The following is a 144,179-nucleotide window of genomic DNA, read 5'->3' on the forward strand; positions in this document are numbered from 1 at the left end:
CTTCAGGGAACAGCTGGATACCCAGTGCCTGCTGGTGTGATTCTGCAGGAGGCCCAGGCATTGTGCTGGAAGCTCTAGGCAAAGGATGAAGCTTGCCCCTAAGCACATCTCTAGAGGTAACTTTTTTAAAAGTATTTATAGCTTGTAGTACATTTCCTCTAGCTTGTGTATTTTCTGAAAGATTCTATACAAATTTGCATGCAGTTCTTTGCATTACATTTATAGGATTCCACTACATGAGCAATTTTCACTGATGCTATTAGTTACAATGACAACTTTCTCATATTTTTCGCAAATGCAGGATCTCGACCCATTGTGCATTCCTATCCGTGGACCGACTTGTCCTTTGCCGTTGTTCCTTCTCAAGGTTTCTCCCCATTGAGTGCTCTTTCACATCTGTGAATTGAACCAGGAGGACCAGGGACACTTCCATATGCTTAAAACTGATAATGAATTCTTTGCATTATGCATAGTCATGTTTTCTAGAAAAGTCTTGTGAAAATGAAGCTGTCCTACATTCTGTGTTTAGGGTTACTCTCCAGTGTGGTCTTAATGTTTGTGAAAGTAACTGGAAGAAGGCTTTCCCACATCGCTTGAACGTGGAGGGTCTCTGCAGTGTGAGTTCCTCCGAGTACTTGCAGAGCAGTGAAACAAATGGAGTTTGGGACAGCATATCAGTGCTCCCGGTGTTCCCAATACCAGATCATTTAACTATGAAGGATTTCAGATATACCAATTATGGTGGTACTTTTGTTTGTTTGTTTGTTTTCATACCAGGATTGAACCCAGAGAAGCTTAACCACTGAGCCACTTTCCAGTCCTTTTTGTTTTAAGACAAGGTCTCACTAAGTTACTGAGGCTGGCTTTGAACTTGAGATTCTCCTACCTCAGCCTCCCAAGTCACTGCACCCAGCTCAGATATCCCAATTATAGTCGATCAACCTATGTGCATTTTGGAAGGAAATTGCCTGGGATTAAATCATATTGAAATAGGCTTATTTACATCACTTGCATCTTTTGAAAATCTGCTGTCATTCCAAGGTTCTGAAAGGACATTGCTCTTTTTTTAATATGTATTTTTCAGTTCTAGATGGACACAATATCTTTATTTTATTTTTACGTGGTGCTGAGAATCGAACCCAGTGCCTCACGCATGCTAGGCAAGCCTGCTACCACTTGAGCCACATCCCCAGCTCCGACATTGCTCTTTTTTATGAGTGCAATTACCTTAGATTTCTTCTTGAATCTTTATCATCATTTTCAACATTCTGGCCTACTTTTCTCCCTGTGGAGCCCAGCTGCCTGAAGGCTTCCCATGTCCCTTGTCTTCCAACTTCTTCTGCAAAGCATCCCTCCCAGCCCACTTCTCTGGGGTGGAGTTCTCACCCAAGTCCCCACAGGTCATTGGGTCCATTTCCAGCTTCTGGGGTGTCCTGGTGTCCTCCCCAGGGCTCCTGAGGTCGGTGCTGGTCACAGTGCGACAGAAGCTAAGCCGCTGGACCTCTCTCAGCTTGTAGGACAGGTTCAGACGCTATCTCTAGAGGTAACTCTTACTTATGGGAAATGGGGAAGAAAATAAAAGGGTAGATGATAACATCAGAGCTGGGATTTGCTTTAAAACACTTCAGCAGAGAAAAAAGGCAAAGCCAATATGTACAATATGCATTTCTTCCCTGGGGCTGCCATAATAAAGCACCACAAATCTGGTGCAAACTCTTCTTTTTCAGTCCTGCATCTTTCCCAAAGACTTTCGGGGAAAATGAAATTAAGTGTACACTTACTACCTGAACCATTAATAGGTCATTATCCACGTGATGTGAAAATAGTATCTCACACAAAGACTTGCATGTGAATACTCATGCAATTTTATTCAAAGTAACCCCCAAATGGAAGCAACCCAAATACTCATCAACACTACTGCATAAATTGTGGTATATCTCTACAATGAAATACTCAGCTGCACAGAGAAACGAATCTCTGATACACACAATGTGTATGAATCTCCTGAAACATGGCACAGAGTGAAGGAAGCCAGCCGGTGCAGAAGGTTAATTCTGCCTAACTCCATGCATGTGAAATCCAAGAAGAGAGAAAGTTAAAGTACCAGACCAAACCACCTGGGCCAGAGGATGGGTGGCAGCCGGAGGGCACAGCCCCCACCTTGGCTGTGGTGGTGTTGACCTGGCTACGTCAATATAGAAACTCATCAAACCATTTACTTAAAATGGTGCATTTTAGTGTACCAAAAATATCTCAATGAATTGGTTAAAGTCGGCTTAAGGTATATTTTGAGTGTTTCCCTGCTTTGATCAGCTTCTTGGAACACCCAGGGCCTGGCCTTTCCTGCCCTTATCTCCAGGTCTTCCCCGGAGGGGAGGCTGTAGTTATGCAGCTAGATGCAACAGAGAGGCACAGGGTTCAAGTGGTAGAAACAGCTCTTTGACATCTTGGGTGTCTGGGTTTTTGAACTAAGCAAGGTGTTTTCTACCCTAATTACACATTAAACAAACCAACCAACCCAAACTTCCTTCTCTGAACCTCAGTCCTCTGCTTTTCTACGGGGAAATGGCCTCATGGCTTTGCCAGCTTCTCCTCTTAGCCACGGAGGCGAAGCCAAAGGACTACAAGAAACGTTGGCCATTTCATCCTAAAGAAATTCCCATACAACTAGGCAAAGATGCACAGAGAAACAGTTTCCCTTATAGGAAAAACAGAGTGTCATCTAGATGCCCACAAACGGGAATGCCATGTGCTGGTGGCTTTTCGTACAGTAACACCAGCCATTTAAAAAGCTAAAGACAGTCTCCCAGTCACAACATGGAAGGATGCCCACAGTTACTGTGGATTTGTAGAACGTAAGTTGAAGGGGAATATGTTTAGTATGACCCAGTTGTTATGTTTTAAAAAAGTACAAAATATATGTGTATCTTAATTAAACACACAGAGAACTGTTAGCACAGATTAACTCTATAGAGTAGGACTGAAGGTGAGTGAGGAGGAGAAATTTTGCTTTCTTTCTAAAAAAAATCTGTTTTTGCAGTACTAGGCATCAAACCCGGAGCTCATGCATGCTGAGCATGCGTTTTCCCACTGAGCTACATCCCCAGACTCAGGTTTTGCTTTAAAATGAACAAAAACAACACCTTCTTCATTAGATTTTTCCAGTGAATACTACTTATTAAGAAAACACAGGCTTCTCACACTCGAGACCTTCCCCGCACTGGTTTCAGGGCATGGAATGAGGTTCCTTTGGAGGCAGACTTACCTGTCACCCTTCCCAGGAGCCATCTGCTCTCACTTGGCCCATCCCATGTGGCCATCTCTTGACTCACAGAGCCACCTCAATGAGATCACACAGAAAAATCACTGGGAATGAACCATGTGTAGCTTCAACAGTTTGTTCCAGCAAAGGAGTGCCTCCTCCTGTGACCTCTGACCCATCTCATCAGGATGGAAGAAGTGGAGCGCACCCGCCCTGGCCACAGTGCAGCTCTTCCACCAGGAGACGGAGATCCTGGGCAGGTCTCAAGCTCCTTGGATTCTCTGAGCCTGTTTCCACACCTGTCCAGTGAGCACACACTTGCCCTCCCAGGTCTCCCTAGTGCACTTGTGAGGTTCTACAGAGACGGGGTGGGGATGTGGGGCAGGGCAGGTTTTGTGGGAAATGCTGTAAAACGTGGGTGTGTTATTACTTGGAGAAGGTGCTGAATTTATCTAGCTGGCCTGATTTATCAGAGGTGCTATTTGCAGGGCCTAGAAAATATCCCTTTCTTTTTTCCAGAGCTTCTGTTCAAAAAGTGGTGAGGAGAGAGAGCCTGGCTTTCACCAGATGCCCCAAAAGAGGTCACGTGGAAAGTGAGAGCGGGCACCCAGTGTGCTCACCCTGGCCTGGTCCCTGTTAACTGACATATTTTGTGTATTTGTCTCAGACTACAGTTTACTGATCGGAAAACTCATGAATTAAAAAAATGTAGATCGAGGTGAATCTTCTCTCATTTGTTCTTTCATTGAATAAGTCCTAGGTGCCGGGAAGTCCAGCAGTGCACTAGGAGTCCCTGCTCTCACAGAGGTACCTCACTCAGGGGCCTGGTGGGAAGTTTCCTTGCTCCAGAGGGCGAAGGGGAACTCTTACCCTATTTTGGCACTCAGCTTCTGTGCCAAGTGTTGGCAACCTGGGGCCCTGGTCTCCTAGGCCACTCCCCATGCAGTCCCGGGACTCCGATGCCCTTCCTTCTCCTGCCCTGGCCTCCCCACCCTCGGCCCGACAGGCTCAAGTGGCCAGCGTGGAAGCTTGTCTCCACCAGTGTCTCCTCCCAGGGTGTGATCCTGGAGGAGGCCTGCAGGAGAGCCCTTTCCCAGATGAGTCAGGCAGCCGTCATTACCTAGTGCTGACCCAGGACCGTCCTGGAAGCTGCAGTCAGCAGAGGAGCCAAGACTCACAGGGTTGGAACTCAGCTTCAAGCTAGGGGCTGGCCAGGTTTCCACTACTGCTGCCAAGTCTCCGCTTGGTCATCCTCTGGAGAGCAGGACGGGGCAGTGGTAAGAGTCCCGTTTTACCAAGGCTGATATTTCTGGGGACTCCTTTTCAGTCTTTCTCAGTGAGTGCGTTAGCAAGGATGGGCGACAGGGGCAGGGTGGGGGCGGGGGGAGGGAGGCAGTGCTGCTCCAGAAGACGGTGAAAGGAGTGGTCTGTCAGAGGGCCACTGAGACCCAGCCCCCTGTGCCAATGCCAGACCCCCTCTGCTGGGATCCCTAGGGGTTGAGCCCAAGGCCCTTTACATGGGGCCACCTCCCAGCCCTTTGTGATTTCCTTATGGAGACAGAGTAACCCTAGGTGGCCCAGGTTGGCCCTGTCTGTGCCATTCTCCTGCCTCCGCCCTGAAAGCAACTGGGATTTCAGGTGTGCCCCACAGTGCATGGTCCCCAGCGAATGTCCCATCACTGAAACTTCCTGTGTCAGGGACAGCCTGGAGGGTGAAGGGGGTGTCTTCACAGAGTCCCGGTGGCTGACAGCCGTCTGGCATGGGATGCCAGGGGTGCCTCGCCCAGGAGGAATGCTGCTCCCTAGAGGTCATCCACCAGGCCCTCTCTCTCTGAGGAAGCTTTCTTCCTTGTGAGTTTGTAAGGACCGCGTCCAGTCCCTGCAGGGGGACATGCGCTGGCGATGCCTCTCATCTGTGTAACCCTGAGGACTGTGTCCAGTCCCCTGTGTAACTCCGAGGACTATGTCCAGTCGCCTGTGTAACTCCAAGGACACCTGTCCAGTCCCCATGGGTGGGACCTGCGCTGGCTATGCCTCTCACCTGTGTAACTCCAAGGACACCTGTCCAGTCCCTCCAGGGTGGGATGTGTGCTGGTGATGCCTCTCACCTGTGTAACTCTGAGGACTGCGCCCAGTCCCCTGTGTAACTCCGAGGACACCCGTCCTAGTCCTCAAGGGTGGAACATGAACTGGTGATGCCTCTCACCTATATAACTTTGAAGACAGCATCCAGTCCCTGCATGCGCTGGTGATGCGTGTGCTGGCAGGGCCTCCTCACCTGTGCAACTCTAAGGACACTCGTCCAGTCTCCACTGGGTGGGACGTGCGCTGGTGGTGCCTTTCACCTGTGTAACTCCAAGGACTGTGTCCAGTCCCCTGTGTAACTCTGAGGACTGCATCCAGTCCCCCTGTGTAACTCCAAGGACAGGACACTTGTCCAGTCCCCGCAGGGTGGATGTGCGCTGGCAATGCCTCTCACCTGTGTAACTCCGAGGACACCCGTCCAGTCCCCTCAGGGTGGACATGCACTGGCAAGGCCTCCTCACCTGTGTAACTCCACTCCATAGGTCCTCAGGCCACTCAGGCTGTGTTTTCCTGGCTCTTGTGAAACAGCTGTGGCTCCTGCAGCGTGGGCTTCTTCCCCTGCTCCCAGGTGCAGGCCACCTTGCAGACTGTGGCTTTGGTGCTGTTCCCTGGCCCCTCCCTCCAGACACCTGGGGTTGAGTGTGCTCCCCAACTCCCTGCCTTCTCGGTTCCTTCTTCCCAGAGTGAACTATAAGAGTTTGTTTCCCTCATCACTCCACATGGATTCCTTTGTGGGTACTCAACTTGTTACTTGAAGACTGGAAATAAATGGGGAGAATCAGGTCCCTGCCTTCCTTATAGGAACTGAACCACAAGGTAACTAGACAGTTGAAAAGGACACATTTCTCTTTAGTGCAGTGTTTTGCTAACGAGTGAAAAGGAGTAACAGCATTAGGAGTCTGAAGGGTCTGGGTAATGACCATCAGTGCTGCCCACATCACCAGACAGGGGCAGCCAGACATCACATGACAGAGTGTAGACCACTACTTACGAATTGATCTTGACAAAATGGGAACCTGAATCTGATTAGGCTAGAGATTTAATTTATAGAAAATACAAGGCACAGAGGACTCTACAGGACTGCAGTCCAGAAAACTTCAGGAAAAGCAGCAGGACAGACCACCCAGATTCTTGAAGAATATCAAGGGGAAAAGGGGGGCAGGGTTGGGAACCTATGGATAAAACATTCAGAGGTGTGCCAGCCAATCCAATATGGGGCCCTTACTTTAACCAATATTCAGACCAATATGCTAAGAATTTTATGACAAGCAGGGAAACGTGGACATTGGGCGCTTGGTGACACTAAAGGATTACTGTTACTTTAGGGGTGGAAAATAGTTATGATCTTTTTTTCTAAAAAATTCTTATATTTTAGATATATGCTGAAATACACATATATACGAATATAAGTTTACGATTTCCTTCAAAATAATCCAGAGGATCATAAGGGAAATGAGCAGGAGTGTAAGCTCAGCCATAGATGACCGTTTATGCTGGGGGGATGATGGGACACAGGAATTCATTACACTTCACTTTTGCATAGGGTTAAAAATGTCCAAAAGTTAATATAAGAATTTAATATAACCACCAGAAGAAAGGATGTGGAAGGTACAACTTCCTCACCATAAGAGAGGCCCAAAATGAGCAAAGCCCTCAATTGAACGAGGCAGGAGGAGAGAAATGGGAAGGGCTTGGGAAGCATTTTAAGGAAAGAACATAAAGTCAGATTCTAGTAATAATAATAAATAGGAATGAACAAAATTTGTCTATTAAAATACAGATTGGGCTAAAAATAAAAAACATTCAGTTATAATTTGTACAGAGAACTTTTAAAAAATTAAAAAGGAAAATAAAGGCATAGAAAACATCTATGAAAATTACATGGCAATAAACAGAAATGAGGTTCAAAGAGCTCAAACAGGTAAGAACTGAAATATGTGAAGTAGCATTAGCAGCAAATGACCAGTGATGTTGTGAGGGGCAGCTTCAGGCTGCAGTGGGAGCCACAGCCGGGCTTCGTCTCCAGGAAAAGCAGGCATGGGGCGTGTTAGCAGGCCACGAGGGCCACCGTCTGTCTTGATCTATGTGTGGAACCTGGTGGAATTTCCATGTGAAGATGCAGAGGAAAGGCAGAAGTAGAAAATATGGTGGAGACAGAAACCTTTCTGGGGAGAGAAGACTGAAGATGCAAGACCCAGAGCACCGGCGGTGGGGGCAGAGAGAGTGGACAAGAAGAAAAAAATGCCTTCTATTTTATTTTGTTTCTAATTTATTAATTTGCCATTACACAAACAGTACATGAATGCATATTCATCAACATGAAACATTACAATTAAAGCTAACGCACGCCACCAAACTCCTGCTGGCAGTCCGGTGGTATCCTGCGGGGCCTTGAGTGTGTGCCCGGCACACTAGTGCACACATTGGAAGTACACTGTGCGGCATCCGCACGTGGGAACACGGGGCTGTGTGTTGACAATGGTGTCGCATGGGTTACATGTATTGCTCTTCAGTTTTTACTCCCACAACTTTTCACAACTTAACTTTGTATCCCAGATCTTTCTGTGATGGTGCACTAGGCCTCTCGTTTTTCGTTGGTACTTGGTACTTTATGACGTGTACTGTATACTACTCCCTTGATGGGTGTTTGGGTTTTCCAATTTTATACTATGACAAGCAAAGGTGCAAATGACATTACTGTGTAAGCTGCCTTGTGAGCACGTGCATTTCTTTTGTGTATATATTAAAAACTGGAGTTGCCGGGTCACAGGGCATGTGAATCTTAAGGTTTAATCGTGCCACCCAATTGCTTTGAAACATAGCTGGGCCAACAACCTGTCAAGCACCAGCAAGGTGGGATTCCTGCTTTCCACACCCTGCCAGCTCTTGATTTACAGATTTATATTCTTTTTAATATTTGCCCCATTGGATCTGAGATGGTTTCTTGTATTTTCACCTTCATTTTCCTTATTTTGCTGAGGTCACCTCTCTCTTCCTGTAATTATTTGCTTTTTCATGGTTCAATTTCTACAAAGGATATGTGACCGAAAGAGCAGAAGGCTTCCTGCTAGTCCTGGTGGAATCCATTTTTGTGAGAGATCTAAACCTTTTGCTTTCTTCCCAAATGGCTTTGCTGTCTCAGTACTAGTTGACTAATTCCTTCTTTCTCTACTGATTTGAAACACCACTTTTGTCATTTACTCAGTATACCTTTGTGTTTCTTTCTGGATTCTCAGCTCTATTAAGAGATTTGTTTTTGGCATCAGGCACCTGAGTTATTCTTAACTTGGTTCCTGAATGGTAGCTGCTTTTGTCAGCCAAGATATGTTTTTTTGTGAGACAATAGACAGTATAATTCATGACACACAAATCCTGTTCTAGCCAAGTTAGATTTAAATCAGTTTCATTATCTACTAAAAACTTAGGGTATTAAAAAATGTGTAAACTTCTATCTCAGGCTAATTTCTCTTTTGCGGGAGTATCTCATAGCCTCCAAGTAGAGGTGGGAGGCTTTTTTTTTTTTTTTTTTAACCAGTTCTTCTTTCTAAAAGCATTGTTTAATGTTAGAGCTCCATAGGTGATTTGAAGTTGTTTCCTGGCAAAGGCACAGGGTTTCACATGACATGGCGATGTCACTGTTATTTACATGAACCTTTATCTAATAAAGTCTGAGGTCCACACACCATGACCCTGAACCTGAAACTGGCACTGTGCTGCTCCAGCTTCGGCCTGTCCATGGATCCTGAACTCTGGGAGGGCACGGATCATGTCCCTTTCATCTTTTTATCCCCAAATGTCTCGTACAGGGCACAGCACCTACACTAAAAGAGAATGGAATCACATTTCTACAATGTTTTTATAAAACAAAACAACGTAACCCAAATTCCTCCTGAATTTCACTTTTGGCTGCTTCATAATTTACACATTTTTTTCTTGTCTATGCAAGTCTGCCACCTGATTAAGTGATACTGTATATTTATTTCTAGTAGTAATACTAGAATTAGACACTGACCTGATAGTACCTCCTGCACACGTATGGACTTGCTCTGGTTTGATCTATCTATAGATGCCTTGCTTGCCTGAGAATGACAGCAGAACTGTGATCTAGAAAACATTCTGGATGGCAGTGGGCAAGAGCACTTTGTTGTTACGTGCGAACATTGCAGGCATGCTGGAGGCTGGAATGAGAAGGTAGCCTCAATTTTTTTTCATGGGAGAGTTGAAGAGTTGCATTTGTCTTGTTTTAAAATTCAGTTTTTTCCAAGTTAGCACACCTTTGCCTTCCCTTTTTTGAGGGGTAACTATGGCTTCTGTAGGCAATGTCTTAAGTCTGTAAATCTCTGGATCTGAGACATTAGGCTGCAGGAAAATACTTCAAACAGCCTAATCTATCATTTTCCCTGTGCAGAGAAAGAAAAATAAAGCTAACTCACCCTCCAGGTATGTTAAACCAATTCAGTGACCAAGTGGACTGTGCCAGTGCAAAACACCAGCTTCTTACTTTGCCATCACTAATCTTGAAAAGCTCTTTTAGTTTCTTTATCTGATGATTCCATTAAGGGGTGGGGGTGGAGGGGGAGTGCAGATGTCTGTGAACTTAAACTTGCTTCATACAGTGCCTCACATAGCATTTTTTCTCTCTGAACACAGCATGCCATACCAATTGTACCCCACTCAGGAAATAGTAACCATAGCATTTATATAGGTGATCCTTCCACCTACAAAGAGAATATATGTATTTGAAGAGCAGATCTCGGTATGGATTTCTGTGACCTGGTACAGAATTAATGAGACAAGGATATATTCTGGAATGTCAAAAAAAGATAAACTGGTGCAAATGTACCTCACAGAATAATAAACGAGTAGTATTGCTAGAAAATAAAAACATGGATTACTAGGAGGCTGGAGAAGGGCAGTGGCAGGGGGCTGCTGCCTGAATTGGGGACTGATCTAGAAGTCTGCTGGATTGATCTCCCTCAAAGGACAAAAGGCTAAAACTTGGCAAAATCTAGTCTGACTAGTGTTATCAGGACCTGCAGTGGAGCCAGAAGCCATTCATCCTTTCAGAGAGCAAGAAACATCTCTTTAGGGAAAGGCTTTGGAATTATGCTAATCCTAGTCACCATAAAAGGATTAAATTTTATTAACCTTTAGGGCTGAACTGACAAGGCAGAAAGTGATCATCAAGGTTCCTACATGTCCCCCACTCTTTTATTAGATTCTTGAAATTTCTTTTAACAGGAAACAAAGACTTTGATTTCATAGAGATATATGAAATATATGGCTGTTGGACATAAAAGACGGACTCAAACTTTCAAGTATGAGTTGGGGCTCTTTGATTTTCCTTGAAAGGATAAGGAAATAAGACATCTGATGTTGGGAATGGAACATCCATTGAAAAACGGCATAGAAAGGCCCGACACACACTTCCTCCACCAGCTTCACAGGAACTGCCTGTGCAACTTTGCCTTTTCATCATTTCTTCTCTGGATTCCTATTGTCCCTCCAAAATTATTTCTTAGCTTCCAGTTTCAGCCCGCAATCGACTTCCCATCTGCCACTGTATCTGAGCACATATCAAACTGCTTAGAACCATTCAATAAATCATTCTTGCTTTCAAATAGGTGCCAAGACCACCAGGGCTAGTGGGGTCATCACTGCCACTCTGTTTCCCAGGAAATTCTGGGGCTCACTTAAGACTCTCATTCATGCTTTCTGCTTTAAACCTCTGAGCACTGTTTTCTTGTGCTTGGAATGCCTTTCCATTTGGCTCTTGTAACCTAAAACTCAGATGTCACCTCTTAGGAAACCTACTCTGACAAAGCCATCTTTTGTACAAGTACCAAGTAAGGTTTTCCCCCCCAACTGTTGCTTTGTATCTGTTGTCTGTAACCTTAAACTGTAAATCCTGAAGACTAAGCTTTGTCTTTTTAACAGTATTATTGAAGAGAACTCAATCATATCAACCACTGGGCTATATACTTCATTTATAACATATTATGAGTTAAAATAACTAAATATTTTTTTTTGGTGTGTTGTCTTTTGAGATGTTGCAAGTTCCAACATCACATTGGAATTACATAAGATGAATTTTCTTTGGGGAAGACCAGATTTGAATTATACACATATAACTGTATTACAAAAATTTCTACTTTATGAATTCCTGGTTGCCTAAATAAACCAACAGAACACTTATGTAGCACCCAAGTCTGTAGACACTGAATTGAGAAATTAGAGATACACGACATACCTATAAGACTGCCCCCAAATTGGAATTTCAACCAGTTAATATTCTATTTGGAGCAAGACCCAAAGCTTCAAGGTAAAACTGAAAGTTACTCAAGATCCTAAACAAACTAACCCATTGGGGGAATGCTCAGCACTTCCAAATACAAGTCTAATTGCTTTTCCACTTTATCCACGAATGCGAGGTGTGGATGTAGGGACTTCTCTTTACAGCTTTTTTTTTTTTTTTTAGTGGGGGTGGGAGGTGCTGGGCTAAAGGGAGAATTTTGAGTTCTGATGGAAGGAGAAAGTAAGCAGAGGGCAGGCACAATAATTTTGTATTTCTGACATTGCACCAAGAGTTCTCACATCACTGAACTGAAAAGACTATTAGTATTTAAGGCTCTTGATACATATTGCCAAATTTCTTTCTCAAGTACACAGAAAAGCCTGACTTACTACATTAAGCCCTGTTATTTAAAAGACACAACAACTGGTTAAAAATATTAACTTGTATTTCTTAGGTTACTAGAGGTTGAAACTTCAGAAACCACTTTATTTCTCCTGTGAATGGTTTCCTCTCCTTTTTAACATTAGTAGTGACTGCTGTTACCATTTTAAACTTTAACATATTAATTTTCTTGATCACAGCTACTATCCTTTATAAAATATTTCTGTCCCCTGAACCAAAAATTTATCTCTTACTTTCATAAAAATTGCAACTTTTTTTTTTTTTTCCTCCCAGTGCTGGGGTCAACAACTGCAGGGCCCTGCACGTGCCAGGCAAGTGCTCTCCCACTGACAACATTCCCAGCTCTCCAAGTTTTTCTTGCATGTTTTTCTTTGACTGAGTGAAGCACTCACTGTTAGCACTGAAGGGTGCACGCAGCACATCTTTTGGTTAACACTCCCACTGCAAAGCTTCACATTCTATCTCACCCACTGTGGCTCTACTTCACGTTCTTAGGGTGACTATCAAGCCTATATAGATAATAACTAGAAATATTTGAAGGAACTAACATTAAAAATGTGTTCGCTGAAAATACATCCTGCAGCACAACTAGAATATAAAATATTTGGTAATTCCATGTACATCTCAATTTTATGCCTTTTGTTTGTGGATAATCTGATTAAGCTTTTATTTCAAATAAAGAACACTTATCCTCTTTAACATGGAGAGGTAACTACCATTTCTCATTAATTCCTGATTAGTTCACTGGCTATAGATAGAGCACGTTAATTTCTACAGGCACCTTTCTGAATTCAAGTAAAAGTTTTGGTAGACAAGGATTTCCTACTTAATGTAATATGATTATTGAGTACAAATATTGCTCACCATTCTAGCAATCTTCAAATTATTTACTTTGAAAATTTAAGAACTATCATTAAATCATTAACAACACAGGTTTTCACATTTAAGGAATACTCTGAACTGTGAAAATACAAATCTAGTCAAATTTTGAACACATATAGAGCCACATATTTCAACAAAACTGCAGTTTAATTTCAGAAAATGTGTTAAAATATATATTTATACATCAATTTCTGACATACACTTAATGTGTTAGTATACACAAAATGATGCTTTCTCTTGAAACTGTATTTATGAAATGTACATTTTAATTTAAATACTCAGTATACACTGCACTTAATCTGCATGTTGCATTTATTAAATACATTAAAATCTGCAATGTAACAAAACGTTTTCTGCATACGAAATTCAAAACACCATTTTAAATGAACAAAAGATGGCTCACTTCATTTTTGTTTTTGTACAACTAGCGTTTTGCACACTAGCTCAGCTCCACCAAACCACCTGTTCGTTCTTTTTTTTATTTGACATTGTTCACAGACTAGTACATATTACAATAAGAGTGCTGGATAAAAACATGAGGTACGAAAGTGGTTCAAAGATTATAGGTCATGCAGATCATGCTAGACATCAAAGAAAATTGTGACCGAGAAAACACTAAATAAAAATACATAAAGAATGTGCATTATATATAAAAAAAAAAAAAAAAAAAAAACAAAAAAACAAAAAAACAAAAAACAAAACTCCATTACACAGCTTTGCTTCTTTGGTTACAAAGTAGGTTGAACAATTTCACAGCTTTTTATTCCCAACCAAAAGAAAAGTCATACGAAATGTCAGAAAGCAGAGGAATCGTGGCAATTTCTCTATTAGAAAGTAGAAACAAATGAACAAAGTTTTCTTCATCAAAATAGCCCAATTATTTATTATATCACAATAACTGGTGACTACCTGTACAGCTGCACTACGTTCTTCATACTTACACTATACAAAATTTACATTCAAGCTGGGTCTTTACTACTGAAAATAAATACCAAAGCTAAATTGCCATTAGTGTTAGAAATATGCCAGGATTCTTTTGTTCAATTATTGCCTAAAAGTTTTATCTATTAAATGCAATCCTGTCTTTCAATTCCTTTACTGATATTTATAATTATTCAAAAAAATTAAAAAAGTTCTGTGACATTGTTCATGTACATTATGAAAATAGCAGCCCTGTAATAAATAAAACACAAATAAATGAAAACTTATATAGGCAAATGTTACTGATGTTGAAAGAAAAGTGGCTCTTTAGATGAACTGTTACTTATAATGTGGTAAGAAGGCTCAAGGTAAATCCATGGTAACAGGAAACATGGAGAGCCACCAAAACTCTTAAAGACCCTACTCATGCGCACCAGGTGAAATGCAGACTTCTGCTTGCTTTAGAAAACCCCATCTATTTTTCTCCGTGTGTACTGATGACATAGAACCGGACATCGACAGCTCTGCATGACATCTTAGAGAGGAAAAGCTCTTGTAGAATGATTGTCTAATACTGAAAAGGCCAAACACACAACCAAAGCATGGCTACTTGCTTTCGTATAAAGTGGGAAGAACAGCAGTGGCACACAGATGGATTGCTGTCAGTGTTTTCCTTAGTGAGGCTTAAGAAAGCTTATGCTGAGGAGACATTCGGCTGCTGCGGAGGCTGCGCAGGCGGTGGAGGCTGTGCTAGCACTGCTTGCTGCTGAGAACTGCTACCAGGATTGGCCTGTTGGGCTGGGAGCTGGGATAACTGATCATTGTTTGAAAGAGATTTTAACAGTGCATTTTCTCGTTCAAGTAAAGAGTTTCTTTCAACTAATTCTTTTATTTGTTCCTTTAGAACTTCCACTTCTTCTCTTACTGCATACATCAAATGGCTTTTCACCAGATCCTGTGAAAAACAAAATTAGGAATATCAAAAATAGAAAGGAAAAGGCATTGCTTTTTGGTTCTAGACTACTTGGTGCCCTGTAAACACAAAGTGTTTTTTATAAACACAGTGTTTTTATATGTTTTCCTGCTCTTGCTTTTAATGTTCCTTCTATATCATGACTAGGCCTATGGGTGATGGGTTGAGTAAAATCTAGTTCTCAACTAGAGCAGCAAGTCCCCAGTTTTTTCTTTTCTTTTTGAGACAAGTTCTTGATATGTTGCCCAGGCTAGCCTTAAATTTGCAGTCCTCCTGCTGCCTCTGCCTAAGTAGCTGCGATTACAAGTATGCACCATCAAAGTCTTCTTTTCAAAATTTTGGATGATTTCCAATAATATTCACTCCCTCAAGTCAATTTAAGCTTAGAATTTTAAAAAAATGTTTTAAAAAAACCACATGCTTACATGTTGGAGTAATGCTCCAATGAAAAAATGATATTAAATCAGCCGCAGAACTACTTCAGAGAGAGATAAAGTGACAGGGATTTAGATTAGCATTTACTTGAGAATTCTGATTATACTTTCTATATTTTTATTTCTACCAGGCAAGATTGAGTTAACTCTATTCTTTGACATATTTAACTATTTCAAAATGTTAAGCTTTAATATCAGTTTTAAACAACTGAAAAAACTCTAAAAAATTGTTTATTGCTTCTTTTATGATTAAAATCCTGTAGCAAAGGAATAGTTACCATGCTATTTTTTAATCTAACAAACTCTTGTCCTTGATTTCTTTTACAGAAGAAACAGGCTTACAAGATATGGATAATGTAATTTCCAACTCTAAAATCTTGGAATTTATTTTTCCCAACAGTCTGAGATCAAGAGTCCTTATTTATAGCTCATCTATACTTATAATGACCTTTTTTTGTTTTTTCCTTGTGGTGCTGGGATTGGAGTCAGGGGGTGCTTTATCACTTTATCCTATCCCTTTGTATTTTCTGAGACAATCTCATTAAGTTGCTTAGACTGGCCTTGAACTTGTGATCCTCCTACCTCAACCTACCAAGTTGCTAGGATTACAGGCATGGGCCACCATGCCTGGCTACTTTAAATATTCTTGAATCAATGTATTTTAAGGGAACACCCTCCCCCTCCAAAAAAATGATGGCAACAGCAGAAACCAGAACCTGAAACCAGTCAACTCATTGAAGCTCATGGAGACATGACCTTTGATGAAATCACCATGCTCAGCTGCGTGATTTCACTGGTCCCTTCCAATGGCCCTTTCTCAACCGTGATGCATGAAATGTAACATGTCCAAATGGGAGAAATATTTACTCAGCTTGTATCTTTAGACTAAAAATTCTCAATGTTCTAACATTTTCAACTAAATCTCATTACCAAAAAATATAATCTAGTCAACTTTTAAGAAATTAGATCTTTGTTATCTAGAATTGGTAAGTACAAAGTGCTTCATAGGACCCACAATCTATGAAATTAGAGGACTATAAACTTTTACTTACCATTGCTTGTTCTATTTTGTTGTCAATGGCTACAACACCTCCCCCAGATGCACTGGAAAAAATTAGAATATTTCATTAAATTATTCTAAAAAATTTAATCTCCCTTCCAACTCTTAATAATGTAAAAGACATATTTATGTTTTATTTAAAACCAAATATGATTGTTTAAAATAGCTTATTAATAAGTCTATTCTCCCAATTTCAAAACTCAAGAGTTCTATTAAAAAGAGGATCTCAGTAAATGGATGACTTCTCAAATTCCTTTCTAGTTCCAACATTTATAATTTGCCTACAATATGCATATGCTGCCTTAAAAGTAACTCTCAATTTTATTCAGAAGATCTCATTTCAGTGGTCTTCAAAGGATAGTTTGAATGAGTAGTACCCTTTTATCTCTTACACTTCACTCTACCATCAGTCTCATCCCTCTCGTGTGGAAATCCCAGTGATTACTTGTTGTGTTAAAACTCAGATGATGATTTAGAGATGGCCTCTAAAAACAATCCAGAGGGCTTTGGGGGCATAGCTGGTTAACAAGGAACCCAACATTCTGGCAGACCTACATGCTTTGATTATAGGTTACCTGCTGGCAAAAATCACCTAATAAGGCATGTGGGTTAGACCAGTTTTTCCTGAAAACAACTGAAAGCAGTCTAGCCAGGACGTACACATCCCAAGTTTAAATGCTATTTCAGCACTTGTTTGCTAATGACTTAGAAGGCTGAATATTTGTCCTCTTTGGTGGTTTATATTCTCCCATGTATTAAGTAATAAAAGTAGGAAGACTCTATATTTTCTTATTGGTATTTTTATCAATTTTGAAAAACAGTAGTAGGTTTTTAAAAAATCACTCTTGTAAAAGAACATCTGATAACTTTATTATGTAAATATAAAGGTCTTTAAAGTAATTTTTATACAAAACATTTCTAAATATACAAAGTCAGAAGAATTTGGTACTAAAATACCAGAATACTATTTTTCTTTAAATGGTTACATCAGATTAAGCCTCACAAATATATTGTTCAAAGCAGTTGTATCTTTTAGATTGTGATCAAAGAAGATCTGGTTATAATTCTGGTTCTGCTACTCACAACCCACCCCTGTGACCATTAGCAAATCATCTACTTAACTCCCTTGGACCTCAGCATCCCCATTCAAAAAATGAAGGTGTTGGTGTCAAAACTTTAATGAACTTTCCACTTCTAAATCCCTGAAACTCTAGGGATTTAGAAATTGAATTAATACCCGGAAAACACTACGTTTTGTTTATTTGAGCATTAACTACATTGATTACAGCATAATTTTCACTCATTGCTGTTGCCATTTCTAAGATGAAAAGGGTTTTGTATACCTAATAACTGGAAAGGATATACAGATCGTTAACAAATACTTTATACACAGTGGGCTTTAAATGCTTGTAGAGGGCTGTCCAAAGTAAAATAAGACTGTATGCAACTATAAATTACAGAAGTATATAAACTATGAGGATATAGTGTAACATTCAGTGCCAGAACCAACCATACTTGGGCAAAAAAAAAGATGGTGACAGGGATTTAGATGAGCATTTGCTTGAGAATTCTAATTATACTTTCCATATTTTTATTTCTACTAGGAAAGAGTTAATTAATTCTATTCCTTTGACATATTTTATTTAAATACTTCGATATGTTAAGCTTTAATATCAGTTTTAAACAACTCAAAAAACTCTTAAAAATGGTTTATTGCTTCTTTTTAAATGATTAAAATCCTGTAGCAAAGGAATAGTTACCATGCTATTCTTTGAATGTTAATCTAAAAACTCTTGTCCTTGATTTCTTTCACATTAGAAACAGGCTTACAAGATATGAATAATGTTGTAGGTATATAGATGCATATCCCAATTTATGGATAATATTATAGGTACATATCCCTTGAAAGGTACTAACCCATTTTGTCCCATTGTACTAGATGTGGAAAACCTCAAAAACTTAAATGCTGTATATATTTAAGTATATGATAGGTGATCATATATACTGCTACTAAAAATGTAATTATGATTATAATATAATATATATAAGCTCTAGAATATTATTGCCAATTTATTTTAATGTACATGTGTAATTCTGTGGAAATGTTTACAGAATTGAAAACTCGGGACTTTATGGGTTAGTAGTTCAAGTCTGTTGAGTGCTGTACTCTTAATAGAATTAAATCAGTCACAGATGATTATTAACACTATAATGACCTGTGACTACTCTGATTGCTGTTACTTTACTCAGTAACCTAATGCAGTGGTCTCAAGCTAGCATACAGTCATCGGGAGGTTTGGTAAAAACAGACTAGTGGGCTCCGCCCACCCACCAGTTTCTGATTCAGCAGAAATAGGGTAGACCAAGCAATATGCATTTCTTTCTTTCTTTCTCCTTTTTTTTTTTTTTTTTGTGTGTGTGGTGCTGGGGATTAAACCCAGAGCCTATACATTCAAGGAAAGCACTCTACCAACTAAGCTATATCCCCAGCCAATATGCATTTCTAACAAGCTCTAGATGATGCTGATTCTGCTACCTGACCATATTTGAGAACCACTGGTTTACAGAGATGACAGTTATAGAAGGAAAAAAGGGGGGGGGGGAAGGAAAAATATCCCTAATTCTAATATAAAAATTTTAAGCTTGGTATACAAAATTCTTCATGACCTTGACCTATGCCTTATATGGTCTCTTTTTAGTTCTTAGACTCCATCTGGCCTACTGCATTATGGTCTTATATAACTACCTACAATCTGAGGAATATAAGCTCTCTCAGGTTTCTTTGGCTTTGAAGAAAATGCTCCCTCATTTGGAAGTGCAACTGTATTCCACTTATTCCTTAAGATTCTCCAGTGCCATCTCTGATACCTTTTCTAAGAGTCAATTATTCCATTCCTCCTGCAGTCCACCAATATTCACATTTTTTTTTTTTTTTTGCAATGCAGGAAGGTAGAATAGCAAATTCTGTCTCCTCCATACACTCACTGTGTGAATTTTTAGAAATTATTTAACATTTACAATTTTTTCATCTAAAATAAGGATTATATGCACTAATTCATGAAACTCTTGTGAGGATTAAATGAGTTTTAGTAGTACTTGAAATAGTTCCTAGCACACTGAGCATTAAATACATAATAATGATTATTTTTACCACTATAATACTGCCACCGTTGATCCTGTTAGGCTGATCTCCCCCACACACACACCTTTTTTTTTTTTTTTTTTTTTTTGGGTATTGGAGATTTAACTCGGGGCACTATACCACTGAACCCTGAACCATATCCCTTTCTATTATTATTTTGAGACAGGATCTTGTTATGTTGCTTAAGGGCCTTGCTAAATTGCCAAGGCTGGTCCTAAACTTGCAATCCTCCTGCCTCATCCTTCTGAGTTGCTGGGATTATAGACATGTGCCATCATGTGTGGTTCCTTTGGCTAAATTCCTCAGGAGGTTCCATATCTTCACTTCTGTGAAGATGTGAATACAGTGTTTGGCACATAAGAGCTCAAATGTATACTGGCAGTAATTAGAAATGGTAGTGATCAGATCTGAAACAAACACTGGATGACATTGGGAAGCCATCCAAAAACATTTATTAGTTTGGGTTATGGGGAATGACTCCAGGGGCACTTTACCACTGAGCTACATCCAAGCCCCCTAACTCCCCTTTTAAATTTTGAGACAGGGTCTAAGTTGCTGAGGGTCCCACAAACGTGTGATCCTCCTGCCTCAGCCTCCCAAGTCTCTAGGATTACAGATGCACACCACCATGCCTAGCCAATTTTTTGAATTTTGATCAATCCATAGTTTTCAAAGTGAAGCTCCTAGATCAGAGGATCAGCATCATCTAGGAACTCACTAGAAATGGAGATACCTGGATCTACTCTAGACCTACTGAGTTGGGTACTCTTGGGATGGGGCTACTGATAGGAACCCTCCTTGTGATTCTGATAAACTAATGTTTGAGAACCATTGCTTTAAACAGAAGATTTATAATAAGGATATCAATATGGCACTCTTTAGCAAAAAGAGGGTACTATTATATTTCAATATCCAAGAGTAAGGTTTAAAAATACCTTATCAATGAGGGTAGAAAAGTGTATTCTATGGTGTTCAAAGTTAATAGTGATTTAGTTTTTAATATGAGAAAGATTAATAAAACTAAATGAATAACTCCCTTTCAAGTTTCTTTTCATCACCTAATGTTATAGTATCACAACTTTTATTATTGTATTCATCACATCATATTTTGATGGTTAAGCAGTTTCTCAACTTAAGCTACCTAAGGCTTCCTGTCTTTCTTTCTAGTACTCTCAACAGAGTGTACATATACCAAGTACACAATTAGGTACCCCAAAGGCAGTTAAGAATAAACCGTATGCTTTAGATGAAATGATGTGCATATGTACAGCCATACTCAAACTGAAACAAATAAATTTCAAACCAAGTGCTATAATTACTGCCTCAGAAGCATGGGGAACATGAAGAGTTTAGAATCTTCCCTTTTAAACTACTATTATGTACACTGTAAGTGCTGAATAAAGCCAAAGGATAATTTTAAAAAAGAAACTTTCTGTTTACTATGGACCTTGATAGCATTTACACATAAATTAAAATTTGCAGATATGGAAGAAATGAACAGAAAAACAGAACTGTGCGAAGATAGTAAGAATGAATGTATTATCTTTTATATGATAATTTTTTACTTACGAGAACTGCCCTATAAGAACCAAATGAGCTTGAATTTAGTAAATAAAGCCGACTGCCAACACATTTACAGGAGAAGTCAAACTGAAGGTATCAATGCTGGGGGAAGATAGCACAGCTTCCTGTGTTCTTCTAACTTATCCCAACTGGCTCCCACCACAGATTTGTTTCTCAGATCTCCTTAATATTTAGGAGAGCCCTTGCAACCTCACTAAGAAATGAGGCTGGGTAGGTAAGAACCTCTACTTCACAAGTTAAAATCAGTGAAGGCAAGGATAATCTAACTTGATTTCACATTAAAAAAAAAAAAAAAACCTTTTCATGAGAAATCAACTTTTATCTTTATCTGTAGTGATGTGGACAGATAATCATAGTTATTTGTCTAAAATAAGACCAATGCAAAATTTTCCCCAAGTGGACATATTTTGACTACTTTGTCTTCTGTCTTCCTTTCTATACAAATGCTAATTAACAAAGCAATAAGGTAGAGGAAAATAATAATTAATCACTGTACATTTTATGGCAGGCACAAATTATTTAATTCTTATGATTAAGCCTGAGCAACATTCTTGTTTTACAAATAAGCCAAGTAACTTGCTCAAAGACACACTGCTAGGAACAGAATTCAAACCTAGATCTAATGTCAAAACAGGTTTCCTTCTAAAACAGTAAGGCTGTCAAGAAGGAAATCAGCGCACTTTGACCTAGAATAGACCCCAAGTCACACATGTTATGAAGAATGCTTTAACTAAACACCAAATATGAACTGTGAAGCCATAAGCATAGATCCAAAGATCAAACCACATTCGTAATACCATTTATCTTATTTAGCACATTCCCAGAAGAGGTTCAGCTCTGAGGATAAGGGAGGAAACTTCTTAGAAAAGGCTCTTGCTCAATGGTCTTTGCACAGCCAGTGTAGTTTACCTAGTCATTAAGAAGCAAACTGTTGTTCTGGTTTGTCAGAAAGCTAGAGACAGATAAATATAAAACTGTAAAAAAATTATCCTGTTTCACTCAAAGACCCTTCTAAACTTTCTATGAATCACAATCATAATAATACATCATTACTACCAAATGGCAAACAGTAATTCTAACTTGAGTAACAGTTTGCCTGTTCTTTAAAAAAAAAAAAAAAAAAAAAAAATCCATGTTTTCTTTGATTTTTAGGGGAAAAAGTCATAAGTTGCAGATTATAAAAAGTAAATCTAATGAATGTATAGTTCAGCAAGGTTGTGAAAGTTAAACATAATTTAAAAAAATTCACCCCTCTTCTGTAAGAGAGGACTACAGAATATTTACAGTTTAATATAAGAGAAAATAGAAATTCTTATTTCTAAAGCATCTAGATTAATTTTAATTCATACAGAATTAACCTCTGGCAAAACACAAACTTCTATTATTAAGAATAAATTACTAGATGAAATTAACAGTAAATTAAGCCAAGAACTTAAAAATTTATGTACTCTGATTTCTGAAGATAAATTCTACTAATGTAAAACAATCTGCTTAATTTTGTGATTTAAAAACCCCCACAAAAATGCCCCATGATTTTTATTAGTAACACAAGATAAGTGATTTTAAAGAAATTATTCACCCTGAGCAAGCAGGTAAATGGCTATTTACAAACCTTACATTATTATTTTCTTAAGTAGCCACTCTTACAGTGGTATGATGAAAAGTGTTTACCAAAACACGATTAAAAACCAAGCTGGGGGGCTGAGGTGTAGCTCAGTGGCAGAGCACTTGCTTAGCATGTTCGAGGTCCTAGGTTTGACCCCCAGCACCACAAACAAACAAACAAAGGCTAAATATTTATGCAATGATGGATAGTGTCATCATTTCTACAAAAACACTGGTCACCGATGCCTTCAGCATATTTTATATTCATCCAGTCAATTTTAGGCCAAATTTCTGGTCAGGAGGTAGAAATAAGAAACATGTGAAAAGAGGACACACGCAGTGGACTGCATTAATATCAGCTTCCTGGTCTGGCCCTGTGCCATGGTCAGGCAAGATGTTATTAGTGAGAGGAACTGGGAGAAGAGTGTACAAAAACTCTACCCCATTGTTGTCTTTTTTACAATTTCTTGTGAGTCTACAATTACTTCAAAATAATTTTTTTTTTCAAAAAAGAACATTCTCATGGTAAAAAATACATCAAAGAGTATACTTTAAAAAGTATGCATCAACACAAAGTCGCTTTTCTACCTCAGACCCCCTTGGTCCAAATCCAACTATATTGTTCATATTAAGGAGCATTTCGTTACTACTTCAGAGTCTCTATATATTCTTGAAAATATAGAAAAATAAAAACCTTCTTCAGCAATTTTCCTAATATATAAAGTGCTTCTAGAAGTCTAAGACCAGGAGCCCAACAAAAAATTTGGAGAATTCATACTGACAGTCCACAAGAAACACATGAAAAAATAATTTCAAACGATAAAAATACAGATCAAAACTATAATTCAATACCATTTCCAACACATATTCCCACCCAACTCTCATCCACCCTTAAACCAACAATCCTACATCTGAGAATTTATCCTATAGATATTTACATACACAGAAAACACCATATTTACAAGGACACTCATTGTAGCACTGTTTAGAACAGCAAGGTTTCTGTCAACAGGAAGCTGGTTAAATAAATCATGGCTCAGCCATCTACCGGGTTTAAGAGTATATACCTATTGAAAACATTAAGATGTTTTTCTATGTATTGAGATGGGAGCAGCAGCACACCTGGAGATCTTTAAGTAAAGGTACAGAGATATGCTCAATATATTGTCAGTTACATGAAGGGATAATATATATTGTGTTTGCTTTTATGTGCATAAACTGTGAAATAACTCGCATGAGCTAAGTGTTTACCTGTTAGGAAGGTGGAGGACAGAATAGAGAAGACAGACTAATTGTATCACATTTTTGGGAAATACTGAAAAATATATTCAAAATGAAAATAACTCATGAAGGAGTCTTTACTCTATGCAGTATATATTCAAGACATGAACAAATGGCAGACAGGAAAAGTAACAACAGGAAACAGAAGCAAGGGAAAAGGAGGGAAGAGATATAAACTCTTTCTCTAGAAGTTCCTTTATTCTGTAAGATAAGGTACTATATTTACCACTGGAAACAATGATCAAGAAGTGATATTGTGATTTGTAAAATTCAGGTCCTTGGTTTAGGGTGATTTATAGCTGCCTAAAAATACACCAATCATATTTATTATTCCCACTATGGCTCTCCTCACTTTCTTTCTTTTGGGACTAGGGATTTAAGCCAGGGGTGTTTTACCACCTTTCCCTACCCCTTTTTCTTTTTAATTTTGAGATAGCTAGAACCTAAGCAATTTAGTGAGACCAAGTTGCTGAGGCTGTCCTCCAATTGCAATCCTCCAGCCTCAGCCTCCTAAGTCACTGGGAATACAGGCATGTGCCACTGTGCCTCTGGCTCAGTTATGTCTATTTATTCAAAGTCAACATGATAAGTAAATAGACAAAATTTAAGGTAAGCATCTATGATATAACAGGCTACATAAACTTAGATGCTACACTAAAAAATGCTTTCCAAAGAAGGTAAGGATGAGATTAACATAACCTTATTTTTCCACGTCTGTTTATATTTCTACATTTCTAAGTTATGATATTTTGAGAGAATCATTTCAATTACTAGAGAGTAATGGATACATACTAAAGGGTTTGAATCATTTCAATTACTGAGGAGCAAAGGAAACATAACAAAGGTTTAAAGTCAAATTAAGAATCCAACACCACATTGCTGAGCACTGTAAATCATTCCCTGGAGATGGAGAAAATAACACAACTGACAGTCACCTAAACTTAGAGGTACATTGGTAGCTCAGAGAAAAAGGGGAAAGGAATTAGAGAGGGTTTTAAATTCTGCTGAATTACATCTAGCTTACAGCAACTGACTATAATTATATAGAAAAGGAACAAGTGGAACACAGTTCCATACATTCATTCTAGATATTCTAAAACCATTCCTTTAGTCTGCCGGGGTAGAAGCTGATGGCTAACCAAGCTTCTAAAAATTCAGATCAGAATTTAGTGATTAAAGTAAACCTTAATGTAATAAAGCATTTTTCAATACTGATTTTAAGGGACTCTTTCCTTGAAAATACAAAATTTAAATTAAAAAAGGGAGATAAATCCAACAAAAATTCTCAGTTTGCATGAATATAAGAGGTCAAATTATTTTAGGTGGTTTAGGAAAAGGATAAAGATAGACTTCCAATGAAAGGACTATGATTATTAAGAACCATTTTGTAGTTTGTAGTTAATGTTAATTTTCCTTTAAAAGGTTAATTACAGTATTCCTTTCCTTAACTAAAAGGAAAAATAACATTTAAATCACCTGAAAAACATGAGAAATTTTCATGATGTGATTGTATAAAAATGAACAAAATTAGAGAAAGAACACGATAGAAAAGAATGTCAAGGAAAGTAAAACGAAAAAGTGAAACTATATTAATATTTATATTTCACTTCAGAAACCAACAAGCATTGGATAATCTTTCACCCTTAGATATATCCAAATCCACCTAACCTTTCAAAAAACTCAAAATTCTTTAGTAATGACATAAAAATACCCCCCATCAGTAACTAGCTTTACACTTATTTAAACAATTATTTCCTTTTTTGGGTGGCGGGTACCAGGGATTGAACTCAGAGGCACTAGGCCACTGAGCCACAAACCCAGCCCTATTTTCTATTTTATTTAGAGACAAGGTCTCACTGAGTTGCTTAGGACCCTGAAGTTGCTGAGGCTGGCTTTGAACTCACGATCCTCCTGCCTCAGCCTCCCATGCTGCTGGGATTACAAATCTGCACCACCATGGTGGACTAGATTGTACACAAACTTCACTTCCTATCTCCTATATAGCCAAATCTTAGTAGCATTTATCTTTCTGGGTAACACTCCTATAAAAATAACAGATTTGGGGCTGGGTTTGTGGCTCAGCGGTAAAGTGCTTGCCTAGTATGTGCAGGACCCTGGGTTCGATCCTCAGCAACACATAAAAATAAATAAAGGTATTGTATCCAACTCCAGCTAAAAAATAAATATCTTAAAAAAAATGACAGATGCCACTCAGTATTCTCTACACAATGACTGACATTCAACAAATACTGGCTGCAAGAATATTAAGTTGGGCAGTAACCATTAGTGAAAGATCACTAGATGTGGAATTAGTAAATCCACATTACAGCTTGGCCTCACCTCAATATGTCCTTTTAAAAAAAAAAATTTTTTTTTAAAGAGTGAGAGTGAGAGAGAGAGAGAGAGAGAGTGAGAATTTTTTTAAAAATATTTTTTAGTTTTCGGCAGACACAACATCTTTGTTTTTGTATGGACTTTTTTTTTAAATCAATTAGTTTCAGAGTTTTATGGAACTTAGTGTAGTCATATAAATATTGTTTATTTTTCATTCCTTTTTTTCAGGGTTAGAGTTGGACAGAAGGAAAGTTAGTAGTCATATTCAAGATAAGTCTTGGGAAAAAGTTATTGAAGTAAACAAGGGGAAAGCAGAACTGAGGATAGCAGAACACTGAAAAATGCGTGATCACAGTTTGGGAAAGTGCTATACTGAGGTCAAGGAGAATAGTTTTTTTTAAACAACAGAAGTATGGTGAATCTGTGAGGTTAGAGAGATGGTGGGAGGAAAGGGATTCACCTATGGATGAAGAAAATGCCAAGGAGGACTGACGTTTCTGAGCTGGAACAACGACCAGCTGGGAGATGGTCAGTGTGTCCTAATATGGAGGCAGCCAGATATGGGTGGGATAAGGGGGGAGTGCATAGTGGAGAAACCTGGGAATCTTACTGATAAGAACACGTTTATGTTCCATCTGAAATGGAGATCCAGGTGGAGGACTACCTAAAGAAGCTATAAGAAACAGGTATCTAGCACTTGTCCTCGACCTAAAAGACTAGATTTGGCAGGTGGCTCAAACCATGGGAGAAGATAAGTAGGGTCACTGGAAAAAACCAAATCTGAAGAAGAAATACGGAAAACACGGGGTTAGGAAAAAACTGCCCTTCTTTGGAAAGCTAATGATCTAATATCTCGTATTTGCCTCGTCTTTCTTAAGCATTCTACGTAGTCGTAGCATTTTTCAACTAAGCGGCCATTTCCAAAGAAATCCTCTCAATTACATTTATATAATGACACTTGAATGAAGTGAATATAAGACTATTCCATTGTATACCAAAATCCAAATACCAATGAAGAGCATATCAATAGCTTCTGGTCATTTTTTTAGCTAACAATTTCCTTTATGCCTATTTCTTGAAGGCGCAGGGATGGCATTTAAAATAGCTTTGAAGAAAAAGTCTAGCCAGGTGTGGTGCCTCATGCCTGCAATCCCAGCAGCTCAGGAGGCTGGGGCAGGAGGATCAGAACCAGCCTTAGCAATTTAGCAAGGCCCTGAGCAACTCAGACAGACCTTGTCTCAAATTTAAAAAGGGCTGTGGAGGGGCTGGGATTGTAGCTCAGTGGTAGAGTGCTTGTCTCACATGTGTGAGGCACTGGGTTTGATTCTCAGTACCACATATAAATAAATGAATAAAATAAAAGTCCATTAACAACTAAAAAAAAAGGGGGCTGTGGATGTGGCTCAGTGGTTAAGTGCCTGTGGGTTCAATCCCTGGTTCCAAAAACAAAACAAAACAAAACAAAAAAAACAACCAAACCCTCGAATTCTATGGACAATATATATGAGAAAGTAAAATTATATTAGACTAGCCATTAGGATTAATAACCAAAGCCCAGTTTTTGTTCCAAAGTTAATTTATTTTTTCTTTGCTATTTTATATTCCTTTCTAATCTGTCCTCACTGACCAGGGATGGCAATAAATAAAATGAAGGTTGTCAAGGGATTTGTTTCAAAACAGTTAAACCCAGAATAAGACAGTAACAAGAGATTTTTAAAGAGACAGTTGCTTGATTCTCGTTTAGACTAAGGCACAGCATCAAGCATGGTCATCATTGCTCCTTAATACAATGAGAATACTGTATTGGGGAAAATCTGACCTTTACTTTTAACAAATCCATGAATGTTTTGCATTTGGAATGTTTAAAAAAAAATCTTACCAACTTAGAGCTCTCAGCAAAGATATCACCTCCAATAAACATAAAGAGAGCGTGGTGAATGTATGCCTTGGTGGTGAATGTATGCCTTGAAAAGCATAAAGCTATCTAGGTCATCAGCTTACTACCACTTGGTTGAAGTTCCCTTTGTTCTCTATTTCATGCTGGGGTCACACATTCTGGGAGGTAAAACCTCTCAGAAGTTGCCTAAGTAAAAAAGCTGAATTCTCCAAGAAGTATTTCAAAGCACAAGCTTTGAAAGAAGACAAGCTGCTTTAAAATCCAAACTCTACCCACTCACTAGTGGGGTGATCCTAACAAGTTTCTATATATACAATGGGGTCACAGTTTTATATACCTGAAGGACTGCTGTTAAGGACTAGTGAGGCTGTTACCATGGGAAACAAACCTCAACTGGTTTCTTCTATTGTTTGTATCAGTTTGAGCTTTGACACTTTATAAGGGCTACTTCCCCAGTGTATCTTAAATTATAAGTTAAATAAAAGTCAAGCTCCCGAGGCAGCAAGGTATAAATACAAATCAATCAGTACTGAGAAAAAGGTTTTATAGTTATGTCTCACCAAAAGAATTAAACAATCCTAGTTATGCTGTAGTAAATTTACTTGATATTTTGTACTCAATTAGTCTAATGTTAAAGACTTAATCCAGTCACAGAATACATGCTAATAAAATTTGTTCAACCTGAGATTTAAATTAATAACGTGGCTTAGTAAACACAAAATTCATGTGGACTGAACATTAATAAAGCTCTTACTGATCCTCTTTAGAGTCTCAAAGTTGCATTGTTTAGAATAAAATATTCTTAATTTACTTGGGGAAATTTTTTTCATAGGTTGCTGAAACATATCTGGATTAATTTAACTCAACATAAAAGTTTCCAAAAAATTGTGTAACTAAAATATCCCAGGTAATACTTTCATGTGAAATTTCAACAAATTCCAACTGAAAGCAAATAAAAAACTGTGGGATAAAGCATTGTTTTGCTTTTAAACCATCTCCTGTCCTTGTCAATCACTGCTTTACAATTACCTAAGTCAAAAAGGGATTATGGTGTAAACGATAGATAAAGTATAAAATAGGACTACTATAATAGTTTTTCACTCAATAAGAACTGTAATAAATACACTATCAGTGACAAAAAGTTTTTAACAGCTAACAACATTTTCTCATTCAATTTAGATCCATGTCCTTGATTTCTTATAGGAATAACAATTATACAGTTTAGACATGACTGAATTTTACAATGATGTGCACATGTCTGTGTAAAATCTTTTATGATTAAGTCTTAATTTTTATCATGACCTGGAGTTTGTTAAAATCAATTTAGAGGCCAGATGGAGACTGTCATCTGAAATGGTATGCTTCATTTGCTCTCTTAGCCCTCTTCCTTTCTTGCCAATAGGCATCACCTCTCTGAGTCTTCTACATTTTTGTTGTTTTTATCAGATGTTCTCTCTTGAATTAAAGCTTAAAGACTCAAGGGTCTACATTATAACACTGTGTATGAGTTACATGTTTGATATGAGTTGATATAAAATAAAATATATTACTCAAAGAAAAATATTGAATATGACATAATATTTGGAAATATTTTATATTTAACACAGGTAATAATATTTTATTACCTACTTGTATCTAATAAGTTTGTCATGATCTGATGTTATGTTGGGCTTATCATGGCAGGACAATGATCTAAGAAATTAACAGTGATTTAAACTATTAGAAACTGACAGAAGAGATACCATTGGAACACAGTAAAAGTAGTGGAAAACTTCATGTAAAATAAAGTGGAGTTTAAAAAAAATTCTACTGATGTTCTGGATAAAAACAGTGACAAAGACTTTTTCACATAAGAATCACGGATTTAGAGAAGAGTCATCTGTAAATCTATGAGTTCTCTGAGTGGACCAATCTCAATCTAAAAGGAGAAAGTGAAAGGAACCAAAGGCCAAAAAGGCTTGCAGGTTTAGTCTAATAAAGAAGATAATTCAAATTGGCACGTGTTTCAGCAAAAAAGTAGAAGTTCTCGGTGTGCTAGATAGGAGTCTGAAGAAATTCTGATATACTTCACTTTTTATTTGGTGGATAGGGGCACAAATAAAGACCTCCAATGAGGACATTACATCATTACAATAATTAAGAAGTGAAGAAGATATCCTCATGATCACTAAGATATTAAACAATGTCTCCTTATTTTTTGGGGGGGATGGGGAGGATTACCGGGGATTGAGCTCAGGGACACTTAACCACTGAGCCTTGTTCTCACCAGAATCTTGCATTTTATTTAGAGACAGTTGCTTGGTGCCTCACTGTTGCTGAAGCTGGCTTTGAACTCATGATCCTCCTGCCTCAGCCTCCCAGGCCCCCGAGGTTACAGGCATGCACCACTGCACTGCACCCAGCTCTCTTTATCCATTTTTTTTTTTTTAATATGGAATGCTTCACGAATGCGCCTTATCATCTTTGCGCAGGGACCATGCTAATCTTCTCTGTATTGTTCCATTTTTTGTAAATGTGCTGCCGAAGCCAGCACTCCTCATCTATTTTTGAAAAATAACTTTTAAACTCTGTTTGTACTAATATTGTTGACTTACATGGCCAATAACTGGAATCCATATTACTTATTAGGGCAGCTCTAAAAACACAGAAGTAACTAGACAATGTACCATTTCAACCCTTCCACAGAATTTGTAGTGCAGCTAACATTCTTTAATGTACTTCAAATGATGGCAATCATCTGAGTTTTCTGCTTCACATTTTAAACTTCTCTGTTGTACAGGAAGAGTTTATAAAAGGTTTAAACATGAAAATGATTTTTTAAAAAAATGACCATGAGACCAAGGTAAATGTGGTGTTCACAGATGACAACTTGCAAGGTACACTGTTGACATGATCCAAGTGGGCCACTAAACTCCCTTCCAACACAAATGTATAATTCTAGACTCAAGGTAAGTGTGAGAGGTGGTAATGAATAAAAGGGCTTTTTATCTGGAGTCACACCTAGGCTTGAATCTCAACTCCATTACTTTAAAGATACTGACTTCAGGCAAGCTATTCAGCCTCTCAGGAGATAAAAACAAGACTAGGTAATGGGACTCAGTGAGATAATACATTAGTGTCTGGCTCATGGTAAACACTTAATATGTTACCTATATAATTTGTAGTGGTAAATTACAGTGGCCAAAATTTAAACATCATGAAATGACTTAGAATAGGTGATCAATTTCTACATTTGTTTCTTGCTTCTAATTGTATTTAATTTCTGATATTCTTTACAGATACTGATTTATGGGATGCTACATTCAGAGGGATTTTAATATATTTAAATATTTACCAGACACTGCAGTTATAATGTCAACTAAATATAACCCTAGGGTTAGAGCTTACATTTTTACATACCAAAGACATACAAATTATAGATATGGCAAATGCTAAGATAGGGCAAGATTTTAGAGGATGTTTGGGGAACAAATAATATCTAGGGTCAGGAAAAAAATTTTTAATAGAGAAAGTGTCATAGCTGGGTGGAGAAAAAAGAACATTTAAAAAATTGTTCCAAGTAGAAAGAACAGGGGGATGGGAAATGGGACAGGATGAAGAGACACTCATCAGACTGGCAGACTGGCAGCACTTTGTTCAGAGAGCTGTGGGAGATCAGGGAAATGAAAATGAAAGGAGAGCCCTAGGCTGCAGGGAACAGGTGTGAGTGCCTAGAGCACACGTCTGCCTACAGCATGAAGATAAACGCAGGCACTAATGTGCTCTTGGTATAAGGAACAATGCTAGAAGAGGGTATGGACAGCATCCTGAGGACTCCAAAAATATTTAGAAGGACAAACAGAAAAAAAGCCTGCCAAGGAGTCTGAATTGAAACTACCAACAAGGTGCAAGAAGAAAAATATGAAGGGACAGTATCACAGATGTCAAAGTATCACACATCAGTCCAAATTACAAACCATTCACCTATCAGTATTAACTTTAGTTTTTAATTAAACATTTTAAAAACTATTGAAAAGCTACTTATCAACCACAACTCCAACTATGAACATTATATATGTTCACAAAGTCAGGAAAGGAGGATACAAATGCTGAGATAGTAACTGTGTTAAAAACTTGGTCTTACTGTCCAAACTTTCCATAGTTTTAATCTTGAAAAGTCAGATATATTACTACTAAAGAAGTTAGGATACAAATGCATTATCAAGAAGAATAAAACTATGATTTTCATATTCTGATGGGACTTATGAAATTATTTGTATATTCTTAATCATGGCACTGAAAAAATTGAGTTTCTACTTATCAGCAAACAAATTCAATTTAACTGAAAAGCAAACAAAATCTTACGGTTTTTCACTTGTACTTATTTTAAGCAGTATTATTACTGTAGATTTAACTTTAAACCCTATTTGAACACACAGGAACCTTATTACAAATACTTAAATATAGGGAACAGGTTATAAGGTTTGGAGCTCATATGAGAGAAAAATTAAACAATCCAAAGGGTATGTACAAAGGTTCTCGTAAGAAAACCTCATGTATCAATAGTGATTCTTTCTTTTCCTCCCTCAAATTCTTAAAATAGGCATAAAAGAGGTTTCTCAATATAATTATTCAAAACTAAGGACAAATGAGAAATTCTCATGAAGAATTCAGTAGGGAGTTTTATATCTAATAATATTTCCAACTTCTACATGGAACATTGGCAGCTCAGGAAAATTTTTTAAAATGCCATCTAGTGTTTGCTATTTAAAAATTCTGAATATTAAGGGGAGTTCCTTACTTAATACTAATAACATTAATATATAATATTAATATAATACTTAATACTATAGTACTATTCTAGTAAGCACTAGACCTTAAAAATATGTATATATCTAATACACATTTGTGCTTACAACCATGAACATTAGTTCTGAACATATTTTCTAATGCACAAAGTAATTTTGAATAGTAAGCAACTTACAACATGTATTTTTGGCCAACACTCTAAAAGATGACATTTTAGTAGAAGATGACTCATTGCTATTTAAGTTCAAGGTAAATCAAATTTATTCACACCTTCATAAAATATAAAATCCTTTGTCTTACCACTTCAAGTAAGCCAGGGTCACTCTGCATATAAGCACTCTGAGAGTCTATGCTCCAGTCAGAAAGTTAGATCTGAATCCTAGCTCCCACTCAATGGCCACGTGACTTGAGCAAGTTACTTAACCTATCTAAGCTTTTGATTTCCTTTTCTGTTAAACTGAAGATATTGATAGTATCTAAAAGTTAAATGAGAAAATGTGCCAAAAATACTTAGCACAGTGCCTGACACATAATAACCACTCAGTAGCAAAACCGAAACTCCTTTGTGGAGAAATCCAATCAACACTTGAGCACAGGGACTGAAACTATGAAATTCCTAAGCCAGAAGCAGCTAGGCTCTGATCTGTCCCATCATTCTTATGGTTACTTAAAATAAACTAGTCTTGGATAAATATCACTAAGAATCATTATAATTGTTGAAAATTTCTCTCATATACCACTTACGTGAGTGCCCAATAAGGCTTGTCCTTTTAGGCACAAAATATTCCCTAGCAATATTAACTGTTTTGAAAATCTGACAAATGCTCTGAACCCTTCACAGAAACCTAAACATATGAAAAATGCTACCCCATATTCCAGAGTTTCCAATACTCTGAAGCCCTATTAAATATGGATATCCTAGAGAAATTATTCTCCTTATAATCATTTATGTAGATTTGTTATAGAAAATAAAGAAAACAGAAAAGTATACAGGATAAGAAACAACTTATTGGTTTGTTGTATTTCCTTCCAGACTTCAATTGATCCAAATACTAATTTAAGAAACTTTAGTTTAGAGAATATGATAAACATGAAGCTATGGAATACTATATCAGAAATAATTTAGAATATTATTCAAAAGATAGAATGGGTATGAGTGCATAGAAGGAAGAAAATAACCCACCTCTGGTTAAGTTTGAAATACATACTGTCTATTTAGTTGGCCAGGCCTTTTGCCCCCCACCCCTATTTTTTTTACTGGTTCATTATAAATATACATAATGGTGGGAACTTTTTGGCTTTTTTGGAAAATAAAGAACTTCAAATAATTTTTGATGGTAACCACATTTTAGTAATATTAATTCTACAAATATAATAATTGGACATAAAATTTAACCCAGATTCTTTTTCTTCATTTGCAAAATATGGTGATTTTCAGTTTAAAATTTTAAATCTTGAGCTAAATTCTATTATTCTAAGAGCACCCCCCCCCATACAGCTGTATAAACAAAAGCAAAATAAAAATGTACACAAAACAAGTTAAAATTTATTTTTTTTCTAGGAAGAGTACAATTCTGAGAGGAATTAATTTTCAGGGCATACGAAAAAAAAGTGTATTGACTTCTAATATATCATTTTCAGGTGACACTGGTACCTTAGGTGTTCTTGATGTAAAAATTTTGGCTTTATTTTAGAAACATTTAGAAGAAAATTGTCTTTTTATCAAGAAAGTAAAATCCCCAAAAGCATTAATAAAATTAATCTAAGCTATATTTTATGAATAAATGGACTTTTTAAAAGAAAAATGATATTATTTATCAAATATCTCCTGGAATAATAATTCAAAGTATTTTGGGCTCTCCACTATGCTGTAAGCATCTACAGCAGATCCAACAGCAACATTTAAAAATTTTTATGTAATTCAGGATTTCACTTTCTTTTTAAAACTGATGTATTTATTGAACACCACTGCAAAGATATGGCCTTAAGCCTCATATAATAAAGATTACATACTCCAAGTATTTAAAATTTCAAATTTTAACTTATATTTAATACTATACTCTTAGTAATACAATGTGCTCATTTTGTTCATATATAGTCATGTCAATACAATAACATCAGGTATAATACATAAAATCTAATCCATTAAGTCTTACCAATTTATGACCTGATGAGACACTCTTGTGGACAACATTCAGTCCTTAGAAGCTAGAATAACCCTCCAACCATGTGAGGGCATCACAACTTTTAAACTTTCGGCTTTCGATCATTATTATGTCACATTCCTCCTCCGATGCTGAATTCTAAAAAAAATTCTAGCAAAGAGTTTAAGTAAATAAGTGTTTTAATAAAATAGCCTTTAAAAATCTTTTATAGCAAAATTTTATGTTTTACCATGATTACACAACTGATATTTTGTACTTAATATTTTTAAATGTAAAGTAATTTCATATTTGATTTGGTTACTTTGAACTTTAAATTTCAACATGGACTTTCAAGGCCATCAAGAATACTTGTTAGTGAAGACTCAACTAGAAATGGAACCAATTAAAGGTTTAAGATCATGATCCAGAAATTATGATTTAATACCACATAATCTGATGTAGAAAGTTTTGTGGTCCTATAGAATGACATTTGAGTTCTACTTTGGGTCCACATCCACAGAAAAGATTTTAGAATTAGAGCTGGATCAGTTATGATATATGTGAATCATTAAATGCTTATAATAGCATTTGATTTTTATTCTTAAATCTGAATCTGTCTCCACTGCCCAATTATTAAAATAGACAACATGTTAGTATGAATAAATTTTTAAGTACTTTATATAGCAGACATAATAATATATTCTACTCAGTAGTGGTCCTGAGTACGGGCAATGGAGAATTGGGGATAGAAAGATTTAATAATGACAAATACTACCTTGTTAAGAATATCATCCTAAATTATATTAAATTTTCACCAGAAAGTTTTCAACTGGGCATATTTTTTAATCCCTTAAGAATAATATCATTAAAAACACTGTTTGATACGAATGCACATTTACACTTTTAGTTGCCAGTAATTCATGGAAAAGACAACCCATATTTGTGGGCATATTTTACCTAAATTAGCCCCCGAAATAAAATGATATATAATGGGGCAACAGGAAAAGGGGAAAGAAAGAGGCCATTATTGAGGAAGATCAGTATGTACAAAGTTATAGAAAACTTCAAGAGTATTATAAAGGAAATTCCGCAGCTATCTCAAGATAGATTTGACACATGTATGGACTGGGTTATGCTGTTGCAGACCTGAACTTCCAAGGGAACTCTTCTGTCACACTTGGTTATTTACAAATATGATCTTTCCAAATGTAATCTCACAACACATTTGACTTCAACAAAATCATACAAACACATTTTGTCTTTTTTCAAAGCACAGTTTTATAATGAAATCACCTGGTGAAGGCAAAAATCCATATTTATGATAAACAACAGCTTAAAGTTCTGGTCATTTCATTAACATTTTACCAAATATTTGTAGAAACGTTTTATGCAGCTCTTACTTCCTCTCAACCAAAATATTACCAAAAACTTTTTTAAATGTTTATTTTTGATGATTTATTATTTGTGGGGCAAATTCCATGAGAAGATCGGGTATGCAGTCACATTTAGTAAAATCAGTTCTTCCTGAAATGTCTATCAATAATGCTAGTCATTTCCTTGTGTGCAAGGCTTTGATGAATTGGTAATTTAAAGGGCAGAATGTTTGACCCTCTGTTAAAGGGCTTGCCAACAAACATGCATTGTTATCATAAATGCCTGGAAAGCCTTTGGAAGACAGAATTACACCAGAATGAAAGCATTCAGGTATTTTACAATGAAACTTATAGAAGAAAATTTAAAGGTGTGTGCATTATACGAACATGGCTTATGAGCTCTCTACATTTAAAAAGATACAAAACTTTTATATCAAAATTTTCCTGAATATTTATTATTAAAATTAGTTGTTACCAAGTACAGGGGTCATATTTGAAGAGTTTTAATCACTAAATTCCAAATTGAAGAAAATTCTTATTAAAAATCTGAAATGAAACTGGGTAACTGAAATGTTTTCATTCTTTTTCCATTTTTGAGGAAGAAAAATCCCATTTAACTGACAATGTGCCATTAAACGTTCTTATAGCTCAGTAAGAACTAGGCTTATGTTTGTCATCACTTAGCTCGCTTTCTTTCATGGAAAATCTATATTATTAGGACAAAAAGCAGGAGGGCAAAAAGATGAATGATTTGCCATTTCCAAGTGATTATCTGAAAAGTGAGTGATATGCAAAATCAAATTGCTAAGAGTTTCTAAAAGTATCCTCTCTACCCCCAACCTTTTATTGGTGCCATACTAGGGATTTAACCCAAGGCATCACATGCGTTGGGCAAACATTCTACCAGAATGTGTTCATTCTTAGTTGAATATCAAATTTTACTTTCAAGTGTAAACAACATTTATTTCTTTCTTTTTGAGGTGCTGGGAATTGAACCAAGGACCTTGTACATGCAAGGCAAGCACTCTACCAATTGAGCTTCATCCCCAGCTCCCTGTAAGCTACATTTCTTTTAAAATATTCTAAAAATTATCTAACACTAGCTATTAATATTTTGCCACATTTTACCCTGCTGTTCAAGAAAGTTCATTACACTGTTTTGGGGTTAAAAAAAAAAAAAGCCTAACCATAGTAAATGCTTGCTCTTGAAGGTCTGAAGTGTTTACTTTTTAGTGGAGAAAGGGGGAAAGTGTGGCATTTTCTGTATGCCCCAAATACATTAAACATAGTTGTTCCATAGATTATGTATTGGGAAATCACAGTAGAAGAAATATCAAAGATAGAACTTATTTTTAAAAAATCAGTCCACATGTACATGATAAAACAACAACACTGGAAAGAAAGTTATATTCCATGAAGTAAATGTATAAAAAGACACACAACTGTAAGAAAGCTCATGTTATCTGTGGTTGAGCCAAGATCTAATGTAAGAGACAACTAACTATTAGCTATACTAAAAAAAAAACTAAAAACATGCATCTTTTCTTGGTGTTTGTGGTAATGGTTATCAAAACCAGGGCTTTGGGTATGCTAGCAGGGGCTCTTTGACCTGTCTGGGAGTGTGCACATACGCACAGTGTTAGGCTGGTGAAAGATATGCAAAATACAATTTCATTAAGCTCTAAGCTATTTGTTATTAACAGTTCATGTTTATTCACAAATGAATTCTACTGCTGGTCCTTTCAAAAGTAGTAGAAACATATACAAAACAATATACATTTTTCTCAATATGCACTTAGGACCTGCATACTTTGTTAACAGAAAAACTTAGAGCTTATTAGTAATAGTCAATATAAAGGAAAAGAAATGTAAAAAAAAAATTAAGAAATATCACACATTATGCTTTTGAGAAGTGGTATCTAATTTCTTGAGACAAAGTATGTTATGACCATCCTAGATATATACTTAGCAACATTTCCTGGACTTGGCAACATGGAAAGTAGAAACATCTGCTGCAAATAAACATAGAAATTTTGTGATGACCAAGGTTAACAATCACTGTGAACAGAACAAGGATTAGTTACAACTCTTTTCTTTATTTCCTTATTCCTCTTCCAATAGCATGTAGGACTAGAGAGAATATACTTTTTTTTTTCTAATTACTAGTTGTACATACAGAAAGATGTTTTTGGTTTTCAGGACAAGTTCTATTTGTATTCCTAAATGTGTGTTGTGTGTATACACAGAGAACAGCTTACTATAGGTAGAAAATACACACTGTGAACTATACCATTAGTCTTGATACTGAAGTTGGAAAAAAAAAAAAAATCCTCAGTCTGTGGACTTTAGTAACTGTGAACAGATGAGAGTCACGCTGCCTGAACACACTTTGTAACATACTGAGGACACCACTATTTCTAGTCCAAATATTACAAATTAAACACCGAAAAATATAAGGGCATCTTCCAAATCTTTTAGTATTTGTAATCAATGACCTTTAAACTTTGAAAGTAATAAAGAAATAAACTGGCATAAAAAATGCTCTTTCTTGAGGATATTTAGCATTGGGTATACATTCTAAATTATTATCATTTAAATTTATTTCTGTCCAATATGAAAAATATTTTAGAAGTAGTCAAGTAAAGCCTAAACACAGAAGCTAATTTCTAATTTAAAAGGTTTATACCCATCATAAAAATCTAAGATATTCCCTCATTTGAGTCATTTTGGATATTTCTAGGAGCATGAGCACACATATACCTACAAAGAATGTGAGCTATACTAGAAAATGGGGCATTTTTCTCCTGAACTACTTGAAACTCTAAATCTTAATGAAAACAAAAATTTTACCACCTTCTCATCTGATCTAAATTTCACCCTGAAAATAACTGTAATGACCTCTCAGCAGACTGGGGTGACTCAGGTTGAGATATTTATTAAATAATGATGGTGGTAAGCAAATAACAGAAACATGTAATGATGAGGAAACAGTAAAGGAATAATTTCTCACTGTCAGTTCTGAAGTTTAATAATAGGCTAGAAGTCGATGTCAGTGTGTTGGGTGTACCAGTTCACTTAGTTACAGAAAAACTAAGAGAAGAAATGTCAAGGAACCAATGTAATACCAGTTCAAATAGTGAGATAAGATCTCATTATTTAAGACGTAAGATCTATGGTTAACAATCTGGCAGCAGACAAACCACCTAAGTATCAGTATTAAACTAAGAGGACAGGACAGAATATAAATGATAGTTAATAATTTGTAAACTCAAGTAATGATGTAAAAATGTCTTCTAATTATACTTCTTTTTCCAATTCAAGATAATTTAAATTACCAACTTAATACATATGCAAAAAAGTCACCATGTACAGGAAATAAAAGTACATGAATATACCTCTTGCTATTCTAAAGGACACATTCATTTTAACATCTGCATACTCTCCTTCTCTGAAATTTCTCCCCCAAATTTGAGAAATAATAGAACTTTCCTTATAAAACTTCTCTAATCCTAGTTGTTCCATCTAGATTTCAGGCAGTACTCACTTGTCTTTCATTCCCCAAATAATATGAACTAGCTAGGCAGATACATTTTCCCCCTAGTATTTTATCCAGAACAGTAGCACTGTCTTTTTTTTTTTTTGATCAATATTTACACTTCAAATAATCGTATAAGAGACAACAGAATTGAAATACCTGTTACACAGGACTTTATAATTAAATGTAATCTATGGTTCTGTATTGGCTTTTGGATCAGGTAAAAATGATTATGAATATTTGGGGAACAATTGTTAGAAACTGAATAGAAACTGCATATTCACCTTATACAACAGCATAGTAATGTCAAGTGTCCTAAATTTGGTAATTATTCTGTTGGTATGTAAGAGAATAATCTTCTTAGGAAACATATGCTGAAGTATTTGAGATCAAATGATTATGGTATCTGAAACTCACTCTTTTTTGGAGTGGGGGTACCAGGGGCTGAACCACTGATCAACATCCTTAGCCCTATTTTGTATTTTATTAGAGACAGGGTCTCACTGAGTTGCTTAGTGCCTTGCTAAATTGCTAAGACTGTCTTTGAACTTGCAATCCTCCTGCTTCGGCCACTAGAATTATTACAGGTATGTGCAACCACACCCAGACTGCAACTTACTAAGTGGTTTCTAAATATTATGATGGCAAAGCAAATATAATAAAATGCTAATAATGAATCTTGGCATGAAGACTATTAAATTTCTTTTGTTTTATTCTCACATTTTTTTTTCTGTAAATCTAAAATTATTTAAAAATAGATTCAAATATTTTCCCTTCTTTGGCTAGAAAACATATTCCTAGGGTGTTTTCGTCTCTAAAATCACTTATCCTCTTCAGACTTGATCCTGTTCTCTAAACATCAGTGGTGTTGCTCAAAGTCCTGGCTTGACCCTCTTACCCTACTTTCCTTCTTCGAAATCTTGGTCTTTATTAAAGCTTGAACTCTAAAAATAAGTAACAAAGTAAAACAAAAGATTCTTTCAGTCTTAATTTCTCCACCCAGCTGTGTGCACCCTGAATATTTCCACCAGCTCATCAATTTATCTATAAAATAGTTAAATAAAAAAACCTCATCACTTTCTTCTTTCCAAACTAATTCCTTCACTAATACTTTCTAATAGTACCAGAATTTCCCAGTTAGGGTTTTTGACATTTTGAAGTCAAGTTTGTGTGCTTCCCTATAGTATTCAAGCAGCTGTAAAACCTAATAATTCCTTCTCTCTGGTAATTATTCCTTCTTCATCTGGGGACCTTTCTAGTATTTTTGGTCTCTATCCAATTCAGCTTCTCTTCTCAGCTGTCTTCAAATACATTAGGCAACAAATTGAACTATTCTTATTCCACATATTCTGTCCTTTTGCAGTGGTTCTGTATTTCCTCTAACTGAACTGGTTCCCTTTTCCTCAGTTCTACAAGACCAAATTCTACCCATCTTTAAGTTTCCAATTAAAAAGTCACCTTCTGAAGCAACTTTGACCAATCCCTCCAGCTGTTCTTGAAAGACAAAATGCTTGATTCTACAAGACAGATCACTTTTAATCTTGTGATAATGTATTTGCCCATCTTTTTCCATAGTAGACCCAGATAATCAAGGTCAGTACTGAGTTGTCCTAATCTTGTTCTCTCCCAGCATTTACTTTTAGGAATCAATAAACTTTTGCTGAGTCAAAGAATTGCAAATTTCTCTTGATATTCTCCCTTAGCTTCATTCTGTACTATTATGCAAAAGTAAAATTTTAAGACTTTAGTCTTCTGGTTAGGAAAGGTGATCTCTCAGAAGACACTTAAAATGGCAAAATGAAAATCTTTTGTCAAGCGTCTATAATTTGGGATAAGTATTTATTGCCAGTTTTTCCTTGATGTCTGCAGGTCAGATGCTCAAGTTCCTTATGTAAAATGGAGCAGTATTTGCATATAATCTATATACATTCTCCTGTATACTTTAAATTATCTCTAGATTAATAATAATACTAATGCGATGTAAACACTTAGAAATAGTTCTTATACTCTATTGTTCAGGGAGTAATGACAGAAAAGTCTGTACATATTCAGTACAGATGCAATTAAAATTATTTTCTGAGGTAGGCTGAATTCAAGGATAAAGAACCCGTGGATACAGATGACTGACTGTACTTTATGCAATGACCAAACATCTAATACTTTACTGAAATTTGTAGGAAGGTTTGTTTTCAGAACACTGCAGCATGGTTTTCACAGTTTTATGTGGTCTTCTCTCATCTTTCACTAAAAGCCCCCAAACCTGCATTCACCATCTTTATATATAACTGTATTTTCTTTCTACATACTGTTCTTATTTTTACATAACAAGAATTTGACTTACATCTTGACAGCATCACTTTGATAACCATGTACATGGCTTTTAAAAATTTGGAAGATCTGTTTTTTTTTTTTTTCCTAAGTATTTTATTTTTAGTGGTAGCTGGACACAATACTTTTTATTTTTTTTTTGGTGCTTGAGGATCAAACCCAGGGCCTGGCACCTGCTAGAGGAGCACTCTACCGCTGAGCCACAACTCCAGCCCCTGGAAGAACTGTTTTTATGTCCTACAACTATGAACTGCATGTATGATTCATGCATGTATGTATGTCCATGCATGTATGATTCATGACTTGAAGGAAGTTAACTTTCTTAAATTTCTAACTTGATAACACATAAGCACCCCCCACCCCAAAGTTACTTTCCCAACGTCTGGCACCACAGAATGAAGAATTCTGTAGTATTTAATATGCTGCTGCTCTGTTATATGTGAGGGCTTCATTTACTACCACCATCCATGGCAATTCTCATTTCCAATAAGCTTACTGTCAGAAGGAGGCTCCATTGGTTCCCTATTCAGGACCCCCACGTGCTACGTCTGAGAAGGGGCTCTTTCTTAATGAGGCACAGCAGTTTGCTAGCCTTCCACTCCTTAAGCAAATACTTAGCTCTTTAAGATCTGCTGATAAGGCCAACAATGACAAAAAGAGAAGTAAAAGAGCTTAATTCCAACAGTTACCTTTTTCCTTTCTCATTTAGAACTACATGGGGGACCAAATTCAATGGAGCAGGCATTTTAAAGGTAACTGAATCTAAACTTCAAAAAAATCAATTTCCTGATTAACACACATGAAGACAGATTTATTATTTCTAGTGCGGGCAAAACTATTTCCCAGGAGCCCCATTTACTTTCTTTAAGTAAGCCCAAGCCTGCTTGTTAACATAACACCTTCCTGGCTATCCAAGTAGAAAATAAGGAAAGTAACTTCTCTAGTTTTTATTATTATTTTTTTAATTTCAAACATATGCCTTTAGTATGCTTTGTATTTAGATTTACTAGCCTACAGAAATGTAATACAATGTCATTATCTTGTCCTGTTTTATTCTACCAGTACTGCCTAAATTACATTAATATTTTATGCCTGTTACTTGTTCATACCACAAAAATTTTGTCAACTAATAACACATCTGTACATATTTTTTACTTCACCTACTTACTCAACCTAGATTTCAACTTCCCTGAATTTCCATATTCAGTTCTTTCAATTTCTCAATTTTGGTACATACATGCCTTAGACTGGTGAATAAATGTCATCATTCAATAATAACTTTATTACTTGCCTGCTTTAATGTCATCTGAACATTTTATAAACATGTCCTTAAGTTTTTTTTTTTTTGAAGCGAATATGTATAGCTTTCATCTGATCCTCAAAGTATTACTGATTATCTGCTTGTCCTACCTTGGCTCACCTCTTACATAAAAACTACAGAATAAGCTAGCAACAAAAACATTTATATAATATGATACAAAGGAGTCCTGTGAGCGTAGCCACTTTAGTAAGTACTGAAGGAAAACCTGGAAATTTGGAAGTATACTTAGTTAACTGAATCTCCACACCAATTAAGACCAATATATGTTACCCTGAATATATGTTTACTGGGGGAAACTAGGTAAACAGTACACGGGAACCCTCAGCATTATTTTTTCAACTTTAAATCTAAAATTATTTCAAAGTAATAAATAGGGGGGGCAGGGGAAGGAGGAAGGATCAAAAAAGGAGGGAGGTGAAGAACACTAAAGGGTCATTAAAAACCTGTCCTTGTTGGCTTCTTGGACTACCCTCTACTAGATGTCCTTAAGTGAAATGTAGATAAATTATTAGGTACTAAGGACAAATTATCAGGGACTCTATTTGTGGTGCTGCAACATGGTTCAGTCAGTTCTATATTCTTAAGGTACTTACACATAATTATTGGGAGAGAACATTTAACCAGTACCAATACCCAACAAGTATCCCACTATACAGATGAATCTCAAACATAACACTAGGCACTAACATAGTATGGAAGTACACTAATTACATAGTGTATCGGAAGTTAGCACAGGGAGAGGGTGACTAGAAGCGGGTATGAAGAGGCCATGAAGGAGGGTTATAATATCCTATGTCCTGATCTTGGTGCTGGTTACACACGTGTTTTCAGTTTAAAGTACATTTATGAATGGTGTACTTTTTTGATACAAGTTGCGGTTCATTAAAAAGATTTTTAAATATTCCTATTACTGAGCATTCAAAAATTATATTACCCAAATTGTGAAACATGTTCTATTATATGGGATAACAAGTATTGGTTAAAAATAGACCCAAGTTTCTTGGAGGATGAACAGAACAAAACAAATTATTTTATAAAGTACCCATGCTATTGATATAGAAACATTTAGTGCTAATTCACTTCTAGATTCAAAAATGAAATCTCATAATGTACAATGAAAAGAATGAAAATTTTTTCTAACACAAATACTTGGGTTAAGGACATACTTTTTTTTTAGTCAGTAATTTAAAAACCAGATGTAATTAGATACAAGTGAATAATCTAAATATTTTAACAAAAACCATCAAATATTTACTAAAAGACTTTCTATAAACTTACTTAAGACATTCATTTTAATAACCCAGTTCTTCTACTCTCCAATAATTTCTCTTTAAATAGTGGTGCCACCATAAAAAAGAACAAGCAGACTCAAGGGGATGGTGTACCTAACAATTGCTACTCTTGCTACATTTATGCAATTTCCTCATGAACATGAAAACATTGCAAGTGCTTATCAATGAGAGTAAATTCTTATAAACTACCTAATTTCTTCCTTTAAAGTTTCTTCTCCCTAGTTCTCCTTCAGCCTTACTGACCTTGAAAGCTGTTTGCTTTTATATTTGAGAGCTGTTTGCTTTTATAGATTCCCAATGAGAGCCTGATCCTCAGTGACTAGCAGGATAGGTTCTAAATTAATTCTGTAGATTTAAGAGAGCTAATAATTAAATTTGCAAAGTTTAAAAAAAGTCATATTTTACAGTTACTGCTCTGAAACACTAACACACGAGAACATCACTAAAAAATTGACTTTACAACGAGATATATCTCCTAGAAAGCTAATCATGTAGCTACATTATTCACTAATTAATAAGTAGGCATTCCTAAGAAGAGGTCGATTATTTTTGAGCTATCTGTGTTGACTGTCCTAATACTTGAAGATAGTTTTACTGATTGATTCCCTGAGGATTCTGCAAGTAGGGAAGTCAGAAACTATGATGGCATATACAGAAAGATGGAAAAGGCAGCTTGAGAAGAGCTTTAATATTAGTACAATTTAGGAAACCCCTGGATATCCCAGGAGAGAATATCTAAATACAGGAAGAGGCAGCTGAGTTGTTGAAAAGCTTTTCAACTTGCTAATTTAAATAGGAAAGGAAATGAAGGACCATTAGGGAATTTTAAATCAAAATGAGAAAAATATATCACTCATATTTTGGTTAAAAAGAGACTCAGCCAAACTCAAAGAATCCTTGAGATGGGGGTTGGCGGAGGCGGGCAAGGGGGTGGGGGGGGGGGGAAGTAATCAAAAGTACCAGAAAGTACCAGTCTTTCAAGTTAGGACAAAAGTGGACATCTTCTGATATCTAGGGCATGTTTAATGAAAACTGGCATAAAGGCTGCCCCTACTGAAAAGCATTCCAAGATCTCATAAACTGAAGCCTGAAATATAATATCTGGCCATACTGACAGGCAAGTTTATGCCTAAAATAAGTAGATTATGTAGTAGATAAAGTAAGGGACTTTCAGTCGCCTAAACTTCTGAATGGATCTAGCAACCACAGTTTTTCTCAACTGAGTACTTAATAAGCTAGTTGAAAAATCAAAAGGAAGCCATTAGTCAATTTCCATTAGGTTGGGCTTGTCACCTTGGTATCAATGGGCCAATTTATAGTGAAAAATGGCTGATCTAAAGATCTAGAATGTAAGTGCTGATTATATTTTGGCATTAACATAGACAAGTAGCCATTAGCTTCTTTGGCTTTGAAGAAGAGAAAATATTTTAACTCATGAAAAACTACAAATAAAGCAACTTGCCTCATTTCTGACACCTTAAAATTTCTGGTATCTATAAAACAAAAATAAATAAAGGAGTATTTAGCTGTAACAACAAATGAGCAGTCAACTTCTTTGTTGTTTTGCAATGAAACAAGGAAGCCTTTTAATATTAGAACAGAATTATACAAAATAAAGCTCAAATCTTTTTATGCTGCTTTGAGAAAATAATGTATGTATTCACGCTGCTATGGCAGCTTGTCAAAATTAGATATTTGAAATACAGTTGAAAACTTATTACATTTCAAAATAGAGTGCTAATTTTCCCTTTTTCTTCAGATGAAGTATAGATGCATCCTAAAGTATTTATACTCTGACTACACCCAGTAAGCTATTTGAATAATTAAACCTTCATGCTTGTTTCATGCTATAATTTATATTTACATATTAATTTGTAATGCTATAGCAGAAACACCTAAAAACTGATTTTATAAACTTGGTGCTACAAATTTTAAACATAAAGTTCAAAAAGTGACTGTTTAAAAACACCTTTGGTGAAGTGTTTCTGTGTTAAGGGATACATCATCTAAAGGTACTTTGTTAGAGAATACCTTTAGAGTATAACACACACAAGCAAATCAAGCCTAAGGATTAAAAGAAAGTTTTACTGTTTTTAGGCAATATAGATCATGTCTTAATATGATATGTACATGCACTTAGCAATACTCTTTCTAATGAGATGGAGCAGATTGTTATCCAAAACTATACCAAAAGACACAAATGCATTGCCAGGCAGAGTTAAAAGAATCTAACAAGCTTTGTGTGAATTTTAAAAACACTGCTTGTGCTCAACTTTTGTTAATTAAACATAGAATGATGTAGTGCTAACAAATATTCAGCAAAAATAATTGAACAGAGCATACACTCACTTAAAATATATGCTAAGCAGAAAGATAAACCAAAGTATCTTTTCTCAAAAATAAACTCTGAAACTATTCTGTATTTTTTAATGTTGAAAGTAAAATATGTACATTTCTGTGAGAAAGCAAACTGTTTTGGGGCTTAGCAAATCAGTAATGTATATCTAATGAACTCCATAGAACCAACTTGGATATTTGAACGTCTCATCAAAAATTAAACAATGACTACTCTGATACCTTGGTCTTGTCTTTCCTCCAATTTTAAAATTTGAAATAATATTTTGTTTTACGTTATCATGGCTTTTACATAGAAATCATATAGAATAGCACAAAATTAAAATTACTACAGAAATACGTTTTTGATTAAAATAAGTGGTTATTTAATATAAGATTCACACACAGAACATATAAATCCTTAAAAAAAATAAATATAAAGTGCACAAAATTTAGTTAAAAAAAAAAGTTTATAAAATATATATACTGTCCTTTTGGTTTATTTTGCTGCTTTGTCCCATGCTAGATACTATGTGATTTTCCCTCTTAAAACAGCAAAGATCAGTTTTATGCAAAGCAATTCATGCATACATTTTTGCATGTATGCATTCCATATGTAAGTATTCATACCTATCCCAGAGGCTCTTTGATTCCTGAAACGTGTTCAAATGGAACGCTTGGTAGAAAGCAGTTGAAGGATTCCTGTGAGATCCGAGAATCAAATGGAAATGAGGTTGAGAATATACAGTAAAATCACTACTTTAAAAAAAAAAAAAGAAGGAAAATTTTAGATTTCTAATACAGTGCAACTGCTTTACTGAAAATAAAAAGAAAAAAGCATATAAAGTTGTTAAAACACTTTGAAAGAAATTAAAAACTAGACAAAAATCCAATAGACTCCAACAATAATTCAGGATCAATTTTCTAAAAGGGGTAATAGATAAAACTTTAAATGTTAGTTAGCATCCAGTTGTGACATTGTGTTTACATATGAATGTGACTAGTCTACAGCCCATCATTTGCCTTTTAAATATAATATCTACTAGTCTAGCAGTTTAATAAAGCTATTCTTAAGTGTTCATGTAAAATGTTAAGTCATACCTTTCTCAGAATATGCTGAAGTGGGAAGTATTTGAGAATGAACAAGAGTCCTTTCCTGGGTTGGACTTGACACATTTCTACCTTCAGAATTCACATATTTACATGTGGTTTTTCTCTGGGCTGGTGCAAAAACTTTGGTTGCAACGGCAGCTTTCTAGCTTGCATTAATACAACACCCCTTTAAAAGGTAAAAGCTTATTTACAATAACTATCATTCACTTTTACCATTCTGGCTAACAGCACAGAATCCTAACTGATGGCTTACCTGGGCAAGTCCCAGTATGTATGATTCTCCTTGTTTCAGGACTAGTTTCTTAGGGAACAAAACCTTTGACAAACCAGCTTCTTAATAGTTCACCCTCCTCTTCAGCATGGTTCTGGTCTCCCTAACCACCAACTTGTACTTTAGGGGAGCTAACAAATATCTGTCACATCATTTTTACAATTCTTGATCCTTGCTGCAGCAGAATAGCAGCATCTAACAATGTAAATGTTTATTGCACAAGAGACCCTGTTCTAAGTGCTTTATGTTTATTAGCTCAACTTTTGCAACAGCTTCTACCTAAAAGGTCTAAGATTTATATATTCCTATCTCACAGATCAGAAAGTTGGATCCAACAGAAGTAATCTGCCTGATGCCATAGACCTAGAAAGGTAATCTGGTTCCAGAGTTTACGTTCTTAAACCACTAAGTTAAACATGTAGCAGCACTAAATTTTGACTTCTTTAAATCTCTGTTAACAGCCTCTCAGGATGACTGAAGAATTGAGACAATACCTAAATCTCTTGGAATACAGTCAATGCTCAACAGCTATCATTTTGTATACAAAATGACAAAAATGTAATTCTGAGGCACTAATAATGTGCATTTAGAAAGTCTGCAGAATTATGGGTACAGTTAGAAAACTATTTCTAAGGTCTACTGCAAGAGTACTCAAGTATCAGTGATCATCAAGACAAATGCACAACAGAACTCTGATTTCAAAACTCAGATGAAGGCTAATTAAGTTGTGTAATGTAACTGTACTTAGAAGTCAGTCTGCCAAATCAAATGAAAACCAGCTGAACCAACTGGAAACTCAACTGGGTTTTTTTTTTCCCCCTTTTTTAAACCAGGCCTGCGTAGGACCATATGGGAACTAGTTTGATGTCCTCACAGATCTGTTTAGAGACCCCAACTTTAGACAGAATGACTCAAAGAGTTAGGTAGTAAATACTTCCCTTCAAAGTAAACTTAGAAGTTATTCTCCAAGTCTGGAATTAAAAATTCATAAACAAGAACTTTAAAGATGCTCAAATATGAGGATGACATTTAAATAAAAAAACACTTCAGATTTTGGCCAATTCATCTGCCAAATAAATTGGTTTTAATAAAGTCATATGACTTAAATTACGGAATTCTAGCATTTCTTAGCATAACAGCAAAATTTCTCTTATAAGTTAAATGTAAAGTGGAAAAAAGAACATATCTACAGTGTGAAAAGAACCTATAAAATGAAATACAATCAATGAACTTATCTTTAAAATGTCAAGAATATTGCAAAAGCTGAAAATTAACACTTATTCTATATATACTCAAAATGAAGAAGGCATTTGGAGTTATACAGTCTATATACCATAGAAAACTTAAAAATAGTCTAGATTCTAAAGATAAAAAATTTAGAGTGCCTACTCATGAGACATGCGATTTTGGAACGGGATGAAGTTAAGTGACAAGAGTGCTTGCCTAACATGCACAATTCTAGCAGGCACTGGTGAAAAGAAAAAAAGAAAAAAAAGTTTTTTGGTTGTTGTTCCTGGAATACTACTTCAAGTAAAATGTTACCCATAAACTGAGTGTCCCCCTTCCTATTTTTAAAGCAAGTAGCAACACTTTAGATCAAAATATTAACAGGCGTAGATAAAAGATTTCAAATCTCTTGAGACCTAGCTTATCAAGAAATCTAAGGGAAAAAGAGAGAGAAAAAGAGCCATTTGTAAATACTAACAGGCCTGATCATCAGACTTCTGTTTTGAAATGGCATAAAAATTGAGAAGATTTGGGCTGGGGTTGTAGCTCAGTGGTAAAGCACTTGCCCAGCATGCGTGAGGCACTGGGTTGGATCTCCGGCACCACATAATAATAAATAAACAAACAAATAAAATAAAGATAATATGTCAAAAAAAATGAGGGATTAAGAGTCCAAGGAAAACTGTTAATAGAATCATTTCATAGTTACAGTCTATTAAACCCAAAAATATCAAAAGGTAACTGAAATGTAAAAATTTATTTAAAAAATATTGAACTTTATATAGTTTGGCCACAAATTGTCTTCTGTCCAAGAAATAAAATTTGAAACCAGTTTCCTAACCATTCTAAATACAGAACCAACAAGCAATTCTTAGGACGACTGTGGTGTTTCCAACTACCTAAATGAAAATATTGATTTCCTAGTTGGAGCCATTTTCAAAATCGTTGAACAAAATATATTCCTCCTTGACTTTATATACTAAATGATCTATCACGACTATTCAAAGTACATGAAAATAGGACATCAGAAAATGACACAAAACAAAACACTTTAGTAAGACACTATCTTTGTCAGATAACTATGACAGGGAGGGAAAAAAAATACACATATATCCACACTGTAGAACAAAGCTACAAAAGTTGATGAGGCTTCAAAGGATACGTGAGTCCTGAACTCAGTGAACATTTTCTTTTATTTATGTCAAAATTCAACTTCAGAGACTCTTTGAATAGAAACCAGGGAAATACAATAAGCAGATGATAAACAAGGGCCACTTCGATATTACTATCTAGGGATTATAAATGGTTAAAAATATCCTTTAGATAAAGGGTTACAACACAACACATCAGTGGCTACAGTAACTTTCCCTTCCTCCCAGTATCTCATCCTCTGCCAAGTAATAAAAGCAAAAACTTCCAACTCTGGAAACACACAAGAGCACTAATGTGGAGGTTGAAGACCTAAGCAAGACACTATACTTTATCACTTAACAGCTATGTGTTTCAAACTTCCAGAGCCTCGACTTTCCTAATCTGTTAAGGGAAAGGAGGGGGGCGGGCGGAAGAAAGCACTTCTTTACAGGTTACTACAAAAATCAAATAAGATGATGCATACAGAGAGCCAGACACTATTAAGCTTGGTTTGTGTTTAATATAGGGCTATGGTTTCCAAATTATGTTGTATAAAAAACAACTTTTGGTAGAGTATCTTAACATATACCAAATGTTTCATCCCCATCAAGGTAATACCCAGGCAAACAATAGTTAAGTTTAGAACTAGGTGTATCAAAGTATGTAACACATTCCACTGAGTATTTTAATTTGGGGGACTCAGTGCATCTCCATGTACTCCCAAAACACAATTCTGTTGCAAGATTTTAATTTAAAATACAATGATCACTGAAAGGAGTGTTGAAATGGCTACAAAATAAGTATTACTTGAACAATAAAAGCTTCAAGAAACACATTTAATAGCAACCAAAATCTTATAAAAATTTAAATTTATCAAGATTGTAAGCCTTTCATTCTGGTTCCGGTCAAGTTAATCAAATCATTTTTCAAAATGACAAATTCTTACTCTTCCATGTCATTGCACAAGCTGCCCTTTCCCTTAGTTTGAAAAAGCATCCCTTTCTCTTATCAGTAACCTAATCTAAATGACCCTTTTAAGATTTCAAGAGTGGGTCTCAGAAGCATGCACATATAATGATTTGACTAAGAACACAAACTAGATGTCAGAAGAACAGAGGTGGCAGAGAGCCTTCAATTTTTCCTTTTGTATATTTTGAACTATATAAATATACACTTATACAAAGAATAACTTATAAACAGAAGTTAGTCTAATACCTCGTAATTGTTAAATGACTTGATGTTTTAAACTGTGCCCATTAGCACCTTATATTTAGAGTCTACAATGTATATATCAACGTATATATATGATAATCACTTTCATATAGCCTGAGATCTTGGAAAACAGGAGTCTTATTTTTGTATCTCTGCTTACTATTCAGAAAATACAATGAAAGATGAATGATTGACATATTGTTACTTTAATATTTACTTAGACATTCAATCTGCTGAATGAATATTTGCAAATCTCATTTACTATCACACAATGGTCCTGTGACAAAAAAAAAAAAAAAAAGGTTTAAAACAAGAGAAAGGTTTAAACTAGCAGCTCTCTCATGAAGCTTATCTTGTTAACTCAATAGAGCTAGAAGGAATCTTAAAATCTGAGCCCTTAAGTCTAGCTTTACCAATGAGGAAAATTGAGAGAAGTTAAAGAACTTGACCAAAGAAACCAGCAAAGTTGTGGCAGAGCCAAGTTTAGAACACAATTTGCTGCCAGATGTAGTGACAAATGTCTGGAATTCTCAGCAACTCAGGAGGCTGAGGCAGGAGGATCACAAGTTCAAGGTTAGCCTCAGCAACTTAGCAAGACCTTGTCTCAAAATAAAAAGTGAAAAGGACTTAGGATATAGCTCTGTGGTCAAGTGCCCCTGGGTTCAATCCCAGTTCCAAAAGTGGGGGGCGGGGGAGGGGAGAATAAGAACACCACACTTTGTTATACTTCTTACTACCTCATGACCTTACTGGCCTAAAACATCTCCCTTTCTCTGACTACATCCATAACATATATTTACACTTGCAGAATCAAAACTGAAGACTACTGATACAAATTGTAGCATGTCAAGAGGTGATTTGGACAGATAGTATTTTGGATGCAAAAATATTCATATTTCTATGATGAACACTTGCCATACATATTATCTTATATTATTGATTATTAACATATCATTGCAACCATTATTTAATACTTTAAACCCTCCAAGATGGGTATTATCCTGTTTTATTCAGGGCAACAAGAGACAGGGCAAAGCAACTACTTTAAAGTCAAATACCTCAAATATGCAGCACAGTGGATTTCAGTCCAGCTACATCTGATTCCACTGTCTGACTGTAATGGTCACTCTTACATGGTATGTTAAAACATAATTAAATTGATTTTGTTTGATCAAGAGCCCCCTCCCCTTTTCTGTCTTTGTTGTTTTCAAAAGGTAAGTCATATATAAGATCTATTTTATTGGGTTTAAAATATGAAATCAAAACTGCTTGGTAAAACTGAATTCTATTTTAGTAACTATTGAGCTTTAAATTTGCTTTGGAAATCCTTTATTCACAGATTAAACAATTTACTTGTAAATAATGAAGCTGGATAGTCTGAAACATTAAAATAACATTTGCAAACACTAGTATTACTAAAATGACTGACATATTTATCACAAAATTTATCTTCGACAAAGCAATATTCACTAGCTAAATTCTAGTAAAAGCTATGGGATAGGAAATTTTAAGTGATTTTCACTTATTTGTCCTGCCTACTCTAATAGTAGGTGTGTGTTTTGGGCCATCACTAACAGAATTACTCTCAATTACCTGTAAAATTTTCATTAACCATCCTATTATACACAAACAACTAGAAGAATGAGATCTCTTTTTTAATTTTTTAAAACAATTATTAGTATAAGTACAAAGAAATAAAGGTAAAATACTTAAGTCTAATTTGAGGTTTTAAATTTTGAGAGGTTCAGAGCAGCATTTGTGAAATTGAATTTACTTGACTGAAAAGTAAAAATTATGCCAACATTTTTTTAGAGATACAGCGGCCAACTAATATACCTTAAATATTACCAGAAAAGTTCTAAGTGCACATATTAAAGTATATTTATTAGTGTCGTGGAATGATGCAAACTGGATTCTGTTCTAAAATCTTTACGTGACAAACCAAGTTTCGGCCCTGAACAATGCCAGATAAAGAATATAGCAAATATTGAGACTATTTTAAGAATTGCTGTGGGAAAGACATCAAATCAATGATTCAGGTATGCACATTTGTGGATGCAGTAATTAGCATTATGCCATCAAAAATAGTAGCCTCAAATCACAAGCCACTGGTTGAGTATAAGGAAAAACTACAAACGGAAAGGATTTACTCCAATTTAGGAATTTTGCTGCAAATCCCCTATAAATACTGTCATTTCCTAAGATTTCTTACTGGAAAATCTGCTTTCCCCATTCATAAGGAATTACTTGGGGAACATCATTCAGGCAACATTTAATCAGAAAAAAATTAAATCGCTATTCTTTACTATTAACAAGTGTTCCTATTCCTTCTAAGATCATGTCACATGTTATTCTGCCATATTTTCTTCCATCTTGGTTATCTGTTATCACTTATATTTCCTGGCCTCCAACTCCTTATCATTTTTGGAAAGTTAAAATTATTTTACACTCTCCTAACAATCATTCCTGTTAGGAAAGAAATTATTTTGATTTATCATTTGGTGGGGCTACTGCTCATTACTAGAAGATCTGAGAGCATGACTGCTTCCACTCTTCTCCTGTGCAGAGAAAGATAAACTCCATTCAAAATTACCAAGTACCAGACCCATAAATCCAGTATCATGCTATTTCCAAGTTAGTGCTATCAGAATCTAGAAGAATAAATATCAGGGAGTACATACATACTCCTACTACCAGTCCTATATAAAATGACTTATTCCCACACTGATATGCCCTTATGTTTTCTAAAAACATTAACCAATATCTGGCCTATATTAATTAATGCACAAAAATTTTCAAACAATACATGTCACTGACTATAAAGGTCACACTCCTACTGATATAGAAATTTCAGGTACTCTAGGATATCATCCAGCCTTTCTGGAAATCTATAATTTTCTTTACGTCAAGCCATGTTTATGACTAAAATATATATTAGTAATTAGGCACTTCTGATGAATACACCAATAAATATTATTTTATACTAAACAATGTCACATATGCATATAATCACATATGCACAGAATTTTACACTTGGATTACTCTTTGGTAAAAATGCCCTCTCAAAGGCTTATGTAGACATAAGATGGCATCTAATATGTGATTTACACATCAACTGAAAAGTTGGATGAGAAAAATTACCTCTAAAATTCAATATATAAAGAAATGTAAAGCCCAATGTGGTGGGCACAAGCCTATAATCCCAACTAACCTGGAGGCTGAAGCAGGAGAATCTAAAGTTTAAGGCCAGCCTGGACAATTTAGAGAGACTGTCTCAAAATAAACAATCAGAAGTGCTGGGAACATACACGTGTTCAGCAGTGGAGTGCTTGCCTAGCATGTGCAAGGCCCTGGGTTAAGACCCAGTCTGCAAAAAGAGAGAAATGAAAGCTTCCAACAAACACAGATTCAAGTAAGGAGTATCCATGTTTTTGACTTGAGTGCAGTGAGATTTTCATGTAATACAACTCTGAAAAGTACCTATAAGTTTTAAGTTTCACAGTAAAGAAAGTTCTGCCTCTTGGTATACATTTATATAATCCTCTCAACTTTAAAAAAAAAGAAAATTCCATTAAAAGTACATATACACATTTATATAAATGAACAAAATTTGTATTTATAGTACATACCAGGGCACACCATTTAGTATTCACAATTTATATACTCTGTCAATCAGTAGTCATTAGCAAACTACAAAAATAAAAACCATTAACTAGATACACACACACACACACACACACACCACTAAGGGATCCTTTCAATTAGGTTTTTAACAGTCTTGAACTGCAGTTGACAGTTCACAATTGCAGCCATTCATGGGAGTTCCTGGAATATGGCCTATAGAGATCACACTGGTCAGTTATCTATGGAAAGCAATCTCCTACTGTGTTCCTTTTAGGGCCAGTAATATTTTACACTCTTCCCCCATTTAGAGGAGTCTGTTCAATGTATAGGTAGTAGTTTAATACAAATTCTATACCATTCACTGTAAAAGTGATACACAATTCTTTATAAAGTATATTTTCAGCCATTGTATATCCACCAGTTTACATAAAATCAATTTGAAGAGTCTCAACAACTAATCATGAGCCTTTTTAATGAAAATGTCTAAAAAAGATATCATGGTAATTAATAACATAGTAGCAAGTAATGAAATTTGAGAACTTTTGCAATACAATCATCAGCCCTTTCAAAGGTATAACATTTAAGATACATTAATATAAGGCCTGGTCCTGCAATATAAATGACCTTGAAATTGAACTTATGGAGTCTCATATTAGGTAATGGAACCAAAAATCACAAAATAAGAGTTTTCGGCCTAAAACCCACACTAATTTTTGTTTTCCCCCCTTTTCTCAAAAAAAAAAAAAAAAAAGAAAGAAAGAAAGAAAAAAGAAAAAGGAAAAAAAAGATTACATTATTGCATTTACCAAAGTCCTAAATTTTTTAAATTTACAAATATTTCCTTGGGATCTAAAGGATTTGTCAACTAGTCACAAAGTTTGTCTTAATTACTCAGGACCTCTCATTCCGATTTATTTTACTTTGAATGACTGCAAATAAAACTGTGTAGAATTTAATAAGGCAATCCAAAACCAATGTACTAAAATTGAGATTTTTTAGTAAAACTGTAGTATCCCTAAAAACAGTCATCTTATAATTTAATTTATGCCTGGAAAACTCTATGATTTCAAGCTTAAAACGTTAAAATACCCTGTCTTTTACAAAGGCTTTTGGTTTAAAAAAAAAAAAAAATTACTATTTCTACTTAATGGATTCAATCCTTCACCAGGTGTGTTGGTCCTGTGATAAAACGTCAAATGTGTAAGATTACATCTTGGAAACTAGCATGTTAAATTAAAAACCAATGAAAGTTTGTAATAAAAATTAGAATTGCACATTTGATAAGCAACACAAATTTTAAAAGACTGGGGAGAGGGAGGGAAGTCTCATGTTTAAAACAGGACTACACACGTATCAAAACCCTTGCACTAGATTAACTGCTGCAAACTGCTAAGAATGTATGATAGTATCTGTAGTTCAAACATGGAGTCTGTGAATGATTCTTCAGATGATCAACTTTTAACACAGTAAGGACAAACAAATGCATCTCTGAGGTCATACCCTAAAGAATACATTTCAGAATTTCAGAGATGTCAACAGATCTCTCTGCTTCAGTCCACAAAATCTCACTAAAGTTCTGAGAAGTATAATTACATATTTACAAACTAAGAAAGGTGTGATGTATTTTTCATTCATAGATATACTTGTGCATGAAAAGAAGGGGTGGTTGGTAAACCAGTCATTTCTTGAAGAGATATCGGGCAGTGCACAGAAACAGAGGTAATTAAAAGGTTATTTACCAATTTATCAGGGAAAAAAAATTGGTGTCTTGCAACTAGAAGAGGTAAGATGCCTGTCAATTATTATCAAAGGTGAAAAAAAAATGGACTCAATTTGATTTCAGGTTTGCCCCTATATGTGGAAATGGAAGCATCTATAAAAGGAGAGAGATTTTTCTAAGTGGCTTGTGGAATCAGTTTCTTTACTTGGTAGTCTCACCCATGTAAAATTTCTCAAAGACTAGCTAGCTGAGCTCACTTATGGGCATGTGGAGTTCTCAAGTGGAAGAAAGACTCCCCACAAGTAAGCCACCTATAAAAGAAGATGAACTTTGAATTACAAAAAGTAGTGAAGATAAAAGAATTTCAGTGAGCATTTTTCAAACCAACAGAAATATATAACAAAAATACAAGGCTAACTAGAAATGGGAAGTTAAGAAAAGAATGTGAAGAAACTAAGAAACATAGGTAGAAAAAATTTTTAACATTTTACTGTATCTTTCCACATAAACCCACAAAAATAGTTTTGTTTAAAATTAATCTGGCTCAAAAAACTCTGTAAATAAATATGTAACTGTAAAATGTCTGAACTCACTCTGTAATTTTTAAATGTAATTTAAAATGTTGTAACAAGTATTTTAAAATCTACTGTATTTGTAGCATGCCAAACTTCCCTGCAATGTTTCTTCAAAACCACTAAAAACCCTCATTAAACTATAACTAAACATCAACTCTTGTAGAATGATGTAGCAACACACAATTTTCACTTAGGCCATTAAAAAAGCATCCCTTACATAGAGGGAGCCAATTATTGACATTTACACTATAAAATTACTCCCAATTTCAAGAACTACATGTTCTTTAACTATGTTAAAAGAATTTTCAGGCCTTTCCTTTTCTATATTAAAAGGACTGATGGAAGATAAGAACATCTTTCCAATATATATTTTGTTTAATAAAACAAAAAACTAATCTTAGAAAAGTCACTGGGAAGTCTCACAACCCTCTTCTATTTAAAGGTTGAACTAAGTATGATCTTTGAAGCTGAATTTGACACTTGACTCTCTCTTCAGCCTTTCCAGATACACTGGAGACCATTCCTTACCTGTATTGTTTTTTTGTTTTTTTTTTTTTTTTGTTGTTGTTGTTTTGCTAGAGGGGCAGTCTGGTTTCCCAGAATGGAAAACTTAATTCATGTTTCAGCACCAAAATTCACACTGGTAAAACTGCCATAGTGCTCAAGTGTGATTAATATCTAACAAAAGGACAATCCTTTGGGAGCATACTAGCTACCACCTCTAAATTATTAAGGTTACACTGAAATCCATATTTGAATAAAGTGTTGCATCCCTACCCATTTAAGCACTTTTTAAGAAACCGTGACAAGCCCAGTTCTCTCATTACAGGCTTTTACTTAAACAATTTAAATCAATTTTAGTAAACTAAATCTTATATTTAAAAATAAAGGGGCCTCAATTGAAAAAAGAAAATTTCCCAAAGCTGCAGCCTATGCTATGATGTTTGGCCAAGCATTCCTATCCAATATTTAAAATAAGAGTTCCATACCTGTCTTCATCACCATCAACAGGAATAGCTATGCTGAACACAGAGGTGGCGAGGTTGTTCATAGGTGTTAACTGGAGGGGGTTGGCCAGGGCATCTGCAACAGGAGGCTTCACAACAGGCTTATTTTCAGCAATGAGAGAAAGTGGTGGTTGAGGTAGGGGTTCTGACTTTCTTCTAGTATCGTCAACTTGCCCGACTAAAGGCTGGGTCTGAGTCTGAAACTGGCTTAGGTCAGACTGTGGTAGACTTGTTGGTGCGCTGTGAGTGCCTTGGGCTAAGGGCAGCCCAACATGCTGAAGGAGGCTGCTGCTCCTGCTGACTGGCGTATGGCTGCTCAGCTGCTGCGACTGGGCCAGAGGCGCGGGTACATTTGGCATAGTAACAGAAGTGGTAGACGACACACTAGGCACGCTTGGAGCGGGCAACGCTGCAGGCACGTTTGGAACTCCGGGCACCACGGTGTGAGGGCCACCAGGCACGGCTGACAGCTGACCACTGCCACCGATCTGCGGCGGAGGCACCGACGGGGGCTGCCCGGGCCCCGCAGGACCCATGCCCTGCTGCACCACGCCTCCCACAGCAGCCGGGGGCACACCAGCTGGCTGACAAGGCGCGGCCTGCCCGCCCTGCGCAGGTCCCGGCCCCGGAGCCACAGCTTCACTGGGCTGAGGAGACGCAGTTACTAGCTGCGCGGCCGCCGAGGCGGCGTTCTGGCCGGCGCCCAGGGGAAAGCTGGCCGCGGCGGAAGGGGTCGCTCCGGCGCTAGTAGACGAGGGCTGCGCGGGGCTCGGCGGCTGCAGGCCGGTCACGTGCTGCTGCAAGTACTCACTCTGGCCGGAGGGCTGGGCCGGCAGCAAGTGCCCAGGCGGCATCTGAGGCTGCGGGTACGAGAAGTGCTGCGGGTGCTGCGCGGCAGAAGCGCCCCCGGCCGGGCCAGGCTGCGGAGGCAGGGGCACAGCCGGCTGCGCCAGGGCTACATTCATTGGCGGCAGGACCTGTCTCCCGGGTCCCGGAGGGGCGCCGCCCGGCCCAGCCCCCTGGAGCTGGCTCGGCGGTGCGGCTGCCATCATGGGCTGCGGCCCGGCAGAGGCTCCAGCGAACGGCGGCAGCGGAGCCGAGCTTGGAGCCACAGCCCCACCTACGGGCGGCGGCGGCTGCGGCTGCCCAACGCTGAAACTCTGCGGCGTGGCCGGAGCGGGCTGGCTCATCTTCTCCGACGGGGGTGGCTGTGACACAGCGGTCGAGGAGCTGTCAGTTCCCGAGTCGGGCCCGTGCGCCCCCTGCATGGAGGCCACTACCACCACCACCGACCCTCCGGTGGCGCCCAGGCCGCTGTCCCGCTCAGCAGTCTGGTCGAAGGTATTGCTATGCCGAATGCAGTCCCCGGAGCGGGTCAGGACGCTGCTGTCCGAGTCCCGCTCGTAGTACTCCATGCACGTCCATCGGCCGCGGCGGAAGGGTTCCCCGCTGCCGTGGTCCAGCTTGATCACACGGAAACGAGAACTACAAGTGGTGGGGGGCTGCGCTGGAGGGGCCGTCCCTGGTCCGCTGGACGAGCCCGCCACTGGGGGGCCGCCGGGTGCTCCCGAGGTGGGGGCCGAGGTGGCGGCCGCCGCCAGTGAACTGGCGAGTGCCCCGGCCACGCTCCGGGCTGAAACAGCTCCTCCTCCGTTGGCGGGCGCAGCCGCCGCGGCCGCCAGTTGCCCATCCAGGAGGAGGTTTGGGGAGACAGTCCCAGGAGTCTCCGTGTCCCCAACATTGTTGAGCGTCTCTTCAGAGGAGCTGCGCTCGCAGACCTCCTCAGGGCCGTAATCCGTGGCTCGGGAAACGTCGAATATCTCGGAGGAAACGTCCTCGGTGCGTGACTCGTCCGGGTCGTCCAGGCTCTCGGTGTCCTCTGTGATGCTGGTGGCCACCTGGGCAGTGGTGACACTGGTGATTTGGAAGCAGCTCTTCTTCTTGGCCGGCATCTTGGACATGGTGAAGAAGGCTGGCGAGCAGCGAGGACCGCGGCTCCTCGGGGATCCCACTGGAAACCGCGGAGGGCAGCGCAAGGCCCGCAGACAAAGTCCAGTTCGCGCTGGTGCGAGGCCCGCCGCCCTACGAGTCACGGGCCGCTGCGGCCACCGGGCGAGGCATCCTCCTCTCGCTTCCTCCTCGCCTCCTGCGGCGGCTCCGCCTTCCTTTCAGTCCCGCGGCCGCGGCGCCGCAATTCAATCCCAGCGACGGCGAGCGCGGCGGCAGGGGCGGGCCGGCGGCTTCCTCCGGGCGCGGGCCGCCGCGGTCTGTCCAGCTCGGCACTCGGCACTCGGCGCGGCCGCAGGCCCGGCGGGGGCGGAGTGGGAGGCGCGGGCGGCGGCGGCGCGAGGGGCGGCGCTGCCCCGCTCGGGCTGCTCCGGCGGCGGCTCGAAGGAGGGTCGGCGGGCGAGAGCGGAGCCGCGGCCCGCCCTCCCGGCTCAGCCGGAGCGCGGCCCCAGAGACATGTCGCCGTCTCCGGCGGAAGCCCGCTCCGGGGGAGGAAGGGAGGCCGGCGCGGTCCTCCCCTGACGGGGGAGCCACCCGCGGGCGGCGGCGGCGCGGCCTCCCCTCGCGGCTCCCGGGAGAGAGAGGGGCGACGGCGGGCCGGCGGGCGGAGGCGCCCGGGCTGCGTGAGGGAGCGGCGGCGCCTCCCGGCTCCTCCTCAGCGAGCCCGCCTCGGAAACGCGAAGAAACTGAAATTCAAACTGCTGAAGCGGCGGCTGCAGCTCCCTCCCCTCGGCCAAGATGGGGCTGAAATGGCCGCGCCAGGGATGCTGGGAGGAGCAGCCGCAGGCCCGCTGCCGCCGCCGCCGCCGACTAAAATGCCGCCGCTGCCGCAGCCGCCGCCAGCGCCGCAGCCGCCGCCGTTCCGTGACGCACCGGCGTCGTGACGTCACCGCCCCGCCCCCTCCGGTTTCCTGCGGAGCTGCGCGTGAAGGACGCGGGGGAGGGAAGTGGGCGGGGCCAGGGGGTAGAAAAGGGGAGCGGTTTCTTTATTTAAAAAATTTTTAAATTTAAAATGTGCGCCGCAGGTTCCTTGAGAGTTGAGGAGCCGGAGGCAGCTGCCATTCCCAGCCTCGAGGAGCGCCCCGCGCGTAGTCGGCTGTCCCACTCCGTGGGTGGCGAGGCTGAGGCCGGAGGCCGGGTGTGCCCCGTCAGTCTCCGCGGAAGGGTCCTGAGAAGTGAGTGCCAGAGGCACCGGCCGTCGCCCGACGGCAGCGGGCCAGACCGAGCCCGAGCGGGCCCCTCGGGCTGGAAAGCCTGCCGCCCGCGGTGGCTTCGGGGCCGCTGCCCGGGCGACGTGGATTCCCGGACGGGGAGTTCCCGGATCAGCTGGGTTCCAGGAGGAAGAGCCCACTTCAACTCCTGAGGCTTTTTCACTTTCAGCACAAAGTCAGCTGTGGGTTTCGTGGGCGCAGAACCTGCAGTGCTCAGAGTCGCAGGTCTGCCTTTTGTTTACTCTCAACTCCTAGCTGGAGCCGGGACGTCGTGGGGTCCGGATTGGGCCACGAATGACCCTGCTGATCAGATAGCACTATTCCTTGTCCTGGCAGAGAGCAGCTATGAAAGTACTGTGATTCGATTATCTCATAGCTACTTTCAGTAAAAGAAGGTGGTAAGGCTGTCCTTTTAAACAATGGTGGCTCTTGAACTTTGACATACCAAAGCAGTCCTCCTTTAGGTAGGACCCAAGAAAGCTTGATGGAAATCAAGAGTTCATCTCTATTGTAGCTTCAGAAATCACATCAAGACTTACATAAATCAGTACATCAACCGTTCTAATCAGTTCTTTGAAAAATAATAATCTTTGAAAAATAAAAAGACTTTTTATCCCAAAACATGTTTTGAGAATTAAATTTGTACAGAATTTGTAAAGTCTTTAGTTGTATTTGTAGAGATTGTTTTTTTGTTTTTAACTCAGTATGTCCTTCAAACCCAACTGACAGAGGTCAGGATGTGAAATAAGACCACATAATAACATCCCTGTTTCTTAAGGGGGTAGGAGAGTAAAGAGGCAAAGTGTAACATTATGCTGCTATTGTGGCAGAGATAGCTAATGGTATGTTTCATTTCCAAATCTGCAATTTTACTTGTTAGAGATAATTTTTCATCAATAAATTAGATGAACTGGTTAAATCCCATATGGAATTATAAAAAAGTTAATTTAATTTTGAATTGATTTACCAGACTGTTAAAAGTGATTTTTAATGGGTGGTATTGACTGGGAGGTTTTTGGAAAAGTAAATATCATATGCCTGTTTGTTCCATTATGTTATTAAACTTCTTGATTATTTGCCATGATACTCTTTTTTTTTTTTAAAGAGAGAGTGAGAGAGGAGAGTGAGAGAATTTTTAATATTTATTTTTTAGTTCTCGGCGGACACAACATCTTTGTTGGTATGTGGTGCTGAGGATCGAACCCTGGCCGCACGCATGCCAGGCAAGCGCGCTACCGCTTGAGCCACATCCCCAGCCCCTGCCATGATACTCTTAAAGCACATATTTAAAGGGGGAAAAAAGTAATCTGTAAGATCATGTCTCCTTAAAGAATATCTATAGGATTTATTATGAAAGTAAAGATAAAGATAAAGCTATTGATTTTTTAAGAAAAATCAATAAGTAAGCTACATTCTGGTACAGAGAGGTTAAAAGACATTTTAGGATTATAAAATTTAAATGTTTCACATAGATACTTAAGGATTTGTGTGCATGTGTGTGTGTGTGTATGTGTAAACTAATAGTTCTCTTTGAACATAGTGTTTTCCAGAAGTTTAAAGATCCTACCTTCTTTCGTATCTTGTTCTTTAAAAATATAGAACTCAGGAGGCTGAGAGAGGAGGATCACTTAAACTCAGGACTTTTTGAGGCCAGGCTGGGCAACACCCTGAGATCTTATCTCTTAACTAACAAAACCAAAACCAACTAACCAACCAAAAACCAAAACAAAACCCTGGTTTAAAAAAAATGTAGACAATTTATTACACTGATCCATTAGGATGAATTGATAAGAATTCTGATTGTTGCAATAAGTTTGAAATCATGTACAGAGGACTAAAAGTGGTACTGCTATATCCAAATTACAAAAGGACATCCAGTTCATAGTTGGTCCACAACAAACTAAAAACCTTCAATAACTAATCAAAATGACAGAATGTGGGACAGACACACAAGTACCTTGCTGGGTGTATATAGACAGTTGTTAGTACAATGGGACCTGACTCACTGGAACTGGAGAGGTGCCTGGAGACCCCAGCGCCAAGGCTGGGGTCTTAATGCAGCTACCCTGACTTCACACCTGCACCCACAAACCCTAGGTGAGGCTGAGGAAATCCTTGATTTTGGCTTCCAGAGCCCCAGCTTGATCATTTGTCCTTCATCTGGTACTTCCCTCAAAGATTTCAAATTGCAGCAGATTATGGGAAGTACATTTAGGAAGAACAATGTGGGGGAAAACCCACTAAAAAACCAAGGACTATTTTCACTGATGAAAAAACACTACTTCAGCAAGATCTTCTCATCATTCATAAACATCATACCCTTACACTACTAGGTTATTATCTAACCATATCAGTACCAGATGGTGAATTATAGTCCCAAGATCCTGAAATCTGAGTTACAGATAGAGATACAGAAAACCTGATTGCCCCCATGATACTTATTATATTTAAAATAACAATGATATATTAATCTAAACACTCTTGAGCCAGCGAAAAGAAACTAATACTATTTTGGTAGAAATTAAGGAACTGGCTAGGCTAAGAGAAGTCAACCTTTAGCATTTACGCTGTCAGTCACACAGTGACATTTACTGTTCATTCCGTGCATATATTAGGAACTGGGCGGCCTATATCTTGGCCATCAAGTTTTTCTGGGGTTTAGAAATAGTTTACGTTTTCATCACCAAATTGTTGGAATAATACAAAGTGAAGGAGTCATTTTCAGGTTTTGAAAAGCATTGCTAGAAGTAAATCTCAGTTGTCTAAATAAGTAGTACTTGATCTGTTTCTGTGATTTTCCTGGTGTTCCATTTCTGGAACAATATCATATTAAGAAACCCTTGCAGTGAGACCATCATATGATATAATCCAAAAATGAAAAAAAAAAAAAAAAAAACGGGCAGTGAAAGAGAAGGCAGACTGAAGAAACTCCAGGACCACTTTATGAGGAGAGTGCAATCTGATGGAGGTGTGCAAAGTCTTACTTGAGAATGAGGTGTGTAAGATTTTCACATTTAAGAAAACTTCTGTTAGACTCACTTAGAGTTTGATAGACTATGAAATGATGATGTCCTTTTTTCTTTTCTTTTTCTTTTTTCTTTTTTTTAATAATGAAGATTTCCTTGGGTCCAGGCAAAATGTACCACTTGGGTGGAAGAAAAGGGTGCATTTTGAAATAATAATAAATACAATGTCCTTTTACAGCCTGTTTTATTTCATCATGAAATTTGGTTTACAATCTTAGAAAACTAAAATATTAGTCCTCCATAGGACTTTAGCGTCTATCCTAAATGCTTCCCTGTAAGGCAACATGAGTAGAAATCTGTTAATGACTCCAGTACTTCCTCTTTTTCATATAAGGTATGATACCTCTGGGGATAAAATTAAAGAAATCTACATGGCCTAATTGGAGAGATCAGAAGTAAGCAAATTTTTCCTTTGCTCTAAATATGTTTCATGATTGCTGATGAGTCTTTTAGCCCCTCAGTGTCCCCATTCCTAAAGAGAAATAGTATTGTAGTGAAGAGGCATTCCAGTACAAAGCCTCCAAAACAGTGTGTGTGTGTGTGTGGGGGGGGGGGATAAGCCACATGGCAGCGCTTTGTTATAAGATAACAACTCCAAGGGATGCTGATGGAAGTACCGTTTTCTTTTTTTTTTTTTGGTTTTGATTTGTAATTTCATTCCATTATCATGATAAAATGGAAGTACTGTTAAATTAAAAAAGAAAGCCGTCACTAGCTATTTGTGATTAGTTGTTCTGTCATAGATGAGCTAGCTGTTAGCAGATCTGCAATGGCATATCCTGTGATACAGCGAAGCGTCACTGTGTATTCTTTCTTGTATATCAATTTGCTGTATTCACAGGTGTGATTATGTATTGCTTACAATGATGGTATGCCTGTAATTTTAAGTTGTAACTTCAGCACTCATGGAAGAACATTGAAAGACATTGCTAATTTCTAGACTTCTGGGTTATGAGTCCTTCTGTATGTTATTATTATCAGCTTACACTGATTTAAAAAAAAAAAAAACATGTTTGAATGTAGAAACTTGTATGAGTTGAATTTAGATGTGAAGGAGGGTCCAGATGTTTCTGACTGATAATCTGAAGGTCACTCAAACCTGGCTGATTAGGTACCAAGTATTGAAAGGCAAAGATAGACTTGACTACCCTGTATTTCCAGTTACATTTTAATTCCAAAATAACTAGCTCTTTAGTCACTGAAAACAAAACACTTTTAGCCTCTAACTTTAGAATACTTGAAATCCTACTTTGAAAGCATTCATACTCATTAAAAGCTCAACTCCTGATCCATGTTTGCATAAGGATTTGGGTATTGCTTAAAATAGCCATACAAGGAGCTACTTCTTAGCAAATTAATACTCACCTCCCCATCCTTAACCTGGGATATTTAGAAGAGAAGGAAGCCACTAAGCTGAAGACACTGGAGGGAAATACAAAATCAAGATGAAAAGTTAACCTTAAATTCTAATCTGGGCCATCAAATTTCTAGTGAGTAATAGTAAGAGTATTATTTTGATACCCACTTTGTGACAGCTTCCCATTTTTAAACTAAATTGGCTAGATATAAATATATTTTCATCTTCTAATGTTTAAAATTTTTATCTTTTGCCCCATTTTTTTTTCTGGATTTGGATACTAATCTTTCTTCTTGGCATATTGCAATGGTTCTAACCTCCAAGGAAGAAAAATAAACCCCTCTGATAAAAATACATATTTTCAAGAAAGATAAATTATGTGGAGATGATTCATTCATATTATTCAAGTATTCACCAATGAACTTCCTTAACCACTGTGATCAAAATAATTTTGCCTATCAATATTTCATTTGAAATATTTTATTTTGGTGTAAAAAAGACCTCATGATAGCACCAAACTTATGTCTTGAACAACCAGCACCAAATGTAAAACATAATACTAGTTCTGCTTATTAATTCATTGATCATACATGTAGAAGCCTACTCTGTGCTGGACTTGGTGAGAACAGTTGTGAACAGTTCTGAACTAGACAAGAAAAGTTCTTGTTCTGATAGGTCTAGTATTTTAGGAGGGGAAACCAATGCCAAGGACATAAAGAAATGTAGTATAGTTTCAAATATTCATAAGTATTAAGAAGAAACAGAACAGCAACACGAGGGCACTGCCCCTTGGCTGAGTGTCTACAGGTAGGCTTGGGAAGGGCTCTTTGATCCAAGGACAGGCTCATCCATAGCCGAGGAGGGGCTTTTTAGAAAGGAAGACTGGCAAGGACATTGCCTCCTGGTGGAAGCCATCATAACGGGCAGGGACTGGGAGAGGCAGGAAGGGGCAAAACGATGTGAAACTTGTTAGTGGAGAGAAGGAACATGTTCTCTGTTTTAAACGTAACAGGAAGCCATAGAGGTGGATAAGCAGAGGATTAAGTGATCTGACTTGGATTTAAAAGGAATCCTTTGTCGTCTTCTAAAACACACTATGTTTTATATTATGTTTGAAAACATCTTTAAAAATATATTAAATATATTTATAGGGCCATAATATTTGTGTCATACCAAAATGGTAGGAATATTCAATAATCTAAGTGACATTTTGCATCAAAATATTCAATAACTTTGTAGCAAAACTAAGTACCTGTAGGAGAGATATCTTTTTCTCTATGAAACCCCCAACTCTAAGTTAAAAGCAGCAATTTTGATTACTTGAGATGAAATTAAAATGTCCTGCTTTTTCTTCCCACAGTACTGGGGATTGAACCTAGGGGTACTGTACTACTGAGCTATATCCCCATCCATTTTTTTTGAGAGAGGGTCTCCCTAGATTGTCCAGTTTGAACTTGAACTTGCCAACCTCCTACCTCAGCCTCCTAAGTAGCTAGGATTACAGTGCCACCCACACCTGGCTGAAATGCCTTACTTTATTTATTTTTGTTTTTTTTAAGGGGTGCTGGGGATTAGAACCCAGGGCTTGTGCATGCGAGGCAAGCACTCTTCCAACTGAGCAATATCCCCAGCCCCAAAATGCCTTACTTTATAAAAAAGTGAATAAGAAGTCATTTCATATAAATGTAATTATTAGATAAGTGTGATAGAACCACCTGATGAGAACTTCCAACAAGTAGAACTAATTTTGGGGAGGCTGGGATTAAGTGCCATTTTTTTCAGTGAGATAAAAATACACATAGACAGGTCCAGGGACACTTTGAAGTGTTCAGAGACGCGTTTTGGTGTTATTGGGTCACTTTTCTTTTAGAAACCACTTGGAAGGAACACCTGAGCAGCAGGTGTTGGCATGGCTTCAGGGCTATTTCTTTATGACTGAGGTCACATTGTGAGGGACTAACCTGGGTACTTGGTCCACATCTCCTTTTCTCTCCTCCCAATTCCAGGCCTAAGTGTATGAAAGTTCAGTTTATTTTTACCAAGGCAAAACCCAAAGAGGGTCACTGGTCTGTGAGCTTCAGCAGAGACAGATGCATAGACTGTGATTTTCTCTGGAACACACATGGTTCATCTGCTTTCCTAGTGGAATGTGGGAAAAGAGACACCCAATGCTCTGTACGATAGTCCCCTGTGGGAATGTAACAGGCCTTTCTACATTCCAAACTGAAAGGAGAAGAAAGTTTGCTTATTTCATCCAGTACTTTTAATATATGTTGATTATAATTTGATAAGTTGATATTTCCACATATGATTATACAGCATTAAGATTAGAAAATGAAAAGAGAAGTGTGTCATAGTTTCGGTGCAGATTCTTTGAAAAGTATACACGTTTCTTTGCTGCACTTTTGTTAAATATCATTCTAAAACTCTTGGTTTGTTTTGCACCTTAATTGTGAAACTCACAAAGACTGAACGTATCACCTTGCAATAGCACTTCTTATGGATGGACAAACATTACCCAAACTTCATAGTCTACCTTATTAATGAATTTTACTTGTAGTTAAATCTTATTTTCAAAAATTAAAACCATTTTGAAGGTGAATATTTTTCAGTATTTGATGAGAATTTTAAAAAATGTTAAACATGGTAGAATAACAAGTGGAAAGGGGATGGGGCTATAGCTCAGTGGCACAGCACCTGCCTGGCATATATGAGGCACTGAGTTCAATCCTTAGCACCACATAAAAATAAACAAATAAAGATATAAAAAAAAGAATACCAAGTAGAAAACAATACTGTGCCTCACCTTTGAAAGAAAAGTACACGTATACACAAGAAAGTAATGTGGGCAAAAATGTGCCAGAATGATGAGATTTGGGTCTTTATTTTTTAAAAAAATATTTTTGCAAATTCTCTACTATTTTTATACTCTATTTATTATATATAGTATATATAATATATATACTAAAATATGTATCTACAGACTCTAGACTAAATCAAAGGCATTTTGTAGAGGTGTGACAGTCAAGACTACAGTTTCAGTGAGATGTGGCAGATGGCACTCAGAAAGGCTATCCAAGGATAAATCACTCCTTGGGAATGCCATCAAAGATAAATATTAGGGTGATTAATGCCTTTTCAGTTGAATCAAACTAATGCAGAGAAACTTTTAAGAGTTTAGCAAGGAATCAGGAGGACATAAAGGACAGAAAATCATTAAAATAGGAGAAGTGGAGTTGAAAGAATAGGATGTCAGGAAACCTTTGTTCTGTTGTAGGCAGTCTTCCTCTGGACATATGTCCTTGAACAGGTCATGACCTCTCTGGTCTTGGTTTCTTTAACTGGGATGTAAGGAGGTTGACCAAGAGGATGACTATATTTAGTGCTATGATTTTATGAATCTAGATTCCCAAAGGACAAGTTTAAATTTTTGGTTTTACAGGAGACAGTCAACATATAAATGGGCCTACACACTGCCTATGCCGCAGCCCTGGTGACAGCTGAAGGAAGCTGATCCTTGCCTGGTGCCCCTTCCCTGTCTTCGCCCTGCTCTTGGATGCACTCCTCTGCATTCTGGGAAAACGAGGCGATGGCCTTCATCACTGAGGGGCTCTTATTCTTTGGAGATCTGCTAGCAGGAGATCAAGGGCAGTGGCACCCAGAACAGTGGGTATTCCTGCCCTCCTCCCCCTTCTCTGCCAGGCTGAGACTCTCGGGGTTACGCCCCTGCCCAGTTACAGCTCCTACCAGATCTCCTTCCATGGCTCCAGCTTTTGTCCATCCTCAGTGTTCCTTGTGGGATCTCCTAACTCTGACCACATTTCTGTGATTATTATTTTCATTAATTTGTCCCAAATCCCCCTTTGAACTGTGCTTTCGATATCCTGCCAGGACTGGGTGAATAATATATTCAAGGGATTCAAATTTTTCTGATTCCCACGACTTTGTTCACACCCAGTCTTTCCCATCTCACTTAGGGTAGGGGCCCAAGCCCTGACAATGACCCTCTGCTCCAACCACCTCTGTCTCTTTGTTCTTCTTCCACCCCACTGAGAGACCCCACATAGAACCTCTATGCTAGCCATGCTGTCTGCTGAGTCCCTGAGCTATCTGCCCGGCTAATGTACTCACCTTCAAGTCTGAGCTCAAGGTCAGCTTTTCAGTGAGTCCTGCCCTGAGTACAGCGAGGCTGCAAGCCTCCCTACCCTGCTTTTTCTTCTTTCTATAGTACTTATATTTTAGCATACTATTTTATTACTTATTTTGTTTATTTATCTTTCCATACTAAAATGGATTACTCCAAAAGGGAAAGAATTATCATCTGTCTTACTCATGCTTATATGCCTGGAGTCTGTGGCAGAGTGTGGCACATGTGATAGTCTCAGCAAATATTGTGTAAACGAATGAACTTTTCATAACACTGTACAACATTTCACTCAGTATTTTGGAAGTAAAGAAATAAGTGTGCCTAACATCAAGGAACATTGGTACACTGGGAAATTCTCTGAAAAGACAGATTTTATTCGTTTAAAATGTATTTTGAAGAAGAAAAAAGAGATAATTTTAATTATTAGACAAAAAAGGGTTCTTCACGTTTTTATTAAAGCATTTCCTTCTTTGTAAAAAATTTCAAAAATTGCTGGATATGGTGGCACACACCTGTATTTGCAGTGACTCAAGAGGCCGAGACAGGAGGATTGAAAGTTCAAGACCAGCCTCAGCAACTTAGCAAGATCTTCTCTTAAAATAAAAAAAATTAAAAAGTACTGGGGATGAAGATCAGTAGTAAAGTGTCACTGAGTTCAATCCCCAGGACACACACACACATTTTTTTTTCAGAAAATATGCAAGCTACATATTGGATCATATGCAGAAGTTTAAAGAATGCAGTATTTTTAGTGTTCTACAGACAGTAGACGAGAAAAGAATACACATTACTTGACATTAGCCATTTTTTAAACATATTTGATTCAGGAACATTGAGGTTTTTAAAATATTTGGTATAGCAGTTTAAGTAACATTTCCTTTACCTAGAAAAATCTAATAAATAGAACTATTCTAAAGGTAAAAAGTTCTTATTTAGTATTGTGAGTGTAGGCATATAGATAAATCACTGTAGTAACAGTTTAATTTTGAATTCCCGGAGTCTAAGTGCTCTGGCTTAATGAATACCTAGGTTTTTTTTTTTTTTTTTTTTTTTTTTTTTTTAATGTCTTTTATGGGCTCTTTGGGTTTTGTTTTCCTCTTCTGTTTGGTTTGGCTGCTCTCATTTACATACTTGTTCTCATTAGGTTTGAATTTCAGTGCGGGCCCCCTCTGCAATGGGAACAAATGTCTCACCATGTGACCCAATTTTCCATTACACACTGAGGCATGTGCCCTCCCAAAGGCAAAGCGTCCATAACTGGTACATGAGAGAGGGAACCATCACATAAAAGAAGTCAAATTTGAGGACATTTTTCCTTAGTGTTAATATAGTTTCACCATAATAAGAACTCAGAATAATCAGCTAATGACCACAAATGAATTATTGTTAAAACATCGTTTCCTTGGCATAAAAAACCTAATGTTTCTAATTGGATGGTAATTTTCATAGCCACCATGGCATTTGGTATATCCTAACCACCTTTCATCAGAAGCCTTCAGACCCCTGGGAAGAAGCTCATTACACCCTGAAACAGTTCTGGGTATGAAGAACAAGTTTGGCTGATGTTCTGTATCCATTGTTAAATTTTTTTTTATTTGTCAATGGGCCTTTATTATTTAATTTGTTTACATGGGGTGCTGAGAATCGAACCCAGTGTCTCACATGCTAGGCAAATGCTCTACAACTGAGCCCCAGCCCCAGCTCCATTCTGTATTCACTTAGATGCTGTATTGTGTGGCAAAGATTTAAACTGCACTAGGAGACTTCTCAGTAATGCTTCAGCCAAGTAGGAAGCAGAGGCAGCAGGAGAGATTCAGAAGAGCTGAAAGTCAATCCCCACGTAAGAGTCTGGGCAGAATTCTGAAACTCATTGTTTTATTCTTTTTTTTTTTTTTTTTTTTTTTTTTTTGAGAGAGAGAGAGAGACAGAGAGAGAGAGAATTTTTTAATGTTTACTTTTTTAGTTTTTGGCGGACGCAACATCTTTGTTTTGTATGTGGTGCTGAGGATCGAACCCGGGCCGCACGCTTGAGCCACATCCCCAGCCCAACATTGTTTTATTCTTTAAAAACTAAGTAAATAAATGAATTGTACAGGCTACTCCAGTAGTAGGGTCACTATTAATATCCACAAAAATCACTCGTTGCATTTCCAGGGAGCTCTATGAGATTATTTTTCTGGTGGCATGTATTATTTTACTTTTGGCTAGAAAGTCAAGGTTGAACAGTATTAAGAATAGCTGTCAATAAATTGAGAGTATAGTTCAGTGGTGGGGCACTTGCTTGGTAGTAGGAGGTCCTGGGTTTCTATTCCCAGCTCTGAAAAAAAAAAAAAAAAGAATAGCATTAAATAAGTGTAAACCTCATCATAACTCTTTTCATATCTCTGGTCAGACCTTCTACACATGGAGCACTTTATGATCGTCAGACCTTACCATGCATTATATCTTTGGGTCCTTGTAAACCTATATCTGTGTGACCTTTGGCAGGTCACTGAGCCGTAGCTTTGACTCCTGTTTAGTAAGCTAGATTGAATAGATGCCCTCTACCATCCTTGGGAATGCTTCAGAATTAATAACAGAGTACTTGAGCACATTGTGACCTCTTTCAAAGAAAAGCATTGTTTCAATTACAAATCTTTATCATCTTTGTAGTTTAGGAAACTAAAATTTAAAAAGATTAAGTAAATTGGCCTTAAGTATTTAACCACATGAGTCTCAAGAAACACACAGAATTATAGATTAAAAGGTTGATTTTTATAGTTTAGGTAAGAAATTTGAAATTTAATTATATAGGACAAAATATTGCCTCATAAATAGAGAATGGAACTTTCTAAACAGTATAATCAGATATTCATTCTGAGCCATGAACTCATTAATTTTAATTAACTGTGTCAAACCAAATATGATTTCATCAGTTACTGGTTAGCATTCAGGCTACATATGACAACTGATGAAAAGATACAAACTTGGAGTTGATTAATCCCAGAGTTATTTTGAATTATATAGGCTGAAAAGAGAAAATATTGTTAAAAATAATCAGAATAATATTGCATTAGCACAATTAAAATGATTATCCTTGCCTCCAATATTATTTCATGTAACTTAGACATTAGACTAAAATCTTAAGAATTTTGGATATTTTATAAAATGTTTGAGTTTGAAGGGAATGATATCCCCTACCTTGAATTACTGAGATTTATTACAAATATTATGACTTAAATCCATATGATTGAAATATTATTTGTATTTAGTAAACATTAAGATCAGAAAATGATCATTTGAAATATTTTAAATTTTTTATAATGGAAAATGAAAATACACAAATATTTCAAACATTTGTAAAAATAGAGAGAACTGCCTAGTGGATGATAACACTGGCGTGATCTGCTGGGCTCTCAGAAGAGACAGAGACAGTGCGGAGCAGGGAGAGGTGGACCCCTGTCAACCATGAGCCAGGCAGAGTGGTAGGTGCTTTATGGACATGTCTTCTTTGAGCTTTGTGGGATAACTACATGGGATAAAGAGGAGCCATTATGGGGATTCTTGTTTTGCTTGGAGACCTCAGGCCAGTGGAAGCAGGTAAGGGATGGCTGGCCAGTGGAGAAGCAAGGTGGCTGCTGGGAGGTTCTTTCCTGAGGAGTGAAGGGGCAGGAGGGCTGCTCCCCCTGTGAGAGCAAGGGACCAGGTAGACCTGGGGTGCCACGGCTGAGTGAGCAGGAATGGTGGGCACCATTGCTGTGGTTGGACAAGTTTCTCTGGAGGACTTTCTATTTCCTTTATTAAAGAGTGGGCCTTTGTAATACTAGATGAAGATTTTATTTTTTTCTGTTCTTAAAAAAAAGGTGGTGGTGATGGCCTGTCATTCTATTTTAATTCAAATGCAGATGTGTCTTTATCTGGAATGTATGTGTAACTGTGTTGGAATTAGACTGTTCAGAGTCAGACTATCTCCACACAGCAGAGGAGCAAATTCCCGGGATACCAGGCAGTGCTTTCTGTAGACTGCCACTGTCTCCTGTCCTAGACAAGAGAACATTTGCTTCCAGCCCCAGCTCTGTAAGGGGCAGGTCACCTCACTCCTCTGGGACCCTGCTTTTCTTCCTCTAGAAATAAGGAGACTACACCCCTCCATCCTAGACCCCCTTTCCACCTTTCTGTTCTGCAGTTCCCTGAGACAGAAATGGCAGCTTATTCCTGAGGCTTCTTAGGAGAAAAAAGCCCCAAACAGCTACCTTCCACGGTAACAATCTCTGCTCCACACATTTTGGTGTTCCAAAGATTTAAAGTTTTTAAAGTTCATCAATTCTGTAGACTCTGAGGGAGGCAGGGCCATTGATATTTCCAGACATTTGACTGTGTTTAGCATTGTTAGAAAATATTTCTTTTCTTTTCTTTTATTTTTAAAGAGAGAGAGAGAATTTTTTAAATATTTATTTTTTAGTTTTCGGCGGACACAACATCTTTGTTTGTATGTGGTGCTGAGGATCGAACCCGGGCTGCACGCATGCCAGGCAGCGCGCTACCGCTTGAGCCACATCCCCAGCCCAGAAAATATTTCTTAAGGTGAAATTTTTCTAGGAGTGAACTCAGTTTTTAAAATATCTCATTTTGGGCTGGGGATGTGGCTCAAGCGGTAGCGCGCTGCCTGGCATGCGTGCAGCCCGGGTTTGATCCTCAGCACCACATACAAACAAAGATGTTGTGCCTGCCGAAAACTAAAAAATAAATATTAAAAAATTCTCTCTCTCTCTCTCTCTCTCTTTAAAAAAAAATATCTCATTTTGAAATTTAAAGTAAACGACTTGTTTGTGGTATCCTATTCAGGTGCTTTTTAAACCACAAATAATCTGGTCCATCACCCACAAAATTACTCTCCATCTCAGAAGTTACTTTAGGGACCTTTGTTGCTATATGAAGGGGAACAGATAGAGCTTTTTGTTGTTGTTTGTGTTTGTTTTGCAGTGCTAGGAATGGAACCCGGGCCTCACACATGCTGGCAAGTGCTCTGCCACTGAGCTACACCCCTAAGCCCTGGATGAAAGTTTAAATGTTATAATATTTCAGTTATCCCAACATACATTACTTGATGAATATATGCTAAATGGAAACATTTTGCTATAGTTTTACTTCATACTTTTGTATTGTAAATTTTTAAGTTCAAGAATGGGTAGATAATCTTGATGAAAAAAACCAGATTTTTAATTTTGTGGAAATACACATTCATCTTCTTCCCGAGGTGACACCTGCTCTGTAGTCCCAGGTCGAGTTCCTGCTGCCTTGATAAGCACTACTCTACTTGCCTAACGGACAAGGATGAGTAGTCCATGCTTCGAGGCCCTGGAAAATGAAGAGTTAGCGGAAGATGTTTGTAGCCCATCTGGAAGAAGAGAGCTCATCAAGTTGTTTCTACTTGATGATCTTGTTTGAACCCATTGGGTGGTATTATCTGCTTTTACACATGGAGGACACCGAGTCTCATGGACATAAGTTATTTTAATGGTCAGCTTGCTGTAACTTGCTCAGTATTTTTTGTCCTCTTAATCAAGACCATGCCTGTCTTCTCTTGGGAGCCCCGGTGCCTAGCATAAATACTTGGTATATAATATCAGTGGCGCTTAGTCCCTGAGCCACATCCCCAGCCTTTTAAAAAATATTTAATTAGAGATAGAGACTCACTAAGTTGCTTAGGGCCTCACTAAGTTGCTGAGGCTGGCCTTGACCTTGGGATCTTTCTGCCTCAGTCTCCTGTGCCAATGGGATTACAGGCATGCACTACCATACGTGGCAATGTCAATACATACTTGATGGATTAGTAACTGTGGATTATTAGTTGTATCAAAGAAATATGGGCTGGTAGAGGATTAGCAGTTCAGATCTTCTTCCCCTTCAGCAAGGATTCCTGCACTGTGCCTTGCTCCCTTTCACTCTTTCTGTTTAGTATTAACAGGATAGACGCTGGAGATCTGGAAAAAGAATCATGTAGGGTCTGATTTTTTAAATAAGGGGAGAGATTGCCTTTGAAAAGTAGAAACTGAACATCCTAGAAAAAACACTAGGATCAATCTCCCAGAGCTCAGACACTGGGAAATCCAACTGCAAAAAGCATTCTTTCTTTACAAAGAAGCAGTTATGTTGTGTGTTTCAAACTTTCCCCTTTAATGGCTTGGAATCATTTTAAATTGGCCATTAGCAGTGATGGCAGCAAGTCTGAGAGTCTAGAAGTGTATTTTGTGCTTTATCAGTAATTTGGATGGGATTTGTGAAGCTCAACATGGCTGATGCTAAGAGGCAGGGTTATCAGCACTTCAGAATGGAAGAATGGAATTAAAATGACCTTGAAAAAATGAAGTTAATTCTAAATGAAGTTAATTTCACCTAAGCATGAAAGACAGATGTGATACTGCAATGTACAACTGGGGTAGAAAGGAATTTATAGCACCCAAATTCAGGAATTGCAAGCTAATTCTTATATTACAAAGAACTGCTACAAACTATTACAAGAATATTCTGGTTAGTTTAAGAGATTTGCAACACATTGTATGAAAGTCAGGTGATAAAGAGTAACTGAAATTGGGAATATGAAAACATAGAGAAGAAGTTGAATTTCAGTCACTTAAGTTCTCCAATAATTTTGCTCCTCGAATACTCAGTCTTAGAAGCTACTCCAGGATGTGCTCCACCAAAATGAGGGAACACAGCAATTCAGAGGGAGACAGCAGGTACAAGAGACAGGCAAGGTATTCCCAGCGCATGAGGAAACCTTGCGACTAGGTCAAGGCACGTTACCAGGGGTGAGCAGAAATTATTTTTTTAAGAAATGAAAATGAAACAACTTATGTATTTGAATTTTTTTTAAAAAAAGGTTAACAGTTGATGGGAAGTTTGGGTTAAATTAGTGACAGTACACAGAATGTTTGGCAAAACAAACAAAAACTGACTCCAGGGCAACACAGCTTTGAGCCAAAAGGGAAAGAGTTACAGTGCATGTGCTACAGAGCTTAGCTATAAATAACAACGCGTCTTACAGCAGTGCAAACACGAAGTGTTCAGCTCACCGACATTTGGATATAATGAAATGGAGTGGATGAAGAGATGGGAACGGTTGGTGTGAGGTTTGGGAGGGAAGGGGTTGGAGAAAGCTGTGCCCTTTTAGTTCACAGTGAGAAGATGGAAAATGCCTACACTAGAAAAATCAAATTTGTACCATAAGCGAATATAGTATATGAGTTATGGATGTCAACGCCAAAAGCACCAACCAGCCAATCAAACAGAGGAACAGAATAAAATTGCTAAAAACTTTGTGGTTGCCTCTGGAGTGGGAAGAAATGGGCCTGGGGAAGTTCTAGGAACCACTATTTTTTATAATAATCCCTACAAGTTGAATTCTTTAAGCTATAGGCACATATAACTTTGATTAAAATGAACAAAAAGGAAATCAAATGACGTAGTCACATGTAGACATGGTGAAGGTGTCACCCTGTGATATCTGAACGTGGGCGGATGTCCTGTCCTGGGGGAGGCAATGTTTGCTGCACTGTGCAGCCAGGCTCTGGATTCCATGCTGTGTCCTGGTGAGGGCTGCTCTGGAGCAGTTTTTCTTTTCTTTTCTTTCTTTTTTTTTTTTTTTTGGTGCTGGGGATCAAACCCATGGCCTTGTGCATGTGAGGTAAGCACTCTAGCTATATCCCAGCCCCTAGAGCAGTTTTTCGAGGCAGATGATGCATCTCCTTCCCTGGACTGTGTGGGACTAAGTGCACACGCCACCTGGTGAGGCTTCCACCATTGTGAGTGGGGCTCACGGGCTCCACTCTGGGCCTCCACCGAGGATTGGGGGCGGAGACCCATATTGCACTCATGGACACACAGACTGAAAGGCAAACTGCAGCTCAGACGTGTGCTACTCATGTGGCCTCTGAGAACGTGCTGACCTCTCTGGGTCTTAGTTTGTTCATCCGTAAAATGGGGCTGTATGATACCCACCTCAGAGCAGTGCTGGTGATTAAATGAGATTGTTTTTAAAGCACTTGGAAGATGCTCCAGATGTATCTGTTTTCTCCTGTCTGAGGTGGTGATCTCCTCCCAGGTTTAGAGCAGGAATCATTTGAATCATATGATGACGCTATTTGACTCTTACATAATCATGTAGAGAATTAAAATATACATTTAAATACCTACTTATTTTTCTTTTTGTATGACAAAAACTATAAGTTCTCCTATCCAGAGATAGATATGCTTTAAAAACAATTTATTTGGTCAAATTATATAGCTCTTTGGGTGTCCAATTGACACAACCGGAGTGTTTTCGTGTTACATGGAGCATAGCAGGTGAGAAGACCTCAGGAAGCTCAGGGCCTTCGGGTGTTGCAGTGGTCAAAACATGCCCCATCCGGCCAGTCTCCAATTGCTAAGCAGCCCTGAGAGACCCAGTGAATCATGGTTTATAAACAGCTATTCATAGACACAGGCATTCCCTGGGGGCATTATTTATATGAAGCTGTTAAAGAGCAACTTGATTTTTTTCCCTTTGTCATGCATTGACTGTAGCACCTGACTCATGAGATGGGCAGAGGGAGGAAGGGTCCACGGAGGGGAAAAAGAGACCCTGTGCTGAGAGTGGCAAAGAAGAGCTACTGTCGAAGAGAGGCCTTCCTGAGGAGCAAGCCCATGTGGTCCTTCAGGTCCTCTGTAGTTCAGAGGGCAAGAAAAACGGCCTGGTTGCTGAGGGGTGACCTGCCCCTTCCTGGCTTGTGCTGGTGCCTGAGGTGGAGTTCAAGATGAAATCCTGTCCATGCTGCCACTCAGAGATGCCTGGATAGAAGCAGTTATGTGGACAACAGGAAGCAACTACTTTCACATGGAAATCCTCCCATCCAGTGAAAGAATATATATTTTAAAATAAGTAGCAAGTAAATCCCTTCTTTCCTTTCTTCCTTCATCCTCCTCCTCCTGCTGCTGCTCCTCCTCTTCTTTCTTCTCCTTCTCCTTTCCTGTGGTGCTGGAAATCAAATCCAGGGCCTCAGACATACTAGGCAGACCCTCTACCACTGAGCTACATCCCCAGCCCTGTGAGTAAATATTTCTCATTTTCCATGATTGGCTCATACTAAAATCGATTTCTCACTTTTGATCTAGGTGAAAGACCACTGGATTCCAATTGAGTATTATTCCATTTTCTATTCCTCAAACAGGAAAAAAAAAAAAATCCTTCAATGATTCATCCATCAAATGATCAGACCTTTTTGCATTGAGCCCTTACTGGACTCTGGGGCCACCAAGGTGACCAAGACAGAAGCTACCCTAGCAGAGCCCGGATAGAGGGTGATAGTGGAGAGATGCAAACCAGATTTGCAAAGAGGCAGTGGTGGTAAGAATGGCAGCCAAACCGTACAGGAAGGTTAAAACGAATGCTGGCAGGCCAGCCCGGGGCTTTCTGAGTGGGCTTCCACAGGAGAGGTGAAGTTGTGACTTGGTTTCAAAGTCCTCTTGAGAATTTGGCAGTCAGCAGGGGAGATGGTGAAGGTGCTCGGGAAAGGTAACACAGGAGCAGAGCTGAGGGGCAGCAGTTTGTCTGGGGAGTGGCATGAAGCTCCAGGGGGCCGGTAAGGGAAGCTTGTGGGAAGGCAGCAGGAGAAACAAGACACAGGGTATGGACAGGGATGACAGGCTCCACGACGATGCGTTGTCCACAGGACACTGCTTGTGGTAAGGACCGACTGGGGTGGGGGAAGCCACTAATCAGGAATAGTCCAGGTGAGAGGTATGGAGTTCTTGAATCATGGGAATAAGCATATCAAGGGAGAATGGTAAGTGATTACAAATCCCCCAAACATTTGAAGTACCACGCAAAAATCCTAAGAAGATGTGAATTGTCTATCCTAACTTGGAGTCTATTGTGATGACCCAGCTCATGTTGAATAAATAGTGCCCGTGGCCGCGTCAGTCAGTGCACAGTGCCGTCAGCAGCAGGAGCGTGTTGCCATCACGCAGTGCTCTCCTGGCTTCCTGGGATTTATGATGGTGGCTATTTATGGAACAAGCCTGTTTTAGTCTCTTTAAACATCACAGGGTAAACTGAGTTTGCCCATTTTATTTCCTTTAAGAATCCTACAGAGGACCATTAACTTTGCTTCCAGCATAAAAGATAATGTCAATATAAATTGGGATTGGTAAAATGGTGGAAATTGAAGTTCTGTGATCTTGTAGGTTTTTCACTTAGATGAATGAATTGATGACTTGGCCAGAGCATTTCAACATTCCGGGCTTGTGATAAAATGGAGTCCAGCTCAAGTTTCTTTTACTTTTCCTCTTTAGGAACTTGTGATTCAATGTGTAAACATTTATAAAGATACACGTTTGGATTTGGTGATGATTTCACATCTTAACTACTAGCACACTAACTCGGTGAGGGAGACAGCTGAGGAGATGGTTTCTAGGGGAGTTTGTCGCTGTTCTTCATTGTTCCTCAGGCAGGAAGCCACAGGAAGCAATGCATTGTGGAGTGCATTTCCCTGCAGGATCCGAGGGTCATTCATTGTGCAAAACTTTGCTTCCCGGCTGCCTGGAGTTCACATTTTTGTACTTGATTTTCCCTCCAGGACAGTTTGTTGAAGTTAGTTCTCAGAGATGGAAATATCTTCTTATTTTTTTAAAGCCACAGTTCCCCCAACCCTGGCCCATGGAGAGATGAACTTGATTAAAAAGAAAAGACCTAAGTGGCCAGAATTGTTTTGACATATGAAACAACCCAGACTGCAATATGAAATAGTCATTAGCTGTTCTTAATAATCCTTGGGATAAGTGCTTTTGGATGAATAAAAACAAGATCTGTCAAAATTTTAGATCAATTTAAGATGTAGTGAGTCAGAAACAGGAACATGGAAATGAAAGCCACCTTTCCCCAAAAGACCTTCAGTGAGGATGACTTTAGGTCTCTGTGCTTGCTTTTTCTTCTTACTTCTTCTACGTTCCTTCTTTATTAGAGGGTGTCACATGGTACCCACTCAGTCATAGAATAAAATGCTTTCAGGTAGAATGAATACTCCTAGGTTAAACAGCTGGTTTTTGGACATCTATCCCAGTACTTTCTTTTCTTCCCTCCCCTCCACTCCCCTCCCCTCCTTCCCTCCCTCCCTCCCTCCCTCCCTCCCTCCCTCCTTCCTTCCTTCCTTCCTTCCTTCCTTCCTTCCCTCCTTCCCTCCCTCCCTCCCTTCCTTCCTTCCTTCCTTCCTTCCTTCCTTCCTTCCTTCCTTCCTTCCTATTAGATCTTTAAGGTTATCCATAGTAGTTGGGTTCATCCCAACATACCAGTGGTTTTCCATCTGCCTATGCATTAGATCACCTAGGAAACTCTCACAGACTACCCACACACAGACTTGGTCCCCCCAAATTGCTAATTTGATTGGCACGGGGTGGGACATGAGGGTTCCCAGACTGACTCTACTGTACAGCAGAATTGAGATCACTGATCTTGACTGTCCTTTGAAAATGGTGACCCCAGGCTGTCTTACCACCAGCCAGACCTGACTTGCCTGTTGCCCACTTCAAGCTTAGTCTGGGGATAACTGTGAGAATTAAGCACTGTGTTCTCCAAAGTGAGGGGCCTGAGATAATGGATTAAGGTGTGGGAAAATATGAAAACTTTCGTTCTTTTTTTCCTCAGTGCTGGGGATGGAACCCAGGGCCTTGCGTATGCAAAGCAGAGCTGTACCACTAAGCTGTACCCCTAGCCCCCGTCTCTTTTAAAATCTCATTCGTGAATGATGTCTGTTTTTCTGACTTGTGAGGGTGCACAACACATTAGTACAATAGGTTAGAGATGTAAACAGAATAGAGCCTTTCCCCCAGATGTGGGGCTTCTGATTCTGTGCTTTCCATGAGGGCAGCTTGAATGTGGATTTTTTTATTATTGCTATTTTATTTTTTATTTGTTCTTTTTAGATATACATAAGAATGGAGTGTATTTTGACGTATTACACATACATGGAGTAAAACTTATTCTAATTAGGATCCCATTTTTGTGATTGCACATGATGTAGCGTTTCCCTAGTCATGCATTCATATACAAACATAGGAAAGTGATGTCTGATTCATTTTGCCTTTCCTATTCCTGTCCCCTTCCTCCCTTTGTCCCACTTTGTCTAATCCAATGAACTTCTATTCTCCCCCTCCCGGCCCCCATTGTGTGTTAGCATCCACAAATCAGAGAGAACATTTGGCCTGTGTTTTTTGACTTAGCATGATAGTCTCCAGTTCCATCTATTTACTGGCAAATGCCATAATTTCATTCTTTTTTATGGCTGAGTAATAATTCATTATGTATATACACCACATTTTCTTTATCCATTCATCTGTTGAAGGCCATCAAGGTGGGTTCCTTAGTTTAGCTATTGTGAATTTAGCTGCTATAAACATTGATGTGGCTGTGTCACTGTTGTATGCTGATATTAAGTCCTTTGGGTATAGACCAAGGAGTGGGATAGCTGGGTCAAATGGTGGTTCCATTCCAAGTTTTCTGAGGAATCTCCATACTGCTTTCCATAGTGGTTGTACCAATTTGCAGTCCCACCAGTAATGTATGAGTGTGCCTTCCCCCAACATCCTCGCCAAGGGTGTTAGCTTTTTGTGTACTGACTGCTGCAAACTTGTCTGGAGCCAGTGTGAAGTCTTACAGGATGCCTATCCCCCATAATGGCTGCCTTCTGTGGCCAATGGTAGGATGTAGTCTCTCTGGTAGGGACTTTGCTCTTCCAGGCTCCTGATATAGCTTTACTCTTGGCCCCTTCTCTAGTCCAACTTCCCTTTGAACTTCTTAGCTATTCTAAAATGCCCAAGCATTTTGGGGGTATAGTAATAGAAGAATAAGCTTTAATGTGGAAAAGGCTTCCAAATATTCCTTGATATTTTGTGACTGTAGGAATCATTGCAAGGTATAAAAATGTTATTGTGATTATATTTTTTAAAATACAAAAGGAAAATTTATCTTTTAGAATGATATTTAGAGGTAATGTTTATGGACCGAATGGCACAGTATCTGGAATGTGTTTTAAACTAATACATGAGTATGTGTAGTCACTATAGTTAAAAAGAAAAATCTAGCCTGAGGAGGGAAATGGATGGAGGGTGGGCAGGACGTGACTAGCCAGGACCCCACCATCACTGTCAGAGTCCTGGGAACATGCAGGTCATTGGTGGATCCTAGTTACTTTTTTGTGAGCTTGATTTCTCATACTTAAACATTAAAAAATCTTTGGGATTATTCATGTTTCAATTATCTAAAAAGAATAACCCCCAGCTCAAAATGAGAAGGGCACTCCAAGCCACACTCTAGCATCAAACCCTGTATAAATCTACTTCGGGGTGGGGGTTCAGATGTCTCCTGAGGCTAACCCCCCACCACAATATTACCCATTGACTTTCTTTCATACCCCTCACAACCCTGTTCCTGGAGTTATCATCCTCTCTTCTGCCTGCCATTGTGTTCTCTGCCTGGCCCTAACCGCCCACCCCACCCCCAGACATCCAACAGTCAGAGCTGGTCAGCAGCCTTGGCCAGCTTCTCTCCCAAAACCAGTTTTGTTGGCAGCTGCCACAGCAGCCACTCTGCACGCCCCCCTCACCCCCCCCCCCACCCTGCTTGTGGGCCAGCAGGGCCAGCAGGTTCAGAGGGCCAGAAGGGCCAGAAGAACCACTTGCCTGCTGCTCATGCAGCTCAGTCTCCCAGGTCGGCAAGGAGGCTCTTCCAGGTTCTCCATTCTTCCAGCCTCTATCCATCCTCCTTCGGGGGGTTTCAGACACTGTGGGCTGGGAGCTGGTGACCTTTCTGCTCTGTCCCGCCAGGCCTATCCCCTGCCCCACCTCCTCATCGTGGGAGTGGGAAGTCTAGATGCAGGTTTCAGAGCTTGTGTTAGGGGGTTTCTAGGGTGTCTGTTCATTTTAGTTTGTGTCCCTTTTAAGTATTCCAGTTGCCTGAAAGTCCCTCCAGCATTTAGCGTCATGATTGCAGGTTTTCAGATGACTTGGCCACACACTGTCTGTCTTTCTCTGTCACTCCTTTGTGGCAGGCACAGCATCTGGTTTGCATTTTCTGTAACCACAGGTGAGAAGGGCCTCTGACCTCCACTCTACTGTCCCAGTGGTTCCTTGACCCTAACCCCATTCTGGCCCCATTCCCAGCAGGGCTCCTGATGAGCTACTGCATCACCATCTCCTTTCCCCCAGTGCTCTGTGACCTGCCTCAGGGATAGTGAAGCCTGGTGGCTTCATTCATTTTGACCTGAAAATGCTGTCAAAGGCTTGGGCTGGGCACTGATGGGAGGCACTGCAGCTTGGAGAGTGGAGAAAATAAGTGTTGGTTTCTCTTCTCTCTCTGCACTTCCAGTTTTAGAGAGACCAAGGGCAAATCCCCAGCTCTCCCAGGCCTGGTTTCAGCTGGGTCTCAGAGACAGGAGACACGGGGGTGGGGGGGTGGGGGAGGGGGTGGGGGGAGGGGAGGACACTCACTGCAGACCTTCCAGGCCTTCTACAACCTCAGGACCAAGACCAAATGGGCTAAGGGAGAAAGGAGAGGACCCACCAGGGCAGGGCAGACGGTTCTGGGAGGAGGGAGAAGAGCAAAAAGGAGAGCACAGGGCTTATGCTGGCTTTAATTTTTTGTGTTAAAGACAGCTGGCTTTTTTTTTTTTAATTGGTTGTTCAAAACATTACAATGCTCTTGACATATCATATTTCATACGTTTGATTCAAGTGGGTTATGAACTTCCATTTTTACCACGTGTACAGATTGCAGAATCACGTTGGTTGGAATTTGTGAACTTCTGGTATTTAAAATGTCCAGTTGGTAGGTGAACTGTGGATAAACTAGGATTATATGAGGGAAATAGGCAGTTTTCAGATACTTCCTAAAGCAGGAAGTGCCTGATAATGGAGCAACGGTCATTTGTTGACCACACTGTAGTCGACATCCCATCTTCTCAGTGACATAGTTCACATAAGATGCATTTGAGTTGGTGTTTGGACTCAATTTTCTGGGCCATTGAAGGTTATTGTTTAAAACTTTTGCATTTGCCTAGAAGGCCAGACCTATGTACTGATAAGTCTTATATCTATATATCTGTATATCTATATCTATAGATATAGATATGTATATATGTATTTTTGTACAACGAATGGCAGCATATAGATAATATTTAGCTTTTTTTTTCTTTTACAGTGATATTTCTGTTTAAAAGAAGCCCAGGGAATACAGAAGAAGGATAAATAAGAAAATAAAAGCCTTGACCCTCAGAGAGAACTACTCTCAACATTCAGTTCGCATGGGTCCCTGCAGGCCTGCGGTACCCACAAGCGTTTCTCCTGCTCTGTCTTTCACTCTTTCGAGGGATCTTGACGGTCTCTCTCCTTGTCCCCCTCCTTCCCACTGAGCACTGCCCTACGGACACTTTCCTATGCAGACAACAGGATTTGGGGATGTGCATATCATTGTAGTATGACAGACATCAGTGCATGGATTGACAGCGGGCAGCTTGCTGAACGCCCTGGAGCCCACGGGGTGCAGCAGCCCGGGAAGAGCGCTCCTCCTCCCTGCCGGTTGGACACCGTGCGCCCCACCACCTGTCGCCCCCCCACCCCACCCCCGTCACTCCTGGGCATAGACTGCTCTGGCTCCGCGACGCTCTGGCTTTGGCTTGTTGGAAGGGAACCTGGCAGCATGCGGCGCTGGGCTTTGCTCCCTGGTGCCCAGCGCTGGGCCGGCGGGGGGCTGCAGGGTGCTCTCCTCCACTGAGGCGCCTGCCTCTTTCTCGGAGGCCCCGGGATTTCTTTGACCCCTCCGTCTGTGACGGGCATTGGCGTTTGCCCATCCTGAGCCCGCAGGAACGGCGCCTCTCTGGGCCTCTGTCCCTGCCTTCTCCTGGACGTTGGGACCCTCAGGACAGGTGTGCGGGCCTGTGCAGTCGGCACGCGGGGCTTTGTAGGTAGCTCCAGCTCTGCCAGGGTGCCCACCCGGCCGGGCCGGCGGGAGGGGAGGGCCACTCCTACACGTTCCTGCCGACGTCTGAAGTTTCAGTCCCAAGCACCACGGAAGGGAAGTGCTTGGAAGTCTTCTTCGGTCTCCAGACGGGAGGGTGCAGCTGTTCTTTTTGGTGAGTTTTCGTGGGAGCCTATAGGTGCTTATTTTAATACAAGGGTGACCTGCTCACTGAAGGGGACCCAGGAAAGCTCTTGTCGTCTTGGTGGGAGGGTGGCAGTCTCCAGGAGACTGGGACACTCCGTCCTCTGCATCTCAGTCACCTGTGGTCCTGTCTGTGGGATGCCCGTGTAACTCTTCTACCGACCTGTCTGCTGTCCCTACTGACTTATGAATAGATTCCTAGCAGATTCTGGGGGAGTCTTTTGCCAGACTGCGTGGGTGCCTTTCCCACCAGGGCTTGCCTTTGCTCTCTTAATGGCCTCTTCGCATGGAAAACAGGTTTTGATTTAATGCAATCGGTTTATCCACATTTTCCTTCAGGGTTCCTGCTTTCTGTGAGGAACCTTGAAGGAAATTCTTGCCAATTTCAAGACCAGGACAATGTTTCTTCCCAAAAGTCACATTATCCTACTTTTCACATTCAGGTCTACGATTTACTGAAATGGACTTTTTGGTATAGTTTCAGACAGATGGCCAAGACTCTTTCCCATGTGTATCTAATTGAGTCTTTATCATTTGTTTAAAAGACCATTCTTTCCACCCATAATGTGAGTTTCAAGGAGCTCTTGGTATTCGATCAAGTGAATGGAACATTTAATCATTGAGAGAACACTTCAGTTGAGCATTTTCTTATTTATTCTTTCTTGATGGTTGGTCTCAAGTGACTTTTTAAAGAAGGCATTATTGGAACGAATCCTAACATATTTTATTCTATAAAGAATAAAATTCAACTCAAAGTGGATCCAAGACCTAGGTATTAAATCATAAACCCTGCACCAATTAGAAGAAAAGGTAGGCCCCAAACACCAACATTTTGGCTTAGTAACCAACTTCCTCAACAAGACTCCTAAGAGCTACAAGTAAAATAAAAAAAAAGAAATCAATAAATGGGATGGTATCAAACTAAAAAGCTTCTTCAGAGCAAAGGAAACAATCAAGAGCATGAAGAGAGAGCCTACAGAATGGAAGAAAATCTTTGCCACCCACATCTCAGGTAAGGCATTAACTTTTAGGATACATAAAGAACTCAAAAAGCTTAACACCAAAACAAAACAAAAAACAAAAAAACAAACTAACAAACAAATAACTCAAGGAATAAATGGGCAAAGGAACTGAACAGACACTTCTTAAAAGAAGAAATACGAACACTCAACAAATACATGAAAAAATGTTCAAAATCTATAGCAATTAGAGAAATGCAAATTAAAACTACACTGAGATTTCAGCTCACTCAACCAGAATGACAATTATCACGAATACAAGTAAACATAAATGTTGGTGAGAATGTGGGAGAAAAGGATACACTCATACATTGCTGTGGGACTGCAAATTGGTGCAAACACTCTGGAAATCAGTATGGAGATTCCTCAGAAAAGTTGAAATGGAACCATCATTTGATCCAGTTATACTGATCCTCCGTTTATACCCAAAGGACTTAACATCAACATACTACAGTGACGCAGCCACATCAATGTTTATAGCAGCTCAATTCACAATAGCTAAACTATGGAACCAACCTAGGTGCCCATCAACAGTCAAATGGATAAAGAAAATGTGGTATATACACACAATGGAATATTACTCAGCTGTAAAGAAGAATGAAATTATGGCATTCACAGGTAAATTGATGGAACTGGATACTATCATGCTAATTGAAATAAGTGTATCCCCCCAAAACCAAAGGTGGAATGTTATGCAGATGATAATTCACAATAAGGGAGGGGAGGAGGGAAGATAGAAGTACTTTGGATTAGACAAAGGGGGATGAAGAGAAGGGAGTAGGGATGGGAATAGGAAAGACTGCGGAATGAATCTGACATAACTTCCTGTGTACATGTATGAAAATACCATGGTGAATCTCATGTTATGTACCTCCACAAGACTGGGAGCCTAACTAGAATAAGATACACTCCATGTTTGTATAAATATGTCAAAATAGATTCTACTGTCATGTGTAACTAAAAAGTACAAATAAAAATAAAAAATAAAAACAAAACAAAAAAGAATAAGTATCAAGATGTTGAAAATGGCCAAGCATTTGTTAAGTATGATAAAATTCTTGGTTATAATTCTGAATTGACTGTTACAGACCAAATAAAGTGTAGACTTTATTTTATTTTTTAAGAGAGAGAGAGAGAGAGAGAGAGAGAGAGAGAGAGAGAGAGAAAGAAGATAGAGAGAATTTTTTAAAATATTTATTTTTCATTTTTCGGTTACACAACATCTTTATTTTATTTTTATGTGGTGCTAAGGATCGAACCCAACACCCCGCGCATGCCAGGCGAGCACGTTACCACTTGAGCCACATCCCCAGCCCCAAAGTGTAGACTTTAAAAAGTAAATTTTCTCTGGAGACTTGCATAAATTAGTGTTTTGGGGCAATTTAGATTAATTCTTGTTAATGGTGATGCAGATCTTATTTTATGAGGTGTACATTAATCAGTTGAGTAATTGGGTTTATCTTCTATATTCTGAAGACCAATTTTGGGAGTGTAACAAATTATTTGGTATTTATCAAAGGAAACCTGGTTTGAAAATGCATCACACTATTAACATTTATGGTTTCTACATTACTAACATTCATTCACTCAGTGACTCATTTTAAGGGAACTTTATTTGAGATGATGTCATTTTTTTTTTTTTTTTTTTTTTGTTACCAGGGATTGAACCCAAGGGCCTTTTTATTTATTTATTTATTTATTTATTTATTTTATTTTGAGACAGGTTCTCATTAAGTTACTTAGAGCCTTACTAATTTGCTGAGGCTGGCCTCTAACCTGTGATCCTGAAATTATAGGCATGCATCGCTGTGCCCAGCAGAGATGACATGATTTTAGAGGTATTAGAAAATTGAAAATTTATGAAGAGTTTCACAAAGACAGCTAAAACTTACCTAGGAAGTGAGTTCTGTATACATTCTAATGACAAATGTATGACGTTTGAATTTTAACATTTTTTGTGTAGACTTTAAAAAGTAAATTTAAAAAGTAGATCAACCATTTTGTAGGGTTAGATTTATTTTAATAAAAGAAGCATAAAGTCAATATTCCAAGTAGACTTCAAACATAATATAATTATAGTCTAGCATTGGACAGACTTGCCATTAATCTTATTTTTAGCTACTAGGAAAGTGTCACTGGTATTAATTAGCCTTTGACATGGATTTTTGTCCTTTATTAAGTTTCTATATTACAGTGAAATCTAAAGTATCTAATTTTTAAAAATTAAAGTGCCTAATAGTTCTGCCATCTAAAATGGTTGTGATCACAATAAGCCAGATGAATAAAGTTAATGATGAATAAAATTAATTTTTTTTGCATTCATTGAGCAGAAATTATTAGCTTTAATTTAAAAATCTTACTAATTCATGCTATATAAAATATATTAGAACTGGATTTTTACTTTTAGAATTAGATTTTTTTTCACAAAACTTAACATTAGTATATCTTGCACATATTTGCCTTTATATGAATTAACATTTTTAGCTCTGTTAAAATTACTTTAAGGTGAATAAATGTGGTGAAATTAGATCTGCCAAGACTCTTGCACCTTTTATTTTCACACCTACAAACCAAACTATTGTATCTTTCCAAGAGTCATATTACCTTATTTATTTGATGATTCCACTGAACAAACTAGGACTGAAAACTAAAAATTACTACAGCCTGACTGTAGGTCGTGAAGAGAGGTTGGCCAGGGCTTCCCAGGGCTGTGTAGACTACAGGTTGGACAAGGCAGTGCTGTGTTCAAATTAAATGAAACGAAACAGAACAAAGCAAACAGAAAAGGAGTGCCATTAGTTTGGAGGATACAGGTGAACCAGGCTTCCCAAGTGCTGAGACGGGCCGGGCCGAGCTTTAACAGGCTCACATGGTTTGTGGGTGGCTGAGTGGGAATGGGTGCGAGTTGGGAGAGACATCAGGGCAACACCAAGGGCTAGGGCTGTGTTTCCTCTAAGTCACAGCTGAGCCTCTTACAGTCTCCCCAAACCCGAGTCTGAAACAGATGTGATAATTCTGGTACTTTTCTCCGTCTTATACTTCCAGACTGAAAAGTTACTGTGCTCCTGGTTTCTGTATGGGAGGAACTGACTCCTTCCTTCTTCCAACAGTTGTGAGCACCTCCTTTTCCTTCAGCACTGAGCAGCGCTGCCCTTGATATTCCCCAGCACCGGGACCCTTGACTCTCTGCCCTGACCCGCGTGTCTTGAGTTGCCGTCCCCTTCCTGACCACTCTCAGCACCTTACACCATTTAACCTCTTCGTAGCACCTGGCACTATCTGAGTTCCCTGGCTTGGCCCCCTGCACTCAGGCCTCGAGACAACAGGGACTATGCCTCTTGTGTTCTTGGTGCCTGGGCCCTCCAACAGTGCCAGCACACAGTAGGTCCTCCAGAGACCCAGCCTCTGTGGTCAGAGAACTTGCCTTCTGAAGGGAGGGAGGTAGAAAACACCTTTTCTTCCGTCTCCAAGTGCTCCACTTCCCACTGTGTGAGGCCCAGGTTGAATGAGCAATGGGGCCCTGTGGACCCTGAGAACCGGCTCTAGGACCTGGACTCTGTCCCTGAGAGCACATGGGAGGAGAGGTCCTGATCATTCAGCTTTGTCCCCGGTGTTCTGGACTACGTGGAATCCTCCCGTGCCAGGCTGTTCCCTCTGTGCTAGGCACTGTGCGAAATGCTGTGTTTACAAGGATCTTCTACGCAGGTCCATCGCTGCGGCCAGCGTCCCTTGATGGCGGGATGTGTTTTGAGAAACGTGTGGTTAGGCGGCTTCATTGAATGAACATTGTGATGTGTCCTACATAAACCCTGCTGGCTGGGTCACTCGCCAGACCAGCCTCCATGTGCTCATGAGCCACAGTAAACAGATGCATGAGGTGTGGCCAAAAGTTGCGGCAGGCGGTTCTATTAAACATTCTCTTAAAAAAGTCAGAAGAGAACATTCCAAAATGTGACAGAGGGTGGCATGTGTTCTGAACATGATGGCGTGTGCTTGCGTGACTGGCCCTGCCGTGGGTTCCTTTACATGGTGTCATCACAGACATGAGAGCCAGTTCTGTGGTTCAGCATCACGAGGGCCATGACATCACCGGGTGACCCAAACTTCCAGGTCCATTGTAATTGGATGGGACCACCACGTGGGTCGTCTTTGATGGCTGTGTGGGCGTGGCAGTACCTGCATGCTAGGTGTTATAGATTGGTTTTCAGCCAAAGCACAGTTTCTCCACCTTTAGTGAAGACTGAACATGGAATCTGGGAGTCTGAACAAAGCAGCATTCTCTTGTGAAGAGCACTTGATTAAAAGGCCACAGAGCTGAGTCCAGCCGATGATGAGAACTGACCATTTACCAGCTATGTACCTCACAGGACAGGTGAAGACACTGTGGGTGAGGGGTCTATGCTAACTATCCAAGACCACTCAGCTTGGGTCTTGAACCCAGGCCCTTATGATTCCAAAGTCAAACATTTTAACCCATTGGAAATGCTCCTCCAGGTGACTCTGGTGCTGATTTGTTGGAATGGCTGTGACTTTGGGTCAGACCCCAGCTCTGTCACCTGAGACGATGGGATTGACAATGTCTAGGATTCTTGTTGCTCCATGATCGACTCCCTAGGGACCATCCTGGATCTCTTGTTGATTTGTCCCCTGTCATTCATCTTTCTACTTTAAATTGGATTTACTCCCTCAAATGGTGAGAAACGTGAATAGAAATCATGACCTGGATAGGCCGTGTCCAGGGTGACTGGGGTGGAGAGCAGAGGGCTGGCTCCTGACCAACTGGAAATTGAAAAAGCACACAAGTGATGACAACCCCAAGCCAAGCCCCATCAGTGTGGAAGAACTGGAGATCACTGCAGAGACGACCAGGGCGTTTGAAGGTCACACGGAGGCCCAGTGAGAACCCTAGGGAAATAATAAAAGGCATGTTAGCAACCAGTACATGTGCGGGGTACTGTAGGGCCAGGATTGAGAACGGAAGTCAGCCAAGAAAGACCAGGACTCGGTGTGTCGTCTGTAGAGAGCACATTGTGCTGAGAATAAAGGCAGAGCGAGGAAAGCAGGGCAGTCGGGTGACACCTGAGCAAGGCAGCGGGTTGAAATGGAAAGATCACGTGCCATCTGGAGATACTTCCTGGGAAAGGTGTTTGCAGAAAACCCCAGCTTTTGTAGATAAATCACTGGGAAGTCTTTCAGGGGGTAAAGACGCAGGTCACGTTTATGTGGATAATTGTATCATATTTATTTAGGGCTTTAAAGGATGCAGTTAGTAATTTGCTGTCTTCAGGTTTTCATGTCAGGAAAACAGAGTATAAAGGGTGAGGTTTTAAGGGAGGGAAGGAAAAAGGCTTAGCTGGCTCGGGATAAAGAAAAAAAATAGAAACCTTTGTTGTGCAATCCTATGCAACACAACTGCAATAGATCATGAGCAGGGAGCCCCCATTCCCAATCCCGCAGGCCTTGCCATTGCTCAACTCTGAAATATTGTGGCAAAGTTATGCAGAGTACAAGTTGTTATAGACCCAGAGACATTCTTGTACAGGAATGCTTTCCCATGTTGTAAATTTGATGAAATTCCATTCTTTTTTGAAGGCTTTATCTAGTTAAAACTGGAGCCCGATAATTAGATACCTGTTCATTAGCTTTCTGTCTAATTTTCTCCACTAGGATGAAAATGAAGCTCATTTAAGTAAGTCGGGCTTAATATGGAGAGATGGGTTTCAAACCAGAAATGCAGAAAATAAAGCCAGGACTCCTATCGACATGCAGAACAGGAGGCAGAAAAACAAAATTGACCTTTCTTGAGTCCTAAATGCTATGAAATGGGGTTCTGAAAACGTGCCCCAACTGTAATGAGGAAAGAGCCAACCAAACCTGTCCGCCTGGGGGAGGAGTCTGCGAAGATGGAGCAGGAATTAAAGAAACCACTTTTGAATGCCTGGTGGATGATGTGAGATGGTTCTCAAGAGACAGATGCATTAATTACAAGGTGGGAACTCGAGACACTTGAGAGGTGATGGACGTTTGGGACACAATGGCACCTTCCCTAAGCCCAGCAACACATGTGACCTAGTGCTTAATGCACAGTCTCTGCAGCGGTTCTTCCTTTTCCCTTCCTCTGGCCCCTGGTAGTGAACGTGGCTGAGAGAGACTATGCCTGCCTCCTCCTCCGTCTCTTTGATGGGACCAAACCAAGGACTTGAGCTTCTCCAGGGAGGAGAACAAACATTAATAGGACCAGGACAAATTGTGTTAGGCGTCGGGGGAGCATAGTCTGTCTATTAAGTGCTCTTTTAATCCCAGGAACTTTGTATTAGAGATTTCATTTTATGCTCACAGCAATTCCTGTCCCATGTTGAACATGGGAATCAGAGAAGTAACAGTTTCAACACTGGGCCAAAGTCCCATAGCTGCAAACATGGCAGAGTCGGCACTTACCTCCAACCAACTTCCATTCTTTCCTAAACCATCCTATCTTGAAAATCATCGCGCAAGTTGCTGAAGGGCAACTCTGTGGTGGGTGGAGGTATGATCGCCAGGCTGACTGACCTCAGGGATGACCTAGAGACGCCCCCTGCTACCACCCTGCATTCCCATGTGTAAAACAATAATGTCATTATTTTTCTTTCTACAAAGTTAATTCAAGAAAAATTCCAGGATATTTAAATATTTAGACAAGCAAAAAGAAGGTGAAAAAGTGATCCAAATCCTGCCACAGAGATATTCAGAGTTAACATTCTTATATTTATCTCTCTAATTCTTGTTCTGTGCTTAGATACTAGAACATACTATATCTATACAAATATGTATTTTACAAAAGGTGATCATGATGTGTATACTTGATCTGCAATCTGATTCTTGCGTATTTAAATACATTGCATATGAAATAAGTTTTTTACCTTAAAGTTAGTAGGACTGGGTTCTATAGCAATATTTGGATAAATAGTTCATACCCATTAGAACTGAAAGTTTTACAAAATTTATTAAATATATGGAGATATCAGAGATGAAGTAAAACTACTACTTAATTATTATTAACTGAACTATTATTTAGTTATATGTACTAAAGTAATACTTACTATAGGAAGCATAACAGCCTACAATCACACAAATTTGATGTCCAATGCTAATATCAGTGCCAAAACGGCTGTGTACATGAAGTCCAGCCCTATTTCCTTTGAGACGAGAAGTTTTATATACCTATCATCAGCAACTCAGAGCAACACAGTACCCTCTTTTCAGACATGGTGAGACCTCAAATTACCTGCTGCTGCACTGGAGGCCTGGCTGAGAGAAATATTCAGAGAAACTTAAGTGACATGCCACTCATCTACTCCCTGGGATATCCTAAGTTCTATCCTTGGGTCAAATAAGGTCTTTAGATTATAACGTTTTTGTACATCTTGAGACTTTCAGTGACTTGAGGATCCTTGTAGGAAGCAGGTTTTTTAAAATTCATTCTACATTTACTGCATTGATGCTACTGAAGCGATGGGTGCCACATTGCTTGGTGACCCTGACATTAAACTTTGTGAGAGAATTTGTTATAGATCTCAGTGCTGTGAAAAATGGGCTGTTGAGAAGGGTATGTGGTTCTTCCTTCATTGTGACAGCTGACTTGATTGATTATGATCTCCTCATCTCCAACCCTGAAGCTCACAGCCAAATCTGACAACAAATCAAGGAAATTATGTTAATCCTTAATATTAGAATGCTTGGGTTTTCTTCTTTCCCTGTATTGTTTGCTGGTTTCATTTTGTTACCCTCATTGTTGTGTTAATATAGTTAGTTCTTCCTATTTCTTTTTTTTCGTCTTAGAAAACATAAGCAGATATCTTTTTGCTGAAGGAATGTAATATGAAATATTGTGCCTTACAACCTGATTCATTTATTTTGTTCATTTTATTTTGCTGTGTGGGGGTGATTTTTTAAGGTTTCTCTCCTGATCCTTGGACTAACTCTCCTTTTAATAATTTTACCTGGCTCTTAGTGAACTCTTTGACCTGAAGACTAATCTCTCTCTTTAGGTCAGAGAAATTTTTTTGTTTCTTTGATGATTGCTACGCCTTCAACTGTTCTTTCATGGAGCTAAGTTTTTCTTGGAATCAAACACTCCTAAGGTGGCCAATTCATCTAATTTTCCTGGAATTTTCCAAATTTTAGCACAAGTAGGACAGTTGATCAGCTTATGCTTAACTACGTTATCCAGAGACCGAGGACATTGGTTTTCAAACTCTTCATAGTGACAGAGGAAGTTTTTTTTTTTTTTTTTTTTTAATTTCTAATCCATTGTTAACTGATATTTTGGAAATGCAATAAAAATAAATATAACAAAAATAAAACTAAAACAACATGCAAAATACAAGCCTGGTATTTTAAAAGTATAGGTTCAAAGGAAATAATATTACTTTGTCAGATTGCTTTGGAAGCTTGAAATGCTTATCCTGTCTCTGTTGGTAGCTTGTAAAACCTGCCCTTGTCCCTGAGCAGCCGGCTCCTGGACTCCTCTGCTCTTCCCTGGTAATCCCTCCATCTTCCCCACCCACATTCCATTCCCCAAGCTCTGTTAAACGACTCTTTGTGTTTGGATCCCCCATTAGCTAAGGCTAAGCCCTGAGCCCCTCGAAGGCAGGGATGGAGTCTCCTTTCTCTGTCGATGGCAGTTCCTTCACGCTGCCAGGCAACTGTGTGGCCTGTTGTGTTCATGGAGTCTTTATTGGGACAAGAAAAATTACAATCAAAGTTTTAGTTGTGGTTGTTTTAAGCAGGGTGGGATTATGGGGTCTTTCCTTCTTTTTTTTTTTTTTTTGCTTTTAGTATTTCCTAATTTTTTCCCAACACACACATTTTAGAGATGGGAAAATGTAAGCACTACTTCAACAACTGACATTGCAGAAGAAGGGACAGCAGTTACCTTGCCGTGGCTCAGGGTCAGTAAAAAAGTCCCCTTTCACTGTGTAGCTGGATCATAGGACAGAGGCCAGTCTGTGGGAGAAAAAGAAAACAAGGATAAACAATGCCTGCTGTCGCCCGAGGAACAAGGTCCTATTCTCATCCTACTTGGACTGGGAAAACCGCCCAGAGATTAAGATGACTAATGTTAGAAGACAGTCAAGGAAACGCAGTGCAAATTTCCTCCTGGAAATAGAGGGTAGAAAGTGTTTCCTTTTCACTCCGTGTCCTTTTTCAAGTGGCCAGTGGTGTAGTGGAGCCCAGTCCCCACCTCCTCTGCATTACCCAGACGCTGAGTGATGGGCCTGACTTCCCCTCCCAGACAGCAGTGCTGTTTGAACTGCAGTTAATCACAGCCTCAAAGTGGCTGATCTCTGATGCACCACATGACTAATTTAGCAGCTAAGCAGTTTCGTGGCGAGCCTGGTGTCAGTGGAATTCCTGTCACCTTTCCAACAGTTAAGTCATATTGCATAATTGTGGGGTGACATCACGGGGTTACGAGATTATTGGCTGAAGACAAAGAAAAAAAAGTTTCCTGGACTGTGAGCCTTTCCGGTATCTGAGCGAGAGCCTTGTCTGTGGCTGCGGTGCAGCCAGAAAGCCAGAGAGCCCCAGGGTCTGCAGCAGGCTGGGAGGCGGCTCCGTCTCACTGCGGCTCTTCCCTCCTGCAGCTGCCAGGGTGCCAGTCCTGCAGGTCTGGGGAGAGAGAACCCACAGAACGGTGTTCTCTTGAAACGAGGGCACTGGACTTTGTGAGACTTTGCAGTCTCCTCCTGGGAAGCAAGAGTTCATAAAATGTAGTTCACATCTGCTATACACATCGACGCTGGACAGATGGTCAGCTGGGACCCCGTGAAAACTCTGATGGCTAAAAGCTGGCTTATTTCCAAGGGAACTGATAGTCCAGATTAACCACCACTGAATACTTAAACTAAGTATTTTGGATTATACAAAATATCTTGCTTTAAAAGAACCCATAGGAATGCCTGGAGCTGGAGCTGTGATAGACTGGAATCTATAATGATAATGGCCAGTGTTTGTTGTTACCGGGCTCCTGTCGGTAATTTGCATACAGTAGTTCATTTAACCCCATGAAGTACACACTGTTATCCCCAAATTACAGAGCAGGGCTTGGAGGGTCTGGGGTCAAACAGGTAAAGTTCAAAACCATGACCTGAGTCCACGTGGTTTCGCACCAGAGGAGGGGTCTTAGCTGTTGCTCTCTGTACATCCTTTGTGATAATAGTGACAGCAATAAGCAAAACTTCTATGGCAGCCACTTCCATCCACTGAATGCTTGTTGTGTGACAGACTGAGTTGTAAGCACCACCTTGCTTCATCAGCTCTGTGAGCAGATACTGCACTAAAAATCACAGTCATCTGATAGTTTAAAAAAGTGAGGCACAGAGAGCACTGGTCACCAGGAAGTAGGTGACAAAGCAAGAACTGCTCCACCCAGATCCTGACCCTGGGATTCTCACCAGGGTGCTGCCCTGCTGTTCAGCAGCTGCTGTTTACTGAGTGCCTCACAGACAATCCTGATCATAGATACTCTTAGCTCCAATCTGTAGATGAGAAAACTAAAGTCCCACCAGATCCCTGCAGAGCCAGATCCCGCACGACCACTGGACTCCATCATACCAGATCCCAAGCCACGGTCCCCTCGCAGGTGGGCAAAGGTGAGTTAGGTGAAGGGCTGATTGCTCAGGAAGCCCCGAGTACACAGTGACATCCTAGTGTGGGCACCCCCAAAGAGAGGGGCCAGGTAAAGAGAGCCAGAGGGGTCTTGGAAGTCAGCAATCCACGAAGGATGGCGCTGAGACCGAGACAGCCTGCCTTGACAGCCTCGGCCTCTACCCATTCTGGGCCACCTCCAAGTGCAGCCAGGCCCCCTCTGCCCCTCCACCTCCCTTCCTCTCTTCTTTTCACTGCTGATCCCGAGGTGCACTCCCTGCTCCCCTTCCTCCAGTACAGAGCCAGGGAGCCGGAGTGCTGGGTTCTCTTCCCTCATGAGGACTCCCCCGCCCAACACTCCTCATTTTGCAGCACACACTCAGTTCTCTGGAATGCGGCCACTCATAAACATGACACACATAATCAGAGGGCCTTGGAAGTGCATGCAATTCCTGAATTTAACTCTGTTAAAGGGCAAGTGTGTCAACACCACACATGTGTAACCTGTTAATTTCAGAGTATGGGTACTGCCTTCCAAAGCATAATTCCAAAACTCTGAATTCACAACAACAAGCAAAAATAAACAAAGTTTAAAAAAATTAAAAAATGGTTTGAATATTACAAAAATATTTACTGCACAGTTTTCAAGAGTAAAGATCCCCTGTGGTGAATTTAAATTCTTATTCTATTAAAGGAAATCGAATGTATCCATTTAAGGAATATTTATTTTGGGGATGTGGGGAATAAAAATATGTATGACATGTCTTATATGTAACTAAATACCTTAAAAATGAGGTTAAATGCCCTAAGAGTAAATATATATATATATATATATATATATATATATATATATATATATATATATATAAGCTAATGGTGTTTCAATAAAGAAGCAAGTGCTTCGGAGGGAATGGTCAGGAAAACCTACTGAAGGAAGAGATGTTTATGGAGCTAGATGGACTGGTGGAGTGACAGTGGTTGACACCAGAGCTTAAGAAGTGGCCGTGGATTCTCTGGCAGGCACACAGCTATTAAGCAATACGAGAATCTCATGTAAAAATCTACAAGGATGATCAGATATTTGTTTAGCTTTTATAGAAAAAGGAAAATCGTAACATACTGATATCCCATGGGCTGGCCATCTCCTGACCCCAGGGGTCTCCCCTGGAGAGAGATGGAAGAAGACGCAGTAATGTGAACACCTCATGGCACCCAGAGGATGTGCTCACCTAAGACTCACTCTGGCAACTCGCAGTGGACAGGATGTATGCCTGGGCTGTCTGACCCTCCTAGTAACCTGGGGTTGATCACCCATCTTCCCTGTTCTCAGTTTGTAGTTCTGAAAAATGATGGGGTTCTTCTTTTTCAGGGAATGAGAGGGGGAAAATAATTTGTGGAAACCTCTCTCAAGGGACACACGTCCCTGTCACCATACCTGTTGTACCACACTACAACACTGTTGATGATCCTAATTGAGGTGGGGGGGTGACATTTTCCAGCCAAGGCGACTTCAAGATGAGTGAATTTATTCAGTTCTTTGATCACTAGTGCTTTGGGATGTGTAATCCTGATGCCATTCCTTCATTCCTTCATTCAGGCTTTGCATGAGGCCTGCCGGGGCCGGGGGCTCCCGCCATGGCTGCTGCCTCCTGGCAAGCGTGTGCCATGTAGTGTGGTACAACAGGTATGGTGACAGGGATGTGTGTCCCTTCAGAGATGGATTATAAAAGAAATGGAGGCTGGCGCCTTCTCTCTCATATCAGCTGCCTAGTCATGGGGACGCTCAGCAAGCTGTAGAGAGGTCCCATGGTGAAGAACCAGCCTCCTGCCAACAGCCCAGGAGGGTCTGAGGGTGCTGTCAGCAGTGGTTTGAGTGAGACATTTTGGGAGCTCAGTCACGTCTTCAGGTGACAGCGAATGATGGCGACCCTGGCTGACACCTGGATTCCATCCTTGTGAAAGCCCCTGAGCCAGGACCCATCTAGCCAAACTGCCTCCACATTCCTGACTTCCAGAAACAGGGGGTATAATAAGGGTTTCTCACTTTTACCTGCTAGTCATTGGGGCATTTTGTTCCACAGCCATAAATAACTGTAGGCCCGTCCTCTGTCCATTCCTATGTCGGAGCCTGGGGATGAAGACAGCTTATTTAGAGGAGGCCCTCTAGAAGTGAAGAGTAGTTAGGAAACACACAAACCACCACAACAAACCCAAAGCTCGACAGAGGAACACCTAGGACAACACAGCACACTGTGCTGTGAGGGACGTCCCTACCGAGGACCGAGGTGACAGGAAATGGGACGATGAACCTTATCTGGAGACCAGAGAGGTCCAAATAAGCTTTATAATTTGGAGATCTAAATTTGTCTCTAAAATAACATCAGTACTTTTGGGGGGTGGGCCGAGGGGGAGAAAAAAAATACTCTGAAGGGTTTGTGCAGAGACCCAAAGAAGGAGACCAGCTGCGCCATGTTCAGTTCCATGTAGCTGTGACGGAGGAGTTACCTGAGGATTCCCCGCGAGGGAAGATGGATTTGTCCTCAGACATGAGAAACCTCAGCAGGCTTCGAGCAGGTGATGGACAGTCAGATACGTGTTCCAGACAGACAGCTGTGTGGGTTCACTAGAAAGGCCTGGTGGGCCTCGAGGGAGAAAGGGGTAGAAGCTGGTCTTCCCTACAGTTGCTAACCATCCTAGAGACGATGGCTTCTGACGTGTTGGTATGGCTCATAAGATAGTCTCATTTTTTAAGTTTTCATTTTGCCATAATTGTGGATGTATCAGGAAGTTGCAGAACTAGTACAAGGAATTCCTATACACGCTCCACCCTGCTTCCTCGAGTGTTCATGCTTTATGTGACCACGAAGGACTTTTGAAATCAGAATGTGATCACCGACACAGGGTTAGCTAGCCTGCTGGCCTTCTTAGAATCATAGCAGTCACTGGGTTAATGGAAGGTTTCTGGTCAGAATTGTACCTGTGTCCTCTTCATGTCTCCTTAGTCTGGGACAATTCTATAACCTTCCTGTGCGTTTCTCAACCTTGACACTATGGAGGATACACCTACTTGTTTTTGGAATGTTCCTTGCTTTGGGGTTATTTCTCTCATTTGATGTTTCTCTGTGCTTGAATTTAGGTTAGACATCTGAGGCTGGGATACCCCAGGAGTGATGTTAGGTGTCCTCAGGGCATCACATTGGAAGTTGTGGCTCTGATATGTCTCATTATTGATGAGGCTAGATTTGATAGCTTGGTCTTGGTCGTTTTGGCTAGGTGTTCCTCTGTAACATTATTGTAAGTAATATTTTGTGAGAATATATGTTCAGACTGTACACTTTTCCTGTTTCTCATCAAACCTTCACCCAGGAATTTTTTTTTTTTTTTTTTTTTTTTTTTGTACTGGGAATTGAACCCAGAGGTACTTAACCACTTATCCATATCCCCAGGCTTAAAAAAAAAAAAAAAAAAAAAGACAGGCTATTTCTGAGTTGCTTAAGGCCTCACTAAGTTGCTGAGCCTGCCTTTGAACTTGTGATTCTCCTGTCTCAGCCTCCTGAATTGCTGGGATTACAGGCGTTCCATCAGGAATTTTTAAATTATTGAATTAAAATCACTTCATTGATGCCCAAACTAATGATTACTTGGCTACTTACCAAATGGTGAAAAATCATCAGGTCTTGAATTATGTTTTCTGGTGTACCACATTGTTTTAAAGAAAAATCCTTCTAATAATGGAGTCTCCTTCGGGTGAACCATGATTGTTGCCTTGTTAGTAAGGAATGGAACATGGCAGAAGGGGTTTCTGAGGCCAGAGTATAGGGGCACTGTGGTTTGTCCTTGCCCTCTTTGGGGAGGACAAAAACTGTCATGTCATGAAGACACTTGAGCATCTCTCTGGGGATGTCACATGGGCAAGGACTTCACCCCCTGCCAACAGCCAGCACTGACTGGCAGGCACAGGCATGCACTGCCCTAGAGCAAATCCTCTGGCCCCAGAGAAGCCTTGGGATGACTGCAGCCTGGGCAGACCTATGGACGGCGCCCTCAGGAGAGACTGACCAGAACCACTCACGGAAGGCACTCTTGGATTCCTGACCCACACAGATGGGTGTGCGGGGTAGTAAATGTTTATTGTTTTAAGCCACTAAGTTTTGGTCTAATTTGTGATGCAGAAAAAGATAGTGAATACATGCTGATAGGTGGGAGAGAAATCACCAGAAGAAAGTTGAAGAGGAGCTAACAACGGGAAAGAAAGGATACCCACATCCCTCCAAAGCCATGAGATAAGAATGCAGAGGGAGTGATGGTGAAAGTTGAGATGAAGACATCTCACACACACTGCTGGCCAGAACACCAGCTGGTGCAGTGATTTCAGAAAGTAGCTTGACATAACCTGGTAAAGAGAAGGAGCACACACCCATGAGGGGTTACTGGGCTCTACTCCCAGACATACAGGGACTAGGAATAGATGCTCAGGTATAGCAAAAGACTCGTCCATGAACATCCAGGCAGTGTGATTGTAACAGCTGGGAACTGGAAGCAACCCTGGTACCCACCAGCAGTAGGGTAAACAAATTACGAGATGCTCATTCACCAGGTCATGTATATATATATAAATCAAACTACCGTTGCAAGATAGGGAGACAGGATAGGATAGATGGACTGATATCCTGATTCTATTTATGTGAAGTTCAGAAGGAGGTAAAGATTAACTATGTTTTTAGAGATGATTTCTTAAGTGATAAATCCACAGAGAAAACACTCTGCTGGTTTCTTGAGGGAGGAATATAGAGTTGGGATTGGAAATGGGCTGTGTGTGCGTGTGTGGGGCGGGGATGGGGTGGGGTGAGAAATACATCATTTCTTTTTTTAAAAAAATCATTCTTACTGAGGTTTATTTTAATACAATAAATTAATGTAACTTTTTTTGTATTTATGTGTATAAAATGTAATGTGACCTGCATATAAGTTACACAGGTGTTGGTAATAATTCATTGAACGGTACATTTGTATTCTGTGTGCTCTGTGTGTTATGTTTTGCAGTTTAACAAGTTTAAAATGGAGCATGAATGCAGCCCAGGATCTGGGGGTCAGACTGGATCAGAAGGGATCACAGCCAGCAGCTGGGGCCCGTTGACAGACACCTGGCCCCCTGGGAGGTCAGAGTAATGGAGCGCAGCTCTCTTTCTGGTTGGTGTGCGGAGGTGCATCACCTAGGCCCAGAGTCAGATGTCCTAGGCAAAGGCTTGGGTCCTGTGGCTTACAAGATTTTCACCCAGAGAGCAGGAAATGGATGGGCTGAGAGAGGGGAGATGGGGACAGCAAAGTTCTGCCCCCTTGTACTCTACCCCAGGTGCTCTGCTGCCCTGTCAGTGGCCTCAGCTTGTCGATTGCCCTGGCTGATAGAAAGCTTCCCTGTCTTACCTTTGATCTCTGACTACAAATGAGAGGTTTTGTGTCCTATTAAAGATATTGGTGGCTGGTTGTATGAGATATATTTGGGTGAAGTGGTCCTGCCTGCCCCTGAAGTAGCACCTTGTGAACTCTGGTGTAGTACACCCTGGGGAGAAGGTATCGGGCAACCTCAGGACGTCACCCCTGTGATTCATGGATGACAGCCTGCATCCTGCATGACAGCCTGCCTTCTCTCCACACCCGCCCCTCACTGGGAACCACCTCTGACAGGAAGGCCACTCACTGAGCGGATATTATACATATCTCTCCCTCCTCCACCACTCATTGGACAGCTATTCCTTGAGCTGCCCTGTGGGTCTGACCTGGTGACTCAGGGTGGAAAGAAGAAGGAGGGATCCTGCCCTTCTGGAAATGGTTTAGCACAAGACACACATTGATTAAATCAAGCAGATAAATGTGAAACTACCACTCAGATAAGTGTCGTAAATCTGATTTTACTCATCATGAATAGAGGCAAACTGGAAGGGGATGGTTAGCAATTGTACACCAAGAAAAGACAGAAAAAGACACCAAAAGAAAAGAAGTTGGCTTTTAACTTAAAGAATTTAAAATAATAACTATCAGAGGGCCTGCTTTAGGCCAAGCGTGGTGTTAAGTGGTTTATAATATCACTTAACATAATTATTATATGTCAGTAATTATTATACATCAGTATTTATTAAATTGAACATATTGATAAATCCTTACAGAATCCTAGATATAAGAAATTGAGAGAATACATAACCCAAGGTCACACAGCATGCAAAAACACATATGTATTAATAAGTGCTTTATTGATTCACATAAAATCTACCCTTTGAAGTATGCAATTTGGGGGTTCTTAGTATGCTCAGAGTTATGAATTACCACTGTCTAATTTTAAAACATTTCCATCACCCAAAAGAAACCGCAGGGTGTCTTTCACTTCTCATCCCCCTGCCTCCCACCCCAGGCCCTGGTGACCACTGAGATGCCGTCTTTCTGAATGGAGTTGACCACTTTGCACGCATCGTGTGAGTGCTGTCAGGTAACATGCAGCCTTTGTGTGTGGCCTCTTAGAACAAAGGTGTCAAGATTCATTCATGTTGTAGCTTCCATCAGCATTTCATTTCTTCATTTCCCCCAAATGATATTCCACTGCATGTTACAACCACATTTTGTTTATTTATTCATGGACATTTGAGTTGCTTCCATCTTTTGGGCGTTATGAACAATGCTTCTGTGGATACTTGTATACACTTTTTGCGTGGAAATACATTTTCATTTCTCTTGGCTATGTTCTAGGGGTGGAATTGCTGGGCGGGCTATCTGTTAACTCTATTTCAACCTTTTGATAAATTTCTAGACTATTTTCCACATTACTGCCCCACTTGATATCCCGCCAGCAGTGTATGGTGTTCATACTCCTCCATATCCTCACCAGCATTCATTGTCATCTGCTGTCCCATGGAGGTCACCTAGAGTGTGAAGTGCTACCTCGTTGTGGTTTTGATCTGCATTTCCCTCATAGCTGCTGAGGTTGAGTGAGTGTCATATGCTTATTGAACACTCATCTGTCTTCTTAGACTGTCAGCTCACATCTTTTGCCCATTTTTAATTAGGTTGTCCTTTTATTTTTTAATTGTAAGACTTTTTATGTAGTCTAGATATAAGTCCTTAGATATAGGATTTGTAAAACGTCTCTACGATTCTTTTTCAACCTCCTCCCTTTTTATGAATAGGCCACATTTTGTGTATTTATTCATCAACAGATGGACATACAGGTATTATAAAATATAATAATAATTTTCTCCACTTCTTGGCTGTTGTGAATAACATCATGAACATTTACGGACAAGTTTTTGTGTAGACCTATATTTTCTGTACTCCTGGGTATATTGGTGGAGGAGCAGTGGCTACCCCTGTTTCATGCCCTGAGGGACCGACAAAGCTTTTCCAAAGTGGCTGCATCATACGAGGTTCCCATTCCTACCCATCCTTGCCACCATGTCTTAGTCATCCTAATGTGTGTGGCACAATATCTTCATGTGATTTTTGTTTGCATTTTCACACAGTTAAATTTTATTAAGCTTAGATTCAGTTCCAGGCCCACAATCATAACCATTGTGCAATAACATCTCTTTTTTTGCTTCTAGAAGTAAGGAAGGAGTTTTTGAAATAAGATTGTTACTCATTGGATTCAGTTCTAATTGTAATCTGTGTGTTCACTTCCAGAAGGTTTTAAAAACAAGGTTCTTTTTGTTTTTGTCTGGAATTAAGTACATCCAGTGATGTCCTGGTACATGGTTAACAACACGTTGTGGGGCTGGGGTGGAGTGGGGTAGCTGCAGGAGCTCTGATTTGTAAGTCTCTGCTGATTTCCATGGTGTGAATCCTCCCACTCAGTACTAGTTTCAAGCTACTAACCTGATGTCTGTCAACCAGCTTCCAAAAACCCTGAAAATATAACACTCATCTCTGAGTGATAAGAGCCAGAGCCAGCGCCAGAACACTAATTCCATAAATTCAGTTACTCTTTGAATTGCAAATGTCTTTTCATGTAAAAGAACACAAAGTGATCATTAGTCACAGAAGATATAATTACATATGTAAAAAATCTAAGAGAGTGTAGAATTATAATAAGCAATAAGTAATTTCAGCAATGTGACTAGATACAGAATAATTATACAAAAATTAGCTTTCCTCATAAAAATAGTAACCAGTTAGAAAATGTGAAGTTGAAGGTTTCCCAGTTATAGTAACAACTGAACATCAACAGTAACAAAACCAGAAAATACCTGAAAATAAATTTAACAGGGAATATAGAGTTTTTATAAGAAGAAAAGTCTAAAATTCTTCTGAGGGGCATTAAAAAAACCTTGACTAAGATGGAAGATGTATGCTGATATCTTATGAGAAGACTTAATATTATATAATTGTCTCTTTTCCCTGAATTATTTTATACACCAAATGAAAACTCAATTAAAATCCCAAGATATTTTTGGGAACTTTACAAGATGAATTGAAAGTTTTTCTAAAGGAAAAAAAAAAAAAAGCAAAGCAACAAGAGAAAGGGGTTCAGGACAATTTTGAAAAAGAAGACAAGTGGGAAGAGAACTCTATTAGCATATGTGAAACTATGTTTAAGAAAATGGTAGTTACAATAATGTGATACTGAAGCAGGAGTTTATTTGTAGATCAATGGGAAAAATAGGTAGTTTAGAAAAAACTAGAGTTTCAAATTAGAAAGGAAAATTCCATACATGGTTTGGGGATAATTGGATGACTTTTTAAGGGGATTCCATAATTCATCAAAGTTTCAAGTACAGAAAATGCCCTAAAAGTGCTACGAGAAAGTATGGAAGTAATTATTTTTGCAATTTTGAATTGGAGAAGTTGTATTTGAAATTAACATGAAACCCAGATGCCACAAAGTAAGCTGCACAAAAATTTTAAACATAAATTTTAACATATAAAGGACAACCCAAAAGACAACAAAAACCTAGAAAATGTTTTGTGCTGCAAGTATCAAATAATAACATGGCAAAATTGTTACCAATAAAAGGGGAAATTTTTAAGAAAAGGCTGGAAGAAAATGAAGAATATTTAAATATAGGAAACCAGTAATAGTGTCCAAACATTAAAAAATCCAATCTCACTAATAATTAAAATACAATTGTGAACTAAAATAGTAATGTGAATTAAAATAGTAATGTTAAAATCATTTTCTCTCCTTTCACATTCATGAAGAGATCTGTAATAGCCATGATTGGTGATGATGTGAGGAAATGGAAACTTCTTTCAGATGAATGCACAGGTTAATTTGTCAGATCTTCCAGGGTACAAATGGTCTACATATTTGTAAATTTCTAAATATGCATACACTTTGATCCAAAAATTCTACTTCTGGGTATTTGCAGAAGGAAAAAAAAAAAGAAGTCCAAGAAATAATTTTTCAGTCAAGAAAGGTGTATTGCATAATAATATGTTTGATATAATAAATTTCTAAAAATACAAAAGAACAATACTTACAAACAGATACATAAAGAGCTTAATAAGATTATGTACCAAACTGTTTAGCAGTGGATATAGCTGCTAATGGGGTCACGGGAGATATCCACTTCTCAAGTTCTATTTTCTGCACTGTTAATTTTTATAAGAATAATCATACTTTTTATTTTATAATTAAAAAAACAAAGCACAGTGAAGTTTATTTTTGAAAAGCCCCAAATCTCTAGACCCTGGAGCACCAGAGAATTTCTCACTGTGTTCCTTCTCTTGAATTCAAAATAGCAGGACAGCATGGAGGGAGGGTGACTCAGTGGCTTCCTAAGTGTGTTTCGAAATTTATTTCCCTTAGAAATGATGCCATAAATCACGTTGAGGTCCCAAGGCTGACCCAGCTCTACTGGGGGTGATGTGGGGCCTTCTAAGCCCTGTCGTGTAAACCCGGCTACCAACTTTAATATTGGTGATCACAGGACGCATGTGTCCTGATGTTCAGATGGCTGGCTTTTGGGAAGCACTTCACGATCAGCAGGGAAATGCCTTGCGGAGTAAATCAGAGGAGCAAGCTCAGGGTCTTGAGTGTGAAGAGGGCAGTTTGATGTTTTTTATTCTCTTTCCCTATATAATGTGGTATGATTTCTCCCTGGCTCTTGGTGTTGACTACAACTGCAATTATGTATCTGTTTCAGGGTTGTGAGAGACAATCAGTGAAAACAGAATGTTTAACTCTTTCAACCTAATAGTGTTTTCTTCATTTTGAACAGATCGATTTCCAGCATCTGAAGGAAATGAGTAGTGCATTCTGGATTAGAGTATTTTTCATATGTTTATCATGGAGTGAATATTTATGGGCTATTAGAATCCCCTGAAAATGGAAATGTCCTGTTCTTGTATAAGTGCAATACTTATTACACCTGGCAGGAAACACTAAATTTAAACTAACCTTTAAAAACGAGTTGAGAGGAGCTTAATTTAGTACTAATTCATAATAAATACTCTGAGGGAATATTTGGATCCCTGTTATTTACTGAGATTGTAGAAAATGTGTATGATGACCATGCTGATTCTATCTCTGGGCACAGCGTTACTTTTGGTGGCTAAAAACTGAACCACCTCTGAAGCTCTTGAAATGCCTCAAGTGGAAGCATCCAGGCTCTAGGTCAGCTTGGCTGTGAGGTGGATGTAGTGTGTGTGTGTGTCTGTGCTCACGTAACCAATCCTTAAAATTACTTGGAATATTAACAAATGATCTTCTTCACATTCCATGTTGGATGTAGTCATGGTGTAGTCATGCTGGACGGGGACATGGTGGCTGCGAGACCCTCCAAGCAACTTGCCAGACAGTGGTTACCTCCTGATACCAGTGTTGGAGGCCCCATCAGCCAGCCCACATTCAGACAGTGAGCTAGTGACAGGCTCTGGAGAGAACAGAGCACGTCTCTGTCCACAGAATTCCAGGCGCTGGGATGAACACATATGCCCTGTATACTGAGCATTTTTATATGACTCGGTATAAATGTATACATTCAGAGCATCATGAGTGCATGTCTGTAGAGGGTCTGAATAGCTTCATGCATTTTTCTCACTACAAGTGAGTTCCCTAGAACGTTTACTAAATCCTCTACTATTCCTGGATAGGAAGTACTAAATTTCTGAGGTTTTAACAAATATCATGTTTCTCTTAATAGCGTGGAAGCTGTCTCAGCCTTTGTACATGAATAGTTTTACGTTTTTGATTTAACATTTATTATTTTTAAATAACATGTGTAATACGTATTTATAATGGAAACATACAAAATACAGGTAAATAAAAAGAATATCATACTTAATCTTACTATCTGGAGATGCAGCAGCCATGATAAACCCAAGGTACCTCCCTTAGACTGAGCTGGGGGTAGAAAGAGGGGTGGATTATAGCCCAGAGACAGGAACCCAGGGGTTGAGTGAGAGGCTGGGTATCTCCACACTGCCACTGAGAATTCTAAGTTCAATTCTATAGTCCAAATGATTTTGGAGCTACATTTTTTAAGGTAAAAAGAACATATTTTATTTGATAACTTTCTTTGATCATTTAAAATTATTTCAGCATCTTGTTGAGAGCCACAGCCGAGTTGGAATGGCACCTGGCATATTACCAGGAGTGGTTGAGAGGTGACACCAGCGAGCCATTAAGATGATGATAATTAAGTTAATCTGTGTATAATTGCTGTGACTGGATGATGCTGGATTGAAACAGGCTGTCTATTCAGTTGTATATAGACCTCTGCTGTCTGGCAATAGGGCGGCTCCTGCTGCCTCTGGCGCCCCGTTGAGTTCCCATTGAGTTCAGGTTGAGCTCTCATGGGGATTCCTGGAGAGTTCCATTTGGTTGGTGAAGTTCCGGGGGGAGGGAGTTCTGGTTGGTGTGTGGTGTTCCTGGGAGGCCGTGTGGGTGGCGTTGGAGGGGGAGTTCCGGCAATAAAGGAGTTCCTGTTTGAAACTACAAGTGCCTTGTGGCGGCTCGGTTATTTTGTGCCCAGCCAGACTGCGGCAGCATCTGATAGGTGTGTGTTTCTCTATTTATTTTATTTTTGTGTGTGGTGCTGAGGTTTGATCCCAGGGCCTTGTGCATGCTAGGCAAGTGCTCTACCACCAAACCAAATCCCCAGCCTTGTTTCCCCACGTGCACTCCAGGTGGGTCCCCAAAATGTCAAGAGCAGTTATGAATATCCACATTAAATGCCTTTCTGTGTGGCTGCAAAGAAGCAATGCATATGAGCATTCATGGCTGACTGGTTGAGAGTCAGAGAATATTTATTGAAGCTGTGTCATACTCCACGTTGCCCTGGGTACAGGACAGGCAAAACAGCCCACAGAGTAATTAATGTGTGCATCAGACAAGAACAGGGTGCAGAGGACCAGGACTGAAGAATCCGCAGGTCAGGATCACTGGATCAATTAATTTAACTGGTCAACTACAACCTTACAGAAATCTTTAAAACTCTCTTCAGCTCATCCCGTTGGAGATGAATTGTTAGAAACCCTCTAAATAGTTGAACATTTGTATGTTTTTGATGAGTTTAGTATTTATTTGACAAATTGATCCTTCAGTACTTCACTTTCAGCAACTGGCTTTTATCTGGCTGGCCAGTTTCCCCAAGGGCTGGTCTCAAAGACATTCACAGAAACTGAGTTGGGACTTAAAAATGCTTAGGGGCTTGAGTGGGGGGTGGGCAGGGGGACTTGGTGAGGTGAGGAAGGGAGATGGCAGCTGGAGGTATGAGGGGCACTCTGAGGACAGCAGGGGGCTACACTGCTGGGCAGAAGAGCAAGAGGGGCAAGCAGGTGGAGACCAACAGAGAAGGAAGCTCTGGACCCTTGTGGGAATGGAATCCGCTCAAGGATGGAAAGTGGGGAAGTGAGGACACCGGGTTGACATTTTGGACAGATCACTCCAGCAAAGGCGGGAGGACAGACTGAGGGAGTGGTGTAGAGGGCGTGGTCCATGCCGAGGGCAGGATCTATGGGGTTAGGAGGAGGGACAAGCTCTGGATGCAGGGTGCTGGGATCCAACAGGGCGCCTGGCATTTAGCAGCTGTGTGCCTGGGCAAGTCCCCTCGCCTGACCTGGTTTCCTCAGCTATAAATGCAGATAATAATAGCTGTGAAAATGAGAACAAATAGCGCACATAAAATGTTCAAGCCTGAGCGAGCCCCGTGGACAGCTCTCCATCATGCTAGCTGTGATGGCTGAGGTATTCCAGAAGGCCAAATGAAGTTGATGATGGCCTAAACTCAGGTGGACGTGGCAGACACTGTGCAGAGGGCCTGGGGATGGGAAAGAGAGAAGGGATCTGACAGTGTCTAAGGGGATTAGATTCAGGAGCAAGGAAGATTTCTAGCTTGGATGATTGAGTGGGTGATTTTGATTCCAGAAAAGTCTGGGAAATCAGGAGCAGGACAGGTTAATTGATGGAAGAGAATGGATTCTGTCTGGGACATGATGAGCTTCAGGTACTTGGAGATGGTCAGCAGGCAGATCAGCACGCAGGCCTGCAGCTCAGGAAAGAGAGGTGAAGGCCACACATGCTAAATGCCAGGGTGAGATACTGACCAGAAATAACTGCTGTACCCATATTGACGTGGGAAAGTCACCTCATCCATGTGGCCCTGATGAACGCCTTCCATCAGTGTTCTGCAGGAGGGGACCTTAATGGTTGGCTGAGGTGCCATCTCCACCATCAAACTTCCACTCATCAACCCAACCAAGTGGGATCTCTGGGCCCTGAGGCCCTTTGTTATGGGCCGAATGATGTTTGTCTCTCCTCTGAATTCACATGGTGAAGACTAAGCCAGATGGGGCCTTGGGAAGGTGATTAGGGTTAAGTGAGGTCTGGAGGGTAGGGCTCTGGTCTGGTGGGATCACTGCCCTTGTAAGAAGAGACACTACCCTCTATACAGGTACGTACAAGAAAGGCCACCTAAGCACACAGGGAGAAGGTGGGCAGCCACAAGCCAGGAAGAGAGCCTTTACTAGAAACTGACCCTGCAGGAGCTGGATCCTCAGGACTGTGAGAAAACTGATTTCTGTTGACAAGCCATCTGGTCTGCAGTATTTTGTTACAGCAGCCTGAGCTGACTAATTCACATCCGTATAAAGGATCCTGTTTCTCCTGGGGTGGGGCTCCCTCTTTCACTCCCTGTGTTCGGGTGTGTTTCCTACCATCCCCTCCAAACACAGGCCCTGGCACTCAGTTGGCACCTCCTGCAGCGTCCTGCACCGGGCTCCACCCAAGGAGCCCAACAAACACCAGAGGCCAGCTGGGAGCAACTCAAGATCCTGCAGCAACTTGTGGAGAAGTCCCCCATAGTGAGCTTAGAGCAGGGCACCGGCAGGACCCATAGACAAGGTCATGGCTGTGGTTCTGGTGGAAACAAACGGGTTGTTTTCAATGTGACATTTGGAGAGCAGCAAGAAAGACTGAGGTTCTCAATGATCAGTAGGAAGAGTGAAGCCAACACATCTCCAGTAGAGAGGATTCTTTCCTGAGCGTTCCGTACCCTACGGCCATCACAGAAGGCTGCGGGTGGACTGGCTCTTGCAAATTGATTTTAAACCTTGGGGGTTTTGAATTAGTATCTATCTAAAGGAGTGTGAGGTTAAAATCAACAATAGTTCATGTCCCTAATAATTTGAGGCAATTATCAGCATGTGCCCATACACATAAACACACGTAACCAATAAACAAAGAAAAAAAATCACACAAACAACAATTAGCAACAACAAAGCCACAAAAACACAACCAATCAACAAGAAAATAAAAAAACACATAAAAACTCAATAATGGCAGTTGTGCCCCCAAAACAAATTGAAACAGAACAACAAACACTATTCTGCTACAAACAGCAATGACTTCCTAGTGTCATCCCCTCTTTGGCCCCACAGCATGGAGGATGGCAATGTTGTACACTTGACTCTGTCTGCATGTCTTCCCAAGAGCAGGCAGAGACACTTGGATCGATGGGTGGTACTTTTGGCTTTCCGATGAGTGCTTGAGATTTGGCTGGTCCAAGTGGAAATGTTCACTGGATTTCAGAGCTTAAACTGTAAAATATTCACACTAGCTTATTAATTAGCTAAGGTAATTTTTTTTGAATATATTAGGATAATTCAACTGTTATTAAGTTTAAATCTATATGTTCTCTTACTTCTATTTTAAATATTTTCTTTTAGTAGATGGACACAATACCTCTGTTTTTATTTCTTTGTTTTTATGTGGTGTGGAGGATCCAACCCAGTGCTTCACATGTGCCAGGCGAGTGCTCTACCACTGAACCCCAGCCCCAGCCCAGTTCTCTTACCCTTTGAACCTGGCAACTTAAAATTTTAAAATTCCAGACGTGGGTTGAATTATATTTCTGAGGGAGCAGTCTAAGATTGCTGCATCAGAAGGCAGATGCACTTCCTGGTCTTGGCAGGATGCACAGTTTACAGGAATCTGTCCCTTCCCACGTGACTCATGCCCAGCTGTGTACAAATGCAGTTTTATTGTTTGTGTAATAGGACTCTTGCACATTCAGAGAGCCTTTCATTAGAACACCTCAAACATTCATTAATCCTCACTGGCTAGCTGAGGAAGACTGGTGTTCTCAGCTCTGTTTTGTAGGTGAGAAAGCTGTGGCATGGGAGATTTCAGCTTTGGCCTAGGGCTATCCGGAGCAGGATGACAAGGCTCAGAATAGAAACTGAGTCACCACAGTCAATCACACACCTAGCAGCAGATAAAACATATATCTTCTGGTCAGACAAACCCTTTCCAGGTAGGAACCATGCTACTTCCAGCCAGTAAAATGTTGAGTGTGCAGAGATCAGGACAAAACCGTGATGGTCATTGCTCTCAGATCTAATCCCTTCTGGTGTTTACTCTTAGGCAAAGTGCAAACATGGCAAGTGGTCTTTTTAATTGTACACGATTTTCAAATGACTTCTGGGAGAGCAATAGCTGTCTCTTAGTTTGGAAGCAGATAAGCACAATCCACTTTTGATGAGTTCACTTGCTTTTAAAATTCAGTTTCTTAGTTTTGAAACGAGGATGCTGCAGGCCAGGCCAGAATGTGTTGGTCTAGACTGGATTTCAGTCTGGCACAAGAGCAAGGCCGCTTTGGAGCTCTGTGGTGGCCCTGCGGACATTCTTCTGCCCTCTCTGACTCCGATAGTGATCACCTTTCATAAGCACAAACACCAGAGCTTTGGTGAGTGAGTGTTCTCAAAACGAGTCCAACTTCATCCACCATACACGGGAGGGAAGGTCATCAGCACAGACATCAAGACTCTGAGCAAAAGCTACTCAAAGCAGGTTTGGTTTTTTTTCTCCCTGTTTTTTAATTATTTTTTTCTTGCACCGAGTTAATAAAAAAAAAAGGCAGAATAGAATCTATTACAGCCTTGAGATGACATTCCCTTTGACACTGATGGTCAATGCTGCTCTAAAATATGGGGCCACTGGTGGACAAGAGTGGGCAACAGAGGTTATAGAGATCGTTTATTCATTCATTGGCTCAGCAGGCAGTGAGAATACTCTGTACTATATATACCCACTGAGAGTCCGAGAGCCCATGGTCTCTACGTTTCCCTAGCTCCCTTTCTTTTAAATACAATGTGAGTGATTGTGATATCTCCCAGGGATGGTTGCAGGGTGCCTGTTTCCACCTGTATGTGTCCCACAGGCGGGCAGCGTGCTCACACGGCGCCCTCTGCTCTCCCCCACAGGGCTCCCCACCAGTTCTCATTGTGTGCTCCGATCCGGTGGCAGGAAGTGTGGTGAGTGTTGTTGGAAGGTTCTTCATTGAGCCCTGGATGCCTCAGAGCATGAGAGCCTGCTTGTGGGCACACGTCTTGGAGCAGCGGCCCCGCCTGCCTTCTGTGTGTCAGACACATTCCTTCACTTCCTTCACCTTTTGCTTGAACCAGAAAAGTGGCTCAGAGACATTCATGCGTGGTTCCCAGTCATCCCCACCCCGCAACGTGAGGCTGGAGGGGTGGGCCTGAGCAGAACCCCAGCACCCGGGGTGTCTTTGACACTCCAGGCTTAGAATGGAAGGGAGGCCAGGCAAGCACGAGAGTGAGGGTCATAGGCTAGAAAGTCCTGTGGGAGGCAAGAGCAGGTACTGAGAGGGGAGGAAGGCTGAGGTAGGGGAGGTGCTGTGGGCCTGTTGAGACCTTTGGAAACTCTTGTCTCTGCAGCTCTCGTTGGTGGCCACTTCCTGCTGCTGTTTGCTCATGTGTCTTCATTTCGTTCAACGTTGCAGTGCCGTGGCTGGTTTCGTGGGCCTTTGTAGCAGTCTCTGAAGTTCAGATCATTTACACAAGCAAATCTGGTTGTTCCAAATTCATGACATTGAAAAGCATGGAGAGACGGGCTTCCCACACCTGAGTGGGAGCCTCGGCGTCAAAGCAGGTCTATAAGAACACATCCTCAGTCTCTCAGCAGCGGGGCCACATCTAGAGCAGCCAGATCTCCAGGGAGTATTTTCTGAATGGCAATTGAACAGACAGTGGGGATAATCGCTTCCAACTTAGATCTTTACTTAAGAGTGACTTAGGCAAAAAGTATAAATTTTTAAGTGATGAAAAATTGAAGTAATGAGAATATAATCATACTTGCACAGAATTAATGAATTGAAGCCACTTGACAGCAGGAGAAGCCAGGGAGGTAGGGGAGAAATAATACACTAATGGAATTTGAGAGTGTTAAGAATTTAGAAAACAAATATTTTCCCCTTCCGATGGACCCTCTCAGGCCCGTTCTTGGAATGGGGCCCCCAAGTTCTGCACAACCATAGGCCTCTCCACTCCCCAGCAGCAGCAAGGCCTCACCAGGGCAGGAGCTTGGCGCCTTCTGCCCAGGCTCCAATTCATGCCTGCAGAATAGCAATCTGCTCTCGGTGCACCAAGCACAATGCAGGCCCTCTGAGCTGCCACTCAACCCGGGCCTGTGAACACTCCCGGCCCTTGTTTCTGATTCTTGGCATTGTTTGGGGCAGGAGTGTGGGGAGAGTCACACACTTCCATGCTGGGAAAGGCAGGGCCCCTGGAGACCCATCAAGTCATCAGATGGCCGGGCTGCGGCAGCAGCCAGGCGAGTAGCAGGCAGCTTACACCTTTGGCAAGGAGTGCCATTTAGGAGTGTTTGGGGACCGTGGTTCTAAAAAGTCCAATTTCTTTCCCCTTCATCTCCCGACTCCAACCACAATGTCAATGACAAGAAACCATCTCTCTTCCTTAGACAGGAGAGACTGCTGAAAGTCTGATTGTACTGCTTATGTCTTTTTAACATGCTGCCAAATGTCAGGGCTAACAAGTCCCCAGAAGTACTGGGGCAGTCACCAAGGTATGTAAGCCTGAGCTGGATGGACAAACAGTGCTGCCATGAGGGTGAGGGCAGAGGATAGCGCAGGCAGGCGGGGGACCTGGAATCCTGGGCATTGCAAGCTCATTGCTGATCTTGACACTTAGGAAAAAGCAGTAACACATCAAGAATGACGACTCTGTCAGGTATTCATCACAGGAGGGAACACAGCAGCCTGAAGCTCACGGCGTAGCTGTATATCAGAGGCGAGGCCTGCAGCCGGCTTCACACAAAGACTGGTACTGATTCTTTGCCAGCTTGAAGGGTGAAGGGGACCCTGATACTACCTTATAATAAAAATAATAGTGGCTACTTTTTGAGCCCTGTGTTCTAGGGGTCTTTAAAAACAATTCGTGTAATCTTCTCCTTTGAAATACTTTTTTAAATTTAAATTTATTTTAATTGATACATAAAAATGTAGAAGTATGTGTGATGTTTAAATCAGGCTAAACATGTCTATCTCCTGAAACAGCTATCATTTCTTGATGATAACAACATTCAAAATCTGTTCTTGTAGCTTTCTGAAACACGAAGTACAGAATAGCTCCCTGGAGTCACCCTCCCAATGTGATTGCACACTGGCCCGTCGCCCTCCTGTCTAACTGTCATTGAATGTTCATGGATGCTCCTCTCAATCCCTCCCTCCACCAGGGAGTTTGAGTATATTTTTAAATTTATGCCTAACAGGAGCCTTCAGTTCCCTGGGTATGTACAACTGTGGATTCCAGAGTTCAGAGCGGCAGAAGGTTCTGCCCTGACCCTGCGCCAGGCTCTTAGCTTCGCTGAACTGAACTGCCTCTCTGCGGATGGACGTGAAATCAGTGGATTGTTTTCCCCTAAAGAGTGACCATTTTCCTTGATCTTGGATAGCACTTTATCTTAAAGAGATAACCATAGTTGTTCTTTGAAGACAAGATACGACATTTAACCCTGAGAAACAGTGAGCATTTCCATTTCTTGTGAATGAATTGAAACTGGACCAATGGAGTCTAGCCAGTGTGACGATTCTTTGTCTCCACCTTGACCAAGAATGCCTGGACACAGTGAGTCAGAGGGTCAGTGCCCTCTTGACCTGGCACACAACCTGACACACCTCATTGGAAGAATTTGAAACCAGAATTGGACAGAGCTGCTACTCTCTTTATTTTGTTTATTGTTTATGTGTTTAGTAGTACTGAGGATTGAACCCAGAGGTTTGGTGGTCCCAGCCCTTTCTTACTTTGAGACGGCGTCTCCCTAAGTTGCCCAGCTGCCTCAGCTTCCTGACTGGGGACCACAGGTGTGTGCCACCAAACCAGAAGCCCCTGCTCTTGAGTCAGTTTAGCTAAAGGGGTTTGGGCTTCAACTCTTGTGCTTCTGAATATGGCTCTTCCACCTGCTCATTTAAATACAAAACGCTGGGTAAAAGTTCAATTAGTAAAAATTACCAAACAGTGAAGCCCAACTTAGTCTCTTCAGTCCCTTAGCTTCACTGACAGCCCTTTCTTGGGGATCCTTCTAGAACTATTCTAGGCATAATGCCCCTTTCCTTTGGTCTTTACAACTGTTCTGTGAATCTCTGCAATAGTCTGGGCATTGGTTTATATGAGGTTAGGACCAACTCTCTGCCCCTGAGGAGATGAGAGACATAGGGACGTATGACCAATAATGCCCTCATGGAGTTACTTGCAGGAGTGGTGTTGGTCTGAGTGGATCAGTGTGACTGCCGACTGTTACTAATAACTGATACTAATAATAAAGAACCGGTGTTTGCAAAATAGACTAAATCTTTTCCTGTAATAATTTGCATCCTAATTTGTTTTGGTGGGGAAAAAAAGTGTGGCAGTCAAGCTGCTTCACTGAGAGTGGTAGGTGATCCTGTGTACACCCTGATGTGCCCTCTGGTGATTTTGACCTAGTGGACATTATGGGGAGATGAAAATTTCAGACATTTCAGGGTACAAGGGGGCACAATTCCTTATTTGGGCTGGACCCACTGGAAAGCTTTCCCTAAGATCTAGATGCTTCCCACTCAGTTGGGATGTTGGTCTCCTGGTTACCCCATTGCAAAATCCACACTTATAACAGAAGCCGAGTGGGAAAGTGGGAAAGTGGTAGAGCCACCAATCTGGATTGAATACAGCTTGGGATAGTAGTTTGTGCATGGTCAGGTAGATAATGCTTTCCAGATTTCAGAGACAGCTGAATCTGTGCATGGGACGCAAGCTACTGGTAGAAGGCTTGCGGCAAATCCTCTCAATGCTGGTCGGATTTGTGGGAGCTTCTCTGGAGCCTGCAGGCTTTGAAGAGTGGTATTCTGCTGTGATTTGGTTCACAAAGAGTTTATGCTTATTTCGGTTCACCTGGATTCTCACCCCAGATCGAGTTCTAGTTCCAGTATACTTGAAAAACAACTCCTGACTTGGATGCAATTTCTGTTCCACATCTGATTGGGAGTTAACAAGAGAAAATTAAAAAAACAGCATAAATAAATTTCACATGATTTTCAATCCAAGGTATGAGCTGGCCTGGCTCCCTCCATCAGCCAGGGGCAGAGAAAGTTCTGCAAACTCCAGTGACCCTTGCAGGAAGCCTGGTCTACATCCTGCCTTCAGGAGAAAACCCAGAATGAGTTCGATGTGCCCTGTTTCCGTTTCTATGGCAGCTTGCCTTGCAGCCACCCTGGGAGAGAATGTGGCTCAAGTACATTCTCAGCTTAATCTTCCCAATGTGCCCTCTGAGGGCAAGGTCTGCTGGTTATTATGACACACAAGGCAAACATGCATGTGGGAAGGAGGCGCAGCTGGGTTGCGAGCGCCGTGCTGTAAAGCACAGTCTGTCCAAGGAGCTCCTTCCTCGGCCTCAGACGGCAGCCCGGCCTGACAGCAGGGGCTCTCTGCTGACCTGTTTTTATATCATGTCAGAAAAACATGGGTATCATTCTCTTCTCTCACTAAATGAGCCTCGATCCAGATTTGTACAGGTAATCAAATTTCAGTTGGAAAAAAATACTGAAATATGTTACTACCTTTTAGAGAATCAACTATAAATGGTCTGATACAGGAAACGGAGTTTGGAGAGCCTTTCTGCTTTTCTTAAGAGGAAAGTAATATGAAGCAGAACTAGATCTGAGGGAGACAGTGCTTTTTCACCTAGTCCCCCCACAGCCCCAGCTGAGTTAAATAAAGCACATAGTGTGTTTCCCAAGCACCTAACAGGATCCCATTCATTGGTTTCTTCCTTTTGCTTTGAAAATGACTCCCAAAGAGATAAAATTACTTGCATCAATTCCTACAGAAAAGCAGCCAAGGTTTTATTAAAAACATTGTCCTCCGAACTCTTACATATTTTCTCCCTGCCTCCAGTGGGGAGGATCTCAAGTGTAAAGACAGAGGAACACGCACTGCTGCCCTTTCAGCTTTGCTCCATTGCTAAAATCTTCCAACCCACCATCTTATTTTTCTTTATTACCCTATGAAGCCAGGAAAATGGAAGAGTGCATTTGAACTTCCAGGGGCTGTAGGAACTGCACTGTCTCCGATTCTCATGAGCCCATTTCGCCTTCTATTGGGCATGCAAGACATTCTTACCTCGGGGAACTGACTCGAACTCCTGGTTTCCCTTAAAGCTCAGAATGCTAGAAGTTCGCATTCCTTGATGTGATTAGATTCTTTAATATTTAAGAAAAAAAGATGAAAGTGTCATTGACATCTGGTTGAAAAGCAGCTTGAGAAAAGTCTGGAATTTCCTCTCAATTGCATACAGTATATTCTGGAGTAACAGCAATTCTTTCAAGTGATATGAAAAATAACTTGATGATAAAAAATAATTTAATAAAAAATGTGTGTTGACCTGAATTTCTTTTCTCTTTGAAGTAATTCTCATCCTAATGTTGCTCACTGAAACCTGCCCTGTCTAAACACAACAGCTCTCTGAAAGTTGCAGTTCTAAACCAGGCTTTGAAGCAAAACAGTGACAAAATGCTTGTTAGAAGTTCAAAGAAAAAAAATTCAAAATTTTTTTTTTGTTGCAGTTGGACACAATACCTTTATTTTTATTTATTTATTTTTATGTGGTGCTGAGGATCGAACCCAGCACCTCGCACATGTGAGGCGAGCACTCTACCGCTGAGCCACAACCCCAACCCCCCAAATTTTATGTTTTTAGAAAGAGACTAAAAGGAAGCATGCCAAAGGAATAGCCTGGAATTATTTGTTATATTTTTCTTTTTTCTGTTTTCATTCTTCCTATAATTTGGGAGAATTTTTTTTTCAAACAACAATAACAAAAAGACAAACTGTAGTTTTGTATTTTTAATGTGTTTGATTTATCCTGGATCACCCTGTACTTGGAGATACAGACCTCTGACTTGTAAAAAATATGTGCTTTAAACTCGCAATAGCTTATCAGAGACTATCATTGCTTCTGATAATATCTCTGCCCTAAAAGAAAAATCTTGGAGCAGCACAGTACGTGCTGAGATAGACATCCTGAGAGCAGTGAACAGCGAGATCGTTAATTAAATGATGAGCACACCTGAATTTTTGGTAAGTATGACCCACAGCATATGGTGAAATCCTGCGTCCCTAGAGAGTGTCTCATCCTTACTAAACTTACTGGAATGAGCATTTAGTCCATATAAAGCAAGGTGCCATCAATCAGGGGAAAGCTGCCAATCCCGTCAGGCCTGCCTACATTCCTTTTCCTCTGAGATTCCTTAGTTGAAGAGGGTTCATCCTTGGGGAATGTTTTAACACCCTTTGGAATCAGTGCCAAAAGCCAAGGCTTTGACAGCTTGATAAAACCTTATTTTATTCTGAGATGTAGAAAAATCTGCCTCTGAGAGGGGCTCAGTTATCAAAGGCAATGCTACGTAGCAGCCATAAGTTAACTGGCAGGTCTTGGAACCACCGCAGGTAGCTTCCCAGCTGGACCAAAGGCAGGAGACAGGAATTCACGCTTAGTTTTTGCCTGGGGAGGGAGAAAATGCGAGATGTTGATGAGATAGTGCAACAGATGCTGCAAATGAGAAGAATTCGGCACATCCGTGCTGAGAGGGGAGGATCTGGAAAGAGCAGCCAGGGAGTCTGGGGATGTACTGAGGCCACGGCCATTCTCTTCCTGGGAACTCTCTCTGAAGTCAGGGGATGCTGGGAGCATGTGTGTTGGGAGTGATGGCTGGGATAGGTCTCAGGGTGAGCTGGCCCTGTGGTGGTGCCATTTCCCCAGACATCCATGGCTCCTCTCCCCGCTCAGTCAGCAGGTGCTCCATGACCTCTCTCTGCCTGGTGCTCTGCTGGCCACAGGACAACGCCACTCTCAGACTACAGAGGTAAAGTCAAATATTGACTGACTTCCATTCCTATTGTTAGGAGGACGATCAGCTCTGAAGAAGTAATGCATGGTTTCATGTTTCTGTAATCTTTGTATCTAATGTAAAGACATTTCTCATTTCACAGTTTTACCCTTTTTAATAAAGGCAATTCATTAAGTGTCTAAAAGTACATTGAATTCTGATGTTATTTATAAGTTTTTTTTTAACCTAAATTCATTCATTAGGAATGAAAATCCCAGGTGGAAAGACCTTCTGTTTTGTCTGATGTTTTTTTTTTTTTAAATTATTTCTATATCACTTGCATGACCCTTCTTTTCCATGGGCTGGAATCCATGGATAGTATTAGAAAGATATTTGACCTCTTGAGAGAGGTGGAGGATTTTTATTTTGATCAACTAGACATCTAGTTAGTACAAAGAAAACAACCACAAAAATATTTTGTTTATTTTTGCCTATAAAGGTATCAACTGGCAGTTGTTCAACCAAATTATAAAAGTGTTTTTAAAAATAAAATCTCTGTTTTACTACTTAATCCTCTCTGAAGGAAGGGGGGGGGGAAATCTATTAGTTTCCCAAGACATGAAAACCAATTAACCAATTAAAAACTCATGTTACCTATTAGGGAATGATATTGGCCAAATTACATTCTTATAGCATGTGCATGTGCAAGTATGTGTCAATGAATCCCATCGTCATGTCTAATTATAATGCACAACACAAACTTGGGAAAAAGTCACTCTACACTTGCAATCTGTGATCGGTTCAGTTTTCACAAGAGCCACTTCTGATCAGTTAGAATATAAAAGAGGATTCAAATACCTACTTCCTCCAAAGACGAAAACTACTTTGAGTAATAATCACACATTTCTTGCTTTATGGAAAAATTTGTTCTCATGAGCCCATGGATATTGGACATGATTTTTAGGGGCCTCCAATGAATGAGCCCTACCCCCTGGATATTTTATGCTTGTACCATTGGGACAGCCACACCATCTCAGGATGAGTCCAAGTGACCAAAGTGCAGGGCAGACGTGGTGGTGTCTTTTCTAGGCTGGATCTTGAAAGGCATTGAAGCTTTCTCCCTCCCTCTCTCTCTCTCTCTCTCTCACACACACACACACCCACCCACCCCCCACCCCACACACAGGCTTCCTCCCTCCTAGGAAGCCAACTGCTGAGCTGGGAGGACACTCAGGGCTGCAGGGAGAGGCCCAGTGGCCAGGTTCCAAGGGCCCTGCCCACAGCATTGTGATTGCCCCTGGAAGCACCTCTTCAGCCCACACCAGCCATCAGATGATGAGCCCAGGGTTCAACCCCTAACCTGAGCCCCTCAGCTAAAGCCCGCTGACTCTCAGCCCCCAGAAGTTGTGTGAAGTAATTACAGTATGCTGTGTGAAGCTTCTCAGTTTCAGAGTGACTTGTGATGTGACAATAGATAACTAATAGAAGGGGCTTTCAAAACTCAGACTCATGGATTCTGTCATCATGTGTAATGTTCTTTCTGGAGGCTTGGGAAGTTGAAATCTCCCTAGGTCCTCGCACAGGGCATGCGTTCATTGATGCGAGTCTCATGTATACGAATAGATACAAAATTAGTGAGTACTTTCCTAAATGCTTTTGGAATTTCAGTTTCCATTTTAAAGGCCACACATATGTACTTAAGGGAAGATTCAAAAACACCTATGATTCTACAACCCAAAGTACTTCCCTTTATTTCTTTCAGGGTGTTTGTCAAGTGGTTGTGACCATGCACTGTCCACCTTGTGTTCATCCAACCAAATCCAGCTTTTAAAAAATAACAAAGCCACTAACGTACCCTGCTTGTCCTGGCCACTGGGCTCTGCTCAGAGTGACAGTCCTCAGAGAAGTCAGAGGCCACTGTGTCCTGAGTCTGCAGAGGTCTGAAGAGTACCTGGGGTTGAAGCCAGGTCCTGGCAGGGAGTGACCAGTGCCTGGGGAGCCAGACACATGAACAGTGATTTATTCCAACCAGCAGTTGTCCTCTGTGCATCTTCTTTTCATCTTCCATTCCAGCGTGTGGTGAAGGGCCCTCTCTCACCCCTTCAACAACTCAGGTTTCTATCTACAATTCCTGACCATGCAGTTACACCAGAAGCACTGTATTCCTTTTCTTAACAGTGCCTAAAAAATTATGTAAGTTTCAGGATCTAAAACCTGGAGATACTTCTTGGTCTCCAAATTGCAAAAAATTGCAACTCCCTCAGCTCTATACAATGAACATTATTTGTTATTTGCTAGTCTCATTCATCAAGTTAGTGGGAATTTCAGAGCCTTAAAAGTACAGAATTAGAGGATTCGAAGTTGCTCAGTGTGTTCCAGCTGGTTGTATGTAACTCTCTGGGCTGCTTCATCAGGATCCAGAGGAGAGACCACCTCTTGTGTTCCCAGAACCTCGTCCATCCACTGTAGGACACTTTTAGAAGAAAATGGCTGTTCCTCCAGTTGTCCTCTGCAATTCCTCAATTATGAAAGACCCAAATAAATTTAACCTAATGAACTCAACACCTCTGAACAAAAAAGGAATGAAAACTACACGGTACGAAGCAGGGGGTAACCAGCCAACTCTGAAAGATGGTGCTGTACTCTGAAGGTGTGCTCATTTCGCCCGTCAATCAGAGGAGTCTGTTCTTTTTAAATGCTTTTTGAAATCTTGGGTGACATCGCTTCCTGCTCAGCTGTTGGGATGCACTGTGTGGATGTCCCTTGGAGTTCCCCTCTGTGGGTGTGCTGCAGAGTGACAGTCCCAGCTGGGGCATGTGCTCTGGACCCTCTATGCTGTCCATGCTGAGCCTTGTGCTTAGGGGCTGCTCCGGGCCAGCGACTGAACACAGGGAGGAGGCCAGGCCCAGCCCGCCTGGCTGGATGCCCTGACGGGCAGCCTCCCTGGGGACGCTCCCTCTAATCATGCAGCCTTTGCAGGGCTGCTCTGGGTTCTGAGGGTCTTCCTAGTGGTACTTTCCTGCTCTCCCTCTGGGCACAGGTGGCAGAGCTGACCCACACGATCCCTGCCCTGCCAGCTCCGGCTCCCTCCGTCTTCACCCTTCCCCAGCTTGGCCCCAGTAGTGCCTGACCTCGCAGTTCCCCTGTCAGCAGCTGCTTCTCTGGGCATCTGAGTGGACCTGCATCCACTGCTCACAGTGAACCTCCAGGAAGCTTTGTTAAGAAGCCCCTGTCCCAGCCCCGCCTGAATGCCCCCCTCTAGTTCTCTCATGGACATCCATGTCCCCAAAACAATGTGTTGATGCCAGTTGTTTATATTTTATTATTCAAGTTGTTTGTTGTCATTATACTTCATCACATGCATACATATGTAAGTACAAGAAACATCTTGGTCATTTACTGCCACGTTTATGTCATATCTTTCCTCTTTAGTCATGGAGAGACAACTGACATAGAATAGACTGCAAACAGCATGACGAGCTCTGACATTATGTGCCCTGTGAAACTGTCACCACAATCATGATGGCATACCCACCCCCTCGTTTCCTCCCACCCCTTTATCATGCCCCTTCCTACCTCCACACGCTCCCTGATCTGTTTTCTGTCACCACAGATTAGCTTTCACTTCTCTAGACTTTCACATAAGTGTACTAATATAGATGATACTATGTCACAACAAACATGCTAATACCCCAGTAACGTATCAGGATATACTAGTAACACACATAATACTTGTGATACGTATCTTATCAGTATGTTAGTTGGATACGTATATATATAAAGTGCCTACTATTTTTCTGACTTCTTTCACTTGGGGTAATTGATTTGCGATTCGTCCACAGTTTTGTGGCTCGATAGAGCCCATTCTCTTTTACTGCTAGGTCGTGCATTCCACTGCAGAAGAGTTAGCACAATTTGCTGATCAATTCACCTTTTCCTGTCTCATTTTCAGATCGTATTTGGCTTTACTTGTGATTCTAGCACCAGGCAGCACCCTGGAGCAGGGGTGGTTGTGAATGCCCTGAGCCACTCACCTTTTGATGGACATTAGGGCTATTTCCAGCAGGGACTATTACAAATGAAATCGCCATGGATGTTTGGATAAAAGTGTTTCTGTGGATCTGTGTTTCTTTCTCTTCCCTCTCCCATTGATTATCGTCCTCTATTGCCCATGTGAAGAGTCGTGGGTGCCTTTGTTTCGTACCTACCTGGGGTTTCAGCTGTGTCAGGCAGGCTGGTAATTCCCACCCGACCCTGATTGATGGAGTATTGAAGTACTGCAGGCACCTTTAACTTACCACACTCTTCCTGCCACTCCGTGTGGAGTGTGAGACTCTCCAGCACACCTCCATTTTCCCCATGCCTTTGCTTTTACCTGATTTAAATCCTTCAGTACATTATTTTCTTATTTCTCTATTTAATAATTTTAGACATTATCTGCTGATTTCTCAGATGTTGGATATGGATTTAGCTCACTTATTTTCATCTTCCAACCCTGGTCTTCCTTTCCTCCATGTCCCCATAACATTTTAGGACTATTTCCAGACCCCTTCTGTAACTTACATTGTAAGTCTATACAACACACTCATATCCTTACGCACAATTCCCCCAACCCTGGCAGTGCCTCTTGATCCTCCTGTTTGTGAGAGAAAGTATGAATGTCCTAACCCCTTTCTCTATTTTCCTTATCCTTATCAAATGACTAATTTTAACATATGTTGTCAAGAAAGAACACCTTGTTCTGCCACCAGACCCACGTTTTTTCTTTTGCCTGGTCTGATGGTGGTGCCAAGACCTGAAAGGTGACCTGCTGCTGGGTAAAGATGGTCACATTGTAAAGATGTGACTACAGTCTCTTTTTCACAGTCTTATTTTTTTTCCTTAGAATTTTTGATTGTCTCCCCATCTCCATCCCACTTCTTTTATTGGTGCTTTTTCATTTTTGCATCTTGATAATCCAACTTCTTAATATCAAATGTGTAGACTCTTTTTTATGCATGTTTGTTCTCTTCCCAGACACCTGCCTTTGAAGCTTTTATTCTACTGACTCCAGACTGAACTGTGCTCTTTAGACCTGGTGAGAAGTTATCTGAATAGGTCATTATTCCATGGTTTCTCCTGATGAGCTTATTTTTTTTTCCTTGAACTCCACATTTTTCTCTTTTTTGGTTTACTTTCCTGTTTTGCTGAAACACATCCTTGAATCACTTCATACAGAGCATATAAGTGGGAAATTTACTAAATCTTTCCATGATTATGAATAATTATTGTATTCTTTAATTTCATAGATAATTTGAGTGTTGAATTTTTCATTTAAACTTTCTCCCTCAGAAATTTGAAGCTAGTGTTCCATTGTCTTCTAACACAAACTATGCATGAAGAGAATTTGGGTACCAATATAATTTTTTTAAAGATAATTTATTTTTTTCTCCATTTGAACCCTTTCTGGATTTAAAGAAAACCTTTGATATTCTGAAATTTCAACATTTCGTGATGTACTTTATGGTGACTCATAAATAATCTTCATATTTAAAAAAGATTCCCTATGAGAATGCTGATGTTAAAATGTCATTTTCTAGTAAGCATTTTAAAAATATGTAAGTTTGTGTTTATTTTTCATAGAGAACAACTGTGGACATGTCCATGGACATATATTTCTCAAGTGCTGGCAGTTTTAAAATCTACAAGAGACATTCTTTTTCTTCTTGGTAGAGTGCAACTATTTTCTATATGAGCTGAGTTTTCAAAATATGGAGTCCATGTGTGCAAAATATGCAGTTCTTCACTGATCAGCTGCCGCATTGAATTAGCTGTAGTGAAAGTTTTTTTTCTCTCCTTTCAAAAATTTGGTAGGGCCTTTCTTTTATTGCATATTTATATTTTGTGAGTCAGTTGATGATCTGAGGCCAAGAGACCAGTACTAAGATAATGTGTGACTGGAGCCCAAATGGGCCCACTGAGCAGGCAGGTCAGAAGCCCTGCAAGTGTTTAGAAACCGCTGGGCTCTCAGAGAGAGCCTGGATGTGGGCTGTGGGCGGTGGGTGGGGAGGGAGAAGAGCCCCACTAACTGGTGGCACGCTCTCAGCATCTGCATTTCTCCAGTTGACTAGTTATGCCGATTGGGAACCTGCACCGAGATGCTACCCGTGCTTGTTTCTGGCTTCTGGATGTGAAGTGTTCTCTTTCCTTTTATTAAAAAGTACCTATCTTGGGGCTGGGGTTGTAGCTCAGTGGCAGAATGCTTGCCTCGAACACATGAGGCACTGGGTTCTTCAATTCTCAGCACCACATAAAAGTAAATAAATAAGATAAAGGTATTTTAAAAAACACATATCTTCATTTCTAAATATTTTTACAGTGAACATGATTACTTAAGCAGTAATGATTTATCGTTAAAGCGTATCTATAAAGCTTTTTTTTCTGAATCTTCATTTACTATATTGGAAGTAGCAAAAATCACAAGTAAAATAAATTAAAACAAGAATTTCAAATCGAGAGCACCAAATACATCACTTAAGAGGAACAGACGACGACCCTGCGGTTGAGAGCACCAGGTGAGCGATGGAAAGGGAGGGGGTGGGCGGGTGGAGGCAGGGAGGCCGGGAGTGGGACTGGCCTCTGCCCCCTTCTCCTGCCTTCTCAGCTCAGTGATGCGGGGATCTGGAGGGCATCGGGGTCACATGCCCTCGTGGCCAGCCTTACTCAGAGCTGGTCACAGGTGGAGGGCACGGGCCTGCCAACAGCCAGCAGTCCTAAGACCCCCGAGGGTCCCTGCTGGGAGCAGGCCTTTGGGAGGAGCCGCCTCCCCTGGCGAGGACACACCCATCTGCAGGCCTGCACGTGCAGGACCCTCTGAAATCTTCACTCAGAGGTCAGAGGTCAAGCTCTGCTGGACAAAAGGAGCACACAGAGCACAGCAGCCAGCCTCCTGCAGGACCCGCAGGGACTTGGACTCCCGCGTTCTCGAGAGAACGTGCAACGCGAAGGCTGGACTTGTAGCGCCCAAGGGACAGCCCTCGGTGAGGTCCCCGTTACAGTCGGGTGTGGATTGGCCTTTTGTCCCCAGTGCAGCCACGGTCAGAGGCAGGACCTGGGGGTGCTTGGATCACCAGGGCTCTGGCCTCACCAGCGGAATAATCCATTCGGGTAGGGGGTCCTCACCTGAATGGGGAGGGGGAGGCCGGGGACAAAAGGAGGTGAGCTAGCAGAGGAAGTAGGCCAGTGGGAGGGTGCCCTGGAAGGGTGTGTCTCGTCCCCATCCCTCTGCTTCCTGGTGCATGAGAGCAGCGGCTCTGCTCCACCCTTACTCCCATGGCCGGATGCCTGCCTCACCAAAGGCCCAAAGCCATGAGGCCAAGTGGCTCCGGACTGAAACTCGGAAACCATGAGCAGAACAAACCTTTCTTTCCTTAAGTTGGTTTTCTCGGGCATTTTGTCACAGCAATGAAGAATTAGCACACCCATGATTCAGGGATTTGCATCCATGGGCGTTTTTGGGAAACAGGTATCCTTATAAATATCCAGTGGCTTATTGGGCTTTATTTTAGACCATTTGAGTCACACAATGATCAACTAGCCTTAGAGTCTTATTTTAACTTTCTAAGTATGGAGTACAAAAGAAAACTTTAAAACTAATCCCTAACTTTAAGAGAGGTTGAATTTCAGAATTGCAAAGTTCAAACCACAATCTTTTATTGTACATTTTATTTAGTGATTGTTGCTAAAAATGAATTAATAACACCTAATCACAAATCAAAGGACAAATGCTAACTCCAGTGTGCTCTCAATATATGACATACCACTCAAAGAGTCATTTTTGAGCTTGAGATTGGTACGGTGCTTTGCCACCACTTATCCCACCTTCTTTTATATTATTGGCCATATTAAAGTAGAAAAGTATATGATAATCTCAATAAATGTAAGAAAAGCATTGAAAAATATCAATTTTTAAAAGAATCTGCTCATTAAAATACTTACCTTGATAACGCGTACATCTCCTTAAAGATTTCAACCATCTTGAATCTCTAATAAAATTATATAGATTCACTCCAAACATTTTTAAAAATGTACCTTTTCCTTTCTTTCTAGTCTCAGCTATAACTGTAAATAAATATTATAAAAATGAAAAGAAAAAAAAGAAAGAACTGAAGCTTCTCTAATTTGCTGTATTAGGAGATTAGGACCTGCAACCCCCCCACTCTTCCCAGCCCTCCCTCTAAACATCTCCACCAACAGCATACTTTCTACTGACTAGTTTTTAAGGGTGTCACCTTACCAACTTGGCATAACAGGTTTTGGAGAGCATCCTAATGCCACCTGTGTTTGAGTGCTCGCAGTGTGTCCGGCACCGTGCAAACACTTCACATGTATGAACTCATTTCCTCCTTACAACAGCCTGTGGTCAAGTCCAATAGGTGTTGTGGGTAAAAGTATGCCCCCCCAAAGAGGTATGTTGGAGTCCTAACCCCCAGAACCTCAGAATGTTACCTTGTCTGCAGAGACAGCCTCTCTAGGGGTAATCAAGTTACAATAAGGCCATTTAAGGTGGCCCTAATAGCTAGTGTCCTTAGAAAGAGAGGAAATCTGGACACAGATACAGACTTACTCAGGGAGAAGACACCACCTACAAGCCCAGGAGAGAGACCTGGGCAGCTGCTTTCCTCACAGCCCCTGGGAGGGACCACCCTTCCTGCACCTCCACTCAGACTTCAGCCTCCAGACAGTAGGTTTCTGGGGTGCAAATCACAACACTCTTGCACACTTATTTAATAATACTAATTTATGGTTTCTCCCATTAACACGTGAGGAACTTGAGGTCCGGGAGGCTTAAATGCAAAAGAACCTGAGCAGTTTGGCTCCAGTGTCTGCTCTCCTACCTGGCCAAGGTGTCTGACCTCCCTCAGTTCTACTGCTATAGACACTGCTGGGCTCCCACCTTCCCGACAGGTGGTGCAAGGTCAAGGTATGATGGACCATTGACTGAGGTGTGTAGAACAGAACAATAAAGTGACAACCAGACTCCGATTGACTGGCTGAGCCTCGTGGTGGGCATTTGTGAGCAGGGCCTCACACCCAGAACGGGTCCTGTGAGAAGGACACTGCTCTGGTCTCTGAGAGTCCACGCCTGAGAAGGGGAACATGCTCTTCATGCTCCTTCAGTGAGGAGAGAGCCCCTGGGTGAACGAGGAAGAGGCACAGACCTCTGTGGAAAAGACCCCGTGGAGGAGGCAGTCTTTGCATTGGGGTTTGATAAGTGGAAACATTAGTGGGTGAGAACACAGAGCTTTAGGAGCGGGTTTGCTTTGGTGGACGCAGATGCGTGTGGATGTTAGCAGCTCTGATATGAGAACACAGGGTGGAGGTGCTTGGTGATGCTGCTTCCATCCAATGATGGATAGCCACGGACGGCAGGTGCTCCTCACTCCTTGGCACTGTCCAGAGGCCTTGGGCTTGAGCTAGACAAGCTGCATGGCCCATGGGAAAATCTAGGGAGCCTTAATCGTTTCCAAGGGTAACTGGCTGGCTCTGGGACCTGTAAGGGAGGCTGGTGGAAGTCTCAGGGCCAGGGTCACACAGAAGGTGAGGTGGCACACTGTCTTTCCCGAGACAGGTCTGGATCAAAAGATCAATTGTTTGACCTCCACAGTACTGGCAGATGCTGAAAACCAATAGTTTTTTTATAATATTCAGAATTTCTGTCTCATCTTAAAAAAAAAGAAAGAAAGAAGGAAGAAAAGAAAGAAGAAAAGAAAGAAAGAAAGCCAAAAGACGTGGTACTACTGGACAGCATTCCTACAGAGTCAGCCACGTTGCTTCTTACCAGGACCCAAATCCACAATCCATATGATTTAGCCATCTCTTTTCCAGGTGGTGACCCAGGGACCCCGACTCTGCTGTTAATTCCATGGCTCCTAAATTCTCTCTGGTGTCTTCTGTACTTCAGTTGGTGGCTCCTAAGTTCTCCCTAGTGTCTTCTGTACTTCAGTTGGTGGAATGGGAGGGTGCAGCTGGGTAAGGACCTCAGGAACTAGGCCTGGATAGCGTTCCTCCCTGCGCACACCTTTCTCTGTCAGACGGACCTGGCCCACAGCCCCGCCCATTGGAAGTATAGCTGGGAACTGCGGTCTGGCAGGAAGGAAAGAAAACCTTTGTTACTCAGATCTGGAGTGAGGCCTGCTTAGAAATGGTGGGCCATGGTAGTGCTTAAGATACTAGAACCTTAAAAGATATTCTACTGCCCCTGTAACTAAGAAGAACCAACTGAAAAACAAACAAATAAAAAGAACTTTAAAAGAGACCAAAATACAGTGGCTTAAGTGAAGTAAGAGTTTGTTTCTCTCTTCCATAAAAATCCAAGTGGAGGGGGGGGGGTCCTAGAATGCAGGGCAGTTCTAATGCTGAGGCCACTCAGGAACCTAGGCTGCTGGCCCTGGTCCCTGGGACTGAAGATGATGGGTCACCATCGCCACCATGGGAAGAAGGAAGGAGGAACTGGGGGGCGTGACCTCATAGTTGATCCCACCCCTTCCTTCTACTCCTATTCCATTAGCCGGAACACAACCCTACAGCCCACAAAGCCCCAGGGAAGCCTGGGAACAGTGCCCTTTCTCTGGGCAGCCATGTACCCAGCTGTAACTTGGGAGGTCAGTCACTGGGAGGACGGTAGGAGGGACAGTTATCAGCAGCCCACAGCCACTTACTATTTGTGTACGACTGCCTCTGTGCCCTGGTGTGTCTACTGCCTTCCTGTGTGTGTTAGGGTGTTAGTGTACAGTGACAGAAAGCCTACCCATGGCAGATTAAAGAAATAGGAGCTCAGTTTCCTGGGGTAGCAAGAGTTCTGCGGGTAGGTTGCACACCAGGCTGGTGAACTTCAGTTGATTGTGGTTCTGGCTCTTCCCTCCTGGTCCTGTTAACTGGAACCATCACGTCCAAATTAAGGAAGAGAAGGGCTGGGGGTGTGGTTCAGTGGTAGAGTCTCACCTAGCACATGCAAGGCCCTGGGCTCAGTCCCCAGCACCAGGAACAATAACAACAAACCCAAATGCAGGAAGAGAGGAAGGAGGAAGAGGAACTGTGTGTATCTTTCACCTTATCAGGAAGAGCAAACACCTGCCCAAGCCCCCAGGCTTTCAGTGATGAAGACCTGTTATCTCAAGAGTTGTGTGGTCATCTGACCTCAGATTCCCTGCCTGTTGTTGGGATCTGTTCCGTGGGGGTTGTGAGGATCATTAGCATGCCTGGGACACCACCTGACCCGACACTCGCCCCACAAAGGGAAGGGATTCTTATTCAAGGCAGGAGAGGTTGGACCGGTGTGTGTTGGAATCTGGGCTCCAAAGCCATGTGGCTTCGGTCGCCTTCCCTCTTTGAGCTTGTTTCCTCATCTTTTGAGACATGACCTCTTTACAGGGCTGTTGTGAGGAGCAGGTGGACCTATGCACACCAAGCACCTGGCTCAGGAAGCTGTCCTTTCAGTGTTTAAGCAGGAGCCACCCTGAACTTACTTGGGGAGAGATGTGGAGATGCTGGGTCCATGTTACTGAGTCGGTGTCTCTGAGCTCGGCCGTGAGGGCTGGGGCTATGAGCCATGAGGCATAGGGAAAACAGCCATCAGAAGGCGGGTAGGAAGGCCAAGCCTGGTAAGGCCAGTAAAGGGAGCTTCCCCTAGGAGCAGCTCACCTTCTTAATCAGCTCTGGACAGAAACAGCTGCCAGAGTTTGAACAGCTGCCCCTGGGGAGGGAAGGGTGGACATAGATGTTTCTCAGCTGCACAGCAGTTGTGAGTCTGATGGCCTGGAGGTGTCAGCAGACTCTGACGCCCCATCAGCGCTGCCCTAGCCACCAGTTCTTAGGGCAGTGGAGGACCCAGGTGGACTTCGTGGCTGTGGTGGGGTACGAGACATGTCCGGTGGCATCGGGCTACCTGTAAAGTGTTTGTTTCCTGGGAGCAACTACAGGAACCCTAACTCCCACAGCTCCTGGGGGCTTATTGGGGCAGGAGAGACGGAGGAGGTAAAAGATCAAGAAGCTCAGTGTTCACTGCACGCACTCTGCTCCCTGTCTCTCTCTCCCTCCCTTCCTTCTCTCCTTCCTCTCTTTCCTTCTTGGGCAATAGCTTTATTGAGATAGGATTTATGGACTATAAAATTTACACGTAGAAGTGCACCATTCAGTAGTATTCTCAGAGTTGTGACCAGCACACTATCTAATTCCAGAACATTTTCATCACCCCCAAAGAAAGCCTGGATCCATTACTAGCTCCCCGCATTCTGCCTTCCTGCAGCCTCTGGAAGCCACTAATCTATTTTCTGTCTCTCTGGATTGGTCTGTTCTGACATGTCCTACTGATGAAATCCTGTAGTACAGGGTCTTTTACGACTGGCTTCTTTCACTTAGCGGGTTTTCAAGGCCTGCCATGCCACAACATAGCAATACTCATGATTTTTTATGGAATAACATAATTTCCCCTGGCATGGGTATACCATGCTGTATTTATTGGCTCCCCAGTGGCTGGACACTTGGGCTCTGCCTGGTGGTTTTGATGAATGACACTGCTGGGAACACTGGTGAGCAGATTTTCCTTCTGTTGGGTACGTGCTGAGTGGTACAGTCATTCTGTTTTGCCGTTGACAAACTGGCACATGGTTTTCCACAGTGGCCCTGCTGTTCTGCTCGCCTTCTCCTGTCCCCTTCTTATTGCCTTTTTGTCCTGGGTGGTGTGCGGGGACCTTGCCTTGTGTGTTTTGCTTTGCATTTCCTAATGACTAATGATGCTGAGCACCCCAACTTCTATTCAGAGCTAGCTGAGGGGCTCTTTTCATTGGAAACCCTGTGAAGATCACAAGCTTTGTGGGGATATGAGGGGGAAAGTGCCCTGCCACATCCCCAGATGGCCGTGGGGGAGAGACAGAGCTTGTGTTTGTTGTTTAGAGAAGGACTGAGAAGAGTTGGGAAGGGGTTTCCGAAGCCTCTGGCCACGCTGGTCTTCCAGTCGGTGTTGCAGAGACTTTTCCGCCTCTCCCTGGGGGTGGGGGGTCCCCGCTCTCGTCAAGGCTGCGCAGCAAGGTGGTCTGTTAATGTGGCCAGCACTCTGTGGGTTAAGCTGCTCCATAGCACTGCCCAGCAAAGGTCTGTGAACAAGGTCAGAGGTCTATCAAGTGCCATCACACGCCTTGGGCACTGAGACCTGCCTGCAGAGCTCTGGTTCCAGCCACCTGCTCAGTGCCCCCTCTCTCTGCTCCGGGATATCATTAAAAACCCCACATTGCTGAAACCAAGTGAGCCCAGAGTTTCACGCCTTCTCCATGGAACTGGATGGAACTGCTTCATCCTTCTTGTACCTGGATATCAAGGTCATAAAGATGCTGCCCCAAGCCCCAGGGAATGGGAAAAAAAGAACTATTCACCTTGTGTGCACTGCTTTTTTTTTTTTTTTTTTTTTTATAAAGTACCAAATTAGCCTCCATCTCCTCCCTAAAAATTCCCACTTGTTCTCCCCATAACCACAAATCAAGCTAGTGGATCTGGGATCTGATGAAATCTTGCCTCAAGTGCTTGTGACAAGGAATCTTCTCTGAGCTGATTCAGGGAACCAGGGAGGGAGAAAACCTCCCGCTCTGCTGTGCAGCAAAGATGGGAAACTGGGAATGCCTCCCCGGCTCCCCAGCTCCCAAGAGGAGAAGGCCCAGGAAGAAGCCACAGTTCACCACTCTGCAGAACGTCCTTTGAAGTGGGAGGCCTGTGTTCCCTGGAAGGGACTACTTTAAGCAGCCTTCTTAGGACTCCTGGTGCTGGTCAGTGGAGCGGGTGGGAGGGTGGAGGTTGGTTTGCAAGAGGATTGCCAATTGTCTGGTGCTCAGAGGAGCAGGTCACCCTTTGAAATGCCTGGAAATTTACTTCCTCAGAGAAAATTACTAAGTGGGATCTGGTTTTCGTGTATTCTTTAAATTCCAGATTCTCAACAACTTTCCTAGGTTGTGTGGACACCACTGATGTACTTATCAAAAGTAATGACCGGTAACATGTGTCACATGCAGTGTCTGATTTGAGTGAGTTTCCAGCCAGGAAAAACAGGCATTGTGCTCTGTGGGGAAGGGGTGACTCTTTCTCCTGCTTACTGGTTGAGGACAAGGAAGAAAGTTGGAAGGGGATTTGGTGGGAGGAGATTTCTTAAATGTCACAGATGGACAGGGATCTGTACACACTCTGCAATTCACAGTCCAGGGATTCCCCAGTGTACCCTTGTGTAATCTGAGGTCATATTCACTTGTGGTGAAGAAAAGAAGACAGAAAAATTGTTCCTTCCAGAGGATTCTTGGGTGGATGGGAGGTCAGGCAGAGAAAGAAAGGACAGTACTATCGCAAGAACATATCTGTGTTCTTAATTTATTTTTCTCTTCTGTGGTGTTGGGGCTTGAACCCAGGGCCTCATGCATGGTAGCCAAGGGCTCCACCATGAGCCACATCCCCAGCCCATATCTGTATTCTGATGACTGGTATTCTGATACAGAAATGGACCTCAAACCAGCACCAATGCCTTAAATTTTTCTAGAATCAAGTATTCATTTTCCATCTAAAATTTTTTAAAATCTTATTTTTTTCTAAATGTGCATCCCAAACACCAACAGTTGACTACTAACTTTTCTCCCAAGGGGCAAACAGATGGAAGGGGTGGTATAAGAGGCAGCTGAAGAAATTGGAACCAGTTTGCAATATGAGTCCCAAGATCAGAGTTCTTGGTTATCACTCTATGTAACTAGACCTTTTGGATTTTTAGAAACATGCCAATAATTTGCAATCAAAGGTTTTTAATTCATCAAACTCACCTTGTTCACTTGCTGGAGGGACTCCATAGTCTCACTAAAGTTAATGAGATCTTAGACTGAAAATTGCAGTGTGTTTAACATATTTGTAGCACTTAGCAGAACCCTGGGGGAGGTTAGAATGCTGTGACTATACTGATTATTGAAAAGCAAAGCTATTTACATGCCAAAGTAGATATGAAAGCATTCCTCTTCATGAATAAGAAAATAAATACACAATAGTCTCAAAGAGGTTGTATAATCACGTGGTAAAGGATTGTTTTGGTAAGTATGGAGACATTAATGACCGTGTTATTATCTTCTATTGAAATCCAAACCATTTTCTTTTGCAAGTGAGATTTGGATTGTTACACGAATTTACGTAATTGCCAAAATATACTTAAATATCAAAAAAGTTCTGTGAAATTGCTTTTATGTGTCCATCAGAAATATAGTCAGTGATCATAGCTTCAAAACCCAAAGGAGGATGTGCCGCCCACCAAAGTCTGCCATTCACAGTGCATGAACTGCTGGAGTGACTACTGTGGGCTGAGTACCATACTACTCTCTGGGTATATGACGGTCTACTAGAGAATCACACCAAGAGATCATACAGAATATCTAAAATGTCAGCTGCCTCAGAAAATCCGGATTGAAAGCTGCAATCATAAACCACAATCAGTTGGATGCTACTGTTTCTGAATTTAACTGGGAATTTTCTTCATATGCTAATAATGTCAGCATTTGCACAAGGCTTCTACACAGGGTATAGAAGGCACAGGGCACAGGGCACAGGTTGTGGTTTATGGGCCTTCGTCATGTTAAGTCCCCGAAGCCTGCAATTTAGAAGTGGCTTACATTCCAGGAGTTTGTTTACAAGTTACTTGTTAAGTGGTTGGTTTCCAAAGCCAATCAGCAAAAGTCTACTTAGCCTATAAAGAGGCTGAAACAAAGCACTGGTCTTATAATTAAAACTAAACACAGGTTACATGACATTGGTGAGGTTGAGGGCATTCAGCGTCCCCCTGGGGGTCACAGGAGCACATCCTCCTAGCAGCAGTGTGGATTCGTGAGTGGGGACGTTTCCCTAATTCCAAGGGAGCTGGGGGGTGCCCTTGCCGAGGCAGGAGCAGGTCCAGGCATTGCGTGGCCTGAAGAGCACATTGCTCAGGGCCTCTTTAAGAGGAAGAAGTCACAGTCTGGATATGAAGTTTGGACACGGGACCTTGGAAGGGGCCTGTGCAGAGTGGGACGCCTAAACCTGAAGCTTCGTTAGCATTCCACCAAATCCCTCTCTGCAGCTATGATAGGGTCAGGCCAGGGGCCATGACTGATGGCCAGGAGCTTCCACAGAGGAAAGGAAGACACGCAGGGGGCAGCTGAAGGACTGGGGGGGGGGGGGCAGACACCGGGACGGAGACAGAGCCAATGTAGGAATGGGATGTTCCACAGTTGGGTACTGTTCCTATGTCACCCTGTCCCTTAACAGTTGAGGGAAGGGCATGTTGCTGCGGGGAGAGGGCTTTTGGGTTGGAAGGCAGGGCATATCTGGGATAGCATTAGGATCAGGAGAGGATGGGTGGGACTGGTTCAAAGTGAAGGGTCAGGCTGGGGACAGATTCTATGGCTGATGTGGGTGAACTGCAGGGTTCCATCTTGTGGCAAGAGGTGGGTGAAGGGTGAAGCCCGCGGCAGGAAAGAGTCCTGCCAGGGAAGAAGGGAGGCTGGTTCTCACCTGCTGCAGATGGGGAAAGACATCCTGGTGCAGGAGCGGCAAGAAGGGGCGTGTCCTGTGGAGTCCAAAAGGGCAGTAACATAGGGGCCACACCTCAGTCCGAAGCCACAAGTGAGACACAGCCTGTAATTATGAAGAATGATAACATTTGAGCCAGGCCAGAGCACGACCTGGATACATATCAACTGAGAAAACCCAATAATTTCCAACGAATTAAAATAATCTGTAGGCAGACCCACAGGAACCTATCATTGGGGTGGTTAAACTTCAGTGAGCACCCTGTGGTGACAAGAGGTAAACCGAGATCATGAAATAAAGGTCACTAGCTCGGTGCGGCATAATTGTCCTTAGGAACAAGAGAAAGGGCTCTGGATTTCTTAACATGTGAGCAGTTTGAAACAAAGCCAGCAGCTGGAGTGGCGAGTCCGCACTCGAGACCCCATATTCCCCGCTGAGGTGCAGATCCTTCACCATAGTTCCAGTCGGAGAGGGAATCAGGGGGTGAACCTCCTCCAACAGCTCACCTGTGGCCTCACGTGGGCCCAGGCCAGCATCTCCAGGAGCTGGCCAGAGGGATTTCCACGTAATGCTCTGTGTGTTCTGTTCTGAAGGTGGTGCAATGCTGTGAGGCCAAGCCCTTGCAAAACACAGTGTCCTTTAAAAAGCCGTCTATAGCACTGGGAGATGCTGAAAATAGTGCTCCTGGAATACAGGGCCGGATGCAAGACACGATCCTACAGCTGTGTGTCCACCGCTCCATGGTCTGGATCTAAGACAGTGTTATACGGAGGAGCTCTGAGAGTCTAATCCCGGGCTAGGGTGCTCCAAATCAGGACCCAGAGTGTGGGGTATATCTGTCTGACTCTCAGGTCAGAAAAACAGAACACAGTCCAGGATTTTCCGATGAAGGAGATGGCATGGAGACTTGCTTACCTATGAAATGGAGGAGCTGAGAAGCCAAACAGAGGCTAGAGAGGAATTCCAGAGACTGGCACCAACAGGAGCATCTGCCAAAGTGGACAGGAGGACCAACAAGGGGCATGTGGCTCAGAAACATGGCCATTTAGTGGGAACGAAGCCCTAGCACAGACTTCCCAGTGGAAGCGAGGAGACCACAGAGGAGACCTAACAGGTGCTGGGAAAAACAAGGGGCACAGACAGAATCACACCCTCCTTTCCTCTTCCCACCCCGCACTCCAGTGCCCTGCCTCCCCTTGGCTACACCTAGCAGGAGACCGGAGGCCACAACATCCTGGAAAACATGGTTCTCTAGCAGAATACTGGCTGCCTGGGAGGGTACACTGCAGGGGACTGAGTGTGACCAAAAGTTTGAACTTTGTAAAATGCAAAATATCACCCAATCACCTTGTAACTGACAGCCCCTATGTGATCAACCTGTATTATTTCTATAAGCTGATTAGAAAGTATTACTGCAGCATCACTGAAATTTCTGAACTTCACTTTCATGATTTTTTTGATAAAAACGTTTGGTGAGGGCTGGGGTTGTGGCTCAGCAATAGAGCGCGCTCGCCTAGCATGTGCGAGGCCCTGGCTGGGTTCGATCCTCAGCACCACATAAAAATAAAATGAAGATGTTAAAAAAAAAAAGTGTGTGGTGAATAGGGACACTGACACACAAAACAGAGTCCGGAGGTTATGAGAGGGTAGTGTTAGCCTCTGCTCACCTCCCCACCTGACCACTCAACATATCTCCGTATTTGTGTCTATTTTCTCATCTTAGTGATATCAACCCTTTTCTCTCTTCACAGAAGTTACATGATTCCCTGTCACAGATGGTAGCACTATACACTCTTCCTTTGACCTCAACCTAGAACCAATTGGGACTGGTCAGTGTAATGCCAGAAAGAGCTCCTCTGTGGAAATAAAATGGGTGTGCTCACTGGGTCAGACATGGGCCCAGGTGAGAAGGGCTGTAAATCATAGGCTTGGAGACACCCAGCGATCAGCCAGTCATGCAAAGAATTCTTCAGGGCAGTAACTCAGCGGAAAGCTTGTCAGCTCTGCTGGAATGATTCAGGGGTTGGGAATGACTCACTGGGACTGGGGTTAAGTAATCTTGGCTTAATCATATCACTTGGAGCAAAGGTAAGTTGAAGGTTTAATTCCTGGCTGCTCAGTATCTCGTCTGGACCTGGGCAGAGTAATTATCAGTCTAGTCATAGTGTCCAGGCCAGAAAAGCTGCCCAGATGCAGTGTATGGAGCACCAAGATAATGTCCCTGGGATTAAAGAGTTTGTGTATACACACGTGTCTCTGTACACGCACACGCACAAATACATACATGTATTCACACACATATACCCATATATCCACATGTTCATACAGGGAAGAATAACATAACAGTTTCTCAAATCTCTGGAGCAAACTTTATAAACTTAGAAATGATAGCAGAAATTATGAAAATAGAAGTGAACTGATTATAAGAACATGTTCTGCACATAATAACACAAGATCACAAGAAATGCTTTTAATGAGGACAGGTTAACAGAGCAATATGCTGTGGCTTGGGCCTGTGATTCCAGTGACCTGGGAGGCCAAGGCAGGAGGGTCACAAGTTCTGGGCTGGGTGGTGGGGGTGTCAGCACCAGAGTGCTTGCCTCGCATGTGCAAGGCCCTGTGTTCAGTCCCCAGAGCTGCAACAACAGCAGAAGAACAGATGAACTTTTGACAAATATTATAGCTGAAGGGACGACGCCTTGATCGTTCAGCAGTCTCAGGATGCCACTGAGTGTGCTGAGCCTACAAGCTCATGGATTCCATGCTGTGAACGTGTCTGGGCCGCGGTTTCTTCGTCTGTAAGGTGGTGATGGTCAGAATACTTACTGGAATTTTCCAAGGTTAGTGTGATATGAATGTCACACACGAGTGATGCTCAGCACTTGGTACTCTGAGGGTGAATGGTGGGATCACACACTAATGTCATTATTGTTTAAAAATCGTGAGAGTAAATAAATGGAAAAGCACCTGAACAACTCACTGAAATTAACAAGTTAACATGAGGGAAATATTCACATTTATAATTTGTACATATTGTTCTATTTCTGCCCAAATAGTTGAAGAAATCAGTACTCAGTGCTAATCAGGATGGAGTAGAACTGATGCACTCCTTGTGGCAATAAGATCAGAGCTATCCTTTCAGAAAGAAAATCTGCACTGGGTTTTAAAAGCCATAAAATGTTTAGATTCTTATTTGATAATTTTCCTATTTAAACTTTTACTTAGAGACAACATCCAATGATATGATACGTTATGCAGTAATTTTTTCTATGCTATTTGTGAAAACTGTATAAAGTCCAAAGCAGCCACATTATTATAAAATAGTTGATTACATTTTGGAGCAAAAATGGAATGTATTTACATCAACACCATTTGACAATTACTAGCAGCAAAATGGCAACTCATGTACTATGGTTATGAGTCCATAACCATAGTATAAACCATATAGCAACATTCTTGTTATATAATTTTGTATGTTTTCTCTATATTTAGACCCTTATTAAAGGCCTGGAAGGTAATACATAAAAATGAAAATACTTTTGTTTGGGTGATTCAATTACAAATGATGATTAATTTTTTTTTTAGTCCTTGAAAATTCTTTTTAATTGTTCTCAACATACGAAAGTCATGTATGCTTATTGTTGGATTTTCCCCCCCCAGGGATTGAACCCAGGGGCACTTAATTACTGAGCCACATCCCCAGCCTTTTAAAATTTTTAAATTTATAGACAGGGTCTCACTAAGTTGCTTAGGGCCTTGCTAAGTTGCTGAGGCTGGCTTTGAACTTGTGATCCTCCTGCCCCGGCCTCCCAGGCTGCTGGTTTACAGGTGTGAGTCACTGTGCCTAGCTTGCTTTTTTTTTTTTTTTTTTTTTTAAGTAGACATTGCAGAGTCACCTAGAGCAGAAAGTAAAAGCCCCCAGTCATCCCTTGGCTCTATTTTCTACCCTCCCTCTCTATTCCTACCAAACTGTCCCCTCTGGGAAGTGATGCCTCAGGAATATGTCTTCCTGATGCCACCCAGGCATCCTGTGCTGTCTGCACAGGTACACTTGCTCAGGTGCACAGGTACACTTGCGCAGGTCGCATGCTCGCACAGGTCGCACGCCTGCACAGGTTGCACACGCACATTTTTCTTGCATCACTGGGATTTCTGCTATTCTGCAGCTTGCTCTTTTCGCTTTATTGATGTTTTGTCTTTGATTTATTTATTTATTATTATTATTAGTTGTTCAAGACAATACAATGATCTTGACATATCATACATTTGATTCAAATGGGGTATGAATTGTCATTTTTCCATGTGTACAGATTGCAGGATCACATTGGTTATACATCCATGTGTATACATACAGCAATCCTAGTGTCAGTTGTATTCTGCTGCCCTCCCTATCCCCCCCTCCCCTCCCCTCCCCTCCCATCCTTATTGTCTATCCCTTCCCTTCCCCCTCACACCATTGTATATGTAGAATCATCTTACTATTTTTAACAAGCAGCTTCGAGGTATCACGTAATAGAGGCATAACTACATCCACCCTATCTGGATGGCTTCCGATCCTTCTGCGGTTGGAAGCGTGTTGCACTCCTGCATTCTTCGTGAGCGTGTGTGAAGGTCTCCTTAGGACAGAGTTCTAAAATGGAACTTCTGGGTCAAAGATTTACACATTTAAATTTCTGATAGTTACTTTCACACCATATCCTAAAAAGATTTAACGATTTTTATCTGCATGAAAATTATTTTAAAGAAAGTAGTCAAAAGCAAGTCTTGTGAGACTGACATAGCCATAAGCGGAGGTGCCACCCCAAGTGATTTCCTCCCAGAGGGAGGGCATTTAACTCCGTGTCACTCTTCCACACACCCTCCTGACTCCATCCTACCCTCTCCTCTCTAAATTCAACGCTACTTGGGATGATCATCTGTCAGAATACCATTTCTGGGCATGCAGGCTGGTTCGAGCATACTAAAGGTCAGTAACTTCCTGAATCGTTGCATCTTGCCTTCTGTTCCTGGGCAGCTGGGCTGGCTGCTGGGGATGCCCACTAAGGGGGCTCGTGTGCCCTGACATTTGTTCTGTGCACTCCCCAGCCCTGTGCTTAGACGCTGGCACCTGGAGAGAACAGCTCTTTCTCGAAGCTCTATAGAGATGCCTGTGGGTCTCAGCTGAGCCTTCAAAATGAAAAACTGTGATCATGCATAATTGAAAAATTTCTATTGAACAGATTGTTCAGCCCTCAATGGGGCTTGTCATAGTAAGAGAATGATGAAATCCTATATTTACAATTAGCCCCAAGAGGTAAAGTTTA

At 40.8% G+C, this 144,179-nt stretch overlaps 1 protein-coding gene across 3 annotated transcripts; it reads right to left on the reverse strand.

The window, feature by feature from the left end:
• Positions 1–13,569: 13,569 nt before the first annotated feature.
• Positions 13,570–61,261, reverse strand: TSC22D2 (TSC22 domain family member 2). 3 transcript variants are annotated; one of them, XM_081302438.1, is made up of 4 exons: positions 59,135–61,261; positions 47,903–47,974; positions 16,307–16,358; positions 13,570–14,802 (listed from the first exon to the last, which is right to left on the reverse strand). In XM_081302438.1, exons 1-4 carry the CDS (start codon positions 61,111–61,113, stop codon positions 14,542–14,544), a joined length of 2,364 nt encoding a protein of 787 aa, XP_081158564.1. In that variant the 5' UTR covers positions 61,114–61,261; the 3' UTR covers positions 13,570–14,541. The 3 variants fall into 3 exon arrangements, with proteins under 3 accessions (XP_081158564.1, XP_081158565.1, XP_081158566.1); XM_081302439.1 differs by lacking the exon at positions 47,903–47,974; XM_081302440.1 differs by lacking the exons at positions 13,570–14,802; positions 16,307–16,358; positions 47,903–47,974 and adding an exon at positions 35,203–35,260.
• Positions 61,262–144,179: the final 82,918 nt, after the last annotated feature.

Source organism: Spermophilus citellus (genome assembly GCF_964194105.1).
Source record: "Spermophilus citellus genome assembly, chromosome: 7".
Lineage (NCBI taxonomy): Eukaryota > Metazoa > Chordata > Mammalia > Rodentia > Sciuridae > Spermophilus > Spermophilus citellus.

Bases quoted from the DNA above. Each gene is read 5' to 3' on its own strand.
- TSC22D2 (XM_081302438.1), bottom strand. From the start codon at position 61,113: ATGTCCAAGATGCCGGCCAAGAAGAAGAGCTGCTTCCAAATCACCAGT. The intron at 47,975-59,134 runs GTATGGAACTCT...CGGATCTCACAG, and splicing joins GTTGATGGTGATGAAGACAG to GAATCCTTCAACTGCTTTCT. The intron at 16,359-47,902 runs GTATGAATACTT...AATTTTTTCCAG, and splicing joins TCAAAGAGCCTCTGGGATAG to TGCATCTGGGGGAGGTGTTG.